The sequence below is a fragment of the Aristolochia californica genome, unplaced genomic scaffold (genome assembly GCF_029961685.1).
Source record: "Aristolochia californica isolate CCGP_79_NKW_82.1479 unplaced genomic scaffold, dmAriCali1.0.hap1 SCAF_12, whole genome shotgun sequence".
NCBI lineage: Eukaryota > Viridiplantae > Streptophyta > Magnoliopsida > Piperales > Aristolochiaceae > Aristolochia > Aristolochia californica.
In genome coordinates, this window is record NW_027181793.1 from 3,583,169 (window position 1) to 3,727,347 (window position 144,179).

The 144,179-nt window shown below is 38.1% G+C and overlaps 3 protein-coding genes across 4 annotated transcripts; all 3 read right to left on the bottom strand.

Annotated features, from left to right (window-relative positions):
* Positions 1-40,541: 40,541 nt before the first annotated feature.
* On the bottom strand, positions 40,542-47,442 carry LOC137946055 (uncharacterized). Its single transcript, XM_068792226.1, has 8 exons — positions 47,031-47,442; positions 46,749-46,884; positions 46,485-46,554; positions 46,274-46,367; positions 45,905-46,118; positions 42,608-42,749; positions 41,758-41,928; positions 40,542-41,110 (listed from the first exon to the last, which is right to left on the bottom strand). The coding sequence occupies exons 1-8, from the start codon at positions 47,269-47,271 to the stop codon at positions 40,919-40,921; spliced, it is 1,260 nt and encodes a 419-aa protein (XP_068648327.1). The 5' UTR covers positions 47,272-47,442; the 3' UTR covers positions 40,542-40,918.
* A 1,829-nt stretch (positions 47,443-49,271) lies between these two features.
* On the bottom strand, positions 49,272-97,691 carry LOC137945502 (protein STICHEL-like). Of its 2 annotated transcripts, none has more exons than XM_068791426.1 (8): positions 97,359-97,691; positions 67,564-69,652; positions 67,141-67,360; positions 58,287-58,742; positions 57,040-57,802; positions 56,298-56,367; positions 56,116-56,201; positions 49,272-49,462 (listed from the first exon to the last, which is right to left on the bottom strand). In XM_068791426.1, exons 2-8 carry the CDS (start codon positions 69,559-69,561, stop codon positions 49,411-49,413), a joined length of 3,645 nt encoding a protein of 1,214 aa, XP_068647527.1. In that variant the 5' UTR covers positions 69,562-69,652; positions 97,359-97,691; the 3' UTR covers positions 49,272-49,410. The 2 variants fall into 2 exon arrangements, with proteins under 2 accessions (XP_068647527.1, XP_068647528.1); XM_068791427.1 differs by lacking the exon at positions 49,272-49,462 and adding an exon at positions 55,555-55,863.
* Positions 97,692-133,984: 36,293 nt separating this feature from the next.
* LOC137946952 (norbelladine synthase-like) lies at positions 133,985-135,021 on the bottom strand. Its single transcript, XM_068793240.1, has 2 exons — positions 134,523-135,021; positions 133,985-134,415 (listed from the first exon to the last, which is right to left on the bottom strand). Exons 1-2 carry the CDS (start codon positions 134,704-134,706, stop codon positions 134,123-134,125), a joined length of 477 nt encoding a protein of 158 aa, XP_068649341.1. The 5' UTR covers positions 134,707-135,021; the 3' UTR covers positions 133,985-134,122.
* Positions 135,022-144,179: the final 9,158 nt, after the last annotated feature.

The following is a 144,179-nucleotide window of genomic DNA, read 5'->3' on the forward strand; positions in this document are numbered from 1 at the left end:
AATAACTAAAAATAAATAGAAAACCAACATAACTAAAACATCTTTAACTGAGACACTTATATGAGACCTCCCCCTGTGATACTCCTCTTAAACTCTACCATAATAATTTTGGCCTTGTGAGACTTCTTGCTATGAGAGTCATGTAAGACTCGTCCATACCTGTTCTTCAACTCTCCCCCTCAAAGTGAAGTTTATAACTTCAACTTGCAATGAAAAAGGTTATTTGTCTTCAATTATATTTTGCTGAAAAAAATTATTCACGATGCAATTCTTCATAGATGCAAATAGATAATCTTTCGTGTTTGTGTTCCCCTTTCTTCAATATTTTGGTCACATAAAAATTAACACAACACGTGGCATAAAATACCTCTTTCTTGTACTTCTTCTTTTACTTCTCCCCATCTCCAAGTACCAGTCAAAATGGTCATAGTCTGAAACACACTTCACTCAATTTTAAAGGTGGAAAAATAACCCAACTTTAGGGCACAACAAAGAGACTACTCTCTTTTTAATGGTAGCTCGAACACAAATTACCACTTGGGTGAAGAACAAAAGACTTGACTCAAGCTGGATATTAGGCACACTCTTTTACTTATAGGTAATGGGTCTAGGCATTGCTCTGAAGTGATAAAAACACAAGATGATAAACTGAAGAAATACTAGAGGAAAACAAATTTAATCAGAAAAAGGTGACTATGTAACACTCATACTTCCAAAGTGAAATTTTCTTTTTGAAAACTAGGGAAGACTATAACAATAGAAATAAATTAATTAGACCAAGTATAAATTTTTTAGGGTGATCACAATTTTTGTTGTTAACTATGTGGAATATACACAATAAAGTAACAAAAATGTATAACTTGAAAACAATATTGAAGCAAGATATTGCATATCTTGAATGAGCACATCATGGAGTGATTAAGTTTGACAAAATATTACTTATGAGAAGAGAAATTTGGCTAAAAAACTCTGGTTTTAGGAGACAAGGAAACTCATTGCATGTCAATGCAAGAAGAGATAATATGAGAGAAAATAGGAAAAAATGAGATATTTTTAAGCATAACGAATCTTTGGTACTTTTAATATCAATATCTCCAAAAATACAACCTAGAATCATAAAAAGTTTGTTGATCAAGAAACTAGAATCAAATATCTTTAAATTGGTAACTAATTTTACATAAAAAGCTTCATTCTTGAATCTTTCATGACTGTTAGAAGATAGGCCCAAACCCACATGACCAAGGAGGGCCCACATATTTAAGAGTATTATATGATGGGCCACATGACCAAGGAAGGCCCACGAGATGGGCCCAAGCACATAAGAAGTAGAACCCACCATGATTACCACAAGCTGGTATTCTTATCACGTAAGTTGGAAGATCAAGAAGGACTCACAAATGCATCTTTATCTTATGGTCACGTCCCAGAAGAGTTTTAGTTTGAGTTATGTTTGTCTTTTATCAATATTGAGTTATTTAACTATGCTAGAATTTATCTTGAAGTGTTAGAGTTGGGGTGTAATTGGGACAATATTGAGTTATTTATTGTAATTGGACTCTACTACCTTCCTTCATTATAAATAAACGTTCATGTACTCTGATTGAATAAGTTAATGAAGTCAATAAAGTATTTATATTTTCCATAAATTCAACAATGGCCTCTTAATTTGCTTCATTTTGTAGCTTGACCCTTGCTGACTCCAATGTGATATCTCCTTAAATATAGATCAAATTGACATGAGAGTTGCTCCTTCTGATACTTGACTTAGATAAATTTTAATCAAAATATAATTTTTCTTCATGAAATATTCTTCTTTTGAGAGAAAGAACTTGATAAATTTTTTACTCTTTAATTTGGAAGAACTGAGTACTCTTTCTTCGTTTTCCAAAATGAGTATTAACTCTTTTGAAATTAATATCTCCCTCCAAAAAATTCATATTGAGAATTGATTTGATTGGGTAGAAAATAGACTTACAAATATTTCTTTTGATGTATATTTATTCATATAATGTCTCATTATTGATGGTATAAAATGCCTCAAAAGTTGAAGTTTTCCGCTGTTGCTTGAACCTCTCTTGCAGTTTTACCTTTGATGCTTCAAATATCAAAAAAAATTTTTAAAAAACTTTGATTAAAAAAATTCTTGTTGCGTTGGAAATTAGACTCAAAGATATTTTTTCCAATATATAATTTGGAATATAAAGAGTTCAATATAGAAGTACAAACACCAAGAAAGAAACGGTTACTGAGACAGAAAAGAAAGAAAAATGACAAAATACGAACCTAAACTACAAGATATGGTAGATCAGAAAAAAGATCACATTATCTTTGTGGGTTGATTGAGTCAATTCACAGATCCCGCTCTGATACCTTGTTTAATTTGTTGAAATGAAAAAAACTTTAGTGACTTGTTGTAATTTGAGTACATGAGCTTCTATTTACAATAGAGGAAACGAGTAGAATCTAATTACAATTAAACTACCCTTATCCCAGTTACACTCAAGTTTAAATATTAAAAGATAAGTCCAAAAATAATTGAATAACTAAACATAAATAAAAAACTAACATAACTAAAACACCTTTAACAGAAAATTTAATATGAGACTCCTTTTAGACTCCACCATATTAATTTTGTCTTTGTGAGACTTCTTGTTATGAGAAGATGGGGGAGGGGAAGAGTCTTATGTGACTTTCAAAGTAAGAAGGCTCGCAGAGCTAGTATTAATGTGGTGTAATCTTACAGGAGTCTCATAGAATAGTCTCAATTAAAGGTGTTTTAGTTATATTAGTCATATATTTATGTTCAATTGTTTTAGGACTTATGGTTTAGTGGTTAACTTTTGAAGTAAATAACTAAACTTAAATAAAAAACTAACATAACTAAAACACCTTTAACCCTTTAATTGAAACGTTTATATGAGATCTCCTCCTATGAGACTCCTCTTAGACTCCACCATATTAATTTTGGATTGTTCAATTATTTTAGGACTTATGTTTTAGTGTTTAACTTTTGATGAAACTGGGATAAGGGTAGTTTAAAGTTAATTGAATTCTACTTATTTCCTCTATTATAAATTGAGGTTCAATTTACTCAAAATACAACTACTGAGGTATATTTATATTCCATAAATTCAACAAAGAGTTGGTGGACTTTATGCAAAGAAGAATAATTTTTTTGAAAAGAGATAAGTGCTCCAATTGTTTTATTTTTATAAAATATAAAAAAATTAATTAGTTTATTATTATATTTTAGGGTTTCATGCTTAAAAAAAGTTTAGAGTAGGGGAGAAGAAGGAGAAGATAAAGAAGAGGAGTAAAGGAAGGGAAGGAGCAGAGAGTGCACGAGTTTGAGAGGAAAAGAAAGAATGCTTGAAGGAGAGCTCAAGTATGAACATATCCTCCCCCTTACTTCTTAATTATAGTTGAGGGTTAGAAACCCTAGTACATGAGGAAAAAAGAACTTAAATACTTCATAATTACAAGTTGTAACACTCATCTACTTAATTACAAATTACTCTCTAAATCTAAAAAAGAATTATTGAAAGTCGAATGACCCACTTGTTTCGTCTTGATGTCATAAAAATGCATTGAGAAGGGAAAGAAGTGATAGAACAAGTTCACCTTTTGGTTAGTTGCCTAACAAACATAAAATAGTGGGAATTGAGAAAGAAACAAACAAAACATTAGAAAGAGAGAGAAGAGGATATAGTAGAAGTATTGGTACCATGAACTTCTATTTGGGACCCATCTGTAATGAATATAAATCATTACATAGTACAAGGAGACAAAGAAGATAAGTTTCTAAATTTACTAGTGTGGTTTTTAGAGGCTCTGGAATCAATAACCCAAGGTGAAGAACTGAGACATGATAAAGAGAAAGTACCAATAGTAACAATTGTAGTTGTAGGTGCACTTGAAGGAGCAACCATTAATGTCTTAAGTTTTTGTATAAAACCATACTCCTTTGTAATGGCAATCTTCCCTTTAGAGTGATTCGAGGACACTTCATTGTCGGTTACTATGGTAGAGGCGGAAGCTTCTTAAGCCCTGAAAAATCAAGTTTGTCATATAAATTCCAGCACTTGTCTACTAGGTGCTGTTTAAACCAGAAAAGTGCACTTTCTATTATGACTAAAATTTGTGGAATAAAAGTGGAATCACAACCTCCTCTTCATCTACCTTTACCATTTGATCTACCACTTCTTCCTGATCCTTTTACATAGTTGCTACTATTTCATTGGAAGAATACTACTGAGATTTCTACTTGTTCTTGTTGAGAGGTGGATCCCTTTCTTGGAATCCTCAACATGGAAACACACATCATTAAAAGGGGGTCGAGCTTTCCTTCAACAAATCAAGTACATACTTCCTCTGTGATAGAACTATACCATACTTGGACTGAAGAACTTCAATCCCTAGAAAGTACTTGAGAAGTCCAGGGTCCTTGCTTTGGAACTCCTTGTTTAGGTCCTACTTAATGTGTTGAATGCCACTAAGATCATTGCCTATAATAACAATGTTATTCACATACACGACCATAAGGATGTTTCCCTTAGTGGTGTTTTTGGTGAACACTGAGTGGTCACTTTCACAGTTCTTGAACTCCGAGTGTTGTAACCACAATGGTCAATTCTATTTCAACCCATAAATTGCCTTATTTGGTCGACATACTAGCTCCCCCTTGACTGCATAACCTGGTGGTTAGCACATGTAGACTTCTTTAGATAGAGTCATGTTGACCATAGGATGGCAACCACATTGCTTTTGATGATAACAAAACTTAATTAAACTAATAACTTGCAAATCTAGTATTTTTTATACTTAACCTTCAAGAACATCTCAAAGTCTAAAGCTTCAAAGACAAAATGAAGACCTCAAGCAAAATTGAAAAATAATTCTTGAAGAAGCACCTACAACGAAGAAGACAATGAGAAGACTCGAGTTGAAGTATCAAAGAAATATGTTTAAACTCAATCAATTTATGTAAGAGAGTACTCTAAACTCATATTCCTTAAGTACTTATGAGATCAGAGCTTTAGGATATAATTTGCATATAGTCATGTTAAGAATCATCATACATATTAGTTAGAAACATGTTAAAGCACTTAGAAAGAAATTTACATGCCTTATAAAGACAAATATTTTTATCTGGCATTGGAATAAATAATTAGTCACTGTCTTTGATCGATCATACAGAACTGTGCACGCAAAAAATATAAAGCATGATCAATCAACCATAGTTAATTGATCGATCATTCAAGACATCCATGTTATGCTATAACGCATGATCGATCATCCCTAAGATATTGATCGATCATAGTTATCCAAGAAATCTGAATTTAACATGGAATGATTGATCATCCCACTAGATTGATCGATCAGTCAAAACCTTTCTAGTATGGGAATATAAACATGATCGATCAAATAAAAATACACTAATTGATCATACTTGTTATGTACAATGTTGTATTTATGGAAATAATAAAAATACTTCATTGACTTCATTAATTTATTATAATCAGAGTACATGAACCTCTATTTATAATAGAGGAAAGTAGTAGAGTCCGATTACAATAAAAATACATTTATCCCAATACATCTAAACTCCAACACTTAAAAGATTAGTCCTACCATAATTAAATAACTCAATATAGATAAAAGACAAAAATAATTCAAATTAGAACTCTTCTAGGACGTGACCATAAGATAAAGATACCTTTGTGAGTCCTTCTTGATCTTCCAACTTATGTGAAAATGATGTCAGCTTGTGGTAATCATGGTGGATCCTACTTCTTATGTGATTGGGCCCATCAAGTGGGCCTTCTTGGGTCATGTGGTCCATCTTATAACACTCTTAGATATGTGGGTCTTCCTTGGTCGTGTGGGCTTGGGCCTATCTTCCAACACTCCCCATCAAGCTGGGGGTGAGAGAAAAATATGAACTCCCAGCTTACTGCAAATGATGTATAGAATCTTTTTGTATAAAATGACACATCTTCCAACACTCCCCCTCACGTTGTTGCGTTTTTCCATGAGGCGGGGGGTGATATTTTTTAGAGTTAAATTTATCATGGTTTCCCAATCCGGGCACCAACTCTCATGGTGTCCCAACCGTGATATTTTTGAGAGTCAAATAAATTATGGTATGAAAAAAAGTACTGCCACTTCTTCTTCAATAATAATGTCTCATCCAAAGAGACATAATAGCAGCAACTATAATGTAACACGACCATCTTCCAACACATATAATACGAACCAAAATAATAATCATAATCATAATCATATTTATATCAGATTATGAAATAATCATAATCTGATATAAATATTTTTTTCTTAGATGCATAAGCTTCATCTTTTGTGCTCCCCCTTTCTTGAATATTTTGCTCACAAAAACTTATCCACAACATATGGAATAAAATACCTCTTTCTTGTTCTTTTTCTATTTCTCTTCCTCAAGCTCGGAGGTAATGGCAGTAATCCCAGCTTGAACCAAATATCATAGATGCAGTAATAAGCCCAAATACATAGATGTAGTAATAAAACCTTAAACCAGGGAGAAGTAAGATATTTTTCTGATATAGCAACTCAAACAATGACGCAAAATAAACGGCATAAATTCAGATTTTTCAATACAACAGAATACCAACATGACCTTTGATTATTCCGATGCGAATATATTTTTAAATATAGATTAGATTGACATGAAATTTTATCCTTCTGAAACTATACTTAAATACCTTTAATCCAAGTATAACTTTTCTTCATAAAATATAATTAGAAGAAATAAATAATCTGATAGATTTCGGTCTCTGTCATCTGGCCGAACTAAGCCTTGTTTCTCTTTTTTTTCCAGCATGATGATAGATGCTATATTCTGACATAAAAACTAAGTTAATTATAATATAATAACCTTTATAATTGTGTTATAGGTGGTTATTTATCGGTTTTCAAATGAAATGAGAATTTATTGAATTTGGCATTAATCACTGTCGATATTGCATATTTTTCTCTCCTGAATTATATTTCATTGTTTTTAAGGTTTATTTCTTCCTGAAATGCTTTTTATAGATTTAGTTATGGAATTTCAGGAGAATTATGGTGGAGAAGGAGATATTTACCAAAATGCCCTTAGTGAAATGGAGATGATTTTTAGGTCAAAATCGTTTTAAAATAAATAAGATGGTATTTAAAGGAAGAAGGGGGGCGTCGAAAGGGGGGGTCGAAAGGGGACCCGAGAGGGGGGACCCGGAGGAGGAGCGTGAAAGGAAAAGAGAAACAGAGTATCGAAAAACAAAGGAGCACCGTCGACCGAAACAGGGGAGGATCCGAGAGGAGTTCCCCACCGCCGTTCGCCGGGCCACCGTCGTCCACCGCCGACCAGCAACTGAGAACAACCCCGAGGAGAGCTTGAGAGAGTCTCCGTCGAGGTGATTTCGACAGTGCTATTTTTTGCTCGCCAGGCCGGGAGAGGATCCGAGAGGGCTTCTTCGGTGCCACTTCTTCTTTCCGACCATCCTCCGGCGTCGGTTACGTATTTCCGACCAATCCCAGAGCTATTCCGACTCCAACCGAGACTCGAGAGAGCCGGTTAGAGAACGTCAGCTCTGTTTCGCTCTTCGCTGGACGTTACTTCCGTCCGTCGGCTTCTAACCGTCGTCGCCGGCGTCGTCTCTACCTCCGGCCACTCACTATTGCTACCCGACGCCACCAATTTCCGGAAATTTCAGCACCCGTGAGAACAAGTTGCTGCCCGAGCGAGAGGAGGAAGAAGGGGAGTAATTCGTCATTATTGAATTTGATTTTTCATATAGTTTGAACTTAGGTTTTGAATGTTAATTGAATCTGATTTGATAATTAAGGTTTATTTAAGATTTTTTTTCTTGATATTTGATTAAATTAGCTAATTAGGGTAAGATTATAATTGAGGTTGGATTTTGGTTTTTAATCCGATTTCTGTCTTTAACTCTAGGCGCCCGAGAGGGGCTAGACGCAAGGATTGAGAATCCGGATTCGTGGTTACGTGGCGCTCGAGAGAGGCACGAATCACGGTAAAATCCAAAGTTGATCATTTTAGCATCATCACAATAGGAAATTGATTCTCTGCATTCTATTGTAATCTGATTTCTGTCTTTAACTTTAGGCGCCCGAGAGGGGCTAGACGCAAGGATTGAGAAATCGGATTCGTGATTATGTGGCGCTCGAGAGAGGCACAAATCACGGTAAAATCCAGAGTTGACGTTTCCTGTTGTGCAAGTAGTTAATTAGATTATTGTTTGATAATTTAGGATATAATTAGTGTTTAGTTCAGATTAATTCATCATATTTGGTTAGGCTAGTTGACTGAAGAATACACAAAATTCAATCCTCCCTGTGGATATGACCCTCGCTTACTGCTAAATTACATGAACGATTCGTACGCTTGCGAGGTATTAAAGCCGATGTAACTAAATTCTACATCACATGACCATTAACTCTTCCAAGATCAATATGTCCTTATAAAAAAACTTAGATATAGAATTGGTTGAATAGGTAAGAAAATGGGCTTACATATATTTTTTTTTATATAATTCTCCATATAAAGTCTCGTTCTTGTTAGCATAACATACCTCGGAAGTTGAAGCTTTCTGCTACAACTTGAACCTCTTTTGCAATCTAACCTTCACTGCTTCAAATATTGATTTCCCTTTGTAGATAACTCCAATTGGGAAAATTATTTTTTATTTGGAAAGTAGACTCAACTATTGTTCCGTCAATATAAAATTTGCAAATATGAAACGCTCATTATAGAGGTGAAAAACATAAAATCCTAACGGGTGTTTGGACTGAAAAAATTAACTACAAACCCTAACTGCTAAAGATGATAGATTAGAAAAGACAATCTCATTACGTCTGTGGGTTGACCACATTGACTCATAGAACCAACTCTGAAATCATGTTGAATTTATGGAAAAAAGAAAAATACTTCTTTGACTTCATTAAATTATTATAATCATAGTACATGAACCTCTATTTGTAATATAGGAAGGTAGCATAGTTAAATTATAATAAAACTACCTTTGTCCCAATTACACCCAAACTCTAACACTTAAAGATAAATCCTAACATAATTAAATAACTCAATACAGATAAAAGACAAATTTAACTCAAATTAGAACTCATCTAGGACGTTACCATAAGATAAAGATGCCTATGTGAGTCCTTGATCTTCCAACTTATTTGAAAAAGGATGCCAGCTTGTGGTAATCATAGTGGGTCCTACTTCTTATGTGCTTGGGCCTATCTTGGGCCTTCCTGGGACGTGTTGCTCATCTTATTATACTCTTAGATATGTGGGTCATCCTTGGTCGTGTAGGCTTGTGCCTATGTTCCAACACTTCCCCTCAAGTTGGGGGTGAGAGAACAACATGAACTCCCAACTTATTGCAAATGATGTATATAATCTTTGTATAAAATGACACAACTTCCAATATGCCTTAATCTTCCAACACTCCCCTACACGTTGTTGCGTCCTTCCATGAGGCCCTGCTGGCATAATATAAGTGAGAGCAAAAATCACTCCTAGCCGGTAAGACATTTCTCCATACTCCAGTCCTAATGTTGGATGTAGGGCACACTCTGTGTTTTGTAGGCAGTGTATCTATCGGCATTGCTCTGAAGTGTCCCTCCACAAGACAATGACTCTCAAGTGATAGGAGTGATAAAATCCGTTACAGGGTGTGGGTGTGTGTGTGTGTGTGTGTGTGTGTGTGGGGGGGGGGGGGGGGGGGGGGGGGGGGGGTGTGGGGGTGTAGTGGGTTTGTCCCAATCCGGACACCGACTCTCATGGTATCCCAACCACAATATTTTGAGAGTTAAATTTATCATAGTGGCCCAATCCGGGTACCGACTCTCATGGTGTCCCAACCATGATATTTTTTAGAGTCAAATAAATTATGGTATGAGAAAAGGTACTAAGGTCACCTCTGCTTCAGTAATAATGTCTCATCCAAAGCGACATAATAGCAGCAGCAGTAATGTAACACGACCATCTTCCAGTACATATAACATGAACCAAAATAATAAACCTTGTAGAAGGACCCATGAAAAAATCATAATTCGATATAAATATTTTTTCTTAGATGCATAAGTTTCATCTTTTGTGCTCCCCCTTTCTTGAATATTTTGGTCACAAAAACTTATCCACAACATATGGAATAAAATACATTTTTCTTGCACTTCTTTTATTTCTTCCCCTCAATCTAGGAGGTAATGGCAGTGATCCCAACTTGAACCAAATATCATAAATGCAGTAATAAGCCCAAATAACATAAATATAGTAATAAGCCCTTAAACTAGGGAGAAGTGAGATATTTTCCTGATATAGCAACTCAAACAATGATGCAAAACAAACGGCATAAATTCAGATTTTTCAATACAACAGAATACCAACATGACCTTTAATTCTTCCAATGCGAATATATTTTTAAATATAGATAAGATTGACATGAAATTTTATCCTTCTGAAACTCTACTTAAATACCTTTCATCCAAGTATAAATTTTATTCATAAAATATAATTATAAGAAGATAAATAATCTGATAGATTTTGGTCTCTGTCATGAGGCCGAACTAAGCATTGTTTCTCCTTTTTTTCTAACATGACCATCGACTCTTCCAAGATCAATTTGTCCTTATGAAAAAACTCAGATCGAGAATTGGATGAATAGGTAAGAAAATAGACTTACAAATATTTTTTATATATAATTCTCCATATAAAGTCTCATTCTTGTTAGCATAAAATACCTTAGAAGTTGAAGCTTTCTACTGCTGCTCGAACTTCTTTTGCAATCTGACCTTCACTGCTTCAAATATTGATTTTTCTTTGTGGATAATCGGATTGGAAAAATTATTTTTTATTTGGAAAGTAGACTCAAATATCGTTCCGTCAATATAAAATTTTCAAATATGAAACACACATTATATAGGTTAAAAACATAAAAACCCTAACTGCTAAAGATGATTGATTAGAAAAGAGAATCTCATTACCTCTGTGGGTTGACCATGTTAACTCACAGATCCTACTTTGATACCATGTTAAATTTATGAAAAAAATAAAAATACTTCATTGACTTCATTAACTTATTATAATCATAGTACATGAACCTCTATTTGTAATATAGGAAAGTAGTAGAGTCCAATTACAATAAAACTACCTTTATCCCAATTACACCCAAACTCTAACACTTAAAGATAAGTCCTAGCATAATTAAATAACTCAATATCGATTAAAGACAAACTTAATTCAAACTAGAACTCTTCTAAGATGTGACCATAAGATAAAGATGCCTTTGTGAGTCATTCTTGATCTTCGAACTTATGTGAAAAGGATGTCAGCTTGTGGTAATCATAATGGGTCCTACTTCTGATGTGTTTGGGCCTATCTTGTGAGCCTTCCTAGGTCCTGTGGCCCATCTTATAATACTCTTAGATATGTGGGCCTTCCTTGGTCGTGTGAGATCGGGCCTATCTTCCAACATACACCTAAAGGGAATCTCGATTGATCGATCATTACTAGTGGTTAATCGATCAACTTAACTTTTTTGGACCAATGGTGACATATTGATCAATCAGTCCATCAATCAATAGGTAGTCGTTATGATCGATTAATCGATCAGTCACTTACCATTGATCGATCAAATAATAGTCTTATTTTTTCCAATTGGAAAATAAGGGCTAGTTTGACTTGGGTAGGCTATAAATATCCCCACCAAACCATGAGTAAAGAAGTTAATGAGCATTAATTGGCATATTCTCAAGCTACAAAGTTTTACTTTGCAAATTCCCACCAAAAGTGCTTTAGATGGAAAGAGAGAGAGCCATGTCTTTGCAAACTTTCTCTCTCTTTCAATCACCCTTGCAGGAATCATAGTACAAGTTCCTTGATCATTCCACAATGTGCTACAAAGGAAGAGGCAGCTTGAATCCCTCAACGAGAAGCATCTCTCCAAGTAAGGGTGTAAACTTTTCCCTTCCTTTTATATATTTGTAATGTTAATCTAGAACTTGATAATCTAGATAGAAAGGCCTAAATAGAACTAGAATCTAGCAGTAATCTCTTGGGGAGTTGGTTGATGTAAAAATCATGTATTGGGCTACACGTGGCCAAAGAGAGCTGGAATCTCTTTGTAATTTTCCAGCCAATCAAGCATAATAGAAAAAATTTCAAAGCAAGGGTTCTTGGGCGGTAACTACCACTAGGGAAATGTGTGTATGCTTATATTTATATTGAATTTCTTTTACGCATAATATTTTGATTACCTGTACAAATTATTTTTAATTTGAATAATTCAATTCACTCCCACTCTTGAGAAGCTACGTGGGCCAACAATTGGTATTAGAGCAGGCCAAGAACTTAATTGAACTCAAAATCTCCGTGATTTTGAAAATCGATAAATGGCATCTCAAGACAAATTGCTCCTTCCCGAAGGGCAATCTTCCAACTGTCCACTACTATTTAATGGAACAAATTATGGATATTGGAAGGTAATAATAGAGTTCTTCCTTCAATCAATGGATTGTGACATTTGGCATGTATCCAAGCATGGACCATTTGAGCCCAAAAATCTTGAAAAGAGCATCTCGATTGCAAAGGAATTTAGTGACCTAACTAGGGAAGACAAGGAGCAACTCAAAATAAACTTGAAGGCCATAGCCTTAGGACCAAATGAATTCAATAGGGTCTCCACATGTAAGACCGCTAAGAAAATTTAGGAAAAACCAGAGGTCACACATGAAGGAACCACTAGAGTAAAAGATTCTAGGATCAACCTTTTGATAGCCCAATATGATGAATTCAAAATGAAACCGGGTGAGTCAATTTTTGAGATGAACTCAAGGTTCACTCATATTATAAATGAGTTGAATATCTTAGAAGAAGAAATCTTCTTGTATAGGCAAAATGACAAGCTTTGAACCATTGACCCAAGAGGTCTTTAGGGTTTTGAACGTCCTCAACCTTATTTAAGGGGATGGCTAGGGTAATGAGAATTATGAATTGAGTCTACTTTAGCTAGAGTAATTTAGATAAACAGGTCAAGAGCTCCTTCAAGCTCTCTTCCGTTTTTCCCCCAATTCTCCTTTCCGAAATTCAATACCCATCAATCCCTCATTCCATCTCAACGTCAAGCAAGGTAATGGAAGGAAGAGAAGAGAGGAGGGTGACAAGATCCATGGCTCGTGAGGATCCTAACAACGTGGTATCAGACAGGTCCACCCTCGGTGATTCCTCTTCTCCAGAGGACATACGTCAAGTACTTTCAAAACTTCAACAATGATCCACTCTTCAAGGTACTGAAATTTCTCACATCAATAATACCTTACAAACACTGGAATCATCTCTACAAACCACTCTCCGATAACTTGCTGCACTTCAAGCACCAACGCCAACACCAGCAACCAATTTTCAACCACAACTAGTTCCCCACCAACAATTTACGCCACCACCAAATCCACCCCTGCACCAACCAATGGGTTCAATGGCCACTCACGCACAAGGACCATCAATGGTTCCCAGGTACTTTAAACTTAACTTTCCTACATATGATGGTTCTAAAGATCCTTTACTGTGGTTCACAAAATGTGAACAATTCTTCTATCATCAACAAACGGTGGAAATGGACAAGGTTACTTTGGCCGCCTACCACATGCTCGATGAAGCGCTCATGTGGTTCCGTCACTACCGAAATGTCCATTCCATTCAGGATTGGCTGCACTTTAAACATGCTTGCCAGTTGAGGTTCGGACCTCCAGCTAGCAGTAACCCAGTGGGGGAATTGATCAACTATAAACAGACCAGCACCTTAGAAGTTTACCAAAAAACGTTCCAAGAAAGGTTGGCCCGAGCTAGTGAATTTGTCCCTCCTCACCTACATGTTCAGATTTTTAATGCTAGATTGACAGAGGCAATTAGATTGGAAGTGGAATTACTTGGTCCGACAGATTTGGACTCAGCAATGAATTATGCCAGAGCTGTGGAACACAAACAGAAAGTTTTAAAAGAGTCTTTACAGCAAAAACCATTTTGGAACAACAGAATACAGGGTACTGCAATTGGGCCACGTTTTGGGTCCTCTACCCCTAACCGAGCAGATCAGGCTACCAATGTGCCTCCATAGACTATGCCACATAAATTTTTGACTAAACAGGAAATGGATGCTCGAAAGGCAAAGGGCTTATGTTTTAATTGTGACGAACAATTCCTGCCAGGCCATACTTGTAAACGCTTATTCAGTATTGAACTGTTGGAAGAAGATTCAGACGAGCTTATTGAAAATGAAATTGTTGAAGAGGTACAACAAGAACCAGAGCTCTCCCTCCATGCCATGCATGGCCTGCGTACTTCTAATACCTTACATCATCTCATGCTACTTGCTTTAGTTGATTCGGGCAGCACACATAATTTTATCAGTGAACCAGGCGCGCAACAATTGGGATTGGCCATTCAACAACAAAGGGGACTTTCAGTTTCTGTGGCCAATGGGGCCAAAATTGCTAGTGTGGGGTTATGTGCTAACACCCCTTTCACCATTGAAGGGCATTCATTTCAGGCGGATTTACTAGTCATTCCATTGGCTGGATTTGATTTGGTGCTCGGGGTCAAATGGCTCCAGTTATTAGGACCGATATTATGGGACTTTCAGGCTCGGGTTATGACATTTTCAGCACCACAGGGCCAGATTACATTACAAGGCATTGTGGCACAGGTACCTAACGCACTTCACACTTTGCAGCTTCAACACACTAGTGATGATCAGTTAGTTCCTTTACTTACAACATTTGCGGATTTATTTAATGACCCTATGGGTCTACCACCAGTGCGTCATTGCGATCACCGCATTCGTTTAAAGTTGGGAACTGATCCAGTAGTGGTGCGGCCTTATCGTTACCCGCATATCCAAAAAGATGAAATAGAACGACAGTGCATGCATATGCTCGCTCAGGGTGTGATCCAGCCCAGTCGATCTCCTTTCTCCTCACCAATGTTACTTGTACGAAAAATAAATAAATCTTGGAGATTTTGTGTCGACTATAGGCAACTCAACTTGCACACAGTTAAGGACAAGTTCCCCATTCCAGTCGTGGATGAGTTGCTGGATGAGTTACATGGTGCTACAATTTTTACCAAATTAGATTTGAAATCGAGCTATCATCAAATACAAGTTCACTCGACGGATGTGGAGAAGACTGCCTTCCGCACACATCACGGTCATTTCGAGTTCCTCGTCATGCCCTTCGATCTCTCCAACGCACCCTCCACCTTTCAGTCCCTCATGAATGAGGTCTTTTCATCACTTCTGCGCAACTATGTGTTAGTCTTTTTTATGACATTCTGGTCTACAGCAAAAATTGGGAAGAACATCTCCACCACCTCCATCAGGTATTTACCATTCTACGCTCTCATCATTTGGTTTTGAATAAATCAAAATGTTCTATGGGTACATCTGAGGTGGCATATTTGGGCCACGTCATATCAGCTGTGGGCGTGAAAGTTGACCAGAACAAGATACAAGCAGTTACAGATTGGCCGATTCCCACCTCCATCACAGTATTAAAGGGATTTTTGGGCTTAGCGGGATATTATAGAAAATTTATCCAATCTTATGGCCAGATAGCAGCACCACTCAACAACCTGCTAAAAAAAATGCCTTCCACTGGTCTTCTTCAGTAGAACAGGCGGCCTTAGCCTCAGCGCCAGTCCTACAATTACCACATTTTGAGGAAGACTTTGTGGTGGAATGTGATGCCTCCGGGGGAGGTATAGGGGCAGTGTTACAACAATTGGGACACCCCATAGCTTATTTCAGCCGTCAGTTGCGACAACACCACCATAAGTTAGCTGCATATGAGAGGGAATTGATTGGGTTAGCCAAGGCTGTCCAATATTGGCGACCTTATCTTTGGGGACGACCGTTTCTCATTCGTACAGATCATTGCAACCTTAAGTATCTTCTTGAACAGCGCCTCACCACATCCCCACAGCAGCATTGGTTAACTAAACTCATGGGCTTCGATTTTACAGTTCATTATAAGCCAGGTAGTTCGAATTTGGGGGTTGATGCCTTATCACGTCGGGATATTTTCGCCACACAAATTTATGCCATTAGTCACCCAACGTGCACTAGTATTAGATTCTATTCGTGAGGAAGTACATAAATATCCGGATCTCATGTCATTATATCAGGATATTCAACAGGGGATAGCTGCTCCTCATTGGACGATTTAGGATCGTCTCATTCTCTAAAAAAATAGGATCTTTTTGCATAATACATCCCCACTTATTCACACCATCCTGTCCTCTATCCATGATAGCACACATGAGGGTCGACAGAAAACATATTTCCGAATCAGTCGGGACTTTTACTGGAAGAGCATGAAGAGCACAATTGCTGATTATGTAGCTGCTTGTCAGATTTGTCAAAGAAACAAGGCCGAATCTTTAAGTCTGGCCGACCTACTGCAGCCTCTGCAACTACCATCTCAAATCTGGTCTGATATTTCAATGGACTTCATTGCTAGACTTCCCATTTCATCAGGTAAATCGGTGATATTCGTCGTCGTTGATCGGTTTTCAAAATATGGGCACTTCATTGCTTTGGCGCATCCATATACTGCTGCTCAGGTCGCTCAATTATTTATGGACAACATTGTCCGATTACATGGAATTCCCTCATCCATTATCAGTGACAGGGATGTCATTTTTACCAATATCTTTTGAAAGGAATTATTCAAATTACAGGGCACCCAATTGGCATTTTCGTCTGCCTATCATCCACAAATGGACGGCCAAACAGAGGTTGTCAATCGCACGATTGAAATGTATCTTCGTTGTTTTGTGGGGGACGCACCTAGAAGATGGGTGAAATGGCTTTCATGGGCAGAATTTTGCTATAACACATCTTACCACACAACACTGGGCACTACTCCTTTCAGGGTAGTTTATGGCAGAGATCCACCTCGTCTGTTACCATATGAACCTGGGGCATCCAAAGTCGTCACTTTGGACCAAGCATTAGCTAAAAGAGACGCTATGCTCACTGAGGTACGTACACATCTACAGGAGGCCCAGCACTCTATGAAACGCTTTTATGATATGAAGCACCGGGAGGCATCTTATTTCCCTAGAGACTATGTGTGGTTAAAGCTTCAACACTACCGCCAGTTGTCCCTGACTGCATCAAAGCGCCATAAGTTGTCTTCAAAATATTATGGTCCATTTCAGATATTGGACAAAATTGGGCCCGTGGCATACCGCTTGCAGCTACCATCGGAATTAAAGATCCACAATGTCTTTCACGTCTCCCAATTGAAGCCCTTCCAGGGTGACTCGCCCCTACTGCACACTCCTCTGCCACCACTACATGAGGGCAGAGTCCTTTCTATTCCGGCTCAGGTAATACAAGCACGCCACATTCAAGGTGATTGAGAAATTCTTGTCCAATGGGCAGATGTCGATCCCAGTGACACCACATGGGAGCCGTTATCAGCATTTCGACTTTTATATCCTTCCTTCGAGCTTGAGGACAAGCTCTTTCTCCAAGTGGGGGGTGATGTTATGGACTCTATAGCATCACGAGTTACCAACAGGTGTAGGAATTAATGAATGTTTTTCAATTTCCATGTAATTGTTTCTTGGTTTGGTTTTGTCTTTGGTTTGGGTTGGTTTAGCATTTATTGGTTTGAACCATTGACCCAAGAGGTCTTTAGGGTTTTGGACGTCCTCAACCTTATTTAAGGGGACGGCTAGGGTAATGAGAATTATGAATTGAGTCTACTTTAGCTAGAGTAAATTAGATAAACAGGTCAAGAGCTCCTTCAAGCTCTCTTCCGTTTTTCCCCCAATTCTCCTTTCCGAAATTCAATACCCATCAATCCCTCATTCCATCTCAACGTCAAGCAAGGTAATGGAAGGAAGAGAAGAGAGGAGGGTGACAAGATCCATGGCTCGTGAGGATCCTAACAATGTGCTGAAATTATTTATAGTGAAGAGAGCCCAGATGAAATGATTTTTAACACTAGACATCTTCAAAGCTTTTAGAGGAAGAAGAAAAACTTCATAAAAGGCCAATTCGAGCTCAAAATGACAAATTTCTAAAGAAAACTAATGTTTGTTTTGAGTGTGGTAAACCAAGACATAGAATGAACAAATATCCTAAGTTAGAAGAAAGAACCCCATCCTCAAGCAAATATCCTAAGAATAAGAAAAAGAAAGTCTTGATCTCAGCTTGGGATGCAATGGAGGAAGAGTCTAGTCATTCAGAAGAAGAAGAAAGTGACATAGGACTCATGGCTTTTGACAAAAATGATAATGAGTGTACAACTTCTGAAGAGGTGAGTGACTTAGACTATGAGCATTAACTTGAATTACTTTTGGAAAAATCCATTCGTAGTCTAAATAAATATAACAAAAAAATGCAATTCTCAATTATACGAGATTGTAGAGCTCAAGGAAGACCTAATTTTCTTGTAGAAGGTAAATGACAGCCACATAACTAATGCTTTAAGACAAAGTGAATTGATAAACAAACTATCATATGATTGACTTGCTTTTTAGAAGAAGAGCTTAGACTTGTAGAATTTAGGATCTGGGAGAACGGATCAACCACCAAGGGAGAGAGCTTGGACGAGGTGGAAGAGGTAGAGCACCTACCGAGAGAAGGAGAGCTTGGACAAATTTGGGGAAAAAGGAGGAGAGAGCTTGAATGCTCTACCCTCTTAGCCAAGGCCTCTATTTATAGCTTTTACAATGCCCTTTAAGGCTACAACTTTATAAAACAAGAGACATAAAAAAGACAAATATTTACAACTTCATGTCATCTTTATAAGAAGCCTCTTTATTTACCCATATGCCACCACTTAGACACGTGGGCTTTCTTTCCTTGGACTTGTCGGCTTGAGCCCATCTTTTAGCTCTCCCCCTCAAGCTGAAAGAGAAAAAATATCATAGATACCCAGCTAGCCACATATAAAGGATAAGATTTTAGATTTAACTGGTTTAGTAAGGATATCTACTACTTGTTCTTATGATGAAACATGTTTGAAGGAGATTATACCCGCTTGAAATTTCTCCCATATAAAGTGGCAGTCCACCTCAATGTGTTTGGTCTTTTCATGGAAGACTTGATTTGAAGTAATATGAATGGATGCTTGATTATCACAATATAGACTCATAGGACCTCCTTTATAAAATCCTATTTTGGTAAAAAGGGTTCTAATCCATAGGAGTTCACTAATTGTGTGAGTCATAGCCCTGTATTCTGCTTCTGCACTAGATCTTGCAACCACATTTTACTTCTTACTTCTCCATGTAACCAGGTTCCCTCCAACAAGAATGCAATATTCAGAAGTAGACTTCCTTTCATCAGGTGATCCAACCCAATATGCGTATGAGAAACCTTCTATGTTTAAGTGGTCATGTTTCTTATAAAGTAATCCTCTTCCGGGAGTTTCTTTTTTAAGTATCGTAATATTCTCTCCAAGGCCGGCCAATCACCACACTTACAACACATGATATGTCTGGTCTAGTTACTATGAGGCAGATCAGTTTTCCCACAAGTCTTTGATATTTGCCAATATCAATATTTTCTCTAGACGTTGCACATAATTTTACATTTGTATCCATAGTTCTGTCAACTAGGCGACACCCCTTCATTCCTGTTTCTTCAAGGAGGTCCAAAACATATTTTCGTTGAGACAATATTATCCCATGTTTGGATTGAAGGACTTCTATGCCCAAAAAATAATTGAGAAGTCCAAGATCTTTAGTTTTGAATTCATGACATATCATGTTTATTACTTCTTGTATGCTATGTGCATCATCACCGGTCAAGACAATGTCATCAACATATACATCCAAAAATATTTTTCCTTTTGTGGTATCTTTAAAATATACTGAATGATCTATCGAACACCTATGAAAGCCAAACTATAGTAGTGTTTGGCTAAATTTATCAAAACAGGCCTGAGGGGACTATTTAAGTCCATATAAGGACTTTTATAATCGACATACAGACTCCCCCTCAACCATATAACCAGGTGATTGAACCATATAAATTTTCTTTCGTATATCACCATTTAAGAATGCATTTTTACATCGAGTTGATATACGATCCATGATGAATTAACAGCAAGAGATAATAAGATACATACCGAATTTAACTTGGCAACGAGAGAGAAGGTCTCCTCATAATCCACTCTATAACATTGAGTGTACCCTTTAGCAAAAAGTTGAGCCTTAGGACAAGCAAATGACCCATCTGGGTTATGTTTAACCGAAAACACCCATTTACAACCTACCAGTTTTTTACCTTTCGGAAGCAGTACTAAGTACCAGGTCTGATTCTCATATAAGGTGTGCATTTCCTCTTCCATAGTCGTCTTCCATCCTAGATGTTGCAGGGCCTCATGATAGGACTACGAGTTCGATTCCTAAAGGGGGCGATCTAGCGGAGGTGTGACCTAGCAGTGTCGCTAGAGTGGCCCGTTGTTAGAGTGGGTTGTCACTTGAGTGGGCCGTCGTGGATGTTGGCTCGTAATGGAAGAGCTTGAGGGCAAACTCTTTCTCCAAGTGGTGGCCAAATCACCAGGTCAGGTATAGGTGATAGTTCAAACTATTGTTTAGTTTCTTGAATGTATGGTGGGTTGTTGCCGCAAATGATGCTAGCAGTGTTGGATTAGGTAAAAAAAATTTTAATTTTCAGAGGAAACTTTCTGCCAACAGGGGGAACCAATGGAGGTCAAATTCTGTAATCTCTCTATCCGGGGTGTTACATTGTAGCGCTTACACTACTTGTGTTGTCCAGTGGGTTGACGCGGATGCCACACATGCTACTTGGAGAGAGGTAGCGACATTTTGACACTCATCCCTACCTTCGTGCTTGAGGACAAGCTCTTTCTCTAGGAGGGTGTAATGTTATGAACTCAATAGCAGGACGAGTCATGTAGAGATGTCGTGGCTGAGTCAATTACTTTGGCTGAGTTAGTTACTTAGTCATTAAGTTACTTAGTTTTTAAGTTACTTGGTCAATAAATTAAGTCAATTACTTAGTCATTAAGTTTATTTACTTTAAAAGCCGTGGAGGGGCAAATCTATAATTTTCTCTTGAACCTTGTTGGCGTGATCCCTATTTGGGGGTGTAAGGAATGGAAAAGAAACAAGTCTGATTTTAGTCTAAATAGGGTTTTGAGTTCTCCTAAACGAGTTCAAGGGTGTGCATTCTCCTTAACGAACCTAGGGTTTTCAAGCTTCCCTTGAGCTTGATTCTTCTCTTCTCTTCTTCTTCCCTATGAATCATTATGTTAGATCCGGGACCATAACATTTAGTATTAGTGCCACTACTTACGTTGCGAGTTCGAATCCTAGAGGGGACGACCTAGAGGTGTCGCTAGAGTGGGTCGTCGTTAGAGTGAGTTGTCGCTAGAGTGGGCCGCCGTGGACGTCAGCTTGTAACGGAAGAGCTTGAAGGCAAGCTCTTTCTCCAAGGAGTGTTTGATGTTTTGGTCCTAGGTTAAGTGTTTGGCTTTCCGCTACCAACCAAGCCGGTCTTTTGGGTAGTATTGGCTAGGTACTTAACATATCAATGGGCATAATTTTTATAAGAAGAACCAAACCAAATCAAAGAGCCCAATTCAGTGACAACATGAACCAACTTGGCTCAAGGAAGAATCCGAGCCCAATCTTTCAATTTCAACTTGAACTCAATTATTGACTTTTGTCAATTAACAAAACTCTTGGCAGGCCCAAAATCATTAATCAAAAGGATGATAATCAAATTATACACCTAATCATGATCTTGAGAAGATCTTTCATAAAATCAGCCACCTCCAAATATAAATAAGAAAACTTTTCCTTGTATTATGGCACTACTTTCTTGGAAGAATTAGGTCTCAAACATGGGAAGAATGTGTTGTATTGTGACAGTCAAAGTGCTATTCATTTAGCAAAGAATCTTAATTATCATGCCAGAACAAAGCACATACAGGTGCGTTATCACTTCATCAGATCGGCTCTAGAGGAAGGAGTCTTAGCACTTGAGAAGATTCAAGGGAGTCAGAATCTTGTTGATATGTTGACAAAGACTGTTACGATCGATAAACTGAAGTTGTGTGCAACTACAGTTGGAATTATCTCTGAGGATTGAGAACTTGTTGCCGTTGCAAAAGAGATATTGATGATGGATTAGTCTCCAAGTGGGAGATTGTTAAGTTGTGGAGGCTACTTGACACCTTATGCTGAGTTGGTCACGGATACCCCATATGATCCACTATATATTGATTGTTGTTTCATTAAGGATAGTTTGGAATTTTACTCTTGTAATGTGATTGCCCTAGCTTTTTCTTTAATTTGGGGGGTGCTGCTATTAGGGTTTTATGATCTTAATCTGAGGAACATCTCGATTTGTCGTCGGAGAGGTTAGAGAGAAACACCTATAAGTGTGTCATTTCTCTTGTAAACAATTTCATTTTCATATTGGATTATTGTAGTGGCAGAAGACAGGACGTAGTTTCACCTTGAGGCAAACCTGTATAAATCTTGTTGTACTTTTCCGTGCTTACTTTTCTCTTCTTTTGTGTTATTATTATTGCTCTTGTTAGTTTGAAATTAGGGCGTCTAATTTCTAACAGGCTCAACCTTGTTATGCATGCAATAATATTATTATTTTAATTTTTTTTAATTTACTTTATTTATTTCGGTTTTAGGCCTTAGGGGTATTTCTGTAATAATTTAGTGTAAACCCTAAAAGGGACCATATTTAAGGGGTAAGAGTAATGAGAAGGGGGGATTGAAGCATTGAGAATTAGGTTAAATCTAGCATAAACTGGCTTGAGATCACCTTCTTGATCTCGAGGTTAGGATTTTCCTCAAAAATCCACATATTCTCTCATCCTCCATTGATCTTCATCTTCCCCATGTCTTCCTACTATCCCTACAGTAGTGTATGGCAGACCCACAACCCGTGGCAGATTCAAGATCCTCCCAACGAATCCTTGTGTCAGATCCGGGACCGTAACAACTGGTATCAGAGCAGGAACACAATGGGTTATTCTATATCCCAAGAAAGATGGATTGCTATGGGTAAGGAATTGGAATAAATATGAGCACGGTTAGATGCTTCCATTGAACGTTATGCAAGGGAGGAATTCACCGTTGCAACAAAACAGGTCACACGACCTCAAATCTCCGACCACATATGCGCACAAGAGGTAGCAAAAGCTATCTCGGACGGGGCAACAGGCCAAGGGCCGAAAAAATCAAAATTTGTGTCCCGTTTACCGGCTGAAGCACCTACGGAAGGTTTGGGGGCAACCTCAAATCCAACACTGGAAACCATGGAAATCGCTGAGAAGGACACAAATCCGATTTCAGACTCAAACCTTTCGTAATCAGACGGCGACAATTTTAGGAAATCGAAGGGGTATTTCCCAAACCCCTTATCACGGGAAACCAGAATTCCACAAGCGACGCCAATAAAATCGCCCAGCAGAGAAACCCCTAAGGGGTGTTGTTCACCGTCGGAGAAAGCTCAGTGGGCACCCAACAGCAACTCCATTCTGTTGCGGTCAGTCGCTTTGGCAGTCGACATGGCGCGGAGCAAACGGGAGGAAGGGCAATGGGGAAAATGGGCGCCAGCCCTTATCTCGAACTATGAAACGGCAACTTCTCCAGCAGGGACACATCGACGTCGTCCTGTTCGCCACCGAAGGAAGAAGAGGCACCATCGATGTGTCACAACCAACCCCGATGGGATGTGACTTCTGGCCACCACCTCCCACTCGCAATCTACTTCTTGGCAGACTAGAGTAAATTCAAATTCAAATTTGGGTTGGGGGGGGGGGGGGGGGTGTAGGTGTCTCAACAAAAAAAATTTTGAAGAACTCTGTTGTTCTGTTGATTCGCACAATACCTGTGTGTATGTTAATTTGCCTGCTGGAATGTGTTGGAGAGATTTGAATGAGATTGATCTTAGGATCAAAGAATTTTCACTATTTTTTTAGTGGATACATTTCATTTCAGTGGGAGTGCAACAACTTTTCTGTTGCTGAAATTTTTTTGTGAGGAGCTATATTTTGTTGTTGATGAGCACAGTCACTGTGTGTGGGGTCATTACGCAATTGACACGGTGAGGCTGTTTAATTTTCCTCTTCACGAGTTCACCCATAGTGTGAATGTCCTATATATATTTGTGCTTCATGGCATGCTCCTGCATGATATGCACGTTCCTTGAGACAGCACCAACAACTGCTCTAACTGTTGAAGGGCTAAATGTTTTGGGTCTCGTCATGTGAGACGGAGTTGGGAAATTCCAATGTTTTGGATGTGTTAATTTTGAGAATGCAGAAGTATGCAGTAGTGATGTCTACAATGGTAAGGTTACATGCTTGTTAAATGATTATGCTATTCGAGCTCCACCTACTGTTGGGTATGCGGAGAAAGACGAATCAGTGCTGCATGTTTCTGCTATTAGAAGTGCCTCAGTTGAGACTGCAGAAATGAGGTGTAGCTCAACCATCTATCTTAGGAATTTCAGTGGACTTCAAGCAGCCACAAGTGTGAACTATGAATTAGAGATGTCCTTCTTTGGAAAGGAGAGCAGTGCTGCACTTCAACATTCCATTGTTCTTATATTTTAACCTGCTGAGGCACAAGGAATAGGAGCTTGGAACATGCTCCCAGAAGAGGTGTTGGAAAATGTAGAGGCTATGTTGGGCATTCACTTGGGGTTTCACTATCCCACAGGAGTAGTGGTTTTAAAAGCTGGAAACTTCTTGGCTGGCTGTGGACACTTCAAAGCAAAGATTAGTGGAAAAGGAGGCCATGCAGCTATTCCACAATCTTTAATTGACCCTGTTTTGGTAGCATCATCTTCAATAATCAGCTTACAACAACTTCTCTAAAGGGAGGCAGATCCTCTAGATTCACAGATGGTTTCAGCGTCCCACATCAATGGAGGCAGTGCTTACACTTTCATTCCTGATTCAGTAACAATTGGCGGCACTTTCAGGGCATTTCGTACAGAACAGCCAAGTGGCATGTTGGGGGAGATTATGAAGCATTTACCTCAACATCCAACCATAGTGCGTTTGAGGGATACTTACGAGGGTAATACTGTCGTGCATCTTGTGCTGGAATTGTTTGCTCGTATCGTTGCAAGGGGACATTTTACAACAAGGACTGCTGCTGGGTTTACCAAAACATGTGTGGAAGTAGTGCAGATGTGTCATAAGCATGGGATCATGCGCCAAGATCTCAAGCCTGAGAACTTCTACTGCTGGGCACTTGTATCTACTGCTAAGGATGCATTTGTGTTGTATGGTTCTTCTATAAGTGCAGTAACTACTGCTGGGTCTACTGCTATTCCAATCAGCATTGGAATCGTGTTAGATTTCTTGTGGTATGAACCTTCTAGTGAGAGAATCGATGATATGGCAGCAGTTCAAAGGGTAAGAGATTTTCATCTCGGCTAGTTTCTAGAACCAAACAGATTTGGTCACTACCCCAACTCAATGGAACTAATGGTAGGAGAGCGGCTCAAACAAGTCTGCTGGGTGAAATCAAATTGGAATAAAGATGAAAGAATGGCAGGTTATTGGGTGCATACTTCTGGAAAATGGAGTGGTGATCCCACTGATAAAGGCATCCAAACCTCTCCAAACTACAAAATTTTTGCTATCTCTTCACAGTTTCCTCAGCTCTCTACCAAAGACAAGACCTTGGTCTTTCAATTTTCTGTTAAACATGAGTAGTAGCTTGATTCTGTCCCCGTGAAGAGGAGCACCCTCCAGCAACTCTGGCAGGATATGACGTTGGCTTCGCTACTTATTGATCAAATTACTTACCTTGATGATTGGGTTGTACGGGATAGAGAGCATTCACTATCTTTGGCTGGGGCTACTACAGCATTGGAAGTATGCCCTCTCCACCTTCCTGTCACTGATGGGGCAAGGGCAGATGCATAGCTAGTGAAGGATTCAATTAGTTCAGTTGTTCATGTTGTGCCAGCCATGGGTTCCTCAATGTATCATTTACTGTCAAGGGTAAAGGAGCTGAATTCTCTGGTGTCGGCACTTGCTACCGTAGCAGCACTGGAGAGTGTCCTACTTGACGCATGTGGAGACCTATTAGCTTCAACAGCAGCAATGCCTGTAAAGGAAAGTAGCCTCAGAACTCACCTTATACAACTCCAAACAAGCGCTGCTTCATGGGCTCTATCTATCTCAGCCGTCGAATATTTGTTTACCGACCAGCGAAATGAAGAATGTCCACGAGAATTATTTATTTTTTTCACTTGACCTGAAAAAAAAATCTTAGAAGGCTTGCTCCAGTTTTTGGGCGTCCAAAGAGCGCACATGACTGTCGCGGATGCTACTCGGGCACCGGTGAAGATGTCGACATACAGACACTACTTCCGAGCTTGAGAACAAGCTCGTTCTTCCAGGAGGGTTTAATGTTATGCACGCAATAACATTATTATTTTAGTTATTTTTATTTAATTTACTTTATTTATTTCAGTTTTAGGCCGTAGGGGTATTTTTGTAATATTTTATTTATAGGGGTATTTTTGTAATAACTTAGCGTAAACCCTAAAAGGGCCCTATTTAAGGGGTAAGAGTAATGAGAAGGGGGGATTGAAGCATTGTACCAACTTAAATCTCTCACTCCACGTATTTGATTCAACCTTTTTCCAAGTCAAACCTCATCCATGTCTTGTATCAGATCCAATTCTCTAATATTTGCATAAAGGATAAGGAAAAGGTGGTGGGTCCCTCTCCAATTCTATGGCCAACAGTAGCAGCTCGAAGAAACCATTTAACAGCCTCCTCCAGCTTCGGATGCTCAGCTGAAATCCGCTCTCTATGTACCATCAAAATAAGCATATTATTTTGCATATAACAGTTTCACCGGTGCTATTTAAGAGATAAAGATCAAGTTGAATTTTTTAATAGCAGAATTTGACATTTTTCTTTTCTTCAAATCTGAAATAACATTAAATGATAGTAGTGTAGCCTAAAACCAATAAAAATAAATAAAATTAGACTAAAGTTTAAAGTTAAAAAGTGATAAAATATACTAAATTATGTAAGTCATCAAACATGAAGAAAGGTTGTCTTTACATCCAACTGCTCTAAGTGCAAGTCTTCATTTGCCACTAGTCCAAGCAATGTTCTAATAGTTGTCAATTTCACTACTAGAGAGAAAATCTCAGTGTAGTCAATGCCTTCTTTTTGTTGAAAGCCTTTTACCACTGGTCTTTCCTTGTACCACTTGATGCCATCATGTTCGTCTTTTATTCGGTACACCCATTTATTCTGCAAGGCCTTCTTCCCTTTTGGTAACTCAGTCAACTACCATGTCTGATCGGATAACAATGAATCCATCTCGTCCTTCATAGCCAACTCCCATTTGGTTGATTCATCAACTTGGACATCTTCCACATAACTCTTTGGTTCACTTTTATCAGTCAATAAAACATAATTCAGTGCAGGGGTGTACCTCTGTGGTGGTCTGCTAGTTCTGGCAGATCTTTTGAGTTCAATCATAGGAATGTTCTGATTTACTTCTAGGGGTATGTTCTCTTGGTCTTCCTGAGTAATATTCTCCATCAAAATACATGGAAGATCTCTCAACTGAATCACTTCAGACTTCTTGACTTCATCACTTATTCTCTTAGACTTTATTTTGAACTTGTCTTTATACACGACACCTTTATTGAATATCATGTCCTTGCTCCAGATAACCTTACAACTTTGGTCATCCCAAAATATTTAACCAAACTCAGTACCACCATAGCCAATAAAGAAACATATCTTAGATTTAGTATCAGATTTATTTCTAGTAACAGAATCAATATGAATATAAGAAACACAAACAAAAATTTTCAAGAAAGAAAAGTTTACCTCTTTGCCGCTCCAAACCACTTCTGGTATTTTGCAATCCAAAGGTGTCGAGGGACTTCTATTGATCAAATAGGCAGCGGTGCTAATAGCCTCAGACCTGAACATCTTTGGTAATCCCGCATGCTCCTAGTACACTCGTTCAAATTTTTGTTCATCCTCTCAGCCACACCATTCTGCTGTGGTTTTCCAGGAATGGTTTTCTTCATCTTGATTCCATTATCAGCACAGTACCGATTGAAATCATCATCTATGTATTCTCTCCCATTATCTGACTATAGGCATTTCACCATCAAATTTGCCTCATTCTCAACCATTGTTCTCCATCTCTTGAAGTTATCAAAGACAACGAATTTCTTTTTTAGGAAATATACTCATATATTTTTGTTTGCTTCACCAATAAATGTCACATAGTAGTTAGAATCACTAAGGGAAGTAACAACTGAAGGCCCCCCACACATCAATGTGAACCAACTCCAATTTTGTTGTCTTTTGTTCCTGTTCTGCTTGCCAAAAATACATCCTTCACTCAAAATATTGTTTATAGTTTTCAACCTGGTAGCTTCCCTTTGGATTGAAGCGCTTTTATTCCCTTCAAACTCATTTGACCGAGCCTATAATCCCACAAATTAGAATCAGTAATAACATCAGCAACTGCAATCGTGTCTCTACAACTGGAAGTGATGTAAAGAGTTCCAATTTTAACTCCCTGTGCAACAACCATGGATCCCTTTTTGAATTTCTAGGTAACACCATTATATTATGACCTTTATCATCATGCTGCCTTACATGTCTCACCTTGTGAATTTTCCACACTGACCTGTTTGACATCCTCAAACTGATATTACCAATACCAACAATATGCAATGGTTCTCCATCAACAAGATACACCTTTCCGTGATCTCCAGCAACATAATTCTCCATGATCTCACAATGTGCGGTGGTGTGAAAAGAAACTCCTGATCTAACACCCAAGAGTCAATAGGGCTATCAACCGACAAGAGTAAAGCATCTTGTACCTCTTTAGTCACCACATTTTCAGCATCATTTTTTCTTTTCATCCTTCATCGGTGCTCTACAGTTCTTCTTTATGTAACAAGACTTGCCACAATTTCAGCATTCCACATTCCTTCCGAATTTGGACTTGCTTCTACCATTGTACTTGTTGGAATTTCTCTCAAAGTTCCTGCCCCTAGTATCAACACTTGGGGCAGAATTAGATGTCAACGATTCTCGGGATTCCTTTCTACAAACTTCCTCCGTGACAATGGTATCCCGAACATTATTAAAGATCAATTTCACGTTGCCTATAGAGTTACTGACCACAGCCCTCATAGGCTCCTAGCAATTTGGCAAAGACGCCAAAAGAATTAAAGCACGAACCTCATCATCAAATTTAATTTGAACGGATGCCAATTGATTGACAATCGTGCTAAAATCATTCAAATGTGATGCAACTGATGTGTTTTTTGTCATCTTTAAATTGAAGAATTTTTTCATGAGATGTACCTTATTATTTGAGGAAGGTTTTTCATACATGTCGAATAAAATCTTCATCATCCCCACTGTGGTTTTCTTCGATGTCACGTTGTGAGCAACATTCTTCAACAATGTTAACCGGACTACTCCCAACACATGTCTATCGAGGAGATTTCACTCATCATCTTTCATACCTTCTGGTTTCATATCCAGAAGTAGTGTGTGCAGCTTTTTACTGTACAGATAATCTTCGATTTAGATCTTCCAAGACGCAAAATCCATACCATCAAACTTTTTTATCCCTAGTGTCGATCATTCTCTGCTAACCATTGCTCTCAATCACGAACCAAAGCTCTGATACCACTTGTTAGGAATTAAATGCCCTAATTCCAAACTAACGAGAACAATAATAATCACGGAAGAAAGGAAAAACAAGCATGAAAATAAACAATAAGATTTATACGGGTTCGCATCAAGGTGAGACTATGTCCTGTCTTCTACCGCTACAGTAATCTACTATGAAGATGAAATAGTTTACAAGAGAAATCACACACTTACAGGTGTTTCTCTCTAACCTCTCGGGCTACAACTCGAGATGCTTCTTGGATTAAGATGATTAAACCCTAATAGTGGCACCCCTCAATTATAAAGAGAAAATTAGGGCAACCGCGATACAAGACTAAAATTCCTAAATTGCCCTTAATGAAACAACAGCCGATATATTGTGGATCTGGCGGGGGATCTGCGACCAACTCAGCATAAGGCGTTAATTAGGCTCCATAACTTAACAATAACAAGATATTTATGGCCTTGGATTTTATTTTGAGTTGTTCACTAAATTCCTTTACAATTGAGATACCATTTCAAGCTTTTTGGGCTCAAATGGTCCATGCTTGGTTACATGCCAAATGTCTCAATCCATGGATTGAAGGAAGAACTCCATTTTTACCTTCTAATATCCATAATTTTTTCCGTTAAATGGTGGTGGATGGTTGGGAAATTTCCCTTTTTGAAGGAGCAATTTGTCTTGAGATGCCATTTATCATTTTTTAAAATCAAGGAGATTTTGAGTTCAATTAAGTTCTTGGCCTGGTCTGATACGAATCGTTGGCCTAGGTGGCTTCTCAAGAGGGGGAGTGAATTGAGTTATTAAAATTAAAAATAATTTTTGCATGTAATCAAATTTCATGCATAAAAGCAATTCAATATAAGCATAGACATGCACACACTACAAGGACAAAAAGATTTTTGGTTCTTGATGTTCCCCTAGTGATAGACACTGCCCAAGAACCCTTGTTTGGGAAAATTTTCACTATTACGCTCTAATAGATGGAAAAATACAAAGAGATATTAGCTGTCTTTGGCCATATGTAGCTCATTATACGATTTTTACACCAACCAATCTGGTCAAGATATTGTTGCTAGATTCTAGCTCTAGCTAGACCTTTCTATCTAGATTAACAGGTTCTAGATAACCTTTTACAAATACATAAAAAAAGGGAAAAAATAACACCGTTACTTAAAGAGATGCTTCTCTTTGATAAATTCAAGATGCTCCACCTTTATAGGACATTGTGGAATGATCAAGGAGCTTGTACTATGATGCATGCATGGATGTTTGAATGAGATCTCTCTCTTTCTCTCTAAAGCACTTTTGGTGAGAATTTGCAAGGTAAAGCTTTGTAGCTTGCGAATAAGCCAATTAATGCTCTTTCACTTCTTTAATCATGATTGGTGGGCTATTTATAGCTTCCCCAACTCAAACTAGTCGTTATTTGCCCATTGAAAAAAATTAGACCGTTAATTGATTGATCATTGTTAAGTAACTAATAGATTATTCGATTATAACGGGTACTTTCCTATGAGACAATGATGTTGACCATAGTTGACTCTCACATTGCTTTTGATAATAATAAAACTTAATTGAGCTAATAATTTACAAATCCAATATTTCATATACTTAAGCTTCAAGAGCATCTCAAGGTCTAAAGCATCCAAGTCAAAATGAAGACTTCAAGCACAAAATGAAGAACATCTCTTGAAGAAGAACCCATAAGGGAGAAGTCAACGTGAAGCCTCGAATTCAAGCTTCAATAGACAAAGAGTTAAACTCAGTCATATTATGTGAGAGAGTTTTTTAAACTCCTATTCCTTAAGCAATTGTGAAGATCAGAGCTTTAGTATATTAAAATTGCATATACATGTTTAGAATCATCATGTTGGAAGATAGACCCAAGCCCACACGACCAAGGAAGGCCCACATATCCAAATGTGTTGGAAGATGAAGACCAAGGAAGGCCCACATATTGAAGAGTGTTGGAAGATGGGCCCAAGCCCATAAGATATGGACCTACCATGATCACGTGAGGTGGCATAAGAAGTCTAACAGAGCCACAATTATTATGGAAGTAAATCTCACATAAGAGTTTCAGTTTAAAGATATTTTAGTCATGTTAGTCTTCTATTTATATTGGGTTATTTAATTATGCTAGGACTTATCTTTAAGTGTTAGAGTTTAGGTGTAATTGGGACAAAGCTAGTTTAATTGTAATTGGACTCTACTACCTTCTTCTATTATAAATAGAGGTGCATGTACTCTTATTATATGAAGTTAATCAAGTATTTCTCTTTTCCATAAATTCAACACAATATACATATCATTTAGAAACATGTTAAAACACTTAAGAGAGAAATTCTCATACTTTATAAAGACATAATTTTATCTGGCATCAAAATGATCCATAATTGTACAGGCCAAAAATATAAAGCATGATCGATCAATCATAATCAATTGATCGATCATTTAAAACATCTCCATTTCATGCTATAAAGCATGATCGATCATCCCTCAGATATTGATCGATCATAGATGCCTGAGCAAGCTGAATTGACATGTAATGATCTATCATCCCTCTAGATCGATCAATCAATCAGAACCTTGTCAGTAAGGGACTTCAAGCATGATCGATCATAGTTGCATTGCACTGCCAGATGGAATCTCGATTGATCAATCAACCACTGAAAATGATCAATCAACTTAAACTTTTTGGAGCAATAATAACATGTTGATTGATCAATCGATCGATCAATAAGTAGCCATTGTGAATAAAACGTAGTCGTTATGATCGATTGATAAATCAGTCACTTACCAGTGACTGAACAATCAATGGTCTATTTTTTCCAATGAGTAAATAACCGCTAGTTTGAGTTGGGGAAGCTATAAATATCCCACCAAACCATGAGTAAAGAGAGGTATAAGCATTTATTGGCATATATTCAAGCCACCAAGATTTATCTTGAAAGTTTCCTTTCAAAATTGTTATTGAGATAAAGAGAGTGATTACACATTGTAAAACTTTCATCTCTTTCATTCATCCTTACATGCATGATAGTACAAGCTCCTTAATATTTCTACAATGTGTTAAAAAGGAGGAGGAATCTTGAAATCTCCCAAGGAGAAGCATCTCTCTAAGTAAGGGGTTGTGAAAGGTTCATCTAGAACCTGACAATATGCCAATTAATGCTCATTCACCTCTTTACTCATGGTTTGATGGAGTATTTATAGGTTCCCCAACTCAAAGTAGTTGTTATTTTTCCATTGGAAAAAATCAAACAATTGATTGATTGATCACTAGTAAGTGACTAATCGATCAATCAATCATAATGGCTACTATTATGTCAGACAGTTACATATTGATTGATGAACTGGTCAATCAGTATATTACCATTAGTCCAAAAAAGTTAAGTTGATCAATCATTGCCAGTGGTTGATACATCAATCAAGATTCCCTCCAACTGTGCAATAAAAAGTATGATCAATCAATGTATTTTCATTTGATCGATCATGCTTGAAGTCCTTTATTAGCAAAGCTCTGACTGGTTGATCAATCTTGAGGGATAATCAATCATTCCATGTTAATTCAGCTTGCCCGATCAGCTATGAATGTATTTTCATTTGATCAATCATGCTTGAAGTCCTTTACGTACTTGGCAAGGCTCTGACTGATCGATCAATCTGGAGGGATGATCAATTATTTCATGTTATTTCAGTTTGCCTGGTCAGCTATGATCAATCAATCTCTAAGGGATGATCAATCATGCGTTGTAGCATGAAATGGCCATGTCCTAGATGATCAATCAATCGACTATGGTTGATCGATCATGCTTTCTATTTCTAGCTTGCAGAGTTTTGGATGATCGATCACAATCAATCGATCATTCCAATGCCAGATAAAAAATGTGTATATTTATAAAAACATAGGAATTAGAATTAACTGATATGTATGATGATTCTAAACATGCCTATATCCAAATTAAATCCTAATGCACCAATTTCACAAGTACTTAAGGACTAGGAATTAGAATACTCTCTTACATAAATTGTTTGAGTTTAAATGTATGTCTTGATGCTTGAACTCAAGTCTTCTCATTGTCTTCTTCCTTGTGGGTGCTTCTTCAAGAGTTGTTATTTGCTTGAGGTCTTTATTTTGGATTTGAATCTTTAGACCTTGAGATGCTCTTGAAAGTTAAGTATCTAAATACTAGATTTGTAAGTTATTAGCTCAATTAAGTTTTGTTATCATCATAATCAATGCAGAAGTCAACCTACAATCAATAAGAACAACTCTTAAAGAAGCACCCACGAGGAAGAAGACTCGAGTTCAAGCATCAAAGCCATACATTTAAACTCAATCAATATTTGTAAGACAGTATTCTAAACTCCTATTCCTTTAGTACTTGTGAGATTGGAGCTTGAGGATATAATTTGCATATAGATATTTTATAATCATCAATCATATCAATGAGAAACATGTTAAAGCACTTAGAGATAAATTTCCATTCTTTATAAAGTTTTATCTGGCATTGGAATGATCGATCAGTCACTGACAGTGACCGATCAACCATAGTCGATTGATAGATCATCCATAATATGGCCATTTCATGCTATAACGCATGATCGATCATCCCTCAAAGACTGATGGATCATAGTTGTCCAGGCAAGTTGAATTGACATGGAATGATCAATCATCCCTCTAGATTGATAGATCAATAAGAACCTTGCCGGTAAGGGACTTCAAGCATGATCGATCAAATGAAATTACACTAATCGATCAAACTTTTTATAGCACATTCAGAGGGAATCTCAATTTCTAGATCAACCACTGGCAATAATCAATCAACTTAACTTTTCTGGACCAATGGTAATATATTGATCGATCAACCCATCAATCAATAAGTCATTGTTTGACAAAAAATAGCCATTATGATCGATTGATCAATAAATCAATGGTCTGATTTTTGCCAATGGGCAAATAACGCTAGTTTGATGTGGGAAAGCTATAAATACCCCCACCAAACCATAAGTAAGGAAGTGAATGAGCATTAATTAGCATATTCTCAGGCTACGAAGTTGCAAATTCCCACCAAAAGTACTTTAGAGAGAGAGTGAGAACCATACCTTTGAAAATTTTTTATCTCTTTAAATTATCTTTGCATGCATCCTAATACAACCTCCTTCATCATTCCACAACATGCTTCTGTTAAGTTGTGGAGCCTAATCAATGCCCTACTCTTGTATTGCAGTTGCCCAATGGCAGTTGACCGAGTTACCAAAGGAGAGAAGAAGGCCTTGCAGAACAAATGGGTGTACTGAATAATAGACAAACATGATGGCAGCAAGCAATACAAAGCAAGACTAATAGTAAAGGGCTTTCAATAAAAAGAAGGCATTAACTACACTTAGATTTTCTCTCTAGTAGTTAAATTGACTACCATTAGAACAATGCTTGTACTAATGGCAAAAGAAGACTTGCACTTAGAGCAGTTGGATGTAAAGACAACTTTTCTTCATGGTGATTTGAAGGAAGAAATTTACATGATGCAACCACAAGGTTTCAAAGCACAAAGGAGAAAATGGTGTGCAAACTTCAAAAGAGGTTGTATGGTCTTAAACAGGCTCCAAGACAATGTTATAATAAGTTTGATACCTTTACAAGTAGTAATAGTTTCTTGAGGTGCCAAGTGGATCATTGTTGATATGTGAAGAAGTTTGATGACTCCTACATCATTCTACAGCTACATGTTGGTAGCAGGTGCTTGCAAATAGGAAATAGATAAGTTAAAAAGGGAGTTGTCCAAGAAGTTTGCAATGAAGGATTTGGATGCTGCAAAACAAATCCTTGGGATGAGGATTACTAGGGACATTGATGTCTTGAAACTGTCACAAGAAGAATATGTGAAGGTGTTGAACATATTCAACATGAATGTTGCAAAACCAATGAGTACTCCTTTGGCTAGTTACTTTAGGCTATCTAATGAGTAGTCACCTTCTAAAAAATAGGAGCGAGCCTACATGGCCAATGTGCCTTATGCTTCTGCTATTGGCAGTCTCATATATGCAATGGTGTGCACTAGACCAGACATAGCTCATGCAGAGGGAGTTGTGAGCAGATATATGAGTAATCTTAGTAAACAACAATAGGAAGCGGTGAAGTGGATTCTCAGGTATTTGAGAAACACTACAGACTCAGCCTTATGTTTAAGAAAGTTAGACTTGGGATTACCGGGTTATGTAGATGTTGACATGGCTGGAGACATTGATGGCAAGAAGAGTACCATTGGATATGTATACACATTGGGTGGTATAGCAGTTAGTTGGGTCTCTAAGTTCTAGAAGATAGTTGCTCTTTCCACTACTGAGGCAGAATATGTCAACGTGATCGAAGCCAGCAAAGAGATGGTATGGTTGCAGTCTTTCTGGCGAGAATTAGGTCTCAACCATGGGAGAAATGTGTTGTATAGTTATAGTCAGAGTGTTATTCATTTAGCAAAGAACCACGTTTATCATGCTAGAACAAAGCGCATACAAGTGTGTTATCACTTCATTAGATCGACTCTTGAAGATGGAGTATTAGCACTCGAGAAGATTCAAGGGAGTCAGAATCCAGCTAATATGTTGACAAAGACTCGTATAATTGAAAAACTGAAGTTGTGTGCAACTTTAGTTGGACTTCTCTCTAAGGAATGAGAAGTTATTGCTGCTGCAGAGGAGATATTGATGATGGATTAGTCTCCAAGTGAGAAATTATTAAGTTGTGGAGCCTAATCAACTCCCTATGCTAAGTCGGTACGCTGATCGGGGCCCCCGCCTAGTCCATGATATATTAATTGTTGTTTCATTAAGGGTAGTTTGGGAATTTTACTCTTGTATCACGGTTGCCCTAGTTTCCTCTTTATATTTGGGGTGCCACTATTAGGGTTTGATCATGCGAGGAGCATCAGTTGCAATAAAGAGAGGTTAGAGAAAGACAACACATGTAAGTGTGTGTGATCTCTCTTGTTAACTATTTCATCTTCATAATGGATTACTGCAGCGGCGGAAGACAAGACATAGTCTCACCTTGAGGCGAACCTATATAAATCTTATTTGTTCTCATGTTTTATTTTTTTCTTCTTTCGCTTTTATTATTATTGCTCTCGTAGTTTGGAATTAGGGCGTCTAATTCCTAACAGTTACAAAGGAGGAGGTAGCTTGAATCTCTCAAGGGGAAGCATCTTTCCAAATAAGGGTGTAACTTTTTCCCTTTCTTTTTTGTATTTGTGAAAAGTTCATCTAAAACCTAATAATCTAGATAGAAAGGCCTAGCTAGAGCTAGAAGTCAATGAATTTGAAAGGAAATTTAGACCATACAAGGGTCTTTTAATAAATGAGAAGTCATTTACCTAAAGGTCTTCGACACGAACCTTGACGTGAAAGAAGTGATCCCATGTACATTGACACTCACCATCTATCTAAAGAAGACTACTATCTCTTTTGAGACAAGTGACCTCAACACAATACTCGAAACAACATATTTTGGACAAGCAAAGTACGTCAAGGAAAATTGGTCTATCGACCTCCATAGTGATTGCCCCCAAAACATGCAAGACGCCATCCTTCTTACCTTCGGCAAGACTTTGGGTAGCTCCTATGAAGTGAAAATCAAAGACCTTAGCATGGAGCAAAGAGTGTCTATGGAAATTGTTACCCACATCATCAATCTGAGGAAGGGTACCTTTTCACAACTCACCACGACCGATATCTTCTAGATGTGGGCTCTCACAAGGAAGATAGACTTGTATTTCGGATATTTCGTGGCGAGTTAGATGATGGACATTACATCTAACTCTCAAGTCAATGGACTCTTGTTTGCTCAGCAGATTACGACCATCCTTCACCATTCAAGAGTTGATCTCACTGATGAGGAGAGTGTGAGTCTGACAAAGAAAATGTCAATCGGTGAAACAAAGGTCAATAAATTTGGCTTCGCCAAATGTGAGACCCAACATGAAGATTTTTATCGATCACACCATCAATCAATAAGTCATTTTCTAACATAAATATAGTCGTTACACATGATTAATCGACCAATCACTTTACATTGATTGATCAATGTAAAATCATTTTTTTGTAAACAGGTAAAAAATGGCTAATTTGGCTTGGGGAACTTATAAATACCTCACCAAACCTTCCATTGAGAAGTTAATGATCTTTTATTGGTACACCTATTACAATTCATTCTCAATTACTTGAAATTCTTTCCTAAGTCCTATTTTGATAAAGAGAGTCTATTTTGCACAACTAGTCTATTCCTTTCTCAATTCCTACTCCTTGCATATATTTTGGTCAAGTTCTTATCTATTAAATTGTACAAAGGCTAGAAGCTTGGATATCTCAAGGAGAAGGTTTTCTCTCCATGGTTTAAAGGGTATAAGTTTTACCTTTTTTTGTAATTTTACATTTTTTGATAGGTTCATCTAGAACCTTGCTCAATCTAGATAGAAAGGCCTGCTAGAGCTAGAATATAGCTAATCTCATAGGGAGATTTATTTGTAATCGCATATTTGGGCATACACGTGGCTTGAAGGAGAGCCAAAATCTCTTTCTTGTAATTCCAAGCTAATAGAGAGATTATTAGTGGAATTTCCCAAGCACCGGTTATTGGGTGATGAATACAAATAGGCAAACATCGATAACAAAATATTTGGTATTCATTTGTGGTGTGTGACTTTTATCTTTGTACTTGCATTTTTTGTTTACTTTATTACCCATACACTTTAAGTGTAAATTTTTAAATCTCAACTCACCCCTCCTCTTGGGAAGCCACCAAGGCCAACATATTCAACTAACAGAATCCTTAAAGGTGATTCATGGAACCCTAGAATCTAACAATGATTAACTATTAATAAATATTTTTATCAGTGTTGTATAACTCAAAACTTCTTCTCATATTGAGATCATCAAAATAAAAGTCAACTTGATCAAGAAGGTTAATCTCAACTGAGAAAAGTATTTGATAACCTTAAATAAGACAAGATTTGACAAAGTCATGTCAAGTTTGCTCAAATCATTTGAGGTGAATTTAAGCCAATATTTGCATGATATAGCATCTAATTGAGGCAATTCTGCAACTTGTATTGCCTAAGTACAAATTCGAGTAGACTTCGTGATATACAAAATTTTGTTTCACTCTTTGAAAGTTATACTAATATCTATTTTGTAATTTAGTAAATTTTTGAATAATTTCCTACAAATGCACAAATATGATATCTAAGTAAAGATTTTTGGAAACCTATAATAAGATAAAAGTATGCCTACTTTTCTTGTGATACATATTTACAACAAGACTATTAACTTAAGACTTAGTGACTCTTTAGCACAAGCATCAGACACAATCACACCTCCTATGTAATTGTATTTAAATGCCACTGCCTCTGACTCCATGGCAACTCTAAAGTGAAGAAGAATTGTGATGTGAAAGTGAATATAGGATTTTGTGGTTATTTCCTTATATCCCAGGAAAAGTTAGAAATATTTTTCCTAAGATACATATTTCCAAGAAACCTTCAAATTAAATCCTATTAGTGCCTTACTAGGAAGCATGGAAAATTCTAAAAATTTCCAAGGAAATTTAAATGGACCTATTAGGTGCCTTTTTCAGGGAAATTAATAAAAATTAATAATCAATCTCATATATTACAATATTTATCCGATAAATTTTTAGTACAATAATTATCAAATACAAAATTGCCATAAAAAATCATCTTGTACTGAAAGTATTATAACATCAATTATCAAATACTTATTCAAAAAAATTTCATATGATTTTTAGCCAATCTTGGCTAAAAATATTACCAGGAAATTCCCATAAGTTAGAATTCGAAGTTTAAACAGGGAGAGGATATGAGGGGTGAAAATGAAATGGGGTCAAGGAATCAGTGGAAATTGTTGGTGAGGATCATTTGGGCTAGATCCGAAGATCATGTCTTCCGAATCCAAATATCCATTTATAGCCCTAGATCATATAATAGTGACCTAATTATTTTTTTAGTTATCTTTTACATATATATGTAAGTTGGGGAGTAAATTATATTATTTTCCTATTTAATTTAACATTACTAAAATTTCTTTTTCTTTTGTAATTTTCTTTTATTTTAGTTTTCTCATTTCTTTTTCATTCACTTTCTACACCATAAAATGGATGCAAAGTGCCTAGAAAGAAATATATTCTTTATAAATCAAATACTTTTAGGCAGTGTTTGGAACACTAAAAGTGGAGAAAAAAAAAAAAAAAAGAGGAACAGGGATTTTTGTTCTCTTGTTTGGATGCCCATGAAAATGAGAGAGAGCAAGCATAAGAGAAGTATAATTTTTTTTGTTTGGATATGCGTAAAAAATTAGTAAATTTTATAATTTTGATAATAAAATTTATCTCTCAAGTTATTGTTTCTTTTTTTTTTCTCCCCAAATTCCATCATTTTGTGAGAGAAAATTTATAAACTAAGAGAGATTTTTTTTCTTATTTTCTTTTCTCTCAATGATTCTCTGCTACTAAACAATAGAAAATACCCTTATCTCCCTTTTTTTTTTTTATGTGGGTTCCACACAGGCTCCTAGATGTGAAAACAAAAAGAGAGAAAATAAGGATAAAATAGGTTTTAAGTCCATAAGCTAGCCTAATTTCCCATTTTCCGTGAGGAACATAGTAGTTCCATAGCACAGAGAACACAGTCATTTCTGACCATGGCAATGGTTTTTGCTCTACTCTGGATCACCCTTTTTTTTTATTGCATAACACTCCCTCATGACCATCACCCAGAATTGTAGCTGGAAGCATGCTTTTATCCTCGTAACAAGGAACAGTAAAAATGAAAGGCAGAGACGACCAATAATATAATTAGGAAAGCAAAACTATACAGCCAATTTTCTACCAATAATAGTATCAACATGCTACCACTGCACCAATTTTATTCTTCGTTGGGTAATTTAAACAGTTTCTATCCATTTCTCGTGCACTTCCATCTTAACATACATGGTAAGGATAGCTTCAGGAGTTGAGCTCTTCAACTACTGATAAGCTTTTCAGGAGTGGCTTCCAACATAACATGCTTTCACGGATGCACTAGAGGTCCTCTTGACTGTTTGAGTTACCAAAACTGGGAAAGATGCAGAGAGAGGCTGTTAAACTGTTGACTAGGATATCTCAACAACAGCACGGCCAACAATATTTCCTTTATTGAGATCTTGATATGCGTCATTTGTTTCCTCAAACTTGCATTTTCTAGAAATTGTAGCACCAAGATTGAAAACACCAGTTTCTGCAAGTTTGACGATCTGGGGAAGATCTTGCCTTGCTCTACCTCCATATGAGCCAATAATTTTTACCTTCATGACACAGTGTGCAGTTTCATATCTTAATTTTCCACAATAAACTACAAAAATAAGAGGATATACTGACTTTTGTATAATAAGTTACAATCAGTTGTGTTATTCAAGAAAAAAAAGAAAGTTACATTCTGTTGTGTTAATCCCAACAAAAAAAAGGAAGTTACATTCTGCTACCATGTGAAATCAGGGTGGATTCCTAAGGCACCATATCTTTGAATAGAATGATGCAAAACAAGTGCATAGTAAAACTTAAAGTAAGAACTCCTTTACATGTTCTGGACTTCTACCTAGTCTACCGGCTATATTTTTCTCTAGACGATTGTGTCATAACTTAAACCAAACAACAAACCAGAAAACGATTTATGCGATGATGGTAATTCTAATAACCCTGAGAAGAAAGCAAGCACTATGCTTGAAAAGCAAATGTTCACTAATCAATTGAATGCTAAAAACAGTGAAACCTGCCATGTTATATCTGCAGTTCCAACATATCTGTACCACGACTATGGGAAGTTAAATTTGCTCTTCAATTTCAGGTGGGTAGTGCATGTATTCCCCTTCTTCAAACACCATTATGTTGAAAAATTAACAAATTTAATTAACAAAAAGTCGATAAACAAATTGTTTTAGATGCTTGTACATACCTGTCGGCGGACAAGTCGATTTATGTCTACTTCTCCAACAGCAGTAGATGCAGTAAGCCCTATCATTACAGCTTTCCCTCCATCTCGAACACTTTGTGTGCACTGTGAAAAGGTCAATGGTTTTCCCAATGCTTCCACTGCAACATCTACACCTCGTCCACCCGTCACTTCCTGTCAAAGTCACAGCAGAAGTATTCAAATGAAGATCACATATAACTGAAAGAATCTTACTTGTGACTGTTTACAATAATGCTATGGCTTTTAGGATGGACATCTGTACATTTCATTTGTTATTTTTGATAAACGAAATCCAATTTAAACTTCACGTTTAAACCAGAAATCACCTCCAAACTTCCCCACTTAAGGAAAGATTCCCTGACTGAAAAAAAAAACTCTGAATGACTGTTGAAAGCTTTTTGTAGGTCTAACATCTAACTCTCACATCCACATATTTAATATCATAAAAATATTGCACCTGAACTAGTTGAATGGTTAATGCATGTGCTTCAATAAGATTTAACTAAACAAATAACCCAATGTTGTTGATCTATGTTTACTCTTGGTAGAATGATTGACAAGACCCAGAAGTTTCTTCTGGCTCCAAATCAGGATTGAGGAAGATGTGCTTTAGGTGTCACCATATTTATTACAAAAGAAACTTCAAAATATTCAATAACAACGGTAACAAATACATTACACTTGGTTAGATATATGGTATTACGAGAAAAGACTAAGAATGATTAATTCAGCACCAAAATAGACAATTTATATCCCAGCCCATTTCTAACAAAGGACTACTGACAGAACAGCACTTAAGTTTCCTAAAAATGGATTCAGTACGACAAAATACCTTTATCCTTTCAATAACATTTTCTTTTATTGCATTTATGGTATGAGTTGCTCCCAACATCTTTGCATTGTGAAGCTTTTCATCCTGAACATCAACAGCAATAATCTCAGCAGCACCAAAAGCACGAGCTATCTGCAGACAACTGGCCCAAGTTTAATTTAGTTAATAAAACGTAAATTTCAAAATTTAACAAAATAAATATATATAACATTGTAAAGTTAACAATATAAAGTAAATAAATACAAAAAGAAAAACCCTTTTTGTCAGCCTTTCTCTAACTTCTATTTTTTCTGAGCCACAAAATCCCTTACCTTGACTAGATAACATTAAAAATCAAATTAGAGCTCCATTTCTTTTTCCTGTACATGTGATGGGAAATTTCATGCAATTCTAATGATTGATCAAACCAACCTAGATGGCCAGTTCCAGAATCAATATCAAACAACATGTTTTGATAATTTCATCATGTGGAAACAGGGTTCTACCAGATTTGTCTTTGTTGAAGAATAGGTATGGATTACATGACTCCCATAGCAAGAAGTCACACAAAACCAATATTAATATGGTGAAGTCTAAGAGGAGTCTCATAAGGAGGTCTTATAGATAAGTCTCAGTTAAAGGTGTTTTAGTTATGTTAGTTTTCAATTTATGTTTAGTTGTTTAATTGTTCTAGGACTTAACTATTAGTATTTGACTTTGAGTGTAACTGAGACAAGGTTAGTTTAAATGTAACTGGATTCTACTCGTTTCCATTATTATAAATAGAAGCTCATTATGCTCAAATTACAATGAGTCAGTGAAGTACTTCTTTTTTCTAGAAATTCAACATGGTATCAAAACAATTTCTTTGAGTTGACCCGGTCAACCCATAGAACTAATATGATCCTTTTCTGATTTATTATCTCTAATAGTTTAGGTTTGTATTCGACCTTTTTCTTCCTTTCCAGTCCCAATACCCGTTGTTTCCTTGGCGTTTGCACCTCCATATTGTATTTTTCATATTGCAAATTAAATATTGACAGAAAGATGTTTGAGTCTACTTTCCAACGCAAAACAATTTTTTGGTAATCAGAGTTTTTTACAAGGAGAAATCAATATTTGAAGCAACAAAGGTTAGACAGTAAGATATTTAAAAATCAACAAACAACATCATTTTTTTAGGCATTTTATGCCATCAAGAATGATACTTTATATAGAGAATTACATGTCAAAAAAAATTGTAAGTCTATTTTTCTAACCTATCAAACCAATTCTCAAACTGAGTTTTTCTATAGGGAGATATCAACATCAGAAAAGTTAATGGTCATGTTGGCCAAAGAAGTACTCAATTTGGCCAAATTATAGAGTCCAAAATCTATCAAATTCATTCTCTCAAAATAAGAATATTTCATGAAAAAAAAATTATATTTGAATGAAACATATTGAAGTCTAGTTTCAGAATAAGCAACTTTCATGTCAATCCGATCTATATGCAAAGAGAGTTCTCATTGGAGTTGGCAAGGGTCATACTACAAAACGAAGTAAATCAAGTGATCATAACATATTCAAGAACGAAGCTTTTTATGTCAATTGGGTATCAAATTAAAGTTATTTGAGTCTATTTATTTTAGCAACAAATTGTTTGCAATTCTAAGCTATATTTTGGGAGATATCGATATCAAAAGTACCAAAGGTTAGTTCTACCAAAAATATTTCTTTTTCCAATTTTATCCCCATTACCTCCAAGCATTGACGTGAATTGAGGTTTCCTATTTCTCATCCTAGTTTTTTAGGAAAATTTCTCTTCAAATCATAGAGTTTTAGTCAAACTTAATCATTTCATGATGTGCTCCTTCAAGGTAAGCAATATCCTGCTTGGATGTTGTTTTCAATTTTTTGTGTTTTTGTTACTTGGTTGTGTATTTTTCGCATCGTCATCTCCAAAAATTATGCTCACCCCCAAAAATATTTTTTTAGGTCATACTTGGTCCAACTTGTTTGTTATGTTTACAATGCTACAATACAACTTTCCCTATTCTTTTTACAAAAAAAAAGGTCACACTCATCATTTATTTAATAAGCAAGTTCTTATTATTTTCATTAGAAACTCAGTTTGAAGTATGAGTGTTGCATAGTCACCTTCTTCTCATTAATTTTTTTTTTTCTATGGTAAGTATCAATTTATCATCTTTTTTTTTTCATCACTTAAAAGCAATGCCTAGATCTAAAACCTAAAAAAAATAAGAGTTTGTCTAACATCAAACTCGAGTCAAATCTTTTATTGCTCACCAAAATAGGTAATTTGTGTTTGAACTACAATTAAAAAGTAAGTAATATTTTTATTGTGCCTTAAAATTGAACTTTTTTTTTGCCTTTGAAATTGAGTGTTGTATGTTTCAGACTACCATTTTGACTATAGAGCTTTGTCATATGGCTAGGAGTGATTTTTTCTCTCCCATATTGTGTTTTATCCAAGTTGGGTCTCTATGTCATTTTTATCCCCAGCTTGAGGGGGAGAAGTAGAAGAAGAAGTACAAGAAAGAGGAATTTTATTCCACATGTTGTGGTAATTTTTGTGTGACCAAAATATTCAAGAAAAAAAGGAGAACAAAACATGAAGATCTTGCATCTATGAAAAAAATTTAGCCAATGAAGGCTGAAGACCAAGATTGAAGATCAAGAATCTTTTTCCTTGCAAGCTGAAGTTATAAATTCCAACTTGAGGAGGAGTGTTAAAGAATAGGTATAGAAGAGTCTTACATGACTCTCATAGCAAGAAGTCACACAAAGCTAGGATTAATATGGTGGAATTTAAGAGGAGAATCATGGAAGGAAGTCTCAAAAAAGAGTTTCAGTTAAAGGTGTTTAAGTTATATTAGTCTTCTATTTATGTTCAATTGTTTAATTATTTTTGGACTTATCTTTTAGTGTTTGACTTCGGGTGTAACTAGGACAAAGGTAATTTATTGTAATTGGATTCTTCTTGTTTCCTCTATTATAAATAGAGGCTCATTATAATCAAATTACAATAAGTCAGTGAAGTATTTCTCTTTTTCATAAATTCAAAAACCTTAGTATATAAGAGAACATGAATTTTCTAAATGATTGCCCACGTAAACTAGCATGAGACCTGAACAAGGAGGCACTACACAAGTGGAATTGCCATAGCTTGTGATGGTTTTGATTGGAATCATGACACATCTTAGCCCGTTAAAATAATGATAATTAAAACTTTTTACCAAAACTCGTGATACAACGCAGCATAGACAAACAAGATTAATAGAAAACCCATAATACAGGGAGAGAGAGGATCCTGACCTCGAACCAACTCCACCAATTCCGATAACAGCAACAGCATCTCCAGCACGCATATCAGCAGCATGCCGCAGTGCACCATAAGCAGTAAAAACAGCACACCCCAAAATAGCTGATTCTGTGTAAGGTAATGAGCTTGGAAGAACAGCTAATGCATGAGCAGGCACAACACAGTACTCTGCAAGGCCACCCATACTATACATGTATACTGGCTTACCTACACAATGAAGGAGACATAAACCAATGTAAGAAACTTTCTGTCTTGTAATGGAACCTATAAGAGAATTGATGCAAATCCTGTCATCCTGTAAAAATAGAAGGACAAAACTCTGTATTTGTCAAATCAGAAAGACATTATGAAAGGATGATTACCATTGCTGCGAAGAAAGAGGCGGGTTTCACCATCATAAAGTGTTCCTTTTGCACGGTTGTATGCAAAGAAAGCTTCACATAAATCCTCTTGACCCTAATTCCGTTAAAATAAAGAATAAGATTGATTGAAGAAGTTCATCAGCACTTCAAAATGTCAACTTTATCACCAGAAATCATAAAATAAATAATTTCAACGTGCCAGAAATCCCACCTTAACACAGTAGAAACAATTACCACAAGGCATTATAAATGCTCCCACCACATGAGATCCGAGAGGAAACCTTAAAAAGACGATTACAGATAAACTTCATGAGTTTCTAGTAGCGCGCGATTTTGAAAATCTCTAAGAATTTCAAATGGTCTGAAAAATATGCACGGTAAAGCATCTTATCTGAATTACACAAAAATATCAAAACTTCCAAGTGGAGAAGGGATTCCAACACAGAAAACATGGGTCCCCAATTTCAGCCACTACCTCCTTAGGATTTCAGCATCGGTATGTGCTCCATGCTCAACAACCTCCCCGGTTATCTCGTGACCAATAACACAAGGAGTAGCAAATGGAATCTCCCCCTTGATAACATGAAGATCGGAATGACAGACCCCACAGGCTACGTTCAACGCAGTAAAGAAAACGATAGGTTATGACATAACGAACATTGAAGAAGACACAGAAGAGAAAATCAGCGAAAATTGTAGCAGGTAGTTAAGATTTTAGTAGAACTAGCTCAATGATTAGGCCTCTGTGGAAATCTACCTTTGGTTTTGACCAAAACCTCTCCAGCTTTTGGGCGAGGCATGTGAAATTCTTCAATGGTGAGAGGCTTGTTGGGCTCCCAGAAGACAGTGCCGCGCATAAAAGATGCACCGCCTCCGAGATGGTACGCGCTGGCATCGATTTCTGAAGACTTTGGGACGCCATGAGAGATCGATCTGCGGCCAATCGAGGGTTTTAAAAGCCCACGAATCAAGCGACGAGAGAAATAAGAAAAGACCATTGTACAGAGAAACAGAGGGAAAGCAGAGAGATAGCGAGTCAACGGAGAGAACGCACAAAGCTTGTGTCTTTGCTCGTTCTCTTCGTAGCTGATCGAAGCAAGGAACACCGTAGCGAGGGAGGCGTGTAGAGTTGTCGCCTTCGTGGAGGTTTGATCTCCTACGAGGTTTGACTCACGTAGACTATTGGATAACCCAAGGAGGAATTCTAGAAAAAGAATTCTTCTCGGTAAGCAGTTGGAAATCAGATTCGACGAATTTTCCTGTTTTCGCCGTTTGCAGCTTGTTATTTCTTATACATAATAATTAAGAAGATTTTTATTTCCAAAAAGGTTAGGTATCACATTTATAATGCACATTAAAACCCTGCCAAATCTTATCTTAACCTAGAATTTATACACACATAAAACAAGTTCCCTCTCGATATAATCCTTGGACGATTCCACAATAGAATCATTGAAAGTTGCCCCACATTCCAGGCCTTTGATAGGACGCTCGGTAAGCCAATAATAACACGCCTACGGTTATGTGATTTTTTCAGGCAAAGTCGATTACAACGAAAAATACATTCCGCAGCGAAAGTGAAAAAGAATATAAAATATTTGTTTGTATTAGTATATAATGTAGTGTAAAATATTTATTTGTGTTAATGTGCTTAATAGAAAGTGCAGTGTAAAGTATTTATTTGTGTTAGTGTGCACAACGGAAATGGTATAAAGTGCATATAGATTATTTATTAAATGAAATATTTTAATATATTTGACTATTAGAAAATTAAATTAATATTAGTTAATAAATAAAATATATTAAATATAATAATTAAAAAAATGCTTACTTTTATATTATTAAAATTTTAATTAAATTTTAATTCTGTAATATCTAAATATAAAATAATTATACAAATATCATACTATATAGCGTACGATACAAATATCGTAATAATAAAAATATAACTCAATCAATTTTTTAATATAAAAAATTATATATGTTCATACAAAAGTACAATACAAAAAATATTTAGTGGTATTAAAACATAATTTATCAAATATTTATTTTAACAATATTTTAATTATGACTATTAAATCACTAATTTAACATAGTAATTAAAAAATAAATATATTAAATAAATAAAAATAATTATTTTATAAATAAAAAAATATAAATGATTATTTTTACGACGATGGTTTAACGCATCGTCTTCCTCAGCGGCGGGAGACTACGGTAGCGGGCCAACGGGCAACGGTGACGGAGGCAGCGGGCCAACAGGCAACAATGACGGAGGCGACGGGCCAACGGGAAACGGCGACAGAGGCGGCGCTCAAACGGTTTGTCAAGAGGGAGGCCGAGAGGCTTTGCAGCAGAAGCTCGGCCTCCCATGCTCTGCGACGAAGGTCGAGAGGGAGAGGAGAGGGAAGCCGAGAGAGAAGAGAAGCCGAAGGTCGCGAGTGAGTGAGACAGAAATTTTTTTTTCTCCGAAACCTCATTCGACCGAGCTTCCTTCCCGACAACCCGAGCCCCAGATATACTTGAATGATGGTAAGTGAATTCAAAACTCTACCCCCTCTGAATTCACTTACCATTGCTTTATGCCTAAAAAGGGAGAAGCAAAATTCATCTATATTTTACTTTCCCGTCACTTACGCTGTGCACTAACAGTTTTTGCCTCCATTTCCCCAGCATAAGTGAAATGTATTTTACTTACACTACACACAAGTGGACTTGTGGGTTTCCAAATCATAATCTATTTAACCCACTACTACTTTTTTGTTATCTGAAATGACTGAGCTTTGTAAAAAATACTGCTTCAAATTTTTTTCCCTTTGTTTTTATGAATTTTATACATAAGAGGATAATCCCAGTCATTGTTTCAATAAAAATGGAAAAGAAACATTAAACATAAATACGAGTCCGGACAGTGAGTCAATAAACAAGCAGCGAGATGTTGTCGTTGCTTGTGAGAAACAGAAAGTATTTGTCAGATAATCCACACCGATTCAAGAACGACAGCAATAATAACACAAAACTCCAAAACCTTCTCGATATAAACTTTGAATAATAAAAAAATATATCCTGCAATCTTTATCACCCAACTTCTCTCTTATCCCCTTGTTGAAGCAGTTCTGAAAAGAAGGAACCCGTTCCTAAGCTTTAACCTCATGAAAGGACGTCACGAAGCAGAACAACCCATCCACTCTGTTAAAACAGGCGAGGAAGCAATGGAATTAACCCAAAAAAATTAATAATCATGTAATTTTTTTTTTTAATTTGATGCCCTGAGCTTCGTCGTCGTTAACACGTCGAATGTTTTATTGCCCTTTTCCTTGAATAATTCCCATCTGTGTGCTTCGATCGGAGGCCTGAGACCCTCTTTGTAATTTTATCTTTTCTTCATTTTTGTCATTTTATTTTAGTAGGAAGTGGGTATTGGATATTATTATTCTTAGTGTGATCATATGATAAATAGGTTAATAGAATTTATTGAATTTCTAAAAAAGAGAATATTTAACTAACTTATTGTAATTTGAGTATAATGAGTCTCTATTTATAATAGAGGAAACAAATATAATCCAATTACCATTAGACTATCCTTATCCCAGTTACCAAAAGTCAAACACTAAAAGATAAGTCCTTAAACAATTGAATAGTTGAATATAAATAGAAAACTAACGAAACTAAAACACCATAACTGAGACTTTTTCGTGAGACCTCCTTCCATGATATTCCTCTTAGACTCCACCATATCAATTTTGGTTTTGTGAGACTTCTTGCTTGTGACTATCAGGTAAGACTCTTCTACACTTGCTCTTCAACTCTCCCCCTCAAGCAAGAATTTATAAATTTAGCTTACAAGGAAAAAAATTATTGGTCTCCAATCTTCTCTTATAGAAAAAAAAATCTTCATAGATGTAAAATTTACATATTTTGTTCTGCTCATTTCTTGAATATTTTGGTCATATAAAAATTATCACAATATGTGGAACAAAGTACCTATTTCTTGTACCTATTCTTCTAATTTTCCCCCTCAAGCTAGGGATAAAATGGACATAGAGACCCAACTTGGACAAAACGCAATATAAGAAAAGAAAACCACTCCTAGCTATACAACAAAGCTTCATACACAATCAAAATGGTCGTAATCTTAAATACACTTCACTCAATTTCAAAGGCGGAAAAATGGCCTAATTTTAGGACACAATAAAGAGATTACTCATTTTTAAGGGTAACTAAAATACTATAAAGAGGTAACTTGAGCTGGATGTTGGGCGCACTTCTATACCTTTTAAGCAATGGGTATAGGCATCACTCTGAAGTTATGAAAATAAAATATGATAAATTGAAGAAGTACAAGAGACAAACAATTTTAACCGAAAGGAGGCAATTATGCAACACCTCATACTACCAAACAAATCTAGAACATGACCTTTTTTTGGAAAAAAATGGGGAAAATTGTGACTGTAGAACTGTAAAAATAACTTAACAAACCAGTTTGACCAAGTATGACCTTAAAGATATTTTCTGGGGGCGAGCATAATATTGGAAATGATAATGTGAAAGATATATAACCAAGTAATAAAAATATAAAACTTGAAAAAAACATCCAAGCAGGATATTACATACATTGAACGAGCACATCATGGAATGATAATGTCTGACCAAAACTCTCTAATTAGAAGATAAATTCGCCTAAAAAACTAAGACTCTTAAGTACTTCTAATATCAATATCTCCAAAATTATTGCTTAGAATGACAAATAATTTGTTGCTTTAGAAACTAGACTTAAAAGTTATTTAATTTGATACCCAATTTGATATAAAATCTTCAGTTTTGAATTTGTTATGACCACTTGATTTGCTCAATTCCGTAGCATAACCTTTGCCGACTCCTATCAGAATATCTCCCTACGGATCAGATTAACAAGAAAGTTCATCTCAAAAGCTCGTAAGTCGGCTCGTTAATTTAATGAGCAGCGTGGGATTAAGGGGATTTGAGGGAGTCTGGACCGGACCGGGAGAGAGAGCGAGGGGGTGGGGGGCGGAGATTCTTCCTCCCCTCATCACCGCCGAGTCGGGACCGGACCGGGAGAGAGAGCGATGGGGGTGGGGGGGATTCTTCCTCCCCTCATCACCGCCGAGCCCCTCAGACCGCTGTTGTGGCCGCCTCTGTCGCCGTCGACAGCTGCCTTTCCATCGCCGCCACTTCTGTCGAGCCGTTATCCCTGACGATGGCCGGCGCCGTTGGAAGCTTTTCCCTCGATGTCGTTCCCCGTCTCGACGAAAGACCAGAACCAGGAGGGGAGAAATAATTTCTACCTTTCCTGTCCCGATGTGTCCCAGATCTACGCCTCGACACTCTTGTGCTGGATAACGAGTGTTCGAGTCTGGAATTCGAGGCCAATAGTCGCCTTAGAATCCAAGCTAAATTCGTTCCTCAAAAAGCGAGAGAGTATCTGATATTTCCCGACGGCGGAGTCACCTATGAGAACCACCTTGAAGACGTAATCGATCTTCTGGTTAGCATCTCTGTAGCTCGCCATGGAGTAACCTCTCTCAAGACGACACAGAGATAGAGAGAGCAATGGAAACGGAGGGAGATCAGATAGGGGCAGTAAAGGAGAGTGTGAAAAGGGTCCCTGGTCCTTTCAGAGTACTTACTTGGAAGAAGGGAAAAAGCTTCGACAGCTGCGCTGATGTTCGGGCGAATGTTTAGGAAGTAAAGAAATGTTAAACGGAGAAGTCACCATATGACTTGCTAGTAACTCGATAAAGGGTTATTGGATATTTTATATCTTAAGTTTTAGTTTTTATTAGATTATTTCTCTCTTTTTTTCTTACTGTCTGGATGAAATTATATCCCACAATGCTTATGTAATACGAAAAAGCCATTTAGAATATCTGAGATACGAACGGCTGAGATAACCATTGATCATGATTGAATGACTTAGATAGCCGTATTTTCACACCAAATAGCTTTTCATATTAGATCAACCCTCTATGTCCCCAAACTAGAGGTTACGAACTCGAGACTTGTATTTTTTTTAAAAGTTTAAAATGACTATTGAAGCTCGGGCTCGTCTCGAACCCGGTTAAAATTATTAGGCTCAAACTCGATAACAATTTTAGGCTCGAGCCAAGTTCAAAATATTTAAATCAAGTTCGGCTTGAACATAAGCAAGTTCGGGCTCGGCTCGGCTCGATGCTAACCCTAGAGCCAACGTCCACGACGGCCTCACTCTAGCGACATGGCCTGTTTTTGTCGCTCTAACCACGTCTGGTGCTAGGTTGCCCCCTCCGAGATTCGAACTCGCAACAACGGTATAACTCTGATACCAAATATTAAGTATCTAGCCAATACTACCCAAAAGACCAGTTTGGTAGGTAGCGGAAAACTACGTACTTAACCCCAGGATCATAACTTAGGCTTCATCAACTTACTTTTGTTTTATGTCGACTTTAAAAAAATGAAGATGAAATTTCATATAAGGCCATTTCAAGTTGTTACAATGTGGGACCCACCATGGTGCTAGAGCTGGTGGGACCCACCATGAGGACGTGGGACACAAAAAATAGTCCTCACCCAAGCAAGCATGAGTTAAGGAATTAAGAAGCACAAGTTGAATTGAGTTAGAAGACTTGAAGATCAAGAGGGACCCACAAATATCTCACGAGTTATCAACCTTATCAAGATGAGCTGGAAGATCATGAGGGACCCACAAGGATAAGGCCACGAACTGGTCTTCTCCCTTATATTCACATGAAAGAAGAAAGAGTCCTAGTTCAACTCATATTAGTCTTCTAGTAGATTGGTTTGGATAGAATTATCTTAGAGAGTTAGAGTTGGAATGTAATTAGGATTGAAAGGCCAATTGTATAAAGACTCTACCTCCTCCTCTACTATAAATAGAGGAGTTTTAATTCGGAATTCATCAAGTTACACATTTCATTCTCGAGTTACTCTCTCGCTCTCTCTTTGCTTGGCGCAACCTCTCTTTTCTCCTTTATTATTTCTTCTCTCTAACCGAGAGCTCTTCCTCCCTTTTCTTCTTTTTATTTCTTCTTTCTCTTGCTCGGAATTATGGAAAAGGGATCCTAAATTCAATATGGTATCAGAGCATTATATTTAGGATCCCTCGTCAAAGGAATGCTCTAAAGAAATGATGATCAACACCACTCAAAGAAGGCTCTTTTATGAATGAAGAACACAAACCGAGAGATAAGTGTTCAATTTTTTTTTCATGCTACTTGTTTCCAAATTTAGAAGATGATTTAAGGATGAGTACATGAATTCTTTCATCTATTATATTATGGATATGCATGCCTCTCTATCTAGAAGGATCTATCAAAATAGTTTTATCGGTTTGGAAAATCTGTTTACCGAGACCAGTCAATAATCTTTTTCATCGCAAGTTGAAGTTATAGACTCCACCTTGAGGGGGAGTATTGAAGAGCAGGTATGGAAGAGTCTCATATGACTACTACAACAAGAAGTCTTACAAAGCCTGAATTCTTACGGAAGGAGTTCTCATAGAAGAGTTTCAGTTTAAAGGTATTTTAATTATGTTAGTCTTTTATTTGTATTTAGTTATTCAATTGTTCTAGTATTTATCTTTTGGTGTTTAACTTTGGGTGTAACTAAGATAAGGGTAGTTTAATTCTAATCGGATTCTACTTGTTTTTTCTATTATAAATAGAGGCCCATGTACTCAAATTACATCAAGTCAGTGAAGTTCTTCTCTTTTCTAGAAACTCAACACTAAATGAGCCTTTTTTTTCCAATAGTTGACCAATCACCTATGTAGTTTCCTAATTTTGAGGTTAGTCCTACTCCTTCATTTATTGTTTTTAGGGCACCTTAATATGATAAACCATTTGCCATAAGCAAACCTACATGTTCTTGTGGTCTATCCAAATTCAGCTCCTCTACCTCCTACCTATTAATCACTTTGTGTCTACTCATAGATAGTCATCAAGCTATAATTCTTTTCTAGTAACCTTATCCTCTATCTCCTTTCCCAAAAAATCACCAAGTGGCATTGGATGATCCAAGACGGAGAGTTGCCATGGAAAAGGAGATGGCAGCCATGTATGACAATCACACAAGGGAGTTGACATCATTACTTCCCGGAAAATAAAAAAGGCACCTTTAATGCTAAAATGTCTACTCTTATACTTTGAAATCATTTTATTCATTCTAGCATATCAATTTAGTAGGAATATTTGAAAGGGATATTGGCATACAATTAGAATTTGGGGCTTGTATGACAAAAATCCAAGTTTCAATGTGCCTTTACTTTGAAATACTCTGATTGAACTTGGTCGAGTACATTAAACTTTTGTCTTTGAAATTTGAAATCTTTTATCAAAATTCATATTACTAGTAGTGGGTTTTTTTTAAATCATTTGTTATATTGAGTTCCTTGTATGATTTCCCTCTATTTCAAAAACCAATCCAATTTTGTCGAGTTTATATTTTAAAATCCATTCATTCAAGGACCTATTGAACCATTATTACATTGATTAGGTAATTAGGATTGATTTACCTATTTGATTGTGCTTGAATAGTAAAATCTGGAATTTGAGTGGCATTTGTAAAGGGGCACATTGGAAAGTAAGTGACCATTGCAAGCATTGGTCACATTTTATGTAAGCAAGACCATCCCTCAACTCAATTTGCTTGAGAAAAGCATACACGACTGAGAATTAGCTACTGTAAAATCCTTTGTGAATCTAAATTGTTGTTTAGTTGGTTATTATGTATTTGAGGGTAAAGGCTGAGAAAGCCTTCCTTGTGAGCTACAACAAGTCCTTGGGTATAGGCTTGTGTAACCTAGTTAAATGCTGAAAAATCTCTTATGGGTCTAGGTTTTATACTTAGTATGTTGTCATAAATCCTATGTGAGGGTAAACTTATGTAAGTTAGTTGTTGTGATCAATTTGAGTGGCATAAATCCCTATATGGGTAGAGCATAATTAGCCTTAAAAGCAATTTGTCTGCAGCTTGGCAAAACATAGTTGATTAACTCTGATATGCAAAACACCTTGGTGTCAATTTATAATCCAAGATAGGATTCTGATTTTCTACAAATCTCTGGGTCTTCTTTGTGGGTTTGATTGATTGCACATAAACCTTGATTGTGAAATTAATTTTGCTTATTGAATATTAATTAAACAGGAGTAAAAAAATAGTAACAAAGGTAACAATCCTGTTCAAGCAACATACCTTGCTAGAATGATTGATATCATTTTAAAATCAAGGTAGAGCAATTCTAGCACAAAATAGACCTAAACAAACACCAAATTTAAAACATAAGCTCTGAAATTCTCTACTCTTTCTAAACATCAAGGGAATCTGGTTGTGTTAGTGCCCAGCTACTTATTGTTGAAGCTATATAATATAAACGCGTTGCAGAGAAGAGGGATAAGCCATTGCAGAGCAACTTGGTCCTATCAGTATGGCCTAGAGAGGGAAGAAAGGGTAGAAGAAACACATCTCACTCTAATTCCAGTCTGTTTGTATGATATATATCAAGTATTCTCCGACGCCTGTGTGATGAACCCTGTTTTGTTTGTTCTCATCCACCACTACATTATCCATATCTGCCTCACAGGCAAAAAAATAAAAATTATGGCAGGCATGTCATCAGAAAACAATTCTTATTCCTTTCTTATTCCATTCTCCGAAAGATCCCCAAACAATGACAAAGATGAACAGAAGAGAAGATGGACCAATTTAATTTTACCCATATCCTTGAAGCTGGCTCAATTTTACAAATATATACTATATATAAATAGCAAATGCATTTTTAGAATTCCAAATTTCAAAAGTCCAGTATCGCTTTATGAATCTACCTTTCAGTTGGCTTAGACTTTCGACATTGTCCAAACAAGGAAAAGTGTGCAGACTTATGTGACCGAACACGTGTGCCTTGTTTGACCTGTTAAACAAAGTAAGAAAATAGAAAGTCATGTCTTTGAAATCAATAAATGAGTTTCTAACCAAATGTATTTGTTATAATACTCCTGAAATTTACCTTCCCTGACTGAGCCCTGGAGGTTTTCCAGCAAAAAAGTCCATTGCAACCAGGTCCTGATTCGTATCCACTGAAGAAAACACAAATAATTACAGATTTTGCCACAAGCATGCCCAGAAAAACTCAATTAACCAGATAAATCAAAACCAAAACATAATTACTGAAGAATAAAAAAAAGGGAACAAGAAATTATATGTTTCTCAAACATTTTTACAAAAATCCCAACAAAATGAAGTCTATCTGTTTTCCTGACCATTGAATTGGTTAAACTATAGAGCAAGTAATTATGGATGTATTTGACTGTTTCAGATGAACCTAATAAAATTCAGATTGAAAAGTACAAAACAAAGTAGACTGTTTTTTTTTTTTTTAATGCAACAATTATGGACTCTTCCTACCAAAAACACACGACTTGGGCAGTACAAAACACAGAATTCTTCAAGAAACTTCATACCGAATATTTTTATCGCTTTTATTTTTAAGAAAGACAGATAATCACGTTGGAGAGGCATTCTGTACATAGTGTTTAATCATATATAAAGATTATGGTCTCAAAAAAGATAAAGATAACTAACAGCACTAAGATTTTTATCGATTTTATTTTTAAGAAAGACAGATAATCACGTTGGAGAGACATTCTGTACATAGTGTTTAATCATACATAAAGATTATGGTCTCAAAAAGGATAAAGATAACTAACAGCACTATGCCATGTTTAGTTCACAACCATAAGGTAACTTACATGGTCTCTTTGTCAAAATTGGCTGCAAAATTACTAGTATGCAGCAAGCTCGGAGACATTGGATAGTGATCAACCCTTCTATTGCTTTGGTCCTTCTGGTGCACTTGGTTATCATTGACCTTTAAAACCTTTATCTCATTATTTGTGCCATCCTCCCAATGTCTGGAGGACACTGTTAAAGCCATCATGGACCCTGTCTCTCTCTGATGGTATAAGCCATCTTGAGGCAACACTTGGTTTCTCTCTAGTTTAAGCCGGCTCATAGAACCAGGTGTACCTTTTTCTGCAGATTGAAGCCACGCACTTTCCAATCTTTGTTCATCAATTACTTCATGTATCCTTTGTGATTGAAACTCCCGTGGTAACTCTTCGGTGGTACAAATGTTTTCCATGTTTTCTGACAACACCAGGAAGCCAGATGTTTCAAAATTTCTTCTCAGTGGCACAGAGACATCACATGAACTATCTGTATTCTTTTTCGTTGCAATTGGTCCCTCAAGTTCCTGATTAGAACTCACTAATCCATTGTAATCAGATCTCTGCTGCATACTTAAATTATCTTTTTCTGCATGTTGTTCCCCATTAAAGTTTGATAACTCAATTGGTTTTACATGCAAATAATTGTTGTCCGGAATAAGTCCTATCCGTACTTCCACATTGTGTTTCACAATAATTTCAATTGAGTTTGTGATGCTGCTCAAAAACCTCTCAGCCCTAGATTTGACATCCTCATCCCAAAATGCAATATATGCAATTAGAGCACCTACAAAAGAAGTCATATTCTCAGGAGAGCCAAATAGTGAAAGTTTTGACACATTGCTGAAAAACAACTGAAGTGATTCTTAAAATTGTATTCTGAAAATATATACTTGGATGATTATTAAAGTATATTATTCAATTATACAGTTAGAAATAAGGATTAACCAGGTCAGGTCCATCATGATCTCAGATGAGGCAAATGTGTCCACTGCAAGAAAAATATGAGACCTGGATCAAGTATAACTAAATTCAATTTTTATAATAAAAAAGTGCCAATTTTTAATTCAGTTTTTTTAATTTTATTTTCTCAGTAACGGCAGAGAAATGGTCAGTACATACTAGCAGATTTAGACATCTCAGTCAGTACATACTAGCAGATATTCGGATATGAAATAAGTCTGCTCACAGCCAAGCTAAATTGAATCAACTTGACCAATTTATAAATTTAGACAAGGATATAGATCTGCTTTAAAAGGGTAGTGACATACCTTCAGTTTCAAGAATTGATACCAGTTTTCCGTGGCTGCACAATAGCTGCCTCAAGGTCTTTGAATGGCATTTTTCTATGCATCTTCTCCATATCTCATCTAGTTTGTCTCGATCCATGCAAGAAAAACTTGCAGCCAAGGCATCAAATTTTAAATGTTCTGCCATCGACATACTGGGAGATTTATCACCCATAGACCACCTCAGCACATGTTTATCAGGTTTCTTCCCATGAATTGAACATTCAGTCGTAGAATCTGAGAAATCATCCTTTGCTTTCTTCAGGCTTTTTTTGCTGCCACTGCAGGAGTAAGTAGCACCTGGAGAATTCCCAGAACCCAGCTGCAGCAGAGCTGCTGTGAACCATGTTGAACGTTCGCTAGATTGTCGAAGCTGCTTTTCAGCATCTGAAAGAATCTTTAGTGCTCGCTTTAGTCTCTCTAACTCAATTTCAGACACTAGAGGATAAAAAACCACAAATTTCATCAGGATACAAGTCAGACAGACAAGTCTAGATATTTAATAATTAACAAAATAGTCCTCTCTGTCAACCAGAAGTTCAAAAATACAGAAGATCAATCAACCCACAAAATACAGGCAAAAACTTATCTCAGGTGGTCCATCACGTTTAAATATACAAGCTACTATAGAAATTTCAATGAGTTATCTGGGTTGTTTAATGGCCTGAAGCTGTTTCATCAGAGAATGGAAGGACCTTTATTTGTTGAAGGCGATTCTCAAGTTGTTATCGGTTGGTGTAAGAAGACATGTAAACCTCCATGGCGTCATTGGGATCTTTTTGATGATATACGTGCTTTAATTTCCCAATTACGATGTATGTGGAATTATATTCTTAGATCCGCAAATCACTTGGCGGATAGTCGGGCTAAATCAGGTGTTTTTCTCCAACAGCTTGTTGTGGAGGAAGGTCCTGTTTAGTAAGGTTTGTATTTTTTTCTCTCTGTAATATATTCACACCTTTTTCAAAAAAAAAAATTCAATGAGGTACGTTGCTATCCAATGTCATTAGAAAAAGATTAATGACAAAATTGATTCTGGAATCACCTGGAAAAAGTTAGGACTCACCACAGAGCATCACATTGCACGAAAATAAGGAATAATTCTTTATACAGGAAATCATAGCTCAACAACAAGAAACTATTGATTGACATCAAATGACTATCATAACAGTTTCAAGAATAATGTTATCAAAAACAGTTTCAAGAATAACATTATTGAGATGACACCATGTGTATCAGCCCAACGAGGCCATCCACCTTTTTTTATTTAAAGGCATTCAGGTCATCCACTTGAGAACATAAAAAAAGTTCCAAAACTGAGACATTTTACAGTATTAGAATTCAGTGGTGTTAGGTGCCCCAACAACTTCAGACGACAATAATTGAAAAAGGAGAAAAATGGCTCATTGTAAGTTGTTTAAAAAGAATTTGAAATTCAAGCAAATACTGCATGTATAATGGGAGAAATGATAATACACTTTGATGCTCCAGCAACATTAAAAGCACATTCAGTACCAAAGAAATATGACTCTTTGACATGATACATCTATCAATAATTTTTTTAATACTAGAATATATATCACTAACATAGGAGATGTAACAAGACAATTTGCTTACAGAAGACTTTTTTTTCTAAATTACATCATCAAAAGGGGAGAGTTTGTGCAATTTTTACTCATGATAATAGTGTACCAGGTGGCCTAGACAAACTATGCCAAATCCCATTTTACTTAGTTAAAAGGTTTTTCGGAAAGTTTTTTTTTTTTTTTTTTTTATAAAGATGTAATTCATTAAAAAGGCGAAAAATTACAAAGAGATAAGGAGCAAATCCCTAACAACAAGATGTTGAAGAGATGCTCCCTGCTTGGCAAGCAAATCTACTGCCGAATTTGCAGATCTCGGAATGAGACCAAATACAAGAAAATAATGTGGTAATCTCTAAAATCTCCTGGAAAATTTCCCAATGCCTCCATGGCGGAAAGGAAGTGCCACGGCCCAATCCAATGACTACCTTGGAATCCCCTTCAATGTGAATTGGGCCACTGTATTTATCTTTGAAAATCCGGAGCCCATTGAGAAGACCATGTAGCTTTGCAGACGTTGAGTCGGAGATGCCTAATGGACCCGCATAAGAAATACCTCTGAAACCTGCAATCCCCGGATTGCCGAGAGAAGAACCATCAAAATTCAATTTTAAGTATCCAACCTCCGGGGGCGCCCACTCTTTCATAACTTGAATCTTGGTCCCCAAATGCATCCTTGCTAGGTTGCTCCAGTTTTCACGAATGGAAGTACCCTTGAAAGAGCAGAAAGGTTTTTTTGTCAGGAGCCAGGTGGATATTTGGCCCGTCACTTTTTCCGCTACTCTTTTTTCATATTCAAATTTAGCCTCGAACCGCCTCCTATTCCGTTCATTCCAAAGCCCCCATGGCACAAAATTGGCACATGATGATAGCATCATTTTACCGAGCCCAGGAAGGCGATAGCCATAGATTGACTTGCTAAAACAGAATAGATCTGCAGAGATACATATTTGCAAACCCAATTTGCAAAAGAAAGAGGTCCACACCTTCCAAGAATACTGGCATAATAGCAGGGTATGGCTGGCGGATTCTGCTTCAATGTTACAAAAAGGACATAGTAGGTCTATAGAGGGGTGACCCCTTCTTCGAAGCACATCCGCTGTAAGGATCTTATTTTGGCAAGCACTCCACATGAAAAATTTTACCTTTGGACAGGCACAGAGACGCCACACAAAGTATATATCATGCTCGCTCTGCGTTGAGTCCCAACCATTAATGTGTCTGTATGCAGATGCAACTGAGAATTTGCCGCTTTTGTCAGGACACCATATTAGCTTGTCTGCATTAGAAGGCCTCATCTTGACATGATTCAAAGAATCCAATAAACGACTTGCTTCCATAGCCTCTGTATCAGAAAGACCCCTTCGGGGATGGAGGTTCAAACCACCCCCCTCGAAAGCATCTGCCACTGTTATCTCCCTTTGAGTGGAGATAAGAAAGAGACTGCTAAAAGAGTTTCTCAACGGTTCCTGCCCTATCCACCAATCGTCCCAAAATTTAAGAGACCTGCCGCTGCCTACAAAGAATCTACAAGCTGGGGAGAAATCCGGAAGAAGTAAATAAAGAGATCTCCAAATAGAGGATAGCCCTCTCCGATTTCCCCCGGACATCCACTATAAAGAATTCCAGCCCAACTTGGTACGAACCATATCCTTCCAAAGGTTTGATGAATTTGTGTTGAACTTCCATATCCACTTAAGAAGCAAGGCTTTGTTCATTTCTTTTGGTTTCCGAATCCCTAGTCCACCTAATTTCTTAGGCAACATACTTCATCCCATCTAACTAGGTGATATTTAAAGGAGTCACTCGAACCTCTCCAAAGGAATCTTCTTTTCAATTTATCCATGGTTTTGCATACCGAAGACGGCCAAGGCATAAAGGACAACGCATAGTTTGGGATGCTAGCAATACATGACTTGAGGAGTATCAGTCTACTTGCTTCGCTGAGGAGCCGCCCCTTCCAAGTTGCTAACCGAACTTCAATTTTTTCCACCACCAGGTTCCATAAGTTCTGAGAAATACGCCGATGAAAGAGAAGAAGACCAAGATATTTTGCAGGAAGTGTAGTAGTAGAGCAACCAAATAAACTTGCCATCTCTGCAAGGTTCTTCTGGTCCAAATTAAATCCTATGAGAGATGTTTTCCCCTAATTAACTTTCTGCCCAGATGCTATTTCAAAAAGTCCCAATACTGCCTTTATCCTCCTAGCACTATGCATATCTCCGACTTCAAAAATAATAGTATCGTCTGCGTACTGCAGAATCGGAATATTAAAAGCCCGGTGCGGACTTGTTGGAGATAGCCATCCAAGGTCAACCGCTGAATAGAACATAGCGGACAGGAATTCTGCTACTATGTTAAATAGGAGCGGGGAAAGAGGGTCCCCTTGGCGAATACCCCTGGTTCCTTTGAAATATCCACATACCGAGTCATTGAGTATAAGGTTTTTTGGAAAGTAATGAGAAATTCATTCAATGGAAAAAAGGACAAGGTACATAAAACAACTAGCCAAATAGGAGTGCTAGCAGAAAAAAGGAAAATTACAATTTATTGATAATACTAGCTCCCCAAAAAGTTGGATTAACAAGAAAAGCATATAGGCATCCCCGATTAGAAGGAAATGAATCAAATCTAATCAAACCAGTCTGAGACACACCTAACCTAGCTAATTGATCCACAACCATTTCCACTCCTAACAATATGAGATCAGGACAAGTGAAGGTCATCACAAATAGCCTAGACCTCATCACAAAGAGACTAACACCACTGAGGAAATGAACCAGTAATGAGCCAACTAATAACTACACGAGTGTCACCCCAAATTACGACAGGAGAATCAAAATTGTCCAAACACTCTCAAGCGAGAAAGCAAAGCCCTGAGTTCAGTTTCTGTTGAGCTACAAGTTCAGAAGAGGCAGAAAAAACACGCATAACCTGTCCGTGAAGAACAGGTAAGGAAGAGTTTACATGACTCTCACAAGAAGTCTCACAAAATCAGAATTAATATAGTAGAGTCTAACAGGAGTCTCATGGGAAGAAGTCTTACAGGAATGTCTCTATTTAGAAGAGTTTTATTTATATTAGTCTTCTATTATGTTTATTTGTTTAATTGTTCTAGGACTTTAAGAGTTAAACTTTAGGTGTAACTAGGACATGGGTAGTTTACTTGTAATATGATTCTACTTATTTCCTCTATTATAAATAAAGACTCATTGTACTCAATTATAATCAAGTCAATGAATTATTCTCTTTCTCAAAAATTCAACATCATCTTAGAGCAGGTCTAAGTGTTGATTGATCAACTCTCAGAGATCATGAATAGTTTCTTCAATTTGTGAGTTTGTTTTTTTCCTTGTTTCTATTATGTACTCTTGTACCTTATTATAGTACGTGTTTTTGGTTTTTATTTATCAAAGGGTTAGTCCGACTTGTTACTAGCCCTCTAAAGAGACATATAGGCTTATTTTTTAAGTTTCCAGTGGCTGGCTCCATGAGAAGGTGGTTTCAACCTATTGATGCCATTATTCTCATTATTTTGTTGTAGATTGAGTGTTCTTGTTTGTGTTTATTCCTTCTTAATTTCAGTTTCCTTGCTAAGTTTGGAAGTTTTCTTGTTCTCGTGAAGTACTGGAAGGTTCTTATTCTCATGACTAAAATACCCTTGAGCTGATTTTCTCACAAGGGGCCTTATGATTAAGAATCTGCAGAAGCAACCACTCTAATCTCCCTTCTACTAAACACTTTTGATTTTTTTTTTTTAAAAAGGATGTATATATTAACAAAAAGAACTACAAAGAAACCAATAGCAAATCCCTAATAACCAGAGATTGAAAGGTTGCTCCTAACTTGGCAGCACATCTGCCACCGAGTTAGCAAATCTCGGAATGTGAGACCAAATACAAGAAAATTGAGAAGCAATTTCAAGAATTTTCCGAAGAGAATCCCAATGCCACCACAAGGGGAGGACGCATTTTCCCACCAACCAATAACTTCCTTCGAGTCCCCCTCGATGTGAAGTGGACCACTATAATTGTCTCGAATAACGCAAAGCCCATTGAGAAGACCTTGGAGCTCAGCCGTCATTGAGTCAGAAGTGCCTAACAGACCAGTATACGACAGACACTGATTGCCTGAGTAATCTGAGATAAAACCCCCAAAACCAGCCATTTTGAGATTACCAAGAGAAGAACCATCAAAACTTAACTTTAGGAAACCAGGCTCTGGGGGGGTCCATTCTTGCATGACCGGGTCTTGGTTCCATACCGAATATTTGCAATGATATTCCAGTTATCACGGATAGATGAACCAGCAAAGTAGGAGGAAGGCTTCTTTGTAAGGAGCCAAGCAGAGATCTGACCTGACACACAATTAGCAACCCTTACCTCGGAATTACTTCTAGCATCAAAACACTAAGCTCATTCCAAAGGCCCCACAGAATGAAACCAGTGCAAGCAGATATCATAAGCTTTCCAAGTCCAAGAAGGGGAGTATCAATGAGCATCTTGCTGAAAGAAATCAGATCCACTGGCATACAGAATTGCAACCCCATCTACTGAAGATGGAAGCCCATACCTTTCACGAGAGAGAGCATTGAAGCAGGATGTGATTGACTGATTCGACCTCAGAGTTACAGAGAGGGCAGAGAGAGTCAATAGCTGGGTGTCCTCTTCTTCTGAGCACGTCTGTCGTGAGTATCTTTCCTTGGTAGGCACTCCATACGAAAAAATTTATCTTTGGTGGGGCGTAGAGACGCCATGAAAAGAAAACCTCATGATCCCTTTGGTTTAAATGCCAACCATTGATAAAGTTGTACGCATAAGACATTGAGAAAATTCAGCTTTTATCAGGCCACCATATCATCTAGTCAGCAACTAAAGGCCTCAATTTGCAAGATTGCAAAGATTCCATCATCCTACTTGCCTCCAAAGCCTCGGTATCAAAGAGCCCCCTTCTAGGGTGCAAGTTCAAACCATCTCCTTCAAAAGCATCTGCAACCGATATTTCCCTTCGTAAAGATAGGAGGAGGAGGTTCCTGAATGCTGACTGTAAAGGCTCTTGACCCGTCCACCAATCCTCCCAAAACTTTAAAGATCTGCCGTTACCAACATAAAATCTGACGGTTGAGGAAAACTTGGGGATAAGTAGATATAATGATCTCCAAATTGGAGATAAACTTCACCAATTGCCTCCAGAAGCCCAGCAAGGAGAAGGACAGCCAAGCTTAGCAGATACCATTTCCTTCTAAAGATTAGAAGAAACATTGTTGAACTTCTAAATTCATTTAGCATGGCTTGGTTCATATCCTTCGATTTCTGAATCCCTAAACCTCCCATATTTTTTGGCATGCAGACATCCTCCCATTTGACCAAATGATACTTTAAAGTATCACTCGATCCTCTCCATAGAAATCTTCTTTTTAGCCTATGAATGGTATTACAAATCGAAACGGGGCAGGGCATAAAGGACAAAGCATAATTTGGGATGCCTGCAATACAAGACTTCAAGAGAATGAGTTTGCCGGCTTTACTAAGAAATCTGCCCTTCCATGTTGCTAGACGAGTCTCCAATTTTTCCACCACAGGATTCCATAGACTTTGGTTTATGCGGCCATTGAAAAGGGGAAGACCAAGGTATGGGATGCAAGAGGTTTTACATCCAAAGATGTTCATCAACTCTTCTAAACACTTTTGATTTGAACAGGGCAAGATGGGTTGGTATGGAAATTTGCTCATCCGATCTGTTTTAAGACTCCTCTTTTTATGCACAGAATATTACCATGGATACCCAGGGTCATCAAACATCTTCTGTGGCTTGGTCTTTAGTAGTCCCCCTTAAAGTGAAGTATTTTCCTTGGTGTATGTCAAAAAACAAGATTTTAATGGTTGAGCGATTAAGTCATTGAATCTAAGGTCATTTATTTATTCACTGCTCTTTTGCATTTTTATGCAAAAAGCCATGCAGCGAATATTTTCCTTTGACTTATGTTTCCCTTTCCCAAACTTAATGTTTCAGCTCATCAAAAGGGCTCTCCCGCATCCAGGGAAGTTATTGTGGAAGACAACTTTTGTTGCAATTGTCTAGGCTATTTGGAAGGAAATGACAAAAAGACCTTTGAAGGAAAGTCTAAATCCATTAGAGATGTTATTGAAGGAATAATTCGTTTTACTCAGTTTTGGGTTTTACTCACCTCCATAGTACAGTCCTTAGAGAGCATTGGAAAGAAGTAGCCGATTTTTCCCTCTTTGACTCATGCTCCAGTCCCCTCCTCCTCAAGAGAACAGGTTAAAACTCAACTTTGACAATAACTCACCCAGGCTCAGCAGGAGGAGGTGTCTTTCAAGATCATCTAGGTATGGTTCTTTCAGTTTACTCTACTCCCCTTAGGGTGTGTGACTTTAGGGAGGCAAAGTATCATGCTCTTCTCCTTAGTTTAAAATTCTATAGCAGTTCTCCGCATCCCCCATTTTTCTAGAAGGAGATTCAACCATGGTGAATAGTTGGCTAATGTCTTTCGCTAGGCCACCTTGGCAATTACTCCATTACAATTATGAGACTCGTGTTATTTGTCAAGGAATTTGGAATCGTGTTGTAAAAAGTATTAATAGTATTTGCAGTTTCTTTAGCAAGGTCAGGGTTTCTTTACAGCATTTAGTTGTGAGAGATTCCTTCCCATTAGATAGAGGTTGGTTAATTTTTGGGATTGATTGTTTTACTTTCCCTTGTACATTCTTTATCTTAGAGAATTTCTCACTTTAATCAAAAACAAAATTACATCACTATATTTTTGCCTTTTTCATAGGAAAAACAAGGTAGGGAGTGAGTGTAAGAAAATTTCATAATCAAGACAGGGAGTATAGTTTATAATTTTCCAAGGTGAGGGCAATTAACTTTCTTTCGTTTGTTTTGTTATTCCAACCAATTCCAATAAGAAATTTATGCCCTCAGTTCACCGTTTCTTAAAATTTAAAAAAACCCATATTCTTTTTAAATCCCTTGTTTTGTTATTCCAACCAGTTCCAATAAAAATTTATGTCCTCAGTTTACCGTTTCTTAAAATTTAAAGAAACCCATTATTCTTTTTAAATCCCCCCTCATGTGCCATTGAACCAAAGGCCATTAATCAGAAGGCCGGTCATCAACTTTGGTGATGTTAATTGTCTACAAATCCTTTCTACTCTCATCATCTATTGCTGTACAATATGAAAAACAGAAAAAACAAAAACAAAAAAAAAACAAAAGTGTGAGGTACTTACGACTTCGCCCACTAAAAAATGATGCACTGCCTTTGGAATTAGACAAACGGTAAGTTCCAGCAATTATATCCATAATGAGGCCTGCCAGTTGAGACATTAAGGTCATTGGGTCAACTCCAGAGTCTAATAGTTCTCTAGCTCTTTTCACAGTTTCTGCCGTATCAGATAACATGGCTAACTCCAAAAGATCCAGTAACCTCTCATCAGAAACAACACCAACCTAAGTAAGAACACTAGATTAGGACATCCACTTGATGAAAAAAACTTGTTTTTCAAAAGAAAAAATACTAACTTTTGTTTAACCAATCAAACAAAAATTACAGTTTTCCATGCATATAATTCAAAATTAAAGTTGGACCATATCATATTATGAATTTTAAAGCACGTAACTGGAAGCAAAGAATCAAGAAAGAAAAAACTCACAAAATCATTCACAAGAGATGTTGTGATTCTTCTTCCCAGCAAACTCAGTTGCTCTAACATCATTTCTGCATCCTGCAGGGATCCATCTGAGTTCAGAGCAATCAGGTCAAGAGCATCCGACTCTATATTTAAATTCTCTTCCGCGGCAAGTTTTCTCAACCTGGTTATCATATAAGTGTCCTTGATTTTTAGGAAAAGGTACTTTTGACAATGAGTAGTAATAAGCCGGGGCAGGTTGTCTGACTCAGGAGTGATAAATATGAAGACAACTCGTGGAAGAGATCTCTCAAAGAACTTCAGAAATGCAGACCAAGATTTGGGTTGTAAAAGGTGACACTCTTTGATGATGAAGATTCTGTAGTAAGACAATGGTTGGCCTAATGACAAATTTTTCAGATTACGCCTCACTGTATTGATTCCTTTTTTGTTGGTTGCATCCACTTCTGTTATCTTTGTGCCCTTTCCAGCAAAATCATTACATTCCCTGCAGAATCCACATGGCTTGGTTTCATCTGCAGACAAGCAGTTCAAAGCTTTAGAAAATATCATTGCAGCTGAGCTTTTCCCTGTTCCACGAGGACCCTGAAAGAGATACGAAGGTGCAATCTTTCCCCTGATAATGGTATTACGTAGTGATTGGACAGCAAGGCTCTGTCCAACCAACTCATCGAAAAACCTTGGTCTATATTTCTGGCTTAAGCTTTGGTTATCAGGGGCAACCTCATCGGGTGCCACCGTTACTGCCAACTCTAACCCATCCTGGCTTCTACAGCTAGACCATCTCCTTCCATCCAAACGACTTAATGCCTCCAAATCAAGCTCCCCAAAGTTGGTTGAAAGTTCATCACTTGTTGAGTTTATCGAGGATCCAACACCCCCATCAGGACCATTAGTCAATAATGGAAGACTATGGGATGACTTAGGATATCTTTTGATCTTGTGTGAAGCTGGTGACCTTCTTTTATTGTATAAGGATGTCTGGCTCCCACAGAAAATACTGCTTCCTTTTCTCCTTATTGTGTCTGAAAGTGAAGGAGAATAACAACTTCCACAGCCTCTATACTTTGCCTTCTTTGACCAATAGCAAGGAATGCCACAGCCTTGGCTTCTAGATAAATCTAACTGCTCTATTTCATCACCGTCAAATGAAGCTGTAGTACCATCCCAAGATTCAACAGTACTGGGGCAGCGATCTATATGTCTATTATATGAGCTAGTTGATGCTGGGGTATAAGAATAAGACGAATCCTCCCTTCGGGAACTTCTAAAGATTTTGGAAGAGTGAGACCAGCTTTCATATCCAGATAGCAGTGGTGATTCCAAACGTGATGCACCAGCCGTTTTCCGAGTAAACTTGTGTGGTGGCGGCCATAAATCCTCAGAGTTACAGTAATCAGTGTCATCAGACTGATCGACAGAGTTTAATACTCCTAAAGAGCTAGATGTAAGATCAAGCTTCTGTACAATCAGGGAATTTCGGATAGCTTTTTGTTTAGGGGCAGCATTTTTCTTCAATTTCTGAGCAATCCTTATTGAAGGTGTTTCAAGATTTGCTTCTTTGACTCGAAAGGCCATTGTCAGATCATCAAGATAGGTGTCACTTTTAGAATCTTCTTTTAGGGCCTCACTTAGTGTGTCCCCAGTGCTTCTTGGGGCAGACACAGACAGATTGTCCTGAAGCACTTTTGAACCACTGTCACTTGACTTACCTGATTGTTGCCGCCAGTTATAGAGGAATATTTTCTTGCGGTTAGATTCACTTTTTGAAGGTAAGCTAAACTCAGGTTCAAACGAACCAAAGGAGTTATTCATTCCATTAATGATTTCTCTAGTTCCATTTCTGTACTTCCAGTTAGAAGTGGTGGCTACAGATCTAGAACTCAGTGGAGACCTCCAGGAAGAACTAGTTTCAGGATCACGGAGAAATCTTGCCTTTCGAAGGACAGTAAGTTCCCGCTTCAAGTGAAGCCCACTGGGATCAACAAAAGCACTAGACATTTCCTTTTAGACTTTAGCAACCCAAGCACATATCCTCTGAAAGACAGACCATGCCTCTGAAAATCATACACCTTCTGCTTGCTCCATACATCTGACATCAAATTCCATACAAGTAAACTCAACAAATTCTTGCAACAGATGACATGGTATTCAATAAATACTAGTTTCCCAATATTTACGAAAATGACTCCTAAATACAGAGTAAAAATATAGGGCAGTATTAGAACTAACAATTTAATGGCAGTCTCAGACAAGCACAAGACATTTTTAAACTCTAAAAACCATTCAGAAAAGATATATCAACGGCTAACAAAAGTGTCATCCACGTTCCTCATGTCCTTTCCACTATATAAAATGTTAAATTCTTCATAATGTCCTCTTCAAACTTATGAAAATATAAAATAGCAACAATACCAATCATATTATAGAAGTAAATCCAGGAAGCTGCTGCTAAGGAAGTCAAACACATGTAATAAGTTGGAACACATGAACGGTATTACAGCTATTAAATGAAATGAAAGTTCATTCCAGTAAAGTTGACTATGGATTTTTAAAAATTAAACAATTCTGACTCTCTGTAGCTGAGACCATGAGTTGTGGTCCATCATAACAAGTCAACCGATGTTCCACTAAATCATTCTTTTTCAGTCAATCCAATAGAAAAGCAGAAATTTTGGTCTTTTGATGGATTAATATATAATTTAAGAGGTAAACAAAACATAAATAAATCAACGACAAGGTCAAAGACAATTAAATTTTTAAAAACCCAGAAACTACCCTATGCTCATAAATCCAAAAGACGGCCATATTTCAGAGAGAACAAGAAAGAGATCCTTTGATTTTTAAGAAATCCTTAAACTGTTAAAGTTGGATCAGTTCGTTCCAAAATGACTAAGCAAAATTAAGAGACGTTCCCAAATGATAAACATAGAACATTTCAAACCCAAAGAACATTTCAAACCCAAATGAGTGCAGCAGTATTGTCCTAGATAGAACAACGATCACTCTCAAACCAATTAACCTAAGATGTTGAGCACATGCATAACAATGGGTCAACTTTTTTACCTACCAATACTCCCCTCATGAACAAATAACCAAACGAGCCATAGAGAACAAACACAAAAGCCACATGGAACACAAACACAGGCTTGAGTTGACTTTAATCGCATGTTGAAATGATGTCATTTTCTCCCAATATAATTAGCCAAAGTTAAGAGACATTTTCCCCACTAATAAACATATAATACATTCAAGCCCCTACCAATGTGGGACTATTCTCCCTCACACAACAACCCTCAAAAAACTACCCCGAGACATGGAGCACATGTACAACAGTACACTGGTGGACTTTTTTACCCACCAACAGTAATTTAAACTGAACCCAACAAGATGTACCTCTAAAAAGCAAATATATATTATAAGCTGTGCACATGTCCTTTATCATAACTAGGCAAAATGATGCTCTACTTAGTTGTTCCTCATCAGTGAATCCAAAAAAAAAGCAAGATTTTGTCTTAATTAATCATTACATACTTTAAAAGAAACCACAAATAAATCAGCCAAAAGGGCAAAAGACAATCATGTACTTTGAAAACCAAAAATTAGACACCAAAACCAAGAATACCTCTAATAATGATGAACAAAAATACATCTCCCAAATTTGACTTGTAGTGTCAAATAAGCGAATAATTGACATTGTGCCTTCATGAAACCCCCGTGAAGACCCTAGCAAAATTTAGCCTTTCTACCCTGAAGTACACTTATTTCCTTAATTGTTATTCGAATACATTTACTACTCTATTTTACACCATAACACTTCGTAAACATTGTGTTCACTAGTCTCTAATGAGACTCTAAGGTGGTGATCGGTTGGTGCCAGAATGCCTCCACTCCTCCGTGGCGCCTTTGGGATGCCTTTTTTGAAATTTTGGATATTGTAAATCTCTTTAATTGTTTCTGGTCTCTTATTCAGAGATCAGCAAATTCTGTGGCTGATGCCCTAGCCAAGCTAGGAGCCTCCTTGCAATCTTTTGTTGTCAGGAGTTAGCTCCTTCTATTCTCTTAATAAATTCACATTTCATCAAAAAAAAAAAAAAAAAAAAGCATTGTGTTCACTGGAAGAAAATCTGTCAGCAAAGTAATTGATGTTTGCTGCACCTTTTTCTCTTCACATCTCTCTTAGCGGCTTTCAACATTGTTTTCTTTCTTTTCACCTTTTTCAAAATGGAATTAATTAAAAGAGAAAACAGAGCAACAGGCACACACCTTCCACTCCTCTTTCCCTTCATTATTAAAAAGCATGGAACAAAACCAAAATAAACTTTCTTGAAAGAAAACTTCAATCAAAGAATCTATCTCGCTGGTTTTCCTTACTAGACATTGCTCTTAACAAGTGCTACTGCTGATTGCTAAGCCAAAAACATATCAGGACTTCACCTTTAATATGTCAGGATCACAACATCTCACTCTGTTCGTTGGAAGCAACGTTCAAGATTTCGATGGATGGCCGAAGGAGATGGGAATACAAAGTTTTTCCATTCCATCGCCTCGGCCAGGAGGAGGACTAACCGTATAACTGCTCTTTGTAACGGAGAACAAGTGATTACAGATAGTGCCTCCATTTCTAACCTCTTGGTGAAGTACTTCCCAGAACTATATTCAGAAGTATGTTTCAGAAGACCAAAACTCCATGAACTTGACTTCGAGCGCATCTCATCTGAAGACGCTGCAGATCTTGAAAAACCTTTTTCACCAGAAGAAATTGAACAGGCTGTCCTTGGCCTTCCTAAAGATAAAGCCCCAGGACCAAATGGGTTTAATGGTGAGTTTTACCACTGTTTTTGGGACCTGTTAAAAAATGATGTATGTGCCTTCATTCACAATTTTCACCAAGTGGGTATAACACACTCTGGGATCGGCGCATCTTTTATTGCTCTTATTCCTAAAAAAACAAATTCGGAGTTACCCATGGATTTCCGTCCCATTAGTCTTACTTCCAGTTCATATAAAATTATTAGGCGTCTCTTGGGCAATCGGTTGAGAGCAGTCCTTTACAAGGTAATTAATCCTTGTCAAAGTGCTTTTATTCGAGACAGAAACATCTTGGACTCTTCTCTAACAGCTCATGAACTCCTTGATTCGTTCAAAAAATCATCCCTTCCCATGTTTGTCCTGAAAATTGATTTTGAAAAAGCCTTTGACCGGGTTGACTGGAAACTTGTGGATTATCTTTTTGACTGTATGGGTTTTGGCACAAGATGGAAATTTTGGATGAGGAGTTGTATTTCCTCTCCTTCTTATTCTGTCTTTGTAAATGGTAAACCTCGTGGTTATTTCAAAGCCTCTAGGGGGATAAGACAAGGAGACCCTCTATCTCCATTCATTTTTACTCTCGTAGGAGAATACCTTATCTCTATGATCCGTTTTTCAAAACATTCGGGTTGGCTAAATCCTGTTTTTGCTGATCCGAACCATGACATTCCCATTTTACAATACGCTGATGATACTATCCTTTTTGGAGAAGGGTCCATGAGACAATTTAAACACATGAAAGTTGTATTGAACATCTTTGAATTGACCACTGGTCAAAAGATTAGTTGGGAGAAAACTTCAATTTTTGGATTTAACATTGAATCCTCCATTCTCAATCCGATGGCGAATTATCTGGATTGTAAGGTTGCGTCTTTTCCAAGCACATATCTAGGCTTGCCTTTGACTCCACTATTGCCTACAAAGAACTCCTGGTTCCCGGTTGTTGAGCGTCTCGAGAAGCGTCTCGCTTCATGGAAAGGGAAATTTTTATCCAAAGCTGGTAAGTTGGTTCTCATCAAATCTTGCCTACACGGTATTCCTTCCTATTTTTTATCCTTGTATCAATGTCCTGCATCTATTCGGGATAGAATAGAGTTTTGAAAAAAGAAGATTCTTATGGAATGGGCCAAATGGGGAAAAAAAGTTTAGTCTTGTAAAATGGGAAGATGTTTGTAAGCCAATTATAATGGGGGGACTCGGGATTCGGGACATTGCTACCACAAACAAGGCACTACTCATGAAGTGGATCTGGGAATACAACATGCAACCCAATCTGCTGTGGCGTAGAATGGTTAAAATGAAGTCCGGAACAGTTCATGGCTGGTGGATGGACGGGGGGAGGTTTTATAAGTTATCTCCTGTTTGGAAGAAAATTGCCAAATTTTTACCAACTTTCAAGTCAGCCGTCAAATGCTACATTGGGTGCGGAAAAGAAACTCTATTATGGATGGATTGGTGGATAGGCTCAAGCTGTTTGATCATCAACATCTTTATCAATTATCAAGATCTCATAGCACGATGGTTTCTGACCATTGGCAGCTTTCGGGTGGCTGAAATCTACATTTAAGGCGAGCATTGTACGATTCTGAAGCACTGGAAGCCACTAGCCTGGGCAAATTGCTTTCAGAAGTGACATTAAAAAGCTCTACTGACACACTCATCTGGATGCTGAACAAACAAGGTATGTTCTCCACTGCTTCTGCGTACCACCATATGATTTCATATCCGACTCCCCAAGCAGCACATCCTACTGCCTTTGCATAGTCGCTACCTATTCCTCCTCAAGTTAAGTTCTTTATTTGGACGATATGCCACAAGAAAATCTTAACCTCTGACGCTTTACAAAGACGTGGCACTAATTTTCCAAACCCAGAATGCCCGTTTTGTAATTCATCTCCTGAAACAGCAGATCACGCGCTTCTGCACTGTGCATATGCTCATAAGATCTGGACCGAATTAATGGATAAATCCGTATATCATACTGCCCATCTCAAGATTTACATAACACCATCCTAACTTTGGTTAGCTCTCGATCTCCCAAAATTGGGAAAAATTTTAATCTCTTGCTATGTTGGACACATTGCATGGAATTTATGGAAAGAAAGAAATAATCGAAAATTCAATCAAAAAGCTCTCCCAGGGAAAATTCTTTGTGATCAGATTATCGGTCAAGTAACCTCTTGGGTTCTCCAACGCAAAGAATTCTACAACTTGAAAGGGACAAACATGTGAGGAAATTGGCGAAATGTGGCATGTATGTCTAATCCGGCAAGAGCCCTTGAGATGGTTGAATGGTCCAACCCCCCTCTTGGGCACTTTAAACTAAATTTTGATGGAAGTGCTCTTGGATGTCCGAGACTGGCTGGTTTTGGCGGAGTTATTCAAGATGAACAAGCCAATCTTATCTTCACATATGCAAGTCCAATTGGTGTATCTGACTCTACTAGCGCGGAATTATATGGACTGTACAACGGTCTGAAACTTTTCAAGCAAAAAAAGGATGGTGCTCTCTTAGTTGAAGGAAATTCTCAAGTCATCATCAATTGGTGCACAAAGCCATCCAAACCTCCTTGGCGTCATTGGGAGTTATTTGAGGAAATCTGTAAGTTAATTTTTGTCTTACATTGTACTTGGAAACATGTTCCAAGATCAGCTAATCACTTAGCCGATGCTCAAGCTAAAAAAGGAGTTTCCCTCCAACACCTTGTTATGGAGGAAATGTCTCTTTAGCTTTAAGGTTTGTAATCTTTTTTCTTCAGTAATACATTCACGCTTACTTCTCAAAAAAAAAAGTTCATAAGAAAAGAAATTGCATGAAATGACAGACAATGCAATTGGTTCTTCTGTCATCAACAACCACAGTATGTGTTTTCCTCTGACAGCAAAAGGATGATTGCCCCCTCTTCCAGCTTTCCACATTTTCTAGATTGACGGTATAATACAAACTTCATATGTACAAATATTTTGCACCAAGAAAAGGGTAAGGTAATCATGAAATTATGGAATAAGAGGGATTGAGAGAGCCAGAAGAAGAGAAGAGAGAAGGGGAAAGAGGATGGCAACAAGGAGAGAGGGATATCTCGTGATTAGGGTTCTGGTCAACCCCTAATCACCTTTTATAACTTAAAAAATAAGTGAAAGGACAATAATGCCCCTACTCACTTAAACTCAATTACACCCTTATAGTTCCTTCATTACACCTCCAAATTACTTGAAATTTAAACTACATAAACTATCTTCTTATTTTTTTGAAATAGATATGATTTGATTTCAAGAAAATGAAAAAAATAAACATCAAGGGAGGCATCCCCATACAACAAGAGATTGAAGGGAGGGACCCAATTTAGCACATGAATCAGCAACCGTATTGGTTGATCTAAGAACATGAGACAAAGTACAAGGAATGGAAGAAACAAGATTCATAATATCAAGAAATAGCTGCCAATGTCACAAGGGTGGGAATATGGAGGATGAACACCATCCAATGACCACTCAGGAGTTGCCTTCCACAATGAGCGGGCGGCTAAAATGCTTGTGGAAGATATGGAGGTCGTGGAGAAGACCAGAAAGTTCCGCAGTAGCGAGTCAACAATGCCAAGAGGTCCGAAGTAGGAGATAAGAGTGTCATCAGCACCAAAAACCACACCACCAAAGGCCACCATCCCAGGATTACCGAATGCACTGCCATCAAAGTTGAGCTTGAAATGACCGGTTGGAGGGGGAATCCAAACAGCCACCCGGGGGCAGGGAAGGAGCGAACATCTGAGCGATCGCACGTCAGTTGGTGCAAAGAGGGGCACAAGAGAGACATTCAAACTCCTTTCAGGTGTGAATCCAAATCGAGATGAGGCCCGTAGCAGTGCAAGAGACATCAGCAACCGTGCTAGAAACAGTCAAATCTCCTAGAATTTCTCTCCTTCCAAAGGCACCAAGGGATGTGGGCAACACAAGCAGAGAAGAGGAGCTTACCCAACGTGGAGAGGCGAGTCCCGGAGGGGTAGTGCAACATAGTACTCAGATCATGTGGAAGGCAAAACTGAAGGCCCAAACTGCTAAGGAGAGAGGTCCAAACTTGCCAAGCAAAGGAGTAATGTAGGAGGAGATTGCAAATAGTTTCTTCATCCAGCTCAGAGAGGGGACAAAGGGGGTCCGGGGATGAGTTGCCGCGTCGAAGAAGATTGTGAGCAGTGAGGATTTTGTTGCAACAAGCACTCCACAAGAAAAACCTCACAGCCGAGTGGATGACAAGAAATCTGGTCCATCCCATGAGGAGTCGGTATGTCGAAGAAACCGAGAAACTATTGTTGTCATTAGGGATCCAAATCATCCGGTCAGCACATGAGTTCAAAGCTTAACTTAGCCAAGGTCGTCGATGAATTCGTAAACAGTGATGGCTTCCTCATTAGCGATATCAAGTCTTAAGTGAAGATCCCAGGAGCCGTTTCTGCATACGTCAACGATACAGAGATCACGACAAGTAGTGAGCTATTAACTGGGGAAAGGAGGAGACAAGGGGGCTATCACCCACCCACCAGTCAAGTCCAAAAGTTTAGGCTGGAGCCATCAGCAACAAAGAATCGAATAGCGGAGTGGAAAATCAGAACAAATGGAACATCGCTTTCCAAATGAGGGAGAGGTCGCCTGCTGCCATCAGTAAACCATCTAGGCCCGAGAAGACGGAGCTTGGAGGAAGCCACCATGGGTTTCCAGAAAGCTACCGAAGCAGAATTGAGCTTTCAAAACCACTTGAGAAGGAGAGCAGATCCCATCTCTTTAGTGCATCTGATCCCCAACCCACCCATGAATTTTGGCATACAAACATCTTCCCAGTTGACTAAGTAATAATGAAATTCATTGCTAGTGCTGCACCACAAGAATCTCCTCTTAATCACATCAATGTGACGGCAAATAGAGGCAGGGGAAGGTAGAAATGAGAGGAAGTATTTTGGTATATTGGCCACGCAGGAGTTGAGGAGGGTTAGTCTGCTAGCTTTGGAGAGGAGCCTACCCTTCCAAGTAAATAGCCAATGCTCAAGCCTCTCAATGACCGGGGCCCAAAGCCCCATCCTAGGTCTGCAATCAATGAGAGGGAGGCAGAGGTAGGGGAAAGGGAGAGTAATGATCGAGCATCCCAACGTGTCTGCCATAAGCTGGAAGAGAGGGGGATCAATGTGAAGCCCCAAGAGAGTCATCTTCTTCCAATTAATCTTCTGACCCGAAGTAATCTCAAAGAGCCCAAGTAAAGCCTTGATTCTGTGAATTTGATCAAGCGTGCCAGACCCGAAGCAAATAGTGTCATCCGCGAAATGGAGCAACAAAATATCAAAGTCACTTTGATCAAAAGACAACATCAAACCACCCAAGATTCCAGGCCAAGTAGAACATGGAGGACAAGTACTTGGCAATGAGATTAAAGAGGAGCAAGGAGAGGGAATCCCCCAGTATATGGCCACGGGAGCCATGAAAGAAACCACAGACAGTGCCATTGAGGAGCAAATAGTAGGAAGCTGACGAAATGTTGCTAAGAATCCTAAACCTCCATCGGTCTCTAATGCCCATGTGCTTCAAAACATCATCAAGAAGCACCCCAACTCACACGGTCAAAGGCCTTCTCAAGGTCCAGTTTGAGGACGAAAACTACATAAACTATCAAACATACTGAATAAGACAAGCTTATTCTTAGGAGGTGCGATAGTGAGAAATTATCAAACTACCCTTCTACATATTTTTCAACACTCTCCCTCAAGCTAGAGCATAAATACCCATGAGCTCCAACTTGTTACAAAAATTCCCAAATTCTTTTTCTCCCAATGCCTTGGTGAACATATCAGTAATCTAATCATTGGACCGAATAAAGGGAGTGGTCACTTCTTTCTCAATAACTACATCTTTTACAAAGTGACAATCCACTTCTATGTGTTTGGTTCTTTTGTAAAAAAGTAGGTTTCCAGCAATGAAAATAGTTGCTTGATTGTAACAGATATAGACATAGGCCCGTTACTCTTTTTTTTCTTTTTTTCTTTTTTGAAAAAGATGTATATTTATTAATAGAGAAAATTTACAAAGGAAAAGAGACCAAATCCCTAACAACTAGTGATTACAATCTTGCTTGGCAAGTACATCTGCTACCGAATTTGTAGATCTCAGTATGTGAGACCAAATACAAGAGAAGAGTGAGGCAATTTCTAGTCATAGGCCCATTACTCCATAGATTCAATTCTCGTACAATTAATCTCACCCACATCAATTCATTGACTGTATGAGCCTTAGCTCTATACTTAGCTTCGACACTGTAGGCCACCACATTTTGTTTCTTACTTCTCCAGCTTCTTATGTTTCCACTTGAGAATATACAATGGCCAGTAATTGATTTATTATCCAGTTCAGACCCAGCATAGTTGACATTTAAGTAAGCCTCTATTTTAAGATGATCATTGGCCTTGAAGAACAGTCCTTTTCCAAGAGAACCTTTTAAATATCTTAGTATCCTTTGAACCATTTCAAGATGTATCTTTCGTGCATGATCCATAAATTGGTTAACCACACTAACTGAAAATGATATGTCAGGCCAAGTTACAGTTGCATAGATTAGTTTCCCAACTAACCGGTGATACACGGCTTGTCTTTTTAAATTCATTGTTGTCCTCACTATGTAGATCATGACCCACTTCCAAAGGAGTCTCTAATAGTTCATTCCTAGTAGACTATACGCAAGTAACATCTCAACGACCTATATTTCTCAAAGTGCGTACAAGTTCTACCTTGCTTCGGGCTATTTCTGAGAATCTAAGTCTTCCATTTGAAAATGTTGAGAGAAATGTAACTTTACTTCTTCAATCCTATGTCGATCACTTCCAAACAAAATAATATCGTCCATATACACTAGTAGGACCACAACACCAAAGGATCTCTTCATTATAAATAGAATGGTCACAATAACAACAAAAGAACCCATTTGACAACCACCTGGCAAAATTTCTCAAACCACACAGACTCTGTTTTAAGTTCGTAGACTTTTTTTTGAATTTGCATACTTTTTGAATCTTCCTTTGAGCAACATATCCAAGACATTGCTCCACGTACACCTCCTCATCAAGGTCACCATAGAAAAAGATATTCTTGACATCAAGTTGAAACAACAACCAGTCATGCTTAATTTTTTATTTTTTTTATGAATGTGTGTATATTGATAAACAGAGAAAGGAATACAAACCTAGCTTTGGGAAGCGGACTCCACAACAAAGTGTTGGAAAGACACACCCTTTTTAGCCTGAGAGTCTGCTAAGTGATTAGCAGAGCGTGGATTACAAATTTCTTTAAACATATCCCAATGTCGCCACGGAGGTTGACCATGGTTTGCACACCAATTGATGACTACTGTTGAGTCGCCTTCGATACAGAGGAGGCTTGTGAGATGGCTGGTAAAGACCTTGAGACCGTGCAAAAGACCAGAAAGTTCTGCAGTAGTCGAATCTGAGCTGCCAAGGGGACCCGTATAAGAGAAGAGAAGTTCACTGTTTTCATTATGGATAGCACCACCGAAGCCAGCAGGACCAGGGTAACCTAACGCACTGCCATCAAAATTGAGCTTTATGTATCCAGGTGGAGGAGGGGTCCATGTGGCCATAGTGGGGGGGCGAGAGGGCAGGGACATCTCAACAATAGATTGCCAATTTGCTCTGAAGTTTGAGCCCCTGAATTTTTTGAATTCTTTTCTGTTTAAGAGCCAAACAGAGACTTGACTAGATATGTGTTCAGTCAAAGCCTCAATAGGGCAATATTTGAATTTGAATTTCCTTTTGTTACGTTTTTTCCAGAGAGCCCAGATAATATGTCCAATGCAGCAAGATAAAATCATTTTCCCAAGTGTTGGAAGCTGCATATTGACAAGTGAGAGGACAGTGTCTGCAAGGTTTCTTGATGCACAGAATTGGAGGCCAATTTTGTTTAAAAAGGATGTCCAGACTTCATAGGAATATGGACAAGAAAGAAGGACGTGAGTTGCTGTTTCTGGGGTGTTTGTACAGAAGGGGCAATGATGGTCCAAGATAGGAGTGCCCCTACGAATTGGAGCATTAGAGGTTAAGATTTTGTTTCTGAAGGCAGACCAAATGAAGAACTTAGCATGTGGGGGGCAGGAAGATCCCAGGCATAGGCCGCAGTGTGCTTTGGGTGATCGGATAGGTTGTTTAAGAATGTATAGGCAGATGATGTGGAGAAAGATCCCTTTGGACACGGAGTCCAAATTAGAGTATCACTTTGGACACCAGTCATGCTTAATTACAATTGAGACAAGAATATGTACCGAAGACAGACAAGCTACAGGTAAAAAGGTCTCAAACACATCCACTCCATATGTCTATGTAGCTTTTGGCAACCAGTCGTGCCTTATATAATTCAATAGAACCATCAGCCTTGTATTTGACAATGTATATACCAAGCGGCTCCCAACAACAGTAGCCTTTGAGGGCACGACATCCATGTGTCTCTATCACATAATGCCTCCATTTCAGCATCCATAATTGTTTTCCATTGAGGTGACAACAGAGCCTCCTATACAAAAGAAGGAACAATGCACAAGGACAAAGACAAGGCAAACTTTCTGTATTGGTGAGATAAGTAATCAAAAGACACAAATTAGACAATGGGTGTCTAGTGGACTTACAAACACCTTTCCAAAGATCAATAGGAAGGTCTAATTCATTTACCTCAAGATCAACAAACAACGAGGATTTTGGGTTTGGCCAGAGAGAGGGTGTTTGTGCTAGGCACTCGGAAGTTTGTCTTTGTCATACACCTATAGTAGTTTCTTTGCAGGAATAATTGGTGAGAGGGTAGGACATTCCTCTATAGGAGCTGGTGCAATAACTTCTTGATTTGGAGTAAGAAGAGAAGTACTTCTTTTAAGAGAGTGCATATTGATAAAAAAGGAAAACAAACAAACAAACGTAAGTCCGGGGGCCTACCTCCACAACAAGGCATTGGAGTGAAATGCCCGCTTTGGCATGGGCGTCTGCCAAGTGATTAGCAGAGCGGGGAATCTGTTTCCAATTACAGTTTAAAAGAGAAAATAAATAACATAATTCCAAAAACATATCCCAGTGATGCCACGGGGGCCTGATGGAATTCGCGCACCAACTGATGACCACCTTTGAGTTGCCTTCAATGCAGAGAGGACCCGAGAGGTGACTTGAGAGGATTTTGATACCATGTAACAGACCCAAAAGTTCTGATGTTGTAGAGTCAGAGTTGCCAAGGGGGGCTGCATAGGAGAAGAGGAGGTCGCCATTTGCATTGTGGATAACACCACCGAAACCTTCTGGACCAGGGCAACCGAGAGCACTACCATCAAAATTAAGCTTAAAGTGGCCGATCGAAGGCGGGGTCCAGATGGCCATGATCGGGGGGCGAGAGGGCTGGGAGAGACCAGCGATTATCTGCCAATTTCCCCTGAAGCTGGTGTCACTAAAACTTCTAAATTCTTTTCTGTTGAGGAGCCAAGTAGTTACTTGGCCAGAAATTCGTTATGTCAGAACTAAATAGGGGAAGATTTGAATTTGAATTTCCTCCTATTACATTCTTTCCAAGAGCCCTAATGATATGACCAATACATCATGATATAATCATTTTTCCTAACTCTGGAAGTCTGGACTTAATGATTGAGAGGATAGTATCTGGTAAATTAGCCGCAGCACAATATTGGAAACCAATTTTATTTAAAAGGGAGGTCCAGACCGAATGGGAAAACTAATAAGAGAGGAGAATGTGGTTGGCAGTTTCTGGGCATCCTTACAGAAAGGGCAGAGTGGGTCCTGGATGTGGGTAGCCCTTCGGATTAAGGAGTCCGAGGTTAGGATTTTATTCTTGCAGGCAGTCCAGATGAATAATTTAGCAGATGGTGTGGTAAGGAGGTCTCAAGCATAGGCCGCAGGGTGCTTTGGGTGGGCCGAGGAATTGTTGCATAGGAACTGGTAGGCAAAGATTGTGGAAAAATACCCTTTTGGACGTGGAGTCCAAATTAAAGTGTCGTTTGGGTTATTGGGCTTTCTAACCAGGAGGCTATCAAGGAGCTCAGAGGCAAGAAGGGCTTCAAGATCAGAGAGACGCCTTCTAAGGTTTAAGTTCCAATCCCCACTATCGGACCAAATGTCAAAGATAAAGGCCTCAGTGTTACCCAAAAGGACAGAGATTGCTTCAAAGCTATTTATGAGGCAGGTTTGGCCAGTCCACCAATCATTCCAAAATTTTGTTGAGGCATCATTTCCAATAGCACTTTACTAACCTTTTCAATTCAGGAAGTAGACTAGCAATTTTTTTCCAAACAGGTGAGAGCTAATAGAATCTACCCCCCTCAGTCCACCATCCAGAGTGATGATTTGCTTTTGCTGCAACGAGAGCTCTCCAAATTAAAGCAGGATGAAGATTGAATTTCAAGATCCACTTAAGGAGAAGAGTAGAGTTTGTGGTGGTGGTATCCTGAATACCCAACCCGCCAGAGAACTTTGGTTTACAGACCTCCTCCCATTTAATAAGATGATATTTTTCCCCATTTGGCCCTCCCCAAAGGAATCTTCTTTTGAAGAGCTCAATTCAGTTTTTGACTTTAGTAGGGCACCGGAACATGGATAAGAAAAAGTTTGGGATTCCGTGTAAACAGGATTTGATCAGAACTACTTTTCCTGCCTTTGAGAGGAATTTCCCCCTCCTGGAGGCCAAGCGCTCAATGACAAGGTGCCAAGAAGCCTTGGAGGGGAGCTGGGGGCTTAGGGGGAGCCCAAGATAAGTTCCAGCAGACGTTGCAATCTTGCACCCCAGATAGCTAGCCATTGAACCGAGCAAATCTGGTTGTATGTTGTACCCCGAAATGGAGGATTTCCCCCAACTGATTTTTTGCCCATATGAGATTTCAAATAAGCTAAGGAGGGCACTTAAGTTGTGAATTTGGTTGAGGGAGCTATCACAGAAAATGATTGTGTCATCCATATTGAAGGAGGCCAACATCAAGAGCTGGATCAGCGAAGATAGGCCCCAATGAGAGTGAACAGAAAGGGGGATAAAGGACCCCTTGCCTGATACCCCTAGAGCCTTTGAAAAACCCACAAGGCTTACCATTAACAAGAACAGAGTAAGAGGCATTAGAAATGCAGCTTCTCAGCCAGAATCTCCAACGAGTAGGGAAGCCCATCACACCAAAAAGGTGGTCGACGAGCTTCTAGTTGACCCTATCAAAGGCCTTCTCGAAATCTAATTTAATAACCACCCGTGAGTGGTTCGATTTTTTGGAGTGGAGAATTTCATGAGCTGCCATGGTCGAGTCTAGGATGTTTTGGCCCGCAATAAAAGCATTTTGGCAAGGGCTGATGACACTGAGGAGAACAGATTTAAGGCGCTTTGCAAGGATGCGGGCTGGAATTTTATAAGAGCTTGTGGTTAGACTAATGGGTCTGTAGTCTTGAGGAAGGGCAGTGTTGGATTTTTTGGGATAAGGGCAATGAAGGAGGCGCCAATGGAATTGTGGGTGATTCCCACTTGATGGAAATTGCTGACAAATGCGTGCACATCTTTTTTGATAATGTCCCAGGATTGCCGGTAGAATTCGCCATTGAAGCCGTCCGGCCCAAGGGCCCTATCCGTCGGCATTCGAAGAATTGCCTCATCAATTTCTTCCGGGGTGAAAGGTCTCTCTAGTTGAGCAGCATCATAAATAGAGATACTGCGGAAATCGATTTGGTTGAGGATAGGGCGGTTGAAACTCTCCTCGGTATATAGACCTAAAAAAAACTTCACAAACTCATTAGCAATGGAGACTCTATCCGTAATATCCTCTCCCTCAATGAGAAGGGAGGATATACAATTAGTTCTCCTGCAGCCTGAGGCAATGGCATGGAAGAATTTTGTATTGCCATCCCCGTCATTCAGCTAGTGGAATCTGGCCCACTGCTTCCAATAAGTGGTTTCACTTTTTAGGATTTTAGAAAGATCATGTTATGGTCCCGGATCTGACACAAGGATTCTTTGGGAGGATCTGGGGTCTGCCACGGGTTACGGGTATTCCAAGCATTACCATAGGGGTAGTAGGAAGACATGGGGAAGACGAAAACGAAGATCAAGCCTAAGGGAAGCTTGAAAACCCTAGAGCTCGTTGAGGAGAACTCTAAGTCTCTTTACTCTAGATTTAACCTAATTCTTAATACTTCAATGTTTCCATTTCTCATTACTCTTACCCCTTAAATAGGGTTCACCCTGTTAGGGTTTACAATAAAATATTCTAAAAATACCCCTATAAATACAATATTCCAAAAATACCCCTATAAATAAAATATTCCAAAAATACCCCTATGACCTAAACTGAAATAAAATAAAGTCAATTAAATAAAACAACTAAAATAATGATGTTATTGCGTGCATAACAGATCAGCATTCAAGTTATTCCTACAAATGAGCTCGGGAGAAGAGAGAGACCTTTGCTCTTCAAGTAGACCGAGCTCAGAAATGCGGAGTCGGATGGAGTTTTTTGCAGATGCAGCAGCAGCATTGAGGTTTCGAGCCCAGGGCCTGATAACTGATTTGACGGCTTTGAGTTTCGTAGGGAAAGCCCACCTAGGGTTTGGGTAATGGGAAAGCTTTTCCCACTAGTTCTTCAATTGCGGGACAAAAGAATTAGACAAGAACCAGGAGTTTTCAAATCTGAATGGAGAGAATCCCCAACTTGGGGGGTGAGTATTTATAAGGATCCGCCAATGGTCAGACCCGATTTTGTTGAGAACCTGACCTGAAGTATAGGGGAAAAGTTGCAACCAATCGTTACTAGCCAAGAAGCAAGCTAGTTTTGAAAGAATGGGGGGACTTTGTCCGTTGGACCAGGTTAATTTTTTCCTTGATAGGGGGATTTCAAGGAGCTCCAAACTGCTAATCAGGTCTAAGAATGCTCTCATTGTAGAGGTGATTCTTTTTGAAAGAGGGTTTTTTTCGGAGCAACAAAGGGTGGCATTGAAATCCCCAGCCAAAAGCCAAGGGACATTCCATTGTTGGACTTTTGACATTATTTCATCACAAAAAGAGGATCGATCTCCAGTCCGAGAAGGCCCGTAAATGCCTCTGAGAGCCCATTCAGATCCTAGAGTTCTGTCCCAAAAGCAAATGCATAGGGAGAAACGTCCCAGCTCAGTGGAGACGGCCTCAACCGAGTTTGGGTTCCAGATGACAAGAATGACACCAGAGTGCCCCACCGCATTAACCACCACCCAATCAGGGTCCGAATTAAACCAGAGACTACGAGCCACAGAGTTATCAAAACATTGCAACTTTGTTTCAGAAAGTATTACAATATTAGGCTTATATTCAAAAATAGCTACTCTGATGGAGTCTCGCTTGGAGGGCGAGCTGATTCCCCGAACGTTCCAGGATAGAACTATCATGGTCCAGAGATTCTGAAACATCCTCTTTTGTGTAGCAAAAGTGGCCATTGTAGTACTTGGAGAACTCCCAAGTTAGCTCTAACATCTTTTCCAATCGGTGCGGGAAGACAACACCCGCCGAGTGTTCCATTATGTAATGCTGCATATTTGCCACCCACTCCCTTCGGGGGAGGATGGGATAGTCTTTGAGATATTCAGGACGTGGGGGAGATGGGATGGAGGGTGGGTCTTGAGTTGGGACTCTAGGTTCCGAGGGGAAGCCTTCCCAAACAATGAGAGATTGCTGGGAGGTTCCAAATTTTGCCAATTTATCAGCCAAAGAATTGGCTGATCTAGGAACGAGGTTCCAATTACAATAAATGGATGACACAATGTCAGCAATACAATCAATGATTGGCCAGTGGCGCCAAGGAGGGGAGCTTTCTTTTGAACACCAGTTGATGACAGTCTTTGAATAGCCTTCAATAATCGGCTTGCCATGGAGCCGTTCTTTAAAGATTTGGAGGCCGAACAGAAGAGCACTCACTTTAGCATGGCTTTCTCTATTTTGGATTGCACCTAGAGTAGGTGATGGGGAGAGGTGGTGGTTCCATGCTTTGCAGATACGCAAGCAGGGGTCGTTGGGGATTTGGTGGAGTTGGGGTCCATGGAGGCCAGAGGTGTAGGATAGAGGACAATGGAGTGAGGATTGTTGTAGGGGGGTGATGATCTACTTGGAGAGGGGGTTTGCCATTCTAATAGAGGTGTGAGCTCTGAGAGGGGGATTGTTGAGTCTAGGGGAAGGTTACGATCATTGGCTTCGGGAGGAGAGAGGCTCAAGAAATCAGAGTTGAGGGGACGTAATTCCAGTTGGGAGTTATCTCGGGATTTATGACTCTAAGGGGACTTTGAAGGAGGGTCCAGAAAATCTAGATGAATGGACAGATGGTGAGAAGCGTAGGCAGTGTATTGTTTTGAATGGACAGGGGAGTCATATTCAAGGTGCTGAGGGTTTTCCGAGGGGTGCAAGAAAGGTTGTTTTTGGTGTTGGGGGGCTGACTCGACCGAAATTTCCTGTACGAGCAGTGAGATTGTCAGGGTTTTCCAGGTGGATTGAAGGGAGGCTGGAGGTGACTTCTGGAGAGAGAGAGTCATTCAGCGGTAAGGTGTGGTGGCGTGGGGTTTGAGTGGTTGTGGAGCAAGGTGGGCTTGAGTTGATGGTTTGGGGCTCCAAGAGAGGTTGAGTGGATAGGATATCAGGGTTGGGATGGGGCGTGTCAGTGGGAAAAGAGGGGAATGTAGTGGGAGATGAGGGGTGAGGTGGTGCTTGGTTGGCCGAGGGGGGGCGACGTGGTGAGCACTGCTGCTGGTTGTTGTTGGATATGACGGTTGTGGGAATGGGAGATTTGTTTTTTGGTAAAGGAGCATGGTGGTCCAGGTGGACTGTAGGCAGGCCGACGGTGACAGAGCTATTTGGTCGTAGGGTTCGATGGTTCGGAGTAGACGTGGGCCAGGGGGATCTTGGGTTGGTGGTTCAGAGCTCACATGAAGGCTGATTGATAGGATTACGGGGGTGGAGAGAGGCACGTCGATGGGAAAGGAGGGGGATGTGGAAGGGGATAGAAGGTGACGTGGCGAGTATTCGATATGGCCACGGGGTTCCAAGTAAGAAAAATCGGGGATGGGTTGGGTTAGACAAGGAGGATTTTCAGGTGTCAGGCTCAGAGGGGGGTCAGAGATGGGTTGGTTCGGACGATGGGGATTTGAAGATATATCTCCGGCACTAGGTGCATGCAATGGGTTGTGTATCGGGAGGTGTTGAGTGGCAGTGAGGTGATGTGGGATGAAATCTCCTTGGGGAAGGTGAGTGGCGGTGAGGTGATGGTTGAAATGGTTTTTTGGATTTCGGGATTTTCAGAATTTGAAATTTTCTTCGGGAGAGTTTCTTGCACGGAAACCGATGCTATCTTTTGCTGAGTTGTGCTAGCTATCTCGGACCTTGACTCAGGGTAAGCATGACTCTGGTTTAACTCAGTACTCAACGAATCAAAGTTACACTGAGCCAAGCGCAGTTCAGGAGCTCGCGAGTCGAAGGTCATGGAGGGGAGACAGCTCAGGTCGTCAAACTCCAAAATGATCTAGGCAGAGAAATCGCTGAAAAAAAGCTCAATGAGTTCAGTTCCTCTTACCGGGGATTTTGGCTTGATGAAGAAATTTTCCCATAGCAATTCCAGCGGTTTCTCATCGGCCCAGACGAGCTCGCCGAAGATATTCACCAAGCTTTCTAGGGTGTGCCGACATTGGAGTTCCGCTGGGATGCCGCGAGCAGTTACCCATTGACCGACCCAAGAGAGGCCGGAATCCTAGGGGTTCATACCCATAATTGGGGATTCAGTCTCATTTTTTAGGCGGAGCAACGTCTCCCTATCCTCCTGCAACCGGAAGGCCCAGAGCCAGTGCTTGTCCTGGACGTGTGTTATATCCACTGGCCATCGAAGATATGCTTTTTCCATATCCAAGTTCCGATCAGCTCGGCTGAGTTATGGTCAGGTTGGATAGTGATGGTTGTGGCCGTCGATAACCGCTTCCTTCCTTCCCTCAAGGCTTGATGTGGGAGAACCAGTGAAATGTGATTCTCATGGTGGTTGAATTTCGAAGGGGGTGGAGGCGGGAGTGTGACATTTGTCTCTAGGTATTTCGTTGAACTTGGGGTTTGGGGAGGAGACAAGGTGTTTCCTCGAGGGAAAGAGGTTGATGGATTGTTTGCAGGTTTTTTTTGAAGTGGGTGGGTTGGTGGTGGAGGTTCTGTTTTTTCCTGGGGGGCGACAGTGGGGGGTGATAAGTTGGCCTTTTCTGGTGATGGATGTTGAAGGTATCTGTTGCGGCTGGTTTCTGGGAGAGTTGGGCAATCCTCCATCCCAAACCAAAGTTGGGGCTTTGTGGAAGGAATATCATTCCCATGATTGTATTTCCGCGTCTCTAAGTGATCGAACATTTGAGCTTTCCTCCATGAAACTAAGTATGGATCTGGAATTCCGACTCCCTGGTGAAGAGTGATCTACCGAAACTTCATCCCGTCTTGCCTTCCCATACTTTTTCCATAATGAAGCCAAAGGCTTCCTGATGCAGGAGTAGCGTGAGGCGGGTAAGTAATCGGATCCGTCTTTCTGAACCCGGTTTGGGTTTGTTTGCTTTGAGCTGTAGCCCAGGCTTGTCGGGGGCTTTGCATTTTGGATGTTAAAACTCGTTCTATGTACAGGGGATCGATTGATTGTGTATGAAATTGAATAGAAACAAGAGGTTTTCTCACTGTTTAGGGCGACCAATTGCCGATTTTTTCCACAGATTACCGGTGGAATTGTCGACAGGATAATCACTATCCTGTGTCCGGCGTCAGTTGGTATCAGAGCTTCAGGCTCGGGAAGAGGCTGGTCTCGCCAGAAACACTGCAGCTAGCAGTTGAAGGGGTCGACGAAGACGACGCCTTCGCCGTCACCGTTGAGCTACTGCTCAACACTGCTGCTGTAGCCATTGAGCTACCGCTCAACGTTGTTGCTGGAAAAGCTCGGGACTCAACCGAGTAGTTAAAGAAAATAGGGCTTTGGCAAGAAAAAGGGGCGGAATCATTGCCGTCGCCGTCGCTGTCATCGGAACTGCCATCGACGGAGCTGGCCGAACAACAAGAGTCAGGATTGACGAAAAACAGAGCACCAAAACAGGGTTTCGAGACAGGCGAACCTCATTGCCGGAGCGAGCTAGCGTCGCAGGAGGCAACGAGCTGCCGAAGACGACGGTCGGAGAGGGACGCCGGAGGAAAATCAATCTGTCGGAATCCCGATTTTGGGAGTTTCGTCAGCGTGGAGGTATTTTACATTTGGGGGAAGTTATCTAATTATTTTATTATTTTTTTATTAAAAAAATAATAAAATAAAAAGTATGGTTGGTGGTCGTGGTCGTGGTCGTCGCGGGCAGCATCCAAATGAGGAAGGTCCACACCGTAGCCGTAATCTTCAGAATGTGATGATTGAAGATTTACAACGGCAAGTTGCGGAGTTGACTCAACGTCTGGCAACACAGGATTTCGGTGATCGTGAGATGGGAAGTCACGATTCCGATACCAGCTTCGAAAATCCATATCGCAATCATGCTCGATTTGGGGAGCACCGCGGTCAGGGAGATCGACCTATAGACCTCGGTTTCAGAGTGACGTTACCCAAGTTTTCTGGTACGTTACAGGCCGAGGGATTCATCGACTGGTTGCAGGAGATAGAGCGTATCTTTGAGTATAAGGAAGTCCCAGATAATGTCAAGGTGAAATTGGTTGCCATCAAACTCAAGGGCAGAGCATCTGCGTGGTGGGAACAGTTGAGGCGATCACAAGACCGGCAAGGCAAGGCCAAAATCACTGATTGGGAGAAGATGAAGAAGAAGATGAAGAGTCAATTCCTTCCTTTCGACTACACTCAAATCTTGTTTCAGCGACTTCATTTGTTGCGGCAAGGCTCGAGATCAATGGATGATTACACAGAGGAGTTCTATCAGTTGATCGCCAGGAATGACTTATCTAAGACAGAAGAGCAGATGGTGGCACGGTATTTGGGGGGGTTACGACAACCCCTACAGGATATCCTCAGTCTTCACTCGCTGTGGACCGTTTCAGAAGCATACCAGTGTGCATTGACTGTGGAAAAACAACATAACAGAAGGCCAATGGTAAGAAGCGATCACAGTAGCAGACCAGTTCGCCCTCAGGAATCTCGTCCTGTCCAGCAGCCTCCCCAAGGTCCTTCTAACTCAAATATTCGATGTTTTCGTTGTGGTGAGTCGGGACATAAAGCTACTGAGTGTAGGAAACATGCTAGTCAGAAGGGCAAAAATCTTCTGATTGAGGAAGACGTGGTGGATGAGACTGAGGAACTTGGTGAACCTGTGTATGATGATGCTGCGGATGCAGAGGTATTGTACAGTGATGGCCATGAGACTCTAGTTGTTTGTAAGAGTCTATTGACTCCCAAGGGGGATTCAAGGGATGATTGGTTGCGAACCAATGTGTTCCACACGACCTGCACAGTCGCAGATAAAGTCTGCAAGATGATCATTGACAGTGGCAGTTGTGAGAATATAGTTTCTGAAGGTTGTCCAAAAATTGCAGTTGCAGACAAATCTTCATCCCAAACCGTACAAATTGACGTGGCTGACTAAAGGCAATGAGGTAGCAGTAAATAGACGATGCCTCATTTCTTTTTCCATCGGCATGAAATATTTTGATAATGCTTGGTGCGATGGGGTATCTATGGATGTTTGTCATGTATTATTAGGTCGCCCTTGGCAGTATGATCGCAACGTTATTCATGACGGGCGAAAAAATACCTATTCCCTTAGCATCAAAGGGAAGAAGATTGTGTTAGCCCATCACCGGGAAGGCCCCACTCCTACCTCGATAGATGGCCCTTCTAACCTGCTTTCCATGTCCAGGTTTCTCGTAGAGATAGAGAAGGAAGATTTAGTCTATGCTCTACTTCCTTGTGGGAAGAGTATCACAGATGTGACTCCTGATTTACCAGTAGAGGTGCATCAGCTCCTAGCAAAATTTTCTGACTTGATGCCAGAGGACCTTCCTCCTGGATTGCCGCCTATGAGGGATATTCAGCATCAGATTGACCTTGTGCAGGGGTCCAGTTTGCCAAATTGGCCAGCGTATCGCCTCAGCCCCAAGGAATCCGAAGAGTTGCAGCGACAGGTGATAGAGTTGTTGGATAGGGGTTACATCCGTGAGAGTATGAGCCCATGTGCAGTTCCTGTCCTACTAGTGCCGAAGAAAGATGGCTCGTGGCGTATGCGTGTTGATAGCCAAGCAATCAACAGGATTACAGTGAAGTACAGATTTCCCATTCCTCGTTTGGATGATATGTTAGACCAGTTGTCCGATTCTAAGGTCTTCTCCAAAATTGACCTTAAGAGCGGATACCACCAGATCATAATAAGGCCTGGAGATGAGTGGAAGACAGCGTTTAAGACGCAACATGGGTTGTATGAGTGGATGGTCATGCCGTTTGGGCTGTCCAATGCACCCAACACCTTTATGAGGTTTATGCATCAGATTCTACGACCATTTATGGGGAAATTCGTTGTCGTGTACTTTGACGATATCCTCATTTATAGTCCAACATGGGCATCCCATTTTGATCACCTCCGTGCTGTTTTTGCGATGTTGCAGACGGAGCGCCTGTTCGTGGCTTGGCTGAAGTGTTCTTTCTTCACTACCTCTGTAACTTTTCTTGGGTTTGTTGTGTCTACTGATGGTGTTCCTGCAGATCAGTCGAAGATCAATGCGGTCTTGGAGTGGCCCACACCAAAGACCTTGCACGATGTCCGCAATTTTCATGGCTTGGTGTCCTTCTACCGTCGGTTCATTCGACACTTCAGCAATCTGATTGCTCCTCTCACAGAGTGCCTCAAAGAACGTGAGTTCCGGTGGTCCGAGGAGGCGGAGGCCAGTTTCAACTGGTCAAGCAACAGATGACAGAGGCCCCCGTTTTGGCACTTCCTGAATTTGAGAAGGTGTTTGAGGTGAACTATGATACATCCGGGGTTGGCATTGGTGGTGTTTTGAGTCAGGAGGGGTGGCCCATAGCTTTTTTCAGTGAGAAGCTATCCGATTCCAAGAAGAATTATTCCACATATGATTTGGAGTTTTATGCCATAGTTCAGTCCCTGAAGCATTGGCGTCACTACCTCGTCCAGAAGGAGTTCCTTCTACTCACTTATCATGAGGCCTTGAAGTATATCAATGACCAACACAAACTGAGTCGCCGGCATGCCAAGTGGGTGGCGTACTTACAGGAGTTCACATTTGCACTGAGATACCACGCAAGGAATCTGAATCGTGTTGCAGATGCCTTGAGCCGTCGTACATTACTCCTCACCACCATGAGCGCCAGAGTTGCAGGCTTTGAGACTTTCTCTACCATGTATGCTGCAGATCCTCCATTCGGGCGGATACTTCGCGAGGTAACTGAGGGTCAACGCCATGATTTTCTTTTGCATCATGGTTATTTATTTCGTGGATTACAGTTGTGCATTCCGGAATGTTCACTACGACAGTTGATTATTAGTGAACTTCATAACGAGGGTCACTTTGGGCGAGATAAGACGTTGGCTTTGATATTTTCTCGCTATTACTGGCCCAAACTGCCCAGTGATGTGGCTCATTATGTGGAGCGTTGTTATGTGTGTCAGCGGTCCAAGGGAGTTCTCACTAATGCGGGCCTGTACACCCCGTTACCAGTACCTGAAGCCCCGTGGATTGATGTCAATATGGACTTCGTGTTGGGCTTACACCATACCCAGAGAACCTTGGATTCTATTTTGGTTGTGGTTGACAGGTTTTCCAAAATGGCCCATTTTGTTGCTTGCCGGAAAACAATGGATGCCACCAGGATCGCCCATCTTTACTTCTGGGAGATTGTGCGTTTACATGGCGTTCCTCGCACCATTACTTCTGATCGTGACACCAAGTTTTTCAGTCATTTCTGGCGGAGTTTATGGGAGAAACTGGAGACGAAGTTGAACTTTAGCAGCGCCTACCACCCCCAGACGGATGGTCAAACTGAGGTGGTGAACCGGAGTTTGGGCAACCTTTTGAGAAGCTTGGCAGGAACTAAACCAAAGCAGTGGGATTTGGCATTACCTCAAGCAGAATTTGCCTATAACAGGTCGAAACACAAAACCACCGGTATGAGCCCATTTGAGGTTGTCTATGGTCAGAATCCCTCCGGGTGCTTGACTTGGCCCCTATTCCACGTGTGGGTCGTCTGAGTCACCAGGCAGATGAGATGGCAACATATCTTCGAGATGTCCATGAGCAGGTGAAGAAAGCCATTCACGAGAGTAATGCCAAGTACAAGGTTCAGACAGACAGTCGTCGTCGTCAGGTACTTTTCAACGTTGGTAATTTGGTTTGGGCAGTTTTAACTTGTGATCGTTTTCCTGTTGGAGAGTATACTAAGCTTAAGGCGCGGAAGATTGGCCCATGTGAGGTCCTGCAGAAGATCAATGATAATGCCTATAGACTACGCCTCCCCAGTCATTTGTAGACTTCTAATGTCTTTAATGTTAAACACTTGAGTCCTTGTTTTCTGGATTCTGATGTTGCTACTGTGAACTAGAGGACGAGTTCTTTCGAACCCGAGGCGACTGATGCAGGAGAAGCGTGAGGCGGGTAAGTAATCGGATCCGTCTTTCTGAACCCGGTTTGGGTTTGTTTGCTTTGAGCTGTAGCCCGGGCTTGTCGGGGGCTTTGCATTTTGGATGTTAAAACTCGTTCTGTGTACAAGGGATCAATTGATTGTGTATGAAATTGAATAGAAACAGGAGGTTTTCTCTCTGTTTAGGGCGACCTATTGCCGATTTTTCCCATAGATTACCGGTGGAATTGTCGGCAGGATAATCACTATCCTGTGTCCGGCATCACTTCCACGGCTTGGATGGGGATGGAGATGAAGGACTGCTTCGCTCCAGATGAGGAGGTGATTCGTAGATAAGATCCATTTCTGTCTTTCAATTTTCGGAGGGAGATGAAGCCAATGTCGTTTCTGTAGTGGATCTTGGTTGGATCTTCTACCCTAATCCTCCTTCTTGATGTACAACTGACGACAGTTTGCCACTCTGGATCATCAGCTAAGGCCTTTGGACTGGATGTCATCACTTTGGTTTCCTTCCATTGTTGCTGCAGCGTCTGCATCGGTTCAGATTCAACCCGATGATTTGAGAGATGTGTTACTCGGGGAGGTGGGTCAGGAAAGTCTATCGTGGCGGGAGAAGAGGGACGAGAGGGTCCCAGGAGGGGGTCCAAGGTTTTTCCACTCCGCTCCGTCATTTTTTTTTAATCATCTCAAGAAAAGAACTACTTTTAATAGCAATAGAGAAGAAAGGAACATTTTTCCTTCATTGATGCAACACAATAATCACAATCTTAGGTTACTCAAAAGAGGCACAAGATAGTCCCCTTGTACAATGTGCAAGAGCAGCCTCTTTTCCTCTCATGGCCTTATATCTCAATTTTTTCTCCATTTTTAATTGGGTTATTTAGCTTAAAACATTTATGTCTAAAATTACTTATTATTAATTACTTCTAAGAATACTTTTTATTGACTACCTTGAATACCTGGTGTCTAATTTTAGCTAATGAAAAATACCAAACTTGGGAGGATCAAAAGAGAGGAAATTGAGAGAGAAGAGTTTGGAGAAGAGGCAGCAATGTGCTGCGTCTGAATCGAGGCTCAAAAGATCAAGCCTTTTCCCCTTTATTAATTTACTTAAGTGAGTTATATCAAAAAGGCAAAAATGCCCCTATATAAAAAAGTCTTATAACTTAATACATTACAGAATTGTATGAGTCTTAAAACATAATAGTATGACAAGTAGCCTAACAAGCTGGAACCATTAGACATCACATAAAATGATAAAATGACCAAACTGCCCTTACTCAAGCATTTCAATAGCTAACATTCAGGACCAGAAAAAAACTCATTCAAGATTTTTTTTTAAAAAAAAATTTAAGAAAGAAATTCAAATATACATAAACTTTTCAGGATGGATCACCTGTCAATTCCACTTTTCTTTGACATTTGAAAAACAATATCTCAACAAAGAGACAAAGACAAGCTAATGCACAACAAGGAAGATTAGGAGAGTGTTAGGTATCATGCCTCAACAAGGTAATACTCTACCATGGACATTGTTGAGTTGGAAAAATTCCCACATTGAAAAGTATCAAGAAAGGCTAAATTTGTTATAAAGTTGACCAATGGGCTTCTTAGATGGCAAATCATTTTGGGATGGAACAAGGCTCAACCCAACAGTGGTATAAAAGCAGATTGTGTGTAGGTCAAGGGCTAATTTTTCTCTCGGTATTTTGTGTGTTGTGGGCTCCATAAGCTGAGAACTAGGTTATTTGTGCAACGGATGCTCTGTTGGAAGTTTGTGTCCACGTCTCATACCTGTTATGTGTAAGCCTAGACATGAAGGGGAGTGTTTGAGTGTGAAAAAGTCTTACAATGAAATTTTTTGTGAAAAACTAATATGTTCATAGGTTGAGCAATAGGCCTCCTTAGTAGCTAGTTATTTTAGGACGGAACCGAGCTCAACCCTACAAACATCATCAACTTTTATTTACAATTTTAACTGCTTTTGGCAGAAGTACTCATGAAGAAGTTTATCTGATACAAAGTTAGTGTCAACAAACACAGAAAAGCAACAGAGGGTTTCAATGTTTCTCATGATTCGAGATTATCAGGTGTTAGCACAAACACAGGGTTGTAGGTTATCTCCTGATATCTTATTCAGTAAAAGAATAAGAAAAACACGTCATAGCTGCTATTTATAACAATCAAAGAAACCTACACAGCTCATTAACTCAAAAATTCCAAAAATACGGAAAAGTGCCGACTCCAGCAGGAGAAAGTGAAAAAAATAGAAGATTAAGGAGATGAAAAGGGAAACAAAACCACAGATATGGAGAAGTAGAGGATCAAGGAGATGAGGAAGAAAAAAAAGCTAAGAAAGGAAAATGTATGAATATTTTCAAGTACATACCACACATGAATTGGAAAGATTCTACTTTTAATTGCTGATATGGTTCGGTGACCATTTTCATTTTAAAATGAACTAATTTTACTGAAATTTTTCTGAAAGAAAGATGAATATAACAAAATAAAGACAAGGGGTAAAATAGAAGCAAAACTATTAATTCCAGCAAGTTTCTGTCAACCTAACTCAGCCCCACGTTGTGGGCGTATATCAAGAAAAAAATGACATATAAACTACTCTCACCAAAGATTATCCATAACTATAGTTATTTTTGACATATTAAGCACAGCTGGAAAGGAGAGCTAGAAGATCTAAGAAAGAAAATCCTTCCCTTCCCTTCCTTTCATTGCAGTCAACAATCTTGAAGCTGATATTTTAATAAATCTGTTCATTATTGCCCATAATTCTCTCCACATAAAATATACAACAAAAAATAATGGAAAACAATTGACATAGAAATCTTCTGTAAAAGCAGGCAATCATGGTCAACATTGGCCAAAATTTATCAAAGCCCATAAGAATACAACCAAACATGTTTCACTGCAATATATGGATCTGCATTGCTGTAATCCTCTTCTAAGCTTCCTTCGAGGACATTGCCCAGAATTTAAGCCAGTAAGATGAACGACGGTCAGCCATTGGCTTCAACCCTGGTTTTTCATTCCCGTCATAAGGATAAGAGGCAAGTCAAGGTAAAGACGTCATAATTGATTGAAATGCTAGTTGCTTATAACGTGTAAGGCAAATTAGATATTAATTTGAATTTTTTGTCACGGTCAAAATTCCCTGTTCCTGTAATTTGCTTATCCATGTTCAATAGATTTTTATTTTGTCATCCGAAAAGCAGAAGTGTGATCTGATGCCATCACAAGAACAGGAAGAAAAACGGAAACCCATAAATGAAACATGAAGCACTCATGCTACCGAAACGGTTGAGATGGCATGAAATGGAGAAATAAGGCTCGGAAACAAAATGGCAATTTGTGTAACATATCTTACCTAAAAGATGGTCCTGGCTTCACATTTGAAATTTCAAGACCTCATTCCAACCCAAAGAAGCTACCGGCAACCGCGGCAACGAGAAGAACTAGCAATGATCCAATGTTGAACGAAAACTTATCGGATGGTCAGTGAGCCAGAATAAATTATCCCTATAACAATCGATTTAAAACAGCCCGTAGATAAATCCAATAATAGGACGAGCACAATGTAGAACATGGCCAGCAGAAAATCGAAACTGAGAGACTTCAGGAGTTGAGTACCTGAAAACGATGTAAATGGCGGATAGCGTAGCGAAGTGAAGATGTCAGATCACAGTGAGAGGGAAAGGACTACTTGAAATATTTACATTGTAGAGAGAGAGAGAGAGAGAGAGAGAGAAAGAGAGAGAGAGGGAGGGCGAGACGTCCGCGTGGGATTTAAATAAATTTAATAGATAGAATCAGTGGATTTCCTTTTCTGCCAATTTTTATACGAAGAGTGCCGAATTTGCAGGGTTTTTACTTCTTCAAAGTTGGCGCCTCTCACACAATAAAATCAAAAACTCCCTCCACCCTGCCCCACCCTGCCCTCAACCTTCCCATTTTTCTTTGTAATCATATAAGGCATATATACATGCTTCACGTTTATCACCAAAATCTACACCACAATTCCGGCAGAAAGAAATCCAAACACTTCAACTTCTCCATTTACTTAATTGAGATATAAAAGCATAAATTCGACTGTTACAGAAGGGGTGAAACCATGGAAGGCCGCAAAAGCAAAATACGGTAAAACCCATTACTGTGCATTTCAGGAGAACCCAGAAGAGAATCTCACTCTCATTTATTTCTCTCATCTGTCTTCTTCAATTCAATAACCAGTACGAGACCACCAAGTACAGTCATTTAATAAAAGAGATACGAAATCACATATACCGATTAAATACTGCCCAGACTCTACGGGAGATTTTACTTCTTAAATCTACGTTTCTCAAAGGTCGTAAGAATTGGCTAATAATACTCTGTGATTCAGACCTGAGATGAAATTATATAACACGTACCATTAAATTTATTCATTATCCGACAACTAAGCATCGGGTGGATGAAATTAATGAGTGGCGTTTGTTGTCTTGAAAGAAATTGTATGATTGATCATCATTTCTTATCAAACATCATTGTACCCGCAATCGATTATCAAGATGCAGAGAGGTAGTGTTTGAGCTGAATTTTTAAAAGCTTATCATTGCCTCCCAAACCCAACTCCAATTTTTATCCCTGTAAAAACCTGTGATGGAGTTGAAAATCTTTAATCCCAAACTCCTTCATTCCTACATCCTTGACCCATCCCTGTAACAACCCATGGCCTAATATTCCTAAAATCTTTGATTATTTACTTTCCATCACATCCTTTCTTAACTAAACTTACATTTCTTTTCCTACTACATTAAGGGTATTTTAGTAATAAAACTTCTCTAGCTAAGGTGAGAAAACTCGTCCCTATATTATTATTTTTAAAATATTAAACTCTCCCCACCATGTGGGGTGAGGGGTTGAACTCGTCCTTGGATAGAACAAGTGGAAGCTGGTTAGATTGAACTCCTAGACACATACACACCTCATGTGACTATGACAATAAAATCCAATGTGTTGATTAATACATTAAATGCATAGGGTCATATAAACTTGTTTCAAAATAAAAAATAAAAAAATCGATAATCATATGGTATAGATTATATATTGGATCATCACTTTCAAAATAAGTGAGGCATTAGAAAATTCATGTGTATATATAACATTAAAAAAATGAAACAACTTTTGAAATGAATCAGATTATAACTTGTATACTTGTGCATTACTTAGTTCAAATCAGTCCAATTAATAAGTAATGATTCACCCAGAAAAAAATTAAATTTAGTAGTTCAAATAGACAACTAAATTGTACTCCTAAAGATCATATAGTGAATATGAATGCGAGAAATTCACATAAAGATTAATTCGTGTGAAATTACTACTTATTAAAATTTCTAAAAATTGTGTTAATATGGGTCATCATTTAATTAGTAATATATAAACTAAACACATTATTTTTCTATGTTGCAATTAGAGTCAAATGATGAAATATTATGACAAATTACAAATACTTTTTTTGTTGTATGGCTTAAACAGGTGAGACTGCTTTTTTAATTTTTGTTTAAGAATATAAATAAAACTATTAACTGAATCTTAAGGACTTGTGTAGAGACATGTATTAGTGAAACAAACAATACTTGAAATACTAGTAACAACAAGGTTGAAGTTATCGTGTATACAAGTACATATGGTTCGGTTCATCCAAAAGTGGCTCTTGTTTAATGACCCAAATATGAATACGTCCTCCAACCGACTTAGTTGCAAGGCAAATCCTACTTAATACATGTGCTTAAATAATATGAAGAAATTCAATTTTTGGTTCATGTCCATAATCTCTCAGTTGCATATAATTAAGGTTCAATTGGATTTGTAGGCATTTTAATTTTATCAGCTTTCCCAACGAAAATTTCATTTTGTCAAAAAACTTACATTTAGAGTATGAACATCTTATTTTAGGAACCCCGGGGGGGGGGGGGGGGGGTTGTCCAAAATGAACTAGAATGAATTACTCCCGCATTACTTAGTTCATTAGATTAAGGTGTTAGTGTAGAATGAAATCCACTTCTTTTGAATCAGGCAAAAATCGGGGAAAACTGAATCAGAGCTTTTTTCCCCGAATCATTAACAAGAAGCGTGGGACGCTCGTTTCTCCCTCCCCCCACCCCGCCCCGCGAAAAAATTTCCTCTCGCTCCGCCTTCATCCCCCAAATTTTTTTCTCTTCTCCCTCTCGACCTCTATCGCAGAGCACGGGAGGCCGCCGATCTCTCTTCTCTCTTGGCCTCCTTCTCTTCTCTCTCTTAGCATACTGTCGGAGAGCCGCCTCTGTCATCGTTGCCCGCTGGCCCGCCGTAGTCTCCCACCATTATCAGTGCTGAGGAAGACGTTGCACACCATGAGGAAGATGACGCGTGTCGTGACGAAAACGAAGTTTAATTTTTCCTAAATTAGGAAAAATTAAACCAGCGTCATAAAAAAAATAATCTATATTTTTTATTTATAAAATAATTATTCTTATTTATTCAATATATTTATTTTATAATTACTGTATTAAACTAGTGATTTAATAGTCATAATTAAAATATTATTAAAATAAATATTTGATAAATTGTTTTGGTGTAATTATCCCATTTCTATAATTAATTAAACCAATGGTTTTAAATTTTGTGACAATATATTATTAATTAATAATACATAAAAATATATATTATGTTATTGATAAAATAATATATATTTTTATTTATTATATTATTTTTTATTACTATATTAAATTAGTGGTTTTTAATGTTAAAATATATCTTATGTTATTAAAAAAAAATATTTATTTATTATATTCGCTTATGTTATTTTTTACTTTTATTTATTTATTTTTAATAATTTATTCTAGTCACACGTAATTATTGTATTAGTTTATAATAAACTATAATCATTAAGTAATATAATATAGTTTTTCATTAATTAGGATATTAATATATTTAATACTACAGGTTAAATCACTTATAAGTGTAGTAACCATGTTTATTTTGGTTAATTATCTGTTTAGGTATATGTTCTATTTAAGTATATTATAAAAGGTTACTCATTCTCTTGTTTATATCATACTTTTCAATTTGGGGCACTAACACTGGAATCTGTTTTTCAGTGCACTTGAACTCGTCTACACTAACACCCAAGGATGAGTTGAAGTTGAATCAATTTATTTAAGATGAATTGAATTCTTCACTTCATTTCAAGTTCATTGTGGACTAACCCCCCATTATATAAGAAAACTGATTTTAATTTGTATAAGGAAAAAGGTGTAATCTATGAATTTTTAAATATTATAATTTAATTTCTAAATATCAAATGATTGGATTGACAATTTGTTTTGAAATCATTGATATAGAAGCGATTTGATTTAATCTAGTCATTCTACAATATTTAATGAGGAAGTTTTGTGTCACTCACTACTATCACTGGACAAAGAAAGAGAAATTTGGATACGTACAATTGGAAGAGTTAGTGAGATTTGATAGTAAAAATTAGGCAGGCTTTTTTTATGTTCTTGAATATGTGAAAAAAATTTAGAATCTTATGGATTTTAGATGTTGGTGGTTAGTGAGATTTATATAAGTTATATAAGTTTGGATCTAAAATTATAGATTAAAGAAAGAGAGAAAGAGAGAGGCATTCTCAATGCTAGGGTGACTCATTGCAAAGATGGGTAGGGGGAGAGGGAGGCCCTCCCTAATATCTCAGCCTTCCCTTTTGTGTGCACCAAAAAAAAAGAAGGACAAGAGGGGAGGGAGGGCTACATATTTCTATCTAAAAGGAATAAGTGATAAGAGTTATCGACTTTTTTTTTTTTTTGGTCAAGTTGTTGGTGAAATCATGGCTTCCATTGTTTGTTCTCAAACTACTCGAAGTTAGTACTCGATTTTGTGAATTATGTTCTTAGTTTTGTTCAAAATTAATCCCAAGTCCCTCATACTTTAGACACCACAAGTAGCCTTAATTTTTAAAATGATGCTTGAGATCCTATACGACATGACAATTCTGAAGGATAGACAATGCTCCAAGAAAGGAGCACATTAGCTAGTGATAGATTCCCTTGGTATCTCTTTGTCCTAGCAGCAATTTGAGCCCCACTTACCCTTAGTGGCTGCTAATCTGAGGCCAAAGCACACTAACATTGAATATCCAATAAAGCTATCAAATCCCTTGTGATATCCATGAACAAAAGTATCCTTCATGGTTGGTGGTTCTAGGGGTTCAAACAAGTTGAATTTAGGATCCCATGATTAGAACCTCGAACAAAGTAAGATAGAGAGAGGATAAAAGAAGAAGAGAAGAGAAGAAGAGAAGAGAAGAAGGGAAGAGAAGGCAAAGAGAGAGAGCTCGGGTAGAGAAGAGATAAAGGGAGAGAAAGAGTCTTTAGGCTAAGTGAGATCTTGGACGAATTGAGAGAAGGGGAGAGAGCTTGATGCTCTACCCCAAGCCAAAGGCCTCTATTTATAGTTTTTTAGAGGATGTTACAATGTTTTTAATGCCCTTAGGGTTACAAGTTTTACATAAGAAAAAACCTAAGTAGATATGTTCTTCTTGACTAATTACATCCTTGTGCCATCTTATGAGATGACTTCTTATTTACCATCATACCACCTCTCTTGGACTTGTGGGCCTCCTCCTTGGACGTGTGGGCCTGCTCCTAGGTCATGTGGGTTTGAGCCTATCTTCTAACAATCCCCTCAAGTGGGGGTGAGAAAACATCATAAATGCCCAATTTATTGCAAATGGTGGATAGACCCTTATGAGTGATTGGATTTGTGAGGATGTCTGTAACTTGTCCTTGTGATGAGATATGTTTGAGAGATAATAAGCCGCCTTGGAATTTTTCCTGTATAAATATGGCAATCCACCTCAATTACATCATATCTTCTAATACTCCCCCTCAAGCTGGTGATCTCTTTGTTCTTTTCAAGAGACTCAGCTGGCACAATTTAATGGTGAGAGAATAAAAATCACTCCTAGTCATATGTCAAAGCTTCATACACTAGTCAAAACGGTCATAGTCTGAAACACACTCCGTTCAATTTCAAAGGTGGAAAAGTAGCCCACAAGTAGGGCACAACAAAGAGACTACTCACTTTCTAATGGTAGCTTAAAAAACACCTCTAGGATGAAGAATATAAAGACTTGACTCAAGTTGGATGTTGGACACACTCCTATAATTTTTAGGTAGTGGGTCTATAGGCATTGCTTTGAAGTAATTTTAACTAATAATAAGAGGGTAATGGGAATCAAAGGAAGATAAGATGTGGGATCCACCATGTGTTTAATTTAAATTTTCATTAGAATAACCAATGCTAATAACAATCAGCAATCGAGGAGTCGATCTTCAATAATAATATCTCAGTAAGAGAGATACAATTGCAGCAACGGATATGGGCTAATGCCCAAATAACACATACCCAATAGTGAAAATCCTTAAGAAGGACACATGAAATAATCAACAACAAGTCCATCCTTGAATAAGGAGAATGTGCACCAAATAATAAGTTGGAACTGAATAATTAGTTGCTCGTAAAGGATGAAGGATGAAAGTAATTTCCAAGCCGAGAATTATAATCCACTCAAAAAGTAAATGACATAGCCTAAAGAAGAGTCCTCAATAACCAAACATCAATTACCAATTTAACTCTTGTATAATCAAGTAAAAGAAGCTAGTATCAAGAACTTCACTTTAGTAGAAACCAACTCAAGTGAGAATCAAGCCAAGCCAAATATTTTTTGTCCTTGACAAAGTAAAACAACTCTGGTAAGATAAGAAGGAACTTCTCTTATCTTCCTTTTAGATTAAGAGGAAAAAATCAATCAAGAACACCAAATCATCAAAGAATCAATTCCCTCTATTTTATTGCCAAGAGACTAAGATCTTCCAAGATCTTTCCAAAAATAATTTTTGACGCCAACTTTTAAAAACCAGTCTAGATTCAATCCTTTTTGCTTTAGGCAAGATATGAGTGGCGTAAGATAAATAAATCGGCCTAATCAAGGAGATCTTGAGGTGGTTTGAGATCTCTAAAGAAAAGAGAAACTTTCTCAAATATGTTGGCGCCACCTTGATTTTTCCAAAAAAACACTTCCTCAATTCCTTTTTCCTTGCTTCTTCTTTTGTAAAAGAATCTTTAAACCTTGATTTCATGTGAAAATTTATGCAAGAAGAAGTAACCAACTCATGGCTTTGATTCAAAACAAGAGTTTCAGCCTCATATAAAAAAAACTCTTCCACAAGTTCTTAAAAAAACTTCTTCTTTCAACTTATCCTCTTATAAAATAGAAACTGATGAATCTGGGCACGTTAAATCATTCATGATTGAGCTTAGTAATGTCACTATAAACTCATAAGAAATCTGAGACTATGAAGAAAAATAATCTCCTTTAAAAACTTCAGCCAAGTGGAGTTTCAACTCCTCAAATATTAAAAAATTACTTAGTGAGAAGAGTAGCATAGTAACCAAGGTAATTAACTTTTCAAAATCAATTGAATCTAAACTCATAATAGGCTCAAGAGAATTTCCCTTCATTAAAACAAACTTGCATCCACAAATATTAGCATCCCATGCAAAGGATTTCAACATAACCCGATTTTCAGCCAAAAAACTTGCAAACCTACTGAAAAATCCAGCTTTTGACAAGCTTCTTCTAATATGAGAGATATAAATCTCAATATTTTCATAGGATAAAGAGAATCACCTCTACATCATCTTCCAAATATAAAAAACCAAGAGCATGAAGCTATAAATAGGTGATAATAACAAGAACGAAAAAACTTATCTCAACAAGCTTCAACCTTGCTTCACAAAGAGCCTTTCATGAGTAGTTTTGATCATAAAATATTTAGAGCACCTTCTTGACATGGGGATCTTAAATCCAATGCTCTAATACCATGTTGAATTTAGGATTCCATGATTAGAACCTTGACCAAAAGAAGAGAGGGAAGGGAGAAGAAAAGAAGAAGAGAAGAGAAGAAGGGAAGAGAAGGCTAAGAGAAAGAGCTCTGGTAGAGAAGATAGAAAGGGAGAGAGAGAGAGAGTGAGTCTTTAGGCTAAGCGAGAGCTTGCATGAATTCAGAGAAGGGGAGAGAGCTTGATGCTCTACCTCAAGCTAAGGGCTTCCATTTATAGTTTTTGAGAGGATGTTACAATGTCTATAATGATCTTAGGGCTACAAGTTTTAGATAAGAAAAGACATAAGTAAACATGTTCTTCTTGACTAATTACATCCTTGTGCCATCTTTACAAGCTGACTTTTTATTTACCATCATGCCACCTTGACATGTGGGCCTTCTCCTTGATCGTGTGAGCTTGAGACCATCTTCTAACAAAACATAACCTTTTGGAACTCTTTTTACTGAGCACTTTTTCATAATATCAAACTTAAGGATGGGCAAGTTTACTACTTAATTGGTTTCTTTTCATGGTGATGATTCTCCTTGTTTTTGTCTGCATTGAAGTATTTTTGGTTTGTACTTGCACCTTCATTTGGAGGGTTAGGAGTAGCAGTGGAAGTCCTTTGCATTTGAATACGTTTTTTTTTTGGATTTTCTCTTTTACATGTCTACCATTCCATCGTAAGTTGTGTTGGCCTAGGTGGCTTCTAAAGAGGGGGTGAGTTGAGAATTCAAATTAAAATTGATCTATGCGTGTTATTAAAAATCCATGCATAAATGCAATTAAAAGTAAAGTATAATATGCACACACCACATGGACAAATAGATTTTATTTTATCGATGTTCCCCTAGTTGTAGTCACTATCCAAGAACCCTTGCTTGGGAAAATTCTACCATTTACCCTAATAATTGGAAAAATACAAAAGAGGTTCTAGCTCTCTTTGGCCATGTGTAGCTCAATACACAATTTATACAAATCCAATCTTCCCAAGAGATTGCTACTAGATCAAAATGAACATTTTTAAAATACATAAAAAGAAAGGAAAAAAGTTACATCCTTACTTGGAGAGATACTTCTCCTTGAGAGATTCAAGCTGCCTCCTCCTATGTAGCACAATGTGAAAATGATCAAGGAGCTTGGACTATTGTGAATATAGCTCTCTCTTTCTCTTTGTTGGAAAACATCTCAAAGGGGCATTAAGGTAAATACCTTTCCCATGTGTTCTCCAACCATTAGAGATGAACAAAAAAACTTCACTTAGAGGAGAACCTAAGATGGAATCACTAAAGATGACTTGTAAAATTTTTTTTTAAGTCTGATTATGTGTAATGGAAGCACCTTGAATCAAGTGAATAAGGCAACCACAAAGTGTATGAACTAACCCAAGAGAAAGAAAACTAAGACCAACTCAGGCTGGAACCCACTTGGGAAGAAAGAGCTAACTAGCTCGGGTTGGAACCAAGTTGGAAAAGAAGGAAGATCTTTCAAAAAATAAGATTTTTTTTTTGCAAAAAAAAATCATGCAATAAATAAGGAGAGTGCATGCTGACCGAGATCGACACATTGAGAGGGCATATGATGTTTGTTTACTTAGGAAAGAATATCAAATCAAGAGAGATCTTCCATCAAACAGGCACTTTCCAAAAATAAATTAGGAAACCTTCCTTTAGTGTCCTAGGTACCACTTCAACAAAACAATCTTTGTCTTTGACTTGCCTTAATTATTTTAGGCAAGGGAATAATTAAGGAGATGAATTAGTAATCATAAAAAAAAATCAATTATCTTGGAGATCTTCAAAAGAGGAACCTTTCCTTCTAGTTTATTGTGGCGCCAACAACTAACCAAGAAGTCCAGATTTTGTTGTCTTTTTCCTCAAAAATATTATTGATAAGGCTTTCTAATCTTGTCTCATGTGGGATGTAATCCAATGAGAAGACCAAGGTATTTAAAATTATACCAAAAACCAACAGATCGCAATCAATCTTGTAGATCTTCTAAAGAAGGCACTTTCCTTCTATAAGTCATGTGGCAACTAATCATGTAATTCCAACACTTTCTTTCCCTTTTTTATTTTTAAATTTTTAAGAAATAATCAAGAGAAAATATTAATGACTGAATCCCTTCCAACTTTAGAGAACAATATTTGATTTTTCAAAAAAAAAAAAAATCGTGCACCAAAGCAAGCATCTTCTCAAGTTCAAGAAAAAACCAATTGAACTATGACATCAAACTTCAATCTTCAACATATTTAAATATAGTTTTTCAATAATGAAACACTATGGAATAATCAATGGATTAGAAAGGCTTCATTCATCAAGCAAAGAACCAGAAATCCACAAGTTGTATCAGTAAAAAAACTGATATCTTTAATCGATGATAACATGAATTCTATACACCGATATTAATCAAGCTAAAGATAATATACAAGATGTATTAACTCAATATTTTATGATCAAAACATGCTTAATAAACTTCATCTTTCTGAGATATACAACAACATTTATCTCAAGGAAAATAAGAGAAGAAAAAACCTATCTAGTTAGCCAAAAAGTGGTCCAACATTGAATGTTGATCAATACCTCACTTTTTACCGAGAGAGTTGATAAGAACTTGATTAACCAGCATTATAATTTCAAGATCCCAAACCTAATACCCTGGTACCATGTTAAATTTAGGATCCTGTTGTAGGTACTCGGCCAAGAGAGTGAGAGAGGAGAGAAAGAGGAAGAAGAGAAGAAGAAAAGAAGAGGAAGAAGGAGAAGAGGAGAGGGTCACTTGCGGAGATGGACAGAGAGAGAGAGAGGGGATTTTAGAGAATAGAGTATGGACGGATTTGAGAGAGAAGAGGGTAGACTTAATAATCTACCTCTTGCCTTGAGCCTCTATTTGTAATTTATGAAGGAAGATTACAAGATTATATTGCCCTTAGGGCTACAAACTCTCAAAAGGCAAAGACATAAGTAGACATTCATCACCTTTTCTTATTACAACCTTGTGCCATCCTTATGAGAATAGCACTAATTTAAATCCTTTGCTAACTCTTTGATGTGGGGAAGGTATTTAACTTAATGCCCCTTTGAGATATCTTACAACACTCTCTAAAACACTTTTGATGGAAACTTACAAGATAAAGTGTAGTGTCTTGAAGATATGCCAATTAATGCTCATTCACTACTTTACTCCTGGCTTGGTGGGGTGTTTATAGCTTCCCCAACTCAAACTAGCCGTGTTTAACCCATTTGAAAAAATCTATACTTTGATTGATCAATCATTGTAAATTGATTGATCATTCAATTGATCATAACAACTACTTCTCTATCAAACAATTACTTATTGATCGATGTACTAATCGATCAATACATTACCATTGGTCCAGAAAAGTTAAGTTGATCTATCATTGCTAGTGATTGATCAATCAATCAAGATTCTCTCTAGCTATGCAATGCGAGTATAATCGATCAGTGTAATCTCCTACAATGGATCATCCTTGAAGTCCCTTACTAGCAAGATTCTGACTGAACTATCCATTAGGTAGGATGATTGATCATTGTAGGAAAATTTAGCTTGCCTGGGCAGAGATGATCGATCATGAAATGGTTGTGTCCTGGATGATTGATCAATTGACTATGGTTGATCAATCATGCTTTATATTTTTGGCTTGCATAATTCTAGATGATCGCTCAATAATCGTGGTTGATCGATCATTCCAATGCCAGTTCATATAAAATTATAAAGCATGTAAATGTTCTTCTCTACGTACTCCAGCATATTCTAAATGATGTTTATGTTGATCCTAAACATATCAAAGTGCAAGTTTTGACATGAAGCTTCGATTTCACATATGTTCTCAAGGAAAGGGAGTTTAGAATGCTATCTTACAAAAGTGATTGAGTTTAGACATTTGTCTATTACACTTGAACTCTAGTATTCTCATTGGCTTCTTCCTTGTGGATGCTTCATCAAGAGATGCTCTTCAATTGTGCTTGAGGTCTTGAGTTTTGACTTGAAGCTTTAGACATTGAGATGTTTTTACTCTTGAAGGTGAAGTATCTGAAATACTTGGATTCTTAAGTTGTTAGTTCAATTAAGTTTTACTATCATCAAAAGCAATATGGGAGTCAACCTACAATCAACAATCTCCCCCTTTATGATGATGACAAAACCTGACTTGGAAAATAAAAAAATACACTTCCCTAGGGGTTGTAGTTAAGTAAATGATGCAATTTGATCATTTGAAAACAAATCTTATGCTTTGTGACTTTGTATGTGACTAGGTCTTTTGACTCAATTTCCAAATTTTTCTCCCCTTGTTTGTCATACTCAAAAAGATAGGCAATGAAATACACAAGATATAACAAAAAGTGGCTCACAGGCCATATCATATAATTTTCAATGCTACACAAAATAGTGTATACACTGTTAAGTTGTGGAGCCTGTTACAATGTGGGACTCACCATCGTTGCATGAGTTGGTGGGACCCACCATGAGGATGGGATGCTAAGAAGAGTCCTCATCCAAGCTGGCACGAGTTAGGAGATAAGAAGCACAAGCTGGAATAAGTTAGAAGATTTGAAGATCAAGTGGGACCCACAAAGATACCACGAGCTGGTAACCTTATCAATATGAGTTGGAAGATCATGTGGGACCCACAAAGATAAGACCACGATCCAGCCTCCTCTCTTATATCCGCATGATAAAAGAAGAGTTAGAGTTCAAGTTATATTAGACCTCTAGTAGATTGTATTATCTTTTCATGATAGGCTAATCTTAGAGAGTTAGAGTTGGAATGTAATTAGGAGACTTAAAGTTTAATTGTATAAGGACTCTATCACTTCCTCTACTATAAATAGAGGTTTTTTAATGCAAAATTAATCAAGTTCTACAATTCTTTCTTAAGTAAATCTCTCTCTCTCTCTTTGCTTGACGCACATCTTGGTTTCTCTTCTCCTCTTCTCTCTACCTGAGAGCCTTCTTCCATTTTCCTTCTTTTTCTTTCTCTCTTCCCTTGTTCGGGATATTAGAAAAGGGTTCCTAAATTCAACATAGTATCAGAGCATTAAATTTAGGTTCCCCACGTCAAAAGGAATGCTCTAAGAAGATATGATCAATACCACTCATAGAAGGCTCCTTGTGAAAGAAGATAAAAAAGAGTGAGATAAGTTCCTTCTTTATTTTTTTTATTACTTCATGTTATTGGTTGTGAATTTAGAAGATGAGTTAAAGATGATTATTTGAATATTTTTCATCTTATGAGAATATGGATGTGAATGCCTCTCGATCTAGAAGAAACTATCAAAGAAGTTTTGTCGGTTTGAAATTCTATCCAACTGAGACCAGTTCATGATACGATTGTTGAAATTTTTTTTTCGTGGGAATAGGAGTCCCCTGATATAGAAGATTGATATTGAGTTTCTTATGAGTGGTTATTCAGAAAAAAAATCAGAATAATGATTATTTAGCGTCAATGCTAAAGTTCTCCATGCACCTAGTTGTTTGAAAATTACTACTAGTTTTTTTTATTAGAGTTTATTGGAGATTTGTTTTTGTTGAAGTGCCTATTATGGCTGAAGAAAATATGATTAGCAAAGGTGATATACTCAGAATCACCACTATACCCTTACGAGGGGTATCAAATTTTATGAGTTGGTCCACATCGGTTCAGAGGTTTCTTATAAGAAAAGACCTACTTGGTCACCTCACCAATCGTTGACCACCTATTGATGAAGAAGACATTTTTTATATAAAAAATGATTGAAAAATGATGCATTGGTGATTAGTTGGCTAATCAACAGCATGGAAAAACATGTCTCCAACAATGTCATTCATTTTGACACTGCTAAACAAATTTGGGAGACATGTGCTAAGTTGTACCCTAGTCCAAACAATCTACATAGACCATATGATATTCTCCAGCGGATGTTGAACACTAAACAAGGAGACAACATCCATGACAACTTGGCCCTTTTTAGAGGCTTTCTTTAAAAATGGAAATTAGCTCAACCTTCAACACAAATATTTCTATCCAAGACAAGCAAAAAGAAGCATTAATTACTGCCATTTGCCTTGCGAATATTAAACCACATCTTGAAATTGTCAAGAGTCAACTTCTAAGTGCTTCTGTTGTCCCCATGTTAGATGGTGTATGTGCAATACTACTCCGTATTCCTAACACTTCTTCCTCTACTACTGAAGCCCCTATTATGATCCTGGGATTAAGTACTTGGCTTTCCGCTACCTACCAGGCCGATCTTTTGGGTAGTATTGGCTAGGTGCTTAACATTTGGTATCAGAGCTATACCATGGTTGCGAGTTCGAATCTCGGAGGGGGCGACCTAGAGAAGGTGACCTAGCGACCTGTGTAGCACCAAAAGGCGATCTGGGTCGCTAGAGTGGGCCGATGTGGACGTTGGCTCATAACGATGGGAGTATTGTTATGATCCTGGGGTTAAGTGTTTGGTTTTTTACTACCAAACAGACTAGTCTTTTGGGTAGTATTGGCTAGGTGCTTAACATTTGGTATCAGAGCTATACCACTATTGCGAGTTTGAATCCCGGAGGGGGCTACCTAGAGACCTGTGTAGCGCAAAAAGGCGGTCCGAGTGGCTTGAGTGGGCCACTAGAGTGGGTCGTCGACTCATAACGGTGGGAGTATTGTTATGATCATGGGGTTAAGTGTCTGGTTTTTCGCTACCTACCAGGCCGGTCTTTTGGGTAGTATTGGCTAGGTGTTTAAAATTTAGGCCGGTCTTTTGGGTAGTATTGGCTAGGTGTTTAACATTTGGTATCAGAACTATACTGCGGTTGCGAGTTCGAATCCCGGAGGAGGCAACCTAGAGATTTGTGTAGCACAAAAAGGTGGTCTGGGTCGCTAGAGCGGGCCATTAGAGTGGGCCACCTTGGACGTTGGCTCATAACGATGAGAGTATTTTTATGATCCTGGGGTTAAGTGATTGGCTTTGCGCTACCAAACAGGTCGGTCTTTTGCGTATTATTGGTTAGGTACTTAACAGTCACATCCGCTATGTATTTAAAACATAGGGGAACATCATCTGACCACAGCCGAGGCCGAGGCAGAGGTTATAGAGGAGGATGTTGGAAGATGAAGGCATATTGGAAGATGTGTGATTTTATACGTCATTTGTAGCAAGCTGGGAGTTCATGCTGTTCTCTCACACCAAGCTTGAGGGGGAGTGTTGGAAGATAGGGCCCAAACCCACACGACCAAGGAAGGCCCACATATCCAAGTGTGTTGGAAGATGGGCTCGAGCCCATAAGACCAAGGAAGGCTCATGCATCCAAGAGATATAGAAGAGGGGTCAAGGCCCACATATCAAGGAGAAGGCCCATAGGCCCACATATAATGATGGCAAGATGGTAAATAAAGGGTCGTCTCATAGAGATGACATTGATATAATTAGATTAAAGTTCCAGGGTTGAAACCTTAAACCCTAAACCCCAAGTTCAAGGGTATTATTGTAATACAGTAGTTTCATGAATCTATAAATAGAGCTTCAGAGGGAGAGTTAGGAAATCAAGTCCATAACCCTTCTTCCTCATGTTTTCTCCCAATGGGTCTCTCTCCCTTTTTCTCCATGAGCTAAATTCATGGAGTCCTAAAAATCAACATGGTGTTAAAGCATTGATTTTTAAGACTCGTAGTTATGGTTTCTTTGTAGAATTCTAATTTTCTTCTTCTTCTTTCTCATTATTTTCTTCCCCGAACTATAGCTTTTGATTTTTCAAGTAAAGGTTTTTCTTTGTTCTACCGTTGATTAGTCTTTCATCATCTTGTTATTAGTTTTCTTGGTTCTCTAATTGAAACTACTGATTTGAGCCTTAGTTTTCTTGGTTTTTTTTCTGGTTCCATTGACGAAGTCTCTGCCTTCATCGACACTTGTCACCGGTGCAAAGGCTGGGGCACTGGAAAAGTGTCTCCGGTAGACCCACCGTCAGCACATCCGTAGCCACCTTCGTGTTGGGAGTCTCCTGCTTCTCTGCCATCTCTATTTCGAGAATTATTCAAACTTTGCTCGGATTAAGCATTGTTGTTGTTTCGTTGCTGTCATGATTTATTGTTCTACAAAAAAAAACCACTCTGTTTGGAAAGCACGTTGTTTTTAAGCTCTGTTGGTGTCATAGGAAATGACGACCCAAGCCTCCACCAAGTTACTGAGTTGTTGTCCATTATAGCTTCTGCTGAGGGGGAGAAAGAACAAAAACTCCTCTGGTTTCCATATCTATTTTTCTGCTACTACTGGCATATTTTTTTCTTCTTCCGAAGATATCAGAATTAGTAGAAACAGAGGTTGGAGAAACAAACCAGCATTGCATTGCTACGAAAAATTTCCATTTTGAGCCCAAAATTACATCCTCCACTAGCGTCGTTGATTTTCTTCCGATCTTGTGCCTATGTTGCTGTTCCACACTGTTCGGGAGCCAGCATGGAATGTCTAGTGAGTCTAGAATCTGAAAAAAAATATATTTCAAACTAGCTCTAGTTTCCTTTTTAGGAAACTCTTTTGGCTCATCTTCATCTCCAGCTTGGTTGTCGTTTCTGAACTGTTTCTGCTAAGAGTCCTTCAACATCAGGGAAGAAGAAGGCTGCGAGATCTTCGGTTCCACTCTCTTTGGTTGAGGAAGAAGATACTGTAGAAAAATTAGATGTTTCCTAAGTTAGGAAATCAGAATTAATCAACTTCAGGCCGGGTTGTTCTGTCGCAACCCAGATCGGGTCGAGTTTACCCAGCGATGGTTCTGCTGACCCGAGGATCTCTCTCTCTTGTTCTACCGAGTCAACCTAGACCAACTCGAACCAAGTCAACTTGGTACGGGTCAACCTGACGCGGGCCACTTATTTTCTACCTCGGCATACGTGCCCAAGTTTTATATATATTTCGGTGTGACTCAATAAATTTTCTCTGACTGGATTATTATTTTAAAGAATGAATAGATTATTCCTTGGTCAGCATATTATTTGGTATAGATATGTGCATTAGGTTATTTCATGGGTCATTTTTACAAGGATTATTTTGGTTCGTGTTATATGGGCCCAAACCCATTTCAGTTGCTGCTATTGTGTCTCTTTAGATGAGACATTATTATTGAAGAAGAGGTGGCCTTAGTACATTTTCTCATACCATAATTTATTTGACTCTCAAAAATTTCACGGTTAAGACACCATGAGAGTTCATGCCCGGATTGGGACACTATCATTTATTTAACTCTAAAAAATATCACGGTTGGGATGCCATGAGAATCGGTGTCCAGATTGGGACACCATGATAAATAAGCCCACTTCCCCCAATTAATGTCATTTATTACTCTACCACATGAGAGTCACTGTCCTATGGAGGGACACGGTAGTGGACGTAGACATTTCAGAGCAATGCCGATAGACACACTACCTACATAAGACGGAGTGTGCCCTAAATCTAACATGAGATAAGACTGGAGTATGGAGTAATGTCTTAGTGGCTATGAGTGATTTACTCTCACTTATATTATTCCTGCTAGGCCTCATGAATGAGAGCACCAACATGAGGGGGAGTGTTGGAAGATGAAGGTGTTGAATTTACGGAAAAGAGAAATACTTCATTGACTTTATTAACTTAGAGTACATGAACCGTTATTTATAATAGAGGAAGGTAGTAGAGTCAAATTACAATAAAACTACCACTGTCCCATTTACACCCAAACTCTAACACTTAAAGATAAGTCCTAGCAAAATTAAATAACTCAATATAGATAAAAGACAAACATAACTCATACTAGAACTCTTCTAGGACGTGACCATAAGATAAAGATGTTTTTGTGAGTCCTTCTTGATCTTCCAACTTATGTGATAAGGATGTCAGCTTGTGGTAATCGTGGTGGGTCCTACTTCTTATGTGATTGGGCCCATCTTGTGGACCTTGGCTGTGAGGCCCATCTTATAATACTCTTGCTGCAAATGATGTATAGATAAAATAGCAGTCCTCAAATCTTCCAACACTCCCCCTCACGCTGGTGCTCTCGTCCACGAGGCCCAACTGGCCAATTCAGGGGGGGGGGGGGGGGGGGGGGGGGCGTTAACGTAGATATAATAATAAGTTCCTCCGTCATGGTGTCCCAACAGTTGATATTTGATATTTTTTACGACGTATTATGTTCCTCCGTCATGGAATCCCAACCGTTGAGAATTTTGATATTTTTGACAGGGTATTAAGTTCTTCCGACAAGGAATCCCAACCATTAACATTTTTTATATTTTTTATGGGGTATTAAGTTCCTCCGCCATGGAATCCCAACCATTGCATTTTTGATATTTTTTACAGGGGAAAATAAATAAAGGTACGAGGCCACCTCTTATTCAATAATAATGTCGCCAAAGAGACATAATAGTTGCAGTTGAATATAATACGGCCATCTTCCAACACATATAACACGAACCAAATAATAAACTTTGTAAAAGAACCCATGAAATAATTTGATATAAAAATTTCTTCTTAGATGCATAAGCTTCATCTTTTTTTGCTCCCACTTTCTTGAATATTTTGGTCACATAAACTTACCCACAACATATGGAATAAAATTCCTCTTTCTTGTACTTCTTGTACTTCTCCCCCTCAAGCTGGGAGGTAATGGTAGTGATCCCAGTTTGAACCAAATATCATAAATGCAGCAATAAGCCCAAATAACATAGATGTATATATAAACCCTTAAACCACAGAGAGGTGAGATATTTTCCTGATATAGCAACTCAAACAGTGACGCAAAACAAAGGGCATAAATTCAGAGTTTTCAATACAACAGAAAACCGGCATGACCTTTGTTTCTTCCAATACGAATATATCTTTAAATATAGATTAGATTGACATGAAATTTTCTCCTTCTGAAACTAGAATTAAATAAATTTCATCCAAGTATAACTTCACTTCATAAAATATAATTATCAAAAGATAAATAATCTGAAATATTTTGGTCTCTGTCATCTGGCCAAACTAAGCATTGTTTCTCTTTTTTTCTAGCTTGATCATTGACTCTTCCAAGATCAATATCTCCTTATAAAAAAATCCATACAAGAATTGGTTGAATATGTAAGAAAATAGACTTACATATATTTATTTTGATATATAGTTCTCCATATAAAGTCTCTTTATTGATAGCATAAAATACCTCAGAATTTGAAGATTTCTACTACTGCTAGAAACCACTTTTGCAATATGATCTTTGCTGCTTCAAATATCGATTTCTTATTATAGATAACTCAGATAAAAATTTGGTTGAATAGATAAAATAATAGACTTACATATATTTCTTTTGATATATATTTATCCATATAAAGTCTTGTTGTTGATATCATAAAATACCTTAGAAGCTGAAGCTTTCTGCTGTTGCTTGAACCTCTTTTGCAATCTGACCTTCGTTCATTAAAATATCGATATCTCTTTGTAGATAACTCCGATTGGAAAAATTCGTCTTTCCTTGGAAAATAGACTCAAATATATTTCCTAAAATATATAATATTTAATATGAAAATCTTATTATAGATGTGAAAAAGTAAATAAAACTACTGGTATAGGGACTGAAAAATAAATAAATACAAACCTAGACTTAGGGTTTAGGCTTTAGAGAAAAGGATCTCATTATCTCCATGGGTTGACCAAGTCAACTCACAGAACCTGCTCTGAAACCATGTTGAATTTATGGAAAAGAGAAATACTTCCTTGACTTTATTAACTTAGAGTACATGAACCTCTATTTATAATAGAGGAAGGTAGTAGAGTCAAATTACAATAAAACTACCTTTGTCCCAATTACACCCAAACTCTAACACTTAAAGATAAGTCCTAGCATAATTAAATAACTCAATATAGATAAAAGACAAACATAACTCATACTAGAACTCTTCTAGGACGTGACCATAAGATAAAGATGTTTTTGTGAGTCCTTCTTGATCTTCCAACTTAAGTGATAAAGATGGCAGCTTGTGGTAATCATGGTGGGTCCTACTTCTTATGTGTTTGGGCCCATCTTGTAGACCTTGGTTGCGTGACCCATCTTATAATACTCTTAGATATGTGGGCCTTCCTTGGTCGTGTTGGCTTGGGCCCTATCTTCCAACATAAGGCATATTGGAAGATGTGCCATTTTATACATCATATGCAGCAAGCTTGGAGTTCATGTTGTTCTCTCATCCTTAGCTTGAGATGGTAAATAAAGGGTCATCTCATAGAGATGGCATTGATTTAATTCGATTAAAGTTCCAGGGTTAAAATCCCAAACCCTAAGTTCAAGGGAATTATTGTAATACAATAGTTTAATTAATCTATAAATAGAGCATCGGGGCGAGGGTTAGGAAATCAAGTCCATAACCCTTCAGTTAAGGACTCAATAGCACACCAAGTCACCCAAAGGAGGCAGCCATGACTCACTGAGTTAATTAATTTCTAATTTCAAATTTTATATTGCTTTAAGTATATTTTTTCATTAATTATGTAATGATCCAGGTCGCAGTGGCATTATTGTCAATTTAAGCCCTAAAACTCTCATGACGTCAAACCCTATTTAGAGGGTAGAGAAATAGAAGAAAGACAAGCATTGAATTAGGTTAAATAGGGTTTGGAGTTCTCCTTAACGAGCTCTAGGGTTTGGGAGGTCTCCTTGACGAGCTCCAGGTATAGTTCTCTCCTGAATTTGGGTTTAATCTTTCTCTTTTAAATTTTGGTTTGCATTGATCATACCGAAGCCAAGGGGAAAGGTTTGATTTACTATTTTTGAGTTCAATTAGAGGATGTAGCCTCTCCTACGTTCACAACAGCAAGAGGGAGCTTCTCTCCTTCATTCCGAGCAAGAGATTGGGATTCCTAAATCCCCAACCGAGTAGCAACCTCTAAAAGAGGTACCTTTAGCCTCTAATCCAGCAAGGCAAGATTAGGAACTCCTAATCCCACCTACGTGAACAGAAACACATTTTCAAGAGGGTCCCTACCCTCTCAGTCGTGGGCAGCAAAAGGGTTGAACCCCTTCCTAGCTGAGAACAGCAAGGGATCTCATCCCTTACCCGAGAAGGTCAAGAAAAGGAAACTCCTTTTCAATCTTACAGAGAACAGCTAAGAAAAAGAAGCTCCTTTTTATCCTTACAGAGAGCAACAACTCTATTATAGTGCTGGATTCACGAATCCCACACCGAGTTACTCGATCCATGGCTAGGGACCTTAACAACTTGGTATTAGAGCAGGGTAATATGGGGGAGCCCAGTAATGGTGAGTTAAAAGATTTGATGATCAGAGGGCTGCAGGCACATGAAGAAAAACAAGCAGAGAATGAAAGAAAGTTTGCCATAAATCATGGAGAAGTTGGAACAAATTCCAAATATAAATCTCCAAATTGATTGACTTTATGGAATGATGGGAAATATTACAGTTTGAAGCAATTCAACCCCGGAGAAAGGAGGAGAGGACAACTCATTCAACAGAGGGGGAGACCAGTTTATAGGGCGCACTACCCAGACGGGAAATTCAACCAAGGAGGAGGCACCGTACCAAGGTATACAAAACTTTACTTCCCTACTTTTAATGGGTCAGATGACCACTTGATTTGGTTACATAGGTGCGAAATGTTTTTTACCCATCAGAGAACATCGGAAATTGATAGGGTGGATCGGCCGCCTTCCACATGCTAGATGAGGCACAACTGTGGTTTCATCAAGTAAAGTTGGATAGATTGGAACTGGATTGGGAAGAGTTTAAGGAGTTATGCACTATCTGATTCGGTCCTCCAGCCCATAGTAACCCCTTGGGGGATTTGGTGTTGTTATGACAAACTGGCTTGGTGGAACTATATAAAAAACAGTTCCAAGAAAAATGTCACGAGCCAGTCGGATGGCTCGAGTAGACCAGCAAGTCAATTTATTTACGGCAGGCCTTGCTGAGGCATTAAGGTTAGAGGTGGAGCTCCACACACCTGCTGACTTAACTCGAGCAATGAATCTAGCTCGCGCATAGGAACTTCGACAAAAAATTCAAAATAGGAGACCAGCTTGGCAAGGGGACCGGAACACTTCCAATAGCTGGCAAGGGAGGCACAACACTAACCCTTAGTTAGCTTCTCCAGTAAGGAAAAGGACCAGAAATTATCTCAGTATTACCCCTACAATAGATACATGGCCCAGCAACCCGTCTACCCAGTTTATTCGAAAATTAACTAGTGGGGAGATGGCCGAGCGCAGGGCAAAGAACTTATGTTACAATTGTGATGAAACATACAGGGCAGGCCATCAATGTAAAAGGTTATTCTGGTTAGAGGTCGATGAAATTACATAACCACTACAACTTGATGATCCTATTGAGGAGGACCCCCCAGAAATATCTTCGCATGCCATTACAGGACAAAACTCTGCCAAAACTTTCCAAGTCCGCACTCGAGTGATGGACTAGGACCTTGTTAGCCTAGTGGATTCGGGAAGTACACATAATTTTCTCAGTTGGACTGCTGCTCAACACTTTCAACTATAGATACTTCCACACTCAACAACAAATGTTTCGGTTGCCAATGGAGAAAAAGTTCCCAGCTACAACATCAACAAAAAAGTTAAATTCTCAATCGGTACGACTTTCTTTCTTTCAGAATTTTTTGTCATACCTCTAGTTGGGTTTGATATGGTATTGGATATTAAATGGCTGCAAACATTAGGCCCTATTTTATGGGATTTTACTGCTTTACTATGAGTTTTGAAACAGACGGACAACAAGTATTATTACAGGGCAGTCACTTGGACAAGCTACATCACATTCATACGATTTACTCACAGGACAATCCAGACAACAATATAGAACATCTTCTAGATGAATTATTGGACTTGTTCCAAGAGCCCTCTGGGCTGCCTCCCTTGAGGCATTGTGACCATCAAATATGTTTAAAATAGGGATCATAAGTGGTGGTCGTTGGACCTTATCGGTACCCACATCTCCAAAAATATGAAATTGAAAGACAATGCCAAGCAATGCTACAACAAGGCCTTATTCGCAGTAGTCGTTCACCATTTTTGGCACCAATCCTCCTCATTAAAAAACATGACGGTACATGGTGATTTTGTGTCTATTATAGGGATTTGAATGCCTAAACTATGAAAGATAAGTTCCCTATTCCTATGATGGAGGAGCTTTTAGATGAATTGCATGGGTCTTATATATTCGCCAAATTGGACTTGCGCTCCAGATATCATCAGGTTCTTATGCTTCCAGATGACATCGAGAAAACTGCTTTTTGCACTCATCACGGCCACTTTGAATTTGTGGTCATGCCATTTGGGTTATCCAACGCCCCATCCACATTCCAAGCATTAATGAACGAGGTATTCCGCAACTATCTTCACAAATTTGTACTTGTTTTCTTTAATGACATACTCATTTATAGCCAGTCTGAGCATCAACATTATAGCATTTAAGATTGGTATTTGAATTGTTACGTGCCCATCAATTATATATAAAGAAATTGAAATGCTCATTTGAGACATCACATGTGCCTTATTTCAGCTATATTATTTCCCATGATGGGGTTATAGTGGATTCCGAGAAAATTCAGGCAATTGCCAATTGGCCGCAACCTATGAATACCTCTACTTTGAGAGGGTTATTGGGTTTGGCAGGATATTACAAAAAAAATATTAGGAACTATGGACCGATAGCAACACCATTGACAAATCTCCTCAAGAAAAATTCCTTTATTTGGAATGATCAAGCCACACAGTCCTTCTCCGATCTCAAATTAGCTCTTGCATGCACACCAGTTCTGCAACTTCCCAATTTTGAAGAGTTATTTGAGGTTGAGTGTGACATATCAGGTGGGGGCATTGGGCCGTTCTACAACATCAATTTCACCCAATTGCATATTTCAGTTGATAGCTGGTAGTACGACATCACAAATTGCCAGCATATGAATGGGAGTTAATCCAATTTGCCAAAGCTGTAAAACATTGGCGCCCATACTTATGGGGTTGGGCATTTCTTTTGTGTACTGATCATTACAACCTCAAATATTTACTGGAGCAGCGCCTCACAACTTCTCCTCAACAACACTAGATAAGTAAATTGATGGGATTCGACGTTATAGTGGAATATCGCGCAGGTAGGTTAAACAAGGCAGTCGATGCCTTGTCATGACGTTTGGAGACCCCACCGCTTCTATATGCTATCAGCCAGCCTCGTTTTCTTATTTTAGACTTGGTCAAGGAGGAAAATGCCAGCAATCCGGTTCTTCTCGATATGCACAAGAAAATTATAGAGGGGCCCATGGACTCTAGATGGACCATTCAGGATTCGCTTATTTATTACAACTTGCGATTATATATCCTACACACTTCGGATTTGGTTTCAGCCATCATCTCTGCATACCATGACAACACTCATGAAGGCATCCAGAAAATATTGCATCGCATTCGAGCGGATTTCTATTGGCAGGCTATGAAGACCTCCATTGCATCATATGTAACATCCTGTCCGGTGTGTCAACGTAACAAAGCCGAACACTTAAGTCCCGCGGGTCTTCTTCAACCTTTGGCGGTACCTACACAGGTGTGGGCCAATATTTCTATGGACTTCGTCAAAGGTCTTCCACTATCTTTCGGCAAGTCGATATTATTTGTGGTGGTGGATCGGTTCTCCAAGTATGCTCACTTTATTCCCATGGCTCACCCATATACATCATCCAGAGTAGATCAAATATTTCTCGAGCATATTGTTCGTTTGTTGGAAGATAGGCCCAAGCCCACACGACTATGGAACGCCCACAATATGGGCCCAATCACATAAGAAGTAGGACCCACTATTATTACCACAAGCTGACATCCTTTTCACATACATTGGAAGATCAAGAAGGACTCACAAAGACATCTTTATCTTATGGTCACGTCCTAGAAGAGTTCTAGTTTGAGTTATATTTATCTTTTATCTATATTGAGTTATTTAATTATGCTAGGACTTATCTTTTAAGTGTTAGAGTTTGTGTGTAATTGGGACAAAGATAGTTTTATTATAATTGGACTCTACTACCATTCTCTATTATAAATAGAGGTTCATGTACTCTAGTTATAATAAGTTAATGAAGTCAATGAAGTATTTCTTGTTGAATTTATGGAAAAGTGAAATACTTCATTGACATCAATAACTTGTTGTAATAAGAGTACATGAACCTCTATTTATAATAGAGCAATGTAGTAGAGTCCAATTACAATAAAACTACTCTTGTCCCAATTGCACCCAAACTCTAACACTTAAAGATAAGTCCTAACATAATAAAATAACACAATATAGATAAAAGACAAATATAACTCAAACTAAAACTCTTCTTTGACATGACCATAAGATCAGATACTTTTGTGAGTCCTTCTTGATCCTCTAACTGATGTGATAAGGATGCCAACTCATGGTAGTCATTGTGGGTCCTACTTGTTATGGGTTTGGGCCCATCTTGTGGGCCTTCCTTGGTCGTGTGGGCCTGAGCTTATCTTCCAACATTTCTCTTTTCCATAAATTCAACATGGTATTACAACAGGTTCTGTGAGTTAACGTAGTGAACTCACAGAGGTAATGTGATCCTTTTCATTAAACCCTAGGTCTACGTTCGAAGTTTTTTTTTCAGTCCCAACACCAGTAGATTGCTTTGTATTTTTCACCTCTATACAAAGCTTTTAATATTGAAAAATAGATATTGACAAAAATATATTTAAGTCTAATTTCCAAGGAAAAGTTATTTTTTCCAATCGGAGTTATCTACAGAGAGATATCAATATTTGATTGAGCGAAGGTCAGATTGCAAAAGAGGTTCAAGCAGCAGCGGAAAGCTTCAGCTTCCAAGGTATTTTATGCTATCAAGAACTAGATCTAATATGGACAAATATATATCAAAATAAATATCTGTAAGTCTATTCTTTTACCTATTCAACAAATTTTTTATCTGAGTTATCTACAATGAGAAATCGATATTTAAAGCATCAAATGTCAGATTGCAAAAGAGGTTCAAGCAGCAGCATAAAGCTTCAACTTTCGAGTTATTTTATGCTATCAACAAAGAGACTTGTTATAAAGAATTATATATCAGAAGAAATATATGTAAGTCTCTTTTCTTACCTATTCAAACAAAGTTCAGTATGAATTTTTTATAAGGAGATATTGATCTTGGAAGAGTCAATGGTCATTCTGGAAAAAAGGAGAAACAATACTTGGTTCGGACAAATGACAGAGACCGAAAAATATTAGATTATTTATCTTCTGATAATTATATTTTATGAAAAGAAGTTATACTTGGATAAAATTTATTTAAGTCTAATTTCATAAGGAGAAAATTTCATTTCAATCTGATCTATATTGAAAGATATATTTGAATTGGAAGAATCAAAGGTCATGCTGGTATTATGTTGCATTGAAAAATCTGAATTTAAGCCCATTGTTTTGCATCTCTTTTTGAGTTGCTATATTAGAAAAATATCTCACTTCTCTCTAGTTTTGGGGTTATTTATACATCTCTATTATTTTGGTTTATTGCTGCATCTACGATATTTGGTTCAAGCTGGGATCACTGCCATTACCTCCCAGCTTGAGGGAGGGATGTAGAAGAAGTACAAGAAAGAGGTATTTTATTCCATATGTTGTGGATAAGTTTATGTGACCAAAATATTCAAGAAATGGGGAGCACGAAAGATGAAGCTTATGCATCTAAGAAAAATATTTATATCGGATTATAATTATTTCATGGGTCCTTCTACAAGATTTATTATTTTGGTTCATGATACATGTGTTGGAAGATGGTCGTGTTACATTATAACTGTTGCTATTATGTATATTTGGATGAGACATTATTATTGAAGAAGAGGTGGCCTTAGTACCTTTTCTCATACCATAATTTATTTTAATCTAAAAAATGTCACGGTTGGGACACCATGATAAATTTAACTCTAAAAAATATCATGGTTGGGATACCATGAGAGTCGGTGTCCGCATTGGGACACCATTATAAATAAACCCACTACCCCCTCCCCCCCCCCCCCCCCCCATAATGGCTTTTATTACTCCTACCACTTGAGAGTCGTTGTCCTATGGAGGGACACAGTGGTGGACACTTCAGAGCAATATCAATAGACCACACACTACCTACAGAAGATGGAGTGTGCCCTACATCCAGCATTAGGACTGGAATATGGAGCAATGTCTTACCGGCTATGAGTTATTTTTACTCTCACTTATATTATACCAGCAGCGCCTCATGGAAGGACGCAACAGTGTGAGGGGGAGTGTTGGAAGATGAAGGCTTATTGGAAGATGTGCCATTTTATACAAAAAAATTTTATACATCATTTGTAGCACGCTGGGAGTTCATGTTGTTCTCTCACCCCCAACTTGATGGGGAGTGTTGGAAGATAGGTCCAAGCCCACACAACGAAGGAAGACCCACAAGATGGGCCCAAGCACATAAGAAGTAGGACCCACCATTATTACCACAAGCTGACATCCTTATCACATAAGTTGGAATATCAAGAAGGACTCACAAAGGCATCTTTATCTTATGGTCACGTCCTAGAAGAGTTCTAGTTTGAGTTGTGTTTGTCTTTTATCTATATTGAGTTATATAATTATGTTAGGACTTGTCATTAAGTGTTAGAGTTTAGGTGTAATTGGGACAAAGTTACTTTTATTGTAATTGGACTCTACTACCTTCCTCTATTATAAATAGGGGTTCATGTACTTTGATTATATTAAGTCAATAAAGTATTTCTCTTTTCCATAAATTCAACATTGTTTACATGGTATTCTAGAATCGATTGTCAATGATCGTGATGCGGTCTTTACCAACACTTTTTGGCGTGAACTGTTTCATCTATGCGACACCAAATTGAAGTTCTCAACATCATATCATCTTCAAATAGACAACCAAATAGAGGTAGTTAACCACACTGTGGAAATGTATCTCCGATGTCTAGTAGGCGATCGTCCTAAAAACTAGGTCTAATGGCTACCGTGGGCGGAATATTGTTACAACACTTCGTTCCACACCGCTTTACAGTCTACTCCCTTCAGCATTCTATATGGCAAAGGTCCTCCTCGACTTCTCTCGTATACTCCGGGGTCCACCCACGTGGACTCTATTGATCAAGCACTCATTGAACGGGACCAGGTGCTACATAATATTTTGAATCACCTCCTCAAAGCACGAGTTCGTATGAAGGACTTCTACGACAAGGGACACCGGGATATCGCATACAAGGACGGTGACCATGTCTGGTTACGACTCCATCCTTACCGTCAACACTCACTAGCGGGCCAATAACGTCATAAACTTTCTCCAAAGTTCTTTGGACCTTTCTCTATTATTCGGAAAATCGGGCCAGTCGCCTATCAATTGCAACTTCCCGTAACAACTAATCTTCATGACGTGTTCCATGTATCCATACTTAAACCCTTTAAGGGTCTACCTCCTTCGGCAATCCTATCCCTTCCTCCAGTGGACAATGGATCATGATTGATGTAATTAGGGATATTCAAGATCCTATCTTATCTCTAAATATGTAATAAAAATAGTATAAATAGGGGTCTTGGTTGAAGGGTTCAATCAAGCTCTCTACTTCTCAACTCATGAAGAATCTCTCTCTAGCCTAAACTCTTTTTCTCTCTTTTCTCTTCTCTCCTCTCTACCCGACCTCTCTCTCTCACTTTGCTCTTTTTCTCCTCCCTCTCTCATCTTGCTCGAGGTTTCAATCATAGGGTCTTAAATTCAACATGGTATTAGAGCATCAAATTTAGGATCGCCAAGTCAAAATAATGCTCTAAGAAGTTATGATCAAAGCTACTCATAGAAGGTTCTATGTGAAGCAAGATTGAAGCTTGTGAGATAAGTTCTTCATTGTTATTATTATTACTTCATGCTCTTGGTTTTAGGATCTTTAGAAGATGGTTCAGAGATAATTTTATTATTGTCTTCATCTTATGAAATTATTGAGATTTATGCATCTCAGATTAGAAGAAATTTACCAAGGCAGTTTTGTCGGTTTGCAAGTTCTTGGTTGAAAATCGGTTTATATTGAGATTTTTTGCATAAAAGGTTATAATTTTGTGGTAACAAGATTTTTCTCATGAATAAAATTGTTCTTGAGAATATTATGAGTGGTTTTTTATCCACTTGATTTCAGATATCTAATTACTTAGCTTCTATGCTAAGCTTTACCATTAACCGAGTTGTTTGGATAACTCTACTCGATTTTGTGCTTTTTTGGAGAATTTTTTGAGAGGCACGAGGTGGCTGATTGTTCTTGAAAAATCATGCATAAAATATTATGTTTTACATAAAAGGAATTAAGCACAAAATACGAATGGAAGTGGCAAGTTGACGCCAATCCATTTGAGGAAAGATTGTTATTTTTGAAGATCTTATTATATCTTTTTTATTAAACCTGATTTTGTTTTATTTTAGATCAATTATATCTTGCCTAATTCATGAGTAACTGAATATATACTGGTTTATCCCAAGCTGGAATTAAATATATTTTTGGAATAATCTTGGAAAAATCTAATTCGGAATTGCTACCTTACATTACTTGATCTCATGCTTATATATCGATTTTTGTTGTTCTCTACAAGGAAGACTAGAGAATTAATTATATAATTTTTTGGCCAGAAATTTGACTGGCCTAAGAGGGTTCCCTCCTTGCCTAAAGACTTGATAAACTCGCGTTCTCCTCTCATCTACCCGAGCTAGCCTCGGGGGAGTGTGTGGAGATATGATGTAATTTCAGTGTCATTAATGTAATTAGTATATATTTTATGTCTTTTCTTCACTCTTACTAAGGAGAAGGTATAATAATAATATTGGTACTTTTATCATTTATAAATAGATCTTAAGGGGGAGGGTTTGGACTAAGTCCATAAGCCTCTTCTTCCTCTTTTTTTCCCAACGTGTGTTCTCTTCATTTCCAAAGACGTAAACTATGGAGTCCTGAAAATCAACTTAGCTCTAGTTGGCCCTTTCAATATAGATTGAAAAGGTTCTAGATGAACCCTTCACAAATTGAAATTAAAAGAAAAGAAAATTTACACCCTTTACTTGGAAAAATCCTTCTCCTTGAGAAATCCAAGCTTTTACTTCTTTAACAACACAATATGGAGTCAGGGAGCTTCTCTAGAATACAATGCAAGGAAATAAATGGAAAGAGTAGTTGAATTTTCAAGGATGATGCTCACTCTTTCACTCTAATTCACTTTTTGAGAAGTTTTTCAATTTGGAGGATAAAAGCTAAAAAAATTTGTTTATAAATGCTCATTAACTTTTCAATGTATGCTTTAGTGAAGTATATATAAGTTCCTCAAGCCAAACTAGCCCTTTTCTACCCATTTTCAAAAAATAGTACATTGATTGATCGATCTATCGATCATAACGATTCTTTTAGTGTCAGAATGTGACTTACTAATCGATCAATATGTTACTTTTTGTCCTAAAAAATTAAGTTGATCGATCATTACTAAGGGATGATCAATTAATCAGAATTCCCTCTTGCTATGCAATGCAAGTATGATCGATAGGTGAACTTCCTAAGATCGATCAGTTTTATGTCCCTGACTGGCAATATTTTTGTCTCATCAATCAATCTGTTAAGATGATCTATCATTCTATTTAAAATTTGCTTGCTTGAACAATATTGATCTAACAATCCAAATGGGATGATTAATCATGCATTATAGCATGATTTGACCTTATTTTGGATGATTGATCAATCGAATGTGGTTAATCAATCATGTTTTTTAGTCTTGACCTGCACATTCCTGGATGATCAGAGGTTCATTGATCATTCCTATGCCAGTTCAACTAAATTGACTTTAAAAGCATGCGAAAGATATTGTCTAAGTGCTCTAATATGTTCTAATGGATATATTTGATGTTCCTAAACATGTTTATATGCAAAGTATGACCTAAAGCTCCATAGTCACTATTGTACTAAAAGAAGTGAGTTAAGAATTCTCTCTTACATTTGTGATTAAGTTTTGACATATAACTTTTACACTTAAACACTTATCTTCTCGTTGTCTTCTTCCTTGTGAGTTCTTCTTCAAGATACATTCTTCAATGTTGCTTGAGGTCTTGAGTAGGCTTGATCGTTTTGAAGCGACCTTGAGATGCATTGACTCTTGAAGGTAGAGTATCTGAAATACTTAATTTTATAAATTATCGGATCAATTAAGTTTTGTTATAATAAAAAAAAATAAGGGAGTCAACCTATGTCAACATATCCAATATTTCTATCCACGTAGGGACAATGCAGCCATATTATTTTAACCAATCCTTTGTGGCCAACATGGCTTAACTCATGACACAACTTGGACTTCTAATAGGGAGGAGGTTTCCTCAACATCTATTTCTTCCTATTCCATATATCCTATAACTTGACTGCCAATTGATCCTACACAATATGTGTACAAAAGCCAAATAAGAAATTCATGGTTGAGTAGGACAACAAAAAAACACTTTACTTCTTCTTTATGTTTTTTTTGTCTTTTTCTAAAAAGCTCCCACATAGGGTGGCTTCGAACTAAGCCGGCTCGCGAGCGGCTCAAGTTCGGCTCAGTTCGATTCATTATATCTCGAGCTCGAGCAGAGTTCAAGATCAGAAATTGGCTCGTTTAGATTAACGCGCGGAGCTCGAGCAGAGCCAGGTTCGGCTCATCGGTTTGCGAGCCGACTCGTTAATTTAACTAGCGGCGATTTGGGAATCGGGGGGATTTGGAAAAATTTTGGGAAAGAGAGTCCTGTCTCTTCCATTCCATCTTGCCGCCTGTGAAACCCATACATCTCTGTCATTTCCATGCCGTTTCAGCATGATTTTCTCGCATAAATCGTTGTCCATCGGCGGGTATTCATGGGAAATGGGGGATTTTGGTCTTCAAATCCCTCGTTCTCCCTCTCCCTCTTCGATTCCTCAATCTCTGTCAAAGACTTCAATTTTTTCGTCTACGATTTCTTTCTCTGTGATTTCTTCCTCTTCTATCTTCTTCCACTTCGATTTCTTCATCCGAAGTTCTTCCTCGCCGACGAACTAAAGCGACAGTCCGACAGGAGGTAAGATTTTTATTTAATGTTTTTTTTTGTGTCATCGACCTAACCCTACAAAATCTCTAACTCTCGCTTCGTTTCAGCAGTGCTCTTTCATTCTTGGAAAGGTTTTAGAGATATCCCCGAACGACGAACACTCTCTGTTTCTGTAAGTGTTGATTTTTTTTTCATTTTTATCTTCTGTACATTTTCTTCATCTGCAATTTTGGTGTTGATTTTTTTATCTTTTGTACGTTTTCTTCCTCTGCGATTTTGGTGTTGATTTTTTTTTGTATGTTTTCTTCCTCTACAATTTCGGTGTTGCTTTTTTTTATTTTTTATCTTTTGTACGTTTTCTTCCTTTGCGATTTTGGTGTTGATTTTTTTTTTCATTTTTATCTTCAATACGTTTTCTTCCTCTGCGATTTCGGTGTTGATTCAAGAAAAACATAGCAATGATCTTTTGATCAATATTTGAATGATTTGATTATGATGTTGTTCATATTTCAAAATTTTTCCAGCCGAACTCTTCCTATTCCTAAATATAATACTCGATTTCGATGAACCTGCTCTTACCATAATTATGGATATTACAATGAGGAGCAACCAACTCCTATTTTGTTATTTGTTTTTCCCTCTTGACTGTTCAAAGAGGAAGTATTGCTATTTCCCCATTATATTATGGTCTAATACCACTATCACTGTGGCCCATAAAACAACCATAATAATTAAATTGTTGTTCACCAAAAACAAACTCTTTTTTATGCATATGGAACTCAACCCAATTCTATTATGTTAGACTATTAGCAAGTCTAGTAAGCAAGTATTCATCATACATATCATAACAGAACATTTCAGAATACAGTACATAATTTTTATTTTTAGACCCAATATTTCATTGAATTGATATGTTGATTACAGACGGATGTAAATTATCTCTTTTTTTCAATCAATTTTTATCCTTCCTCTTCGTTTTCTTCATCTGAAGTTCTTCCTCGCTGAAGAGACGAAAGACACGGTCCAACGGGAGTAAGATTTTTATTTAATGTTCTATTTTTTTCGTTGCCGACCTAACCCTACAAAATCTCTAACTCTCGCTTCGTTTTAGCAGTGCTCCTTCATTCTTGGAAAGGCTTTTGGAGATATCCTCGAATAGCGAACACTCTTTCTGTTTCTGTAAGTGTTAATTTTTTTATTTTTTATCATTAATTATTGGTATTGAGGTTGAATTTCATCAGAATATTAGAAAAGAATGTTGGTGTGCTTATTTCCTTCTCTTAGAATTTTTAAATTTGTATATAAAAAAAGGATCAGTATATTGGACTGGAAACTATTGGGTGTATGGCTACAGGCTCGAAGAGACCCTGCTGCATTGAAAGACAAGGGTCGTTCCCGATTGTCACAATGTCACGTACCTTCCACTAAGAATAGACAAGTTTGATAAAATAAGATTAAGCCTAATAATAGACTCCTTAAAAATAGGGAGAGAGAGCGAGCGAGAGAGAGAGAGAGAGAGAGAGAGAGAGAGAGAGAGAGAGAGAGAGAGAGAGAGAGAGAGAGAGAGAGAGAGAGAGAGAGAGAGAGAGAGAGAGAGAGAGAGAGAGAGAGAGAGAGAGAGAGAGACATTGAAAAATAAATCATCCAGAAATAACAGAATAATGACTACCTCATATATTGTTTTTAGAGATATAAGAAAGTTAAAGGCTAGGGGTATTTGGGTAATTTTATAAGAATGTTAAAGGTTAGGGATATTTGGGTAATTTTATTTTAGGATATTGTATTCAGAAGTTGTTGTTAATGTAGAAACCTACCTAAGGAGGTACATATAAGTTCCTACTTCAACACTTTTGAATCTTTTGATAATCTTGCTTTGTCTTTTCCTATCAATGTCATTAAAGTGTTCCCCCCTAGAATTGTTAATCTTGGTAGGCATTGATCTCCTTATTGTTGATAAGTGTCTTAAATTATGTGTAGGATTTTTGTTGTTTCTGATTGTTTTCTTTTCTTTATGTTTTTAGTTTGTAATTTTGTTTTTTTGTAGAAGTAAGAATGTCAACACCTCCTCAATTGACATCAATAATTAACACTTGTTCTAGTGTCGCCATAAATAGTGACTCAACTCCACCAGAGTCACTACCCTCTGTTATAGAAGTGGGCTCAGATGAAATTACCATAAATGAGGATGAAGATGACTCTACCCATACTTTAAAAAGACAAAAAAAGTCTCATGTGTGGTTGGAATTCAAAAAAGTATCACTTAATGGTACAAAAAAGGCTCAATGTGTTCATTGTAAATCTATTTGAGTGTTATTAGTAGTGGAGTGACCACACATATGAGTCGACATTTGAAAAATTGCCTTAGTAGAAAAGTGGCAATGAGAAAACAAAAAACTTTAAACTTTCAACCAGTTAGAGTGGGGTCTAATGTTGATCAGAGTCCATTTGGACTTCCTTTTATGAATTTTAGAGGAAAATATGATCAAGCTAAAATGAGAGTACTCATTGCTCATCGGATTCTTATGCATGAACATTCATTCATGATAGTAGAAGAGGAGGGATTTAATTTTGTAATGAAGATGGAAAATATGAATTATGAAAAAATATCCCGTAAGACCATTAAGAAGGAGTGTATGGAGGTGTATGAGGCAACGAAAAAGAAATTGAAAATTTTGAAAATATTCAGTCTTACCACGGATCTTTGGAAGTTCCAAAATCAAAAGATTAAATACATGGTTATTACTGGGCATTTTATTGACAGTAATTGGAAGCTACAAAAACGAGTCTTGTATTTTGAGCATGTTCCTCCTCCTATTCGTGGCGTTGATATAGCAGATGCTATTTACAAGTGTTTGAAAGAGTGGGAAATCGAAAATAAAGTTTTTAGCATTTCAGTTGATAATGCTGCATATAATGATGTTTGTATGAGAGTTTTGAAATAAGATTTTTCAAGGAAAAAAATTTTGGTTTGTGGTGGAAAGTTGTTTCATGTGCGTTGTTGTGCTCATATTTTGAACTTATTAGTCCAAGATGGTCTTGTTTAGATTAAGGATATCATAGATAATGTGCGTGAGAGTGTCAAACTCATAAATCTGTCTGAAGCTAGACTTCGCACTTTTTCTGAAATTGTACAACAACTAGAACTTAGTGAAAAGAGGTTGGTTATTGATTGTCCAACTGGTTGGAACTCCACTTATGACATATTGTCTTCTGCATTAAAATTCAAAGATGCATTCTCTAGATTTAAAGTTAGAGAACCAACGTATGATTGTTTGCCAAGTCTTGATGAATGGGAAAAGGTTGACATGGTGTGTGAGAGTTTAGACGTTTTTAATGCAATTACTAATATAATTTCTGGGAGTGACTACCCTATTTCTAATTTGTACCTTAGTGAGGTATATTGGGTAAAAGAAGTTCTGAATTTTCATTCTACAAATGAAAATATTTTCATTAGGACAATGGTTAGTAGAATGAAAGAGAAATTTGAGAAGTATTGGGGTGAATGCAATTTATTGATGGTTGTTGCTTCAGTTTTGGATCCAAGGGTCAAATTAAGGTTGATTGAAATGTGTTTTCCAGAGATATATTCTAAGGAGGAAGGTACAATGAATATAAATTTAGTTCGACGCACCTTATATGAGATCTACGATGAATATGTATCCTTATATAATGTGGATATTAGAAATAAAGAGATTTCTTCAAGTACTAGCTCTATGGGTGTTTCCACAAGTCGTAGGTCTTCATCAAGTTCAGGTTGGTCAAAGTTACTGAATTATGTGAAACAAGTGGATGTAGTTAATTCACCAAGGTCAGAATTGGAAATTTATCTTGAAGAAGGTGTATATAGTTGTGAGGGAACTTTACAATATGATTTTGATGTTTTAGAATGGTGGAAAGTGAATCATATGAAATTTCGAGTATTATCTAAGATGACAACAAACATCCTTGTAATTCGCATATCCACAGTAGCTTCAAAGTCTATATTTAGTATTGGTGGTAGAGTAATAGGCTCATATCGTTCTTCCTTGGCACCAAATACAGCTCAAGCTTTGATTTGTGGCAATGATTGGGTTTAGGCTCTTCACGGTGTAAAGAAAAATCAAAAGGTGAATTTCTTTGATTAATTATTTATTATGATATGTTTTAGTATATTTTTTAGTTTTATTTATTAAAATTTTATTTTATGATTACAGCCTGAAAAGAAGAGTGTAGAGATAATGCTACTAGCTACATGATTTTTCATGTTTTTCTCATCATGGTAATTTTAATATTTTTAACGACATTAAGTAACAAGTAGTGGAGGAGTATTTTTTTATCTGATAATAACTAATTTTTTTTTTTTTTTTTTGTCATAGGTGGAGATTTTGCTCATGCATGGACGTATATTATTTTCTAGCATGAAGAGAAACAACTATAATATGTAAATTTATAACGGATTTATAGTTTTTATTTGGGTGATTGTAAATTGATAATGATATTTCATTTAATTTTGTTGTGTTTGATTATTGTTTGGAGTTTATTCATAATGTTATGTAGTGTATGAGTATTTAGACTATTTTATGGAGTGTATAAATAATTTTATGGAGTGTTTATGGAATGTATAGACAATTTTATGGAGTATTTATGGAGTGTTTATACAGGTATTATGTATATAGATTATGCCTAATTTTAAGTAGAGGTCATGTCCAATCTTATACATGTATTATATATAAACGTTATGTCCAATTTTATGTAGAGGTCATGCCCAATTTTATATAAAATGTATGTATATTTTTATATATAATTTATTTGATATATATTTTTTGAAAAGTTTTAAATATATATTGAAGCTCGAGCTCAGCTCGAACTCGGTTAAAATTTTATGGTTCAAGCTCGAAAACAATTTTAGGCTTAATACGAGGTTCAGTTTGAAACTCGGCTCAAAATATTTAAATCAAACTCGGCTCAAACATAGGTAGGTTCTGGAAAGCACTATAATTTCTTGGCCAATTTAAAGATGTTACGGAAACAACATGAATAACTCAAAACAACTCACAGTTTATTATTAAAATTATTATTCAGAAGAAAACAGAAACGGGATGCTTGTAATAGCTCGATGCCAACTAATAAAATCGATCTGCATCGATTTGTTAAACATGTCTCTTACATAATCATTTTCTGTCCGACTGTTATCTTCAAGCGTCGTTCTTCTTCTGAATAAGATGCTGTTCCACTGCTTTTGCTAGTACTTCCAGCACCGCCGTACTGACAAATGAAGCATTGGAGGCCTTTTCATCGTCAATTTCGTAGTCGATAGTTGATTTAATAATGGAGGAAGTAGCATCTTTCTCCAGGATCTGGAACGTGACACGGTACAGGCTGAAACCAAGTTCCTGAAATCCCCCTTCCACGGCGTCTGCAGATTTCACTCTCGTCTCGTCGTCGACTACGATGAACTTCTCCTTGTAGTGACGAACTCCAGGTGTACCTGAGTAATTAATTCATCAGTGGCAGTGGCACATTAGAAGTGACAGCGAAGAACGAATTTCGAGAATTTTGGTTTGAAATCTCGAGAGGATGGAGTTAGGGGTTTACCTTCGACAAAAGTGATGTCAAGAACGCTACCGGCTTTTCCATCACCCTCGACGACATCTATCTTCTCGACGAACTCAGAGAGAAAATGGCGGACAACATAAGCCAGCTCCAATGTGCCGTAACATTCCCAAACCCTCTTTGCCGTTTCGCGGATCTCTACCTCGTTGACAAGATGGCCGTGCATCTTTGTCTTTTTCTCTTACTCTCTAAATCTGTGCCTCAGCCAATAGGCCTCTGCTCTATATATAGCAGATTGGATACCGATACTATCAGGTATTGGATCTGTTTTAAAATGTGGCTGGCTACTATAATTGCGACACGTATCGGAAGGTTTTCATTTTCCAATGATGGCTGCCGACCGAAGCAAGAAAGGCCTTCGTTCCTCAACAATGGCTGCCGAAAGCATATTCTATATAATTCGACGACTTGGGCTTATTCAGCCCGACGGTAAGGCGTCGGCCATCCTAATAGTCGTGTTACTTGGAGCTCGCACGCCGAAGTTACCCTCCACACCCTAAATTCCTTAGGTCTTCGTTCTGCGATAATGGCTGGCGACCGAAGTAAAAGATTTGGCAAGGTCTTCCTTCCTCAATAATGGCTGGCGAACGCAGTCGGTCAAGTGGAGGCCTAATTTGACCCGACAGTAATTACCCAACACTAAAGCCGTCGCCCCCATCTTGCTCTTAAAGAAAATTATTCCCTTCGGCCGCTAGCACATCCTAATAGTCGTGTTACTCGAGCTCGCGCGCAGCAGTCACCCTCGCATAAGTCGATACGATCTTAACTTCGTGTGTTTGAACGGAACTTGATTTACACACTTTGAACTCCGGTCTCTAGCATCAAATTGGAGTCTAATAATTTTAATCGAGTTTGAGTTCAAATCGAATTTGAGTTCCAACCTATATTTAAAACTTTGCATAAAATACATGTCTCAATTTAGGTATTGGATTCCGTAAGCCTCGGAGGTTCATCTAATCGAAATACCAAGTCAAGGTCCATACACCCCAATGATAAGAGAATTTTCTTTTTCCAATTAGTGTAGTTGTTTCAATTCAGAGGAATAATATAGGAGGAATCAAAATTTGGAAAAGATAAAGTTTGAACAACTACAAAATAAATAACAAGCTTACTAAAACATGCAATGAAGCTAAATATTAAATATTTACCCATGTAAATAAATTTAAACAAATAAATTAACATGTCATTATAATCTTTCATGCGGGCTTAGATTATAATACATAATCGATTTATATTACTTTATGATGGATCAAAATTTGCATGTAAAATAATTTTTTAGGCATGTGGGAACCTATAATTTTTTTTTAGAAATATTTTTATTCCATCCTGAATAATCACTTAAATATAACATTTACCCTATGGGGTTAAATTATTATATTTAAATGATTAATCACAATTTTTTATGCATTACCTTTATGTGAGTAAGCTTAATGTTACTTTTCATAATTATGAATGTTGTGGTATTATTCAACTATTCAAATGTAAACAAAAGTATGGTACCAAAATAATTGACTAATATTGATGCCAATTATTAATTCCATATATTTAGGTCAACCAAAAGTATGCATAAAAAATTAAGTATGCATAAAAATCTAAGTAATTTTTTATAAGAGAAAAATTATCATAAATATGCATTTATACATTCATATATGCGTGTAAAATTATTTAATTCATATGAATTAAATGAGAAATGGCATAAAAACAAATATATTGATTTCTAGTTATTCAAACATCTATTAAATGTATCCAATGTTAACACTCAATGTGAGATGGCCAAGAGGTTATTTCCTAAAAATTTAAGTTGAGCCTGGCCGACTCGATTGCGTGGTTTGGAATGGGCGAGTCGCATCCAACTCAGTCTGAACCCTAGAGGTCATCATCAATCTCTAGCCACACATAGAGAGCAGCACATTGCGCTAGCCTCTATCACCAACTTGAAGCCGACCACTATCGTAATCAACGCCGGTGCACCCAGCGCTTGCCTTGGTTATGTTCCAACATGCCGTAGAGCCAAGAACGAATGACAAAGGCTCCACCATTGGGAGGCCTCAACGAACTCCAATGGCTACTCACCCAGAAAAAGCGTTCTTTGTTTCTGAAGAATCTGAATAGGTCCACGTCCAACCTTTGCCTACAAATAACAACAAACATAAATTTCCTCCACAAATCCCTTTGGCTCATCCCCACTGCTCACCATCTCTCCGATCGTGATGCACAAAGGACGACGTGTAGGGAAATATGTGATTGTCGACATCATGACCGACACTCAACCAATGTAGCGCCTATCTCAGTCGAGGATCAACCGTGTTGGGAAGTTGGAAACATTGGTTTGCATCCGTCGTAAATTTGAGAGAAGGAAAGGTTTTGCGTCCGGACTTGAGTCTCGAGTGTTGACTCCTGACCCTGGGTTTAAGTAAATGGGCTAGTTCGTAAGCTCTGAACCGAACCATGCTTCATTCTGGTTCAGCTTGTTCACTTAAATGAGTCAAAAATCCCATCTTGAATTTGATTTGAGATCGAGTTTCTTCGAATCGAACCGAGCCGAGCTTGAGCTATTCGCTAACCGGTTCAGTTGGATGACATACCTACCCTCAATTCGCTTATGGGAGTGGTAATGTTATTCATTTATTTAATTTTTAATTAATCTAATCCACTATTATAGAAATTGATTCAATCACTAATTTGATCTAGTTGAACCTGAGTCAATTGAGTGTCTTTGTTGGTTGACTAAATGACATGAATATGGTAATCTTTAAAAGCTAAATAAAATAAAGAGTCACAAAATGGGAGAGCTTTTTCACCCTTTCTACCTTGGGTACAGGGAGGAGGGGGAAGACCTCTATATTTTATTTGTAATGAGGAAGAGTCTCCCCCCTGCCTCTTGCCTTCCAGGTTCTCCCCTTAATTTCTTGTGGCTGGCAAGAGAGGATACTACCCTCCCCAATGTTTGAAAGCCACAAAAATGACACAAAAATGGAGAGGCTGCTCCCACTCTTGTGGTACATTGTGTGGGGGAACCTCCCCAGGGGTAGGTTGTTTGGTACACCAATCAAATTCTGAAATTTAATTATGTCAATCAGATTTTAACCTTTTTACGGGATTTTATGTTTGTAACATGGATAAGGGATTGTGTTCAGTTAAACTGGGTTGAATTAGTTGGTCTAGATTTGATTACACTGGTTCTTTCTGGTTATAAATAAAAAATAAAAAATTTCATTTTAATAAGGATTCAAAAATTGTACTGGTTACCTATTGAATTTTTATTAAATGAAACAAAATCAAGTAATATTGGCCATTTTCTATTCTTTTAAAGAATTATTGTTTAATATGAAAGTTATTCGCCTAATTTCCTTTATCAATATATCCATATTAGAAATCTAGCTAGTGGATGTAGGATGACTCCAATAATTTTTTTTAAAAGTGGTTGTATCTCTTTAAGGACCTTATTATATATTTTTAGACCAATAGTAAAATCATGCAACTCTGCATTATTTTATTGATAACAAAATTGGTACCTTAAATATTGTGCTACTAGCACAAATATTAGTGTATGTTGGACATATGTCTTCTAACATAAATATTATATGGTCAATGACAAAAACTTAAGACTGAAGAATGATCAATCAAGTTAAAAAGTCAAGATTTGAAGCAAAACCTCATTGAAGATTGTTGTTGTTAAGAAGTTAAAGACAAAGTCAAAGTCAAATAGACAATCTCAATGGAATATTTTTTTAAAACATTGTTTTAACATTGGAATGTTTTGGAATGTTGATTTTTCAGGACTCCATGGATTTAACTCATGGATAAAAAGAGAAAGACACCAATTGAAGAAAACAGGAGGAAGAAGAGGTTATAGACTTAAGTCCTAACCCTTCCTCTATACCTCAATTTATAGATTAATGAAACTATAATATTATAATTATGCCACTAAAAATTAAACTAATTACATCAATGTCATCTCTATGAGATGACTCTTTATTTACCATGTCAAATATATAGGCCTATGGGTCTATGGGTTTTCTCCTTGATCTATGGGCCTTGAGCCCATCTTCTAACACACTTGAATGTGTGGGTCTTCCTTGGTCATGGGGGCTTGGTTCCATCTTCCAATTATCTTTTCTATTTTCACTTTGTTTGTAAAAGGTTATCTAGTACCTTGAAATCTAGAAGAATTGGCTTTCTAGATCCTTGAATCCAGAAAGGGAGTGCCCACTAGAGTCAGAATCTAGTTGTACTAGACCTCTTTGGGAGAGCTTGGGTATTTGTGTAATTGGGCATTGCACTTAGTTTAAACAGACATGAACCATGTTTGTATTTTTAGCTAATGGAGGATATTAGTGAAAATTTTCTAAGCAATGGCTCTTGGTCGGTGATAACCACTAGTGGAACATCGATAACAAAAAACTTTGCCTCTTTGTGGTTGTGTACATCTTCTATTCATTTTATTAATCTATTTATTTTAATTTCACCAAAAGCACTTAAATTTTATTTTTTTTATCTCAATTCACCCCCTTGAGATGCCACCTAGGCCAACATATATTTTTATATCATATTATGTTGTTATAGGTTTGTTATATTGTAATATGATGATATATTTTTAGCTCAAGTTCAAAATTTATATATTTTAAATATTTATTAATTACTTGGTTATTTACCAATTTAAATGTTCAATTTTTAATAATAAGTAAATAAACAAAAAATGGAATATTCATCATACTTATAATCAAATGGAACAAAAACAGAATATGCAATTATGGTTTAAATGTATTTTAAATAGAATAACTTATTCCATTTTGCATGTTTGTAACCCATTCAGGTGTCAGAGCTAGGTGATTTCGGTCAACCTAGGTTAGGTTCGGTCCACCCTGGTCCACCTCGGTTAGGTACTTGACTTTCCGCACTTAACAAACCGGTCTTTTGGGTTGTATTGGCTAGGTGTTTGACGTGGTATTAGAGCTAGGCACCACGTTCCGTGTTCGAATCCCGGGTGAAACGGTAGGGAACGGGAGCGATGGGTGTCAAAGCTAGGTGGTGTCGTCCACTTGGGTGGTTCCGTCCACCATTGACTGGTTAGGTACTTGGATTTATGCACTTAAACAAACTGGTCTGTTGAGTGTTATTGACGAGGCGTTTGACATGGTATCAAAGCTTGGCACCACGTTCCGCGTTCGAATCTCGGTGAAGCGGTGGGAACGGGAACGGGAACGGTGGGTGTCAGAGCTAGGTGGTTCTATCCACCTGGGTGGTTCCGTCCACCACTGATGGGTTATGTACTTGGCTTTCCGCACTTAATAGACCAGTCTATTGAGTTGTATTGGCTAGGCGTTTGACATGGTATCAGAGTTGGGCAACACGTTCCGCATTCGAATCCCGATGGAAGCGGTAGGGAACGGGAACTTATCGAATGCGTGGTCTATTAAGTGTGGAAAGCCAAGTACCTAACCCATAAGTGGTGGAGGGAACCACCTAGCTCTGACACCCAATGTTCCCGATCCTTACCGCTTCACCCGGGATTCGAACGTAGAATGTGGTACCCAGCTCTGATACCATGTCAAACACCTAGCCAATACAACTCAACAGATAGGTTTGTTAGGTAGCAGAAAGCAACGCACTTATCCAAAGACCAGCGGTGGACGGAGCCACTGCCAACTCTGACATCAGGCCCCTAAGTAGGAGCATGTAGTCAATAGTTGAAATCATTGGCAATTATGACACAATTTATATCAAGTATTAATAGTCATCAATCAACTCATTGACAATCTACTATTTGTTCAAGATTTATAGGGAAGTAGAATAAGTAGAAGAAAGAGGTATTTTGTTCCATATTTTGTGATAATTTTTATGTGACCAAAATATTCAAGAAAAGGGGAGAACAAATGATAAAGATTTAACATCTATGAGAAAGTTTTAGCCATTGAAGATAGAAGACAAAGATTGAAGACTAGAATCCTTTTCATTGCAAGTTGAAGTTATAAACTCTAGCTTGAGGGGGAGTGTTGAAGAACACAAATGGAAAAGTCTTACATGGCTCTCACAGGAGGAGGTCTCATAGAAGAGTCTCAATAAAGGTGTTTTAGTCATGTTAGTCTTCTATTTATGTTCAATTTTTAATTGTTCTAGGACTTATATTTTACTATTTAACTTTGGGTGTAACTAGGACATGGGTAATGTCGAATTTATGACCCCATGTTTGAAACCTCGATCAAGATGAGAGAGGGAGAAGAAAAAGAGCAAAGAGAGAGAGAGAGAGAGAGAGAACTTGAATAGAGAGGAGAGACGAGAAAAGAGAGAAAAAGAGTTTAGGCTAGAGAGAGATTCTTCACGAGTTGAAAAGTGGAGAACTTCTTGACCTGATGTAATCAAAGTACATGAAACCCTATTTATAATAAAGGAAAGTAGTAGAATCCAATTACAATTAAATTACCCTTCTCCCAATTACACCCAAACTCTAACACTAAAAGATAAGTCCTAGCTGTTACAAGGTGGCACCCACTATGATCACGTTGTCAAACGCTTAGCCAATACTACCCAAAAGACCAATCTGTTAGGTAGTGAAAGGCCAAGTACTTAACCCAGACTACAAACTCTAACACCTACCGTTCCCGGGTTCTATACCGTTGCCCTCTAGAATTCGAACTTGAAACATGGTGCCTGACTCTGATACCATGTCAAACGCCTAGCCAATACAACTCAACAGACCAGTCTGTTAGGTAGTGGAAAGCAACACACTTATCTAAAGGCCAACGGTGGATGAAACCACCACCAACTCTGACACCTACCGTTCCCGTTCCCTACTGCTTTCATCGGGATTCGAACATGGAACGTGTTGTCCAACTCTGATACCATGTCAAGAGGCTGGCGGAAAGCCAAGTACCTAACCCATCAGTGGTGGATGGAACCACCTAGCTCTGACACCCACCGTTCCCGTTTCCTACCGCTTCCGTCAGGATTCGAGCGCAAAACATGGTGCCCAGCTCTAACACCATGTCAAGAGGTTGGCCAATGCAACCTAAAAGACTAGTCGTTTAAGTGCAGAAAATAAACCTAATCAAGAGAGGTGGACCGGAACCACCTCTGACACCCACCTCGCCCCTTATCTCTCCCCACGGGATTCGAAGGTGGGACGTGTCAGACTTGGCTCTGATACCATGTCAAACGCCTAGCCAATACAATCCAATAGACTGGTCTGTTAAGTGCTGAAAGCCCAGTACCTAATCCAGGTGGACCAGGGGTGGATGGAACCTAACCTAGGAGGACCGGAACCACCTAGATCTGACACCCACCGTTCCCATTCCCTACCGCTTCTGCCGGGATTCGAACACGGAACGTGGTGCCCAGCTCTGATACCATGTCAAGAGGCTGGCTAATACAACCTAAAAGACTAGTCTTTTAAGTGCAAAAAGCCAACCTAATCAAGAGAGGTGGACCAGAACCACCTTTGACACCCACCTCGCCCCTTACAGCTCCCCGCGGGATTCGAAGGTGGCACGTGTCGGACCTGGCTCTGATACCATGTCAAACGCCTGGCCAATACAACCCAAAAGACCGGTCTTTTGGGTTGTATTGGCTAGGCGTTTGACACACGTTAGGTAGCATGATGAGTCATCACTCGAGCTAGAATCCTTATCACATGAGTTGGAAGATTTGACAATCTTCTTTAATTAATGTAATCGATTTATCTTCCCTTGATTTATGTAGATTTAGATAATCATGATTGATGTAATTAGGGATATTAGGGATCATATCTTATCTCTTAATATGTAATTGAAATAGTATAAATAGGGCTCTTGGTTGAAGGGCTCAATCAAGCTCTCCACTTCTCAACTCGTGAAGAAACTCTCCCTAGCCTAAACTCTTTTCTCTTCTCTCTTCTCTACCTGAGCACTCACTCTCTTTGCTCTTTTTCTTCTCCCTCACTCGTCCTGTTTGAGGTTTCAATCATGGGGTCCTAAATTCAACATGGTATCAAAGCATCAAATTTAGGATCCCCACGTCAGAAGAATGCTCTCAGAAGTTATGATCAAAACTACTTATTACAATGTAGGACCCACCACGGTTGCATGAGCTGGTGGGACCCACCATGAGGACGTGAGAAGCCAAGAGAAGTCAGCACACAAGCTGGCATGAGCTGGCACGAGTTGGCAGAATTGAAGATCTAGTGAGACCCAAAAAAGATACCATGAGCTGATATATTTGACACATGAGCTAGAAGATTAAGTGGGACACACAAAATATATCACACGAGGTGGCAAATCCTGCTAAGAGGTCATGTCCTTATGGAGGACTTAGAATTTAAGTCACAAGTTAAGGAAGTTAAAATTTGGGTAAGTTCTAAATTGAGTTGAATTATATTTGGAAAGTATACATAAATTATATCACTCCTCCACTATAAATAGAGGAGCTTGTATTCATAATAATATCATCAAGGCAAGGAGTTCTCTCCTCTCCCTCTCTCGTGTAGAGCTTCTTCTTCTCCTCTTCTTCTTCCTTTTCTTCTTGTTTCACCTCTACACGAGAGCACTTTCTCTCCTTCTTGGTTTTTTCCCTTCTCCCTCTCACCTTGCTCGAGATATTATTAATGGGGTCCTAAATTCTACACTACTCATAGAAGGCTCTTTGTGAAGCAAGATTGAAGCTTGTGAGATAAGTTTTTCATTCATGTTATTATTACTTCATGCTCTTGGTTTTCGGATCTTTAGAAGATGGTTCAGAGATAATTTTATTTTTGTCTTCATCTTATGAAATTATTGAGATTTATGCATCTCATATTAGAAGAAGTTTACCAACGCAGTTTTGTTGGTTAGCAAGTTCTTGGCTGAAAATCGGTTTATGTTGAGATTTTCTACATAAAAAGTTATTATTTTGTGGAAAAAAGATTTTCTTGATGAATAATTTTTTTTAGCCTATTATGAGTGGTTTTTTATCCACTGAATTTCAGAAATCTAATTACTTAGCTTCTATACTAAACTTCTCCATTAACTGAGTGGTTTGAAGAACTCTACTCGATTTTATGATTTTTTGGAGAATTTTTTTAGAACCACGAGGTGGCCGATTGTTCTTGGAAAATAAAATATTTAATATTGTGTTTTACATAAAAATAATCAAGCACAAAATAATAAAATAAGTGGCTGGTTGACGCCAATCCATTTGAAGAAAGATTGCTATTTTTGAAGATCTTACAATATCTTCTTGATTAGGCCTGATTTTGTTTGATTTTTGATCAATTATATCTTGCCTAATGCATGAGGAACTGAATATATACTGGTTTATCCCAAATTGGAGTCAAATATATTTTTGGAATGATCTTGGAAAGCTCTAATTTGGAATTTCTACTTTACCTTACTTGATCTCATGCTTATTGATTGAATTTTACTATTCTCTACAAGGAAGACTAGAGAATTATTTATATAATTTTTTTTCTAGCAAGTTGACTGGCCTAAGAGGATTCCCTCCTTGCCTAAAGACTTCTTAAGCTCGGGTTCTCCTCCCATCTACCCGAGCTAGCCTTGGCTGGTCTTGAATCTTAGAGCAACTTACTTAGGCTACTTCAAATTTGAGTACATTATTACCCTTGAATTGCCTCTTATGGCTGAAGAATACATGAGTAACAAGAATGATATTTTCAAGATTACTACCATA

Excerpts from the sequence above, each read along its gene's own strand:
- LOC137946055 (XM_068792226.1), bottom strand. The coding sequence starts at position 47,271 with ATGGTCTTTTCTTATTTCTCTCGTCGCTTGATTCGTGGGCTTTTAAAA. Across the intron at positions 46,368-46,484 it reads ATTGTTTCTACTGTGTTAAG|GGTCAAGAGGATTTATGTGA; the intron begins GTGGGATTTCTG and ends TAACGGAATTAG. Across the intron at positions 41,929-42,607 it reads ATGTTATTGAAAGGATAAAG|GAAGTGACGGGTGGACGAGG; the intron begins GTATTTTGTCGT and ends TGACTTTGACAG.
- LOC137945502 (XM_068791426.1), bottom strand. The coding sequence starts at position 69,561 with ATGTCTAGTGCTTTTGTTGATCCCAGTGGGCTTCACTTGAAGCGGGAA. Across the intron at positions 57,803-58,286 it reads ATCAATTCTTGAAACTGAAG|GTGCTCTAATTGCATATATT; the intron begins GTATGTCACTAC and ends CTTCTTTTGTAG. Across the intron at positions 56,202-56,297 it reads CCAGGGCTCAGTCAGGGAAG|GTCAAACAAGGCACACGTGT; the intron begins GTAAATTTCAGG and ends TTTGTTTAACAG.
- LOC137946952 (XM_068793240.1), bottom strand. The coding sequence starts at position 134,706 with ATGCACGGCCATCTTGTCAACGAGGTAGAGATCCGCGAAACGGCAAAG. Across the intron at positions 134,416-134,522 it reads TGACATCACTTTTGTCGAAG|GTACACCTGGAGTTCGTCAC; the intron begins GTAAACCCCTAA and ends TTAATTACTCAG.